Source organism: Canis lupus, chromosome 36 (assembly GCF_003254725.2).
Source record: "Canis lupus dingo isolate Sandy chromosome 36, ASM325472v2, whole genome shotgun sequence".
NCBI classification, from domain to species: Eukaryota; Metazoa; Chordata; class Mammalia; order Carnivora; family Canidae; genus Canis; species Canis lupus.
Window position 1 is genome coordinate 20,357,766 of NC_064278.1, and position 144,179 is coordinate 20,501,944.

The 144,179-nt window shown below is 41.7% G+C and overlaps 1 long non-coding RNA gene across 1 annotated transcript; it reads left to right on the forward strand.

Annotated features, from left to right (window-relative positions):
• Positions 1-1,581: 1,581 nt before the first annotated feature.
• Positions 1,582-64,173, forward strand: LOC125754453 (uncharacterized). Its single transcript, XR_007408712.1, has 3 exons — positions 1,582-1,637; positions 47,527-47,632; positions 63,882-64,173. It is a non-coding gene; the product is annotated as an uncharacterized LOC125754453 (long non-coding RNA).
• The last annotated feature ends 80,006 nt before the right edge of the window (positions 64,174-144,179 follow it).

Genomic DNA, 144,179 nt, shown 5'->3' on the forward strand with positions numbered 1-144,179 from the left:
CTCAGGGAATACTTAAGATCAACAAGTTTAAAAAAAAAAAAAAAAAAAAAGATCAACAAGTTTAGGAGACATTGACTTTAGATACGGTTTATGTGTGAAATGCCCTGGTTGGCTGGATTTTGTCTAGAATTTGATCTCTGGGGTTTGATGAGCAAGTGCATCATGTTATCCTACTCATTATTTATCTTAATTTCATAGACTTTGGTATATTTTTTCCTTTTAACCTCTTTTGGATAGGGAGTCAATTTTTTTAGTATTTCTATGAGAACCACTTCACCCACATGACCATTTTAGTTGCCTTTTATCTAAGCTGCTGGTCATGTGTGGATATTGAATATGAGGCCAGAATTGTATACACTTTCCCAGACGTGGATGTACCATTGTTCCTAAGAGCATAAGAACAAGTTTACCTCTCACCCCTGATCACTTCCAGAGCCCATCTCTCCATCTGTGTATTGCAACCACTCCATATATCTTCATCAACATCCCAAAGCCTCTCCATGGGCCTCATCTCTTATAGTTTTTTCTTTCTGGGACACCAAATCCTTTTAAGCCATCTAAGTCCAACTAACTCCCACCACTTCTTTTACCTTACTTGAACCTCGACCACCTAGGCTATCTTTCTTTTTCCATACAGCATCATATGGTGCATCTAGGAGAGAATTCATCACTTTCCATCAAGTTGTTACCTTGTAAGACCAGAGCTTTGCATTTCCAATAGCAAGCATAGTGCTTTGCACATAGTCTCTGTTCAGAACATGTTTATTGAAAGAAATAGTGTTTATTTATTATATTTGCTGATACTGTGCACATTTATTCACTTACTTGCTTGCAGGAAGATGGCAGGGAGCAGTGTTTGTAAGAGAAAGCCCTTAAACTCTTTGGCAAGACTAAAAGCCGAGATTGTGGAGTTTCATAAAAACATTTTGCATGACTTCATCTAAATGCTGACACTCAGTTTTCAATTTTATATTAAATCACAGAATTTTGAGAGATCCTTTTAGTATTTTGTTCCTATCAGCAGTTCACATTTTAGCTATCTTAGTGTTGTCTATACTCTGGGAGTTTTCTCTTGTGCTCTCTTGCAGAACACTTATAAAACATCAGATGGTCCCAATTCTGATCTCTATGGAAACCAATTTTGTCCTCAGAAAAAAGTTTACCTTTACTTGTTTTTTTGTTTTTAGCCTCTATGTAGCAGTCCTTCCCCCTTATTCACAGAGGATACATTCTAAGACATTCTCAGTGGATACCTGAAACCATGGATAGTCCTAAACTCTCTATATATACTATTTTTTAAAATACATACATACCTATGATAAAATTTAATTTCTAAATTAGGCACAGTAATATATTAACAACAAAATAACAAAATAGAATAATTATAACAACATACTGTAATAAAAGTTATGTAAATGTGGTATCTCTCAAAATATCTTACTGTACTGTAATCACCCTTCCTCATGTGATGATATGAGATGATAAAATGTCTACTTGATGAGATGCAGTGAGGTGAATGACACAGGCTTTATGATGTAATGTTGGGCTATTATTGACCTGATGAAAGGTCAGAGGATCATCTGTTTCTGGACTGGGTTGACTATGAGTATCTTACACTGAGGAAAGCAAGTCTTCAGGTAAGGGAGGGATGGGAACTATAGCACGTCTCTCTTCTTGACCAAACAACAAAACTTTCAAGAATAAAATCTTGAGCTTATGAATAGCCATTTGGATAAGAATGAGTCCAATAGGATGTATATTGGTGGATTAGAATGGGAAGAAGGCCTATGAAAATACATCAACTAGAACTCACAGCAAATAATGTTATTTTGGGAACCATTCCTTAGAAAGAAGTGGATGGCTTCAGAATGTGTATGAAAGCATCTTTTAGGAACTCATTTTTACCAACTCAACTCAAAATCTTTACAAAAGCCTATCAGGCCAGAACTAATTTAGCCCCTACTACCTATCGGAACACATCTGTCATAGTCCCTTCACTCACTTGGCTCTAGCCTTTCTTGTCTTTCTTGTTTACTCAGCCTGGACCACTTTCTCACCTCTTTTCCTTCGATCTCTGCTCAAATATCATCTTCTTAGTGAGTTATTCCTAGGCAGTTCTAGAAAAAAATAATAGTACCTCCCAACCTGTAGGTCCTGCCTGTTTCTCTCTCAAACTTTTCCTCTATAGCATTTATCAGCTTCTGGCGTACTTTATGTTTACTTGTGCATTTATTTCCCTGTCTTCCCTGTCTTCCCTCCCATGGTGGTGGTAAACTCCATGAAGACTAAGGTTGGTTGGTCTGTCTTTTTTTTTTTTTTTTTTTTTTTAAGATTTTATATATTTATTCATGAGGGACAGAGAAAGAGAGAGGCAGAGACATAGGCAGAGGGAGAAGCAGGCTCCCTGCAAGAGCTTGATGTGGGACTCGATCCCCAGACCTCAGGATCAGGCCCTGAGTCAAAGGCAAATACTCAACTGCTGAGCTGCCCAGGCGTCCCTGGTCTGTCTTTGTTTGTTTGTTTGTTTGTTTAACTGAAGTATAGTTGACATACACTGTGATATTAGTTTCTGGTGTACAACATAGTGATTCAGCAAGCTTAAATGTTATGGTACGCTCACCATAAGTATAGTTACTATCTGGTCTCTCTTGTTCACTGCTCTATCCTCAGTGTCTAAGTCAATAACTGAAAAAAAGTGCTGTAGGAGGTCAAATCAACATTCATTGTTTAATATTGAATTAGATCCTATTGTACGGTCTTTGTACAATCTGCATTATTATTAAAAAGATGGAATAGAACAATGAGCAAGCTAAGAAAGAATAAAATAGTTATGGCATAATTACCTCCTAAACTATTGGGTTTTAGACAGTTTTAATGAGGTATTAAAATCTTTCATGGAATATTTCAGTCCAGTTCTATTAAGCTCTTTTGAAAGATAGGAAAAAATATTTATCACAATTTATTATAGTGAAAAGGGGACACGATGTAGGTGTCCAACAATAAGGAGCTGTTAACTAAGTTAATGTGTATTTGTAGGTTGTTGTCTTAGACAGTCATGAGAAATAATACTGACATGGAAAAATGTTTCTGTTATACTCAAAAGTGTATAAAGTAAGGTAGAAATATGCAAAAATTAAGGCCTCAGCTTTGTTATGTGTAAGATTACACACACATACACACTCTGAGGACTGGAAAGAAATATATCAAAGTAATGAAACTGAGATAAGCTAAGTAAACCACCCAAGGGCATACTCCACAGTTCATGAAGGAGCCGAGGTAAATCTAGCCAGTGCAGCTCTAGCCTTAGCCTCTGAGCATCTTCTGCAGCACATGCTGCTGGTTCTGCACACATCATGCTGTTCCCCTCAGGCTCACCAGCAGCACTCCCTCTAGCTGTGAGCTTCTCCAGTGCATGGCTGGGTGTCTAACCCGGCACCCATCATGTGCACCAGCTCACCCCATGGTTGTAGATATACATAATATGCCTAATGTATTTATTATACCCAATATAACTTTGGGTCTTATATATCTTCTCTCTGGATAACAGGGTTAGATTTCAGCAGATGTAAGTCAGTCTTTTAGTTTTACCTGGAAACTACTGTTGAATAGTAGCACTTTGTGGGCTAAGAAGTAGTGATTTCTGTAAGTATTGAGCTGATTTTTAGTTTCTTCTTTTCCAGGACTGGTACCTTTGTTGATCAACGTGGCCAGGGGTTAGCTAAAAAGCAGGTCTACTAAAAATAGGCCAGTGGCTCATTTGGAAGTATGTTTGTTAACACCTTGGGCAACTCTTAGGTTATGACAGCAGTGTATCTGAGGGCAAGCTTAGCCAAGGCATCTTCCAAACTCGTCATTAGTAAAGCTTATTTGGGTATTTAATAAAAATAAGAGTCAGTAAATACAGCCCTGGACTAGAGTCATCTCAAGGAAGTGGCTTACAAGATGGTCACCATTTGTTCTTCTGTTTCCTTAAGCAGCTATCTTGATACCCAAGATGTCCTGTTTATAAACTGTCATCTAGGAGGCCAGGGAGCGGAGAGCCATGTGATGGATCACCCTCAGCAGGCTGACTCCGCCTGTCGCTCTCGCTGGCTCTAATTAAAAGACGACGAAGTCAGGGGTCTAAGGCGGGGATGACAATAGGGCAGCAGTCCCCAAAATAGCAGCAAAGGAAAATGGATGCCTTTGAGTGATTGCATGATGTCTGAATTAATGGCCAGGAAATGAGCGATTATTGCATACTTAGAGCTAGGCCGTTTAATAAAGCTTGTGGTGTGCTCAAAGCCATATACTTGAACTTGGGAAAATTTAAGAGAAGAAGTTATTGCTTGGCTGGGTATAATGCATATCCAAGCAGTGCTTAAACTAAGGGGAAAAATACTTTCTGTTACTGCTGTTTTTGTATTGATGTTTCTAAAATAAGCCTGAGCTTGTGAAACTCATTTTGTAGACACGTGTAGTCTCCAGCCAGTTGTTGACTTAGAGAAAGGGCTTTTATTGCCATTGCCTCTGTTTCTGACTTTTAATACTATTAGTTGGTATTTAAATAGCTGTTTTTCTATAGAAGCAAAGCTCCTAAGATCTCTCTCCTTACCTCTTCTTCTTCTTCTTCTTCTTCTTCTTTTTTAAAATATATTCTCATGGCACTTCTATTTGGCAAGTCAGTGATAAGCATCCTTATTTTTCTGTGGCTGATTAGTTCAGTAGGTTAAAGCACCACACAAAAGAGGCCGAGGTCCAGCGTTTGATTCCCCCATGGGGATGAGCTCCTCTAGGCTGCACTCCTAACCCCAGCCACCATTTTGTAATGGTGCCCATTCATCATGGGCGGAAACAGGAGAAAGGGTGAGGGTGGATCAGAGCAAATCCATCACCACTACTGGAAACCCAACTGATCATCCTGGCCTCACAGATTGGGGGCGGGGAGGGGTCAGGGAAGTCATTTTATGCAAACAGCAGTAAAGTATGCAAATGTGGAAATTGAGGTACAGATATGTCATATTGCTGGGTTTTAAAATGCAATCCTTTAGAGAAACTTCAAATCCACATTATTTTATTTCTAATTTTCAGTTTTGAATTTTAAAAACATGATCCTAAAAACATTTGCTTCTATCCTGCCTGTATCACATATGGGCACCTAATTATTCCTTAAACTATCTTTTGTTCTAAATATAACCACCACAAATTTAATCGTTGGAAAACAGATGTCAAATGAAACCTTGCTCACATATATCTTCTCACAGAGCATGGCCTACCTTAGAAGAGCCTATAGGGAATAAAGGAGAAAAAAAAAAAACCAGAACATCACACTGACTTCTAAAGGCAGATGATTTTGGCTGAGGTAGGAGACATTATATTTGGCCTAGTTTTGTTTTTGCAGGACAGTTATTCTTAGAGTGGCTGACCTTCCTATTGCAGATTTCTTTTCTCTTGACTGACTTCGGTTCCCCTGTTTCTCTCCCTGGCCGCCGCCCCCCCCCCCCCCCACTTATTTATTTATTTATTTTCCCTCCAACTAGTGCAGCTTCCGAGAAGCCCTGCTGCTCTCATTTTGCAGATGGTGCTGCAGGGTGCTCTCAGGTGCCTTGCTGGCTGAGGTCCCCACCAAACGTTGCCCACGTACCAAGCCCACAGTTAAGTTAAATGTAAACACCTCACTGAGATGGGAAAAATCTGGGCCATGCTCCTTAAGTTGTTCTGTTCAATGTTTCTCTTTCCTCATAGGCCTTTATGAATGTTCACTGAGTTGAAAAGAAGCCAAGGTCTGGAAATGCTATTTATGTGCTTCTCTGATGACTGTGATCTGGCTTCGTTTTCCAAAGCGCTACATCCACAGATAGCCAGTGTCTTCTTATCAGTCCAGGCAGCCTTTCACCTCCACTTCTGGTTTATTTCCTCTTTATAAGTGGCCTCCAGGCCTGGAGTCACCTCCCCTACCTTAGCCATGAGCATTATCCAGTCCTATGTGTGTTCCAGCCAGGGAGTACCTGATTTTCACTGTCTAGCGATCCTGCACCCCAGGACCCTCCTCCCCTGATCCCTGTTCTGAGCGTCTGTCCCTCTGCTCTGTGTGGCTGGCAAGTTTCTTGGCTGATCTCAAACACTCCTCCACCCCCCCATTCCTTCTGATAGAAAAACAGTGTATTCATTATCCCGGGAATTAGAAAGGTAGAGAGGAGGCTTCCTACCTCAGGCTAAAAGAATTAAACAGAGTCATAATTAAGAGCACAGATTCTGGAGCCAGACTGCTTGGATCAACTCCATTACTTTATAGCTGTGTGACCTTAGACAAGTTACTTAACCTCTCCAGCCTCCATCATTTCATCTTTCGGTGTAAATAATAGTCTCTTCTGCACAGGTTGATATATATATATATTTTTTTGCACAGGTTGATATTTAAAGCACTCAGAACAGGCCTGGCAAAGAGTAAATGCTATGTGTTATTCAACTAATGTGAATTTTTTTCCTCCCCAGTCTTCCCTCTACCTGTCTTGCCTTTTCCTATCACGTTGTTATTCTGGGCAGCAGGGGGGTTGGGCCTGTATGTGTGGGCATCAAGAACCAGGCATCAGCTGCCTGCAGCCCCTGGCAAAGGCGTAACTGCATGCTTAGTACATTTTCTCCGGATGAGCTCATTGAAGCCTTAGCGCTGATGCAGGATCATGACTGCAGGTTGGGGCCTGCCAAGCACAGGGCCTGCTGGCGAGGGGAGCTGTCGGGTGCACGTGGAGCGTGTGTGTGCGTGTGTGCGTGAGTGCGTGTGCGCTGGGTGAGTCAGGATGTGTGTGCGTGGCCTGGGAGGTTTGGGGGCTATGGTACAAACCGGTATCTTTGGGTGAAAACCTGTTTTTTTTTTTTAAATGTTTATTTTTTTAAATTTATTTATTTATGATAGAGAGAGAGAGAGAGAGAGAGAGAGAGAGAGAGAGAGGGAGAGGCAGAGACACAGGCAGAGGGAGAAGCAGGCTCCGTGCACCGGGAGCCCGATGAGGGATTGATCCTGGGTCTCCAGGATCGCGCCCTGGGCCAAAGGCAGGCACTAAACCGCTGCGCCACCCAGGGATCCCTGAAAACCTGTTTTGTACTGAGACATTCAGACACATTTTTAGGATGAGACGAAACAACTCAAGAGAATTAGTGAGAAACTCTGGAAAAGAAGGTGTATAAGAGATAGAGGAAAGATCAAGAAATCATGGGGGGAGAATTGCTTTTTTGAGGAGAATTTAGAGACTTTAATTACTTTCTCAGTATTAACATGTACTCACTATATCTGTGACCTAAATATGCCCCCGATCTTGACTAATAAACTTAAAGCACTACTCAAGGATGTCTTCTGCATCAAGGGAGAGGGAAAGACCAGAATCATCAGCTCTTAGAACCTCAAAAGGGGTCGCTGCTTGGACCATCTTGGAACTCTCCATTTATTAAGTTAAATCTGCTTTTCACAAGTGCTCACAATCAAGCTAAAACCAATACATTTTTTCCTCATCCATTGTATTGTTGATTTTCATTTTTGTTTGATGATCAACAATGGGATGCACAAGAGAACTACTGTGTGTGTGTTTTTAACACATTTGAAGTGGCCCATTTATTTATTTATTTATTTGGCCCATATATTTAAATATAATTTCTGAATTCTGAAAGATAAAGGTGATTCTTCAATGCCCACAGGCCACAGACCACATCTCTCTTGATTATCATAACCAGAGGATTACTCAGTGCCTTATCCCTTAGGAGATATTTAATAAATGTTTATTGACTCGAAAAAAATGAAACAAATGGGTAAACAAACAAAAAGAAGAATCAGACCTATAAATGCAGAGAACAAACTGATGGTTGCCAGAGGAAGGGAGGTGTGGGGTTGGGTATAATGAGTAAAGGGTATTGGGAGCTACAGGCTTCCAGGTATGGAATGAATAAGTCACAGGAATAAAAGGTGCAGCATAACGAATACAGTCAATAGTAGTTTCTGTCGCATTGTATGGTGACAAACAGTAGCTACACTTGTGGTGAGCATAGCATAGTATAGAGAGGTTGAATCACTAAGTTGTGTACTTGAAACTAATGTAACATTGTGTGTCAACTATACTCCAATAAAAAAAATTTAAAAATAAAATCAGTTAACCCTCCAAAAATATACTATTAAAAATAAATAAATTTGTATTGCTTATAATTGCTGAATATATGGGCAAATGTGCCTGCCACCTGTTAAACAAGGTTTGGGGCTAATATATTTTTGTCTCTTTTGGGTTTTAGGTATGTAGAAGTGGATTGGTAATTTTTGGTTCATGACACATTCTTTTCACTTATTATGATTTTACAATTTATACTATATGAATTATACTATATTTACACTTTGTGGTTTATAATATAATTTTATACTGTGTCTATAAATCCACCATCCAACACAGAAGCTCAGCCTTAACAATAATCTACATCTGACTTACAGTTCCCCCCATCCCCTTGATCCTAGAAAGCTACCATCCAGAATTCTGAGATGAATACTCATCTAAAATATGTCTTATGGGGTGGAGGTGGGGAAGAAAAAACACCCCTATGTTCCAAACAACCAACTGGCTCAGGAATTTCTGCAACAAATCCATATGCAAGTTGGAGACGGTTGCACATCTGTATTTTATTCAGGCCAGTAGAGTGTCTGGTTTGAGCCAATTCATCTTGGTGGAGAAGGCTCTGCAGGCCTGTGACGAAGGGGCGGGATGGGAGGAATTTCTTTGCTTTTGGATATTAAATACTGAACAGACATGATAGTCTACTTTTTAAAGTACAGAATTAAGGCTGAATTTTTGTAGTGGATATCAGGACTGATGTTCGTCTTTAGTTAAAAGCCGTAAGAGTCTTCCATGAAGAGGAATGGTCTCACCCACCACGTAATGAAGCTGTGGTCCCCATCCTTCAACTACTTTCAGCTCTTTTGCTTGCTTCTTCTGGTAGGACTTCCATATTTCTAAATAAGAATATGCTTCTCTCTGTTGAGTCATCACTTTTACTCATCACTATTGAAGACCTAGCTTGCTTACACCACCCTCCAGTTTTCCCCCATATTATGGGTTAGATCAGCATTTCAGAATTTATTTTTTTTATTTATTTATTTTTTAATTTATTTTTTATTGGTGTTCAATTTACTAACATACAGAATAACACCCAGTGCCCGTCACCCATTCACTCCCACCCCCCGCCCTCCTCCCCTTCTACCACCCCTAGTTCGTTTCCCAGAGTTAGCAGTCTTTACGTTCTGTCTCCCTTTCTGATATTTCCCACACATTTCTTCTCCCTTCCCTTATATTCCCTTTCACTATTATTTATATTCCCCAAATGAATGAGAACGGGAGGGGCCCCGCGAGGGGCCGGGCTCAGAATTTATAAAATTACAACAGTCAGCTTGTTGTCTGAGCCAAGTGGTGTACCATGAGTACATTTCTCCAATCATGTAACTTTTCACTTTCCTTCGAGTTACTAATTCTCAAATCCAGTGATTGTCACTGGATTTGTTTTCTTTGTACCCATTAATAGGTCTTTTTACTCTTACAGTTGCTCAGTCCACTTTCCCTTAGAGTAAATCTATCTGTTACTCTGTCAGTTTCTCCTTACACCCTCCGCTTTGACTTTTCCTTCTTGAAAACATCTTTCCTGGATCCTGAGTCTTCTTGCTTTAATCTGAACCAGTTGCTCGGAGGCTTGTGTTTTGGGATTTTCTTTTGCCTTTTTGGTTTTTTGGGGGGCCTACATTGGATTCCCTATTTTCTTGAAGCACATGTTTTCCTCTTCCTTGTTTTGTGAGAAAAAGGGTCCCGAGAAAAAAGGACAGGAGAGGCAATCATTTTGGTATTTTGCATCTCCTACATGATTTTTTTCCTGCCCCCACATTGGAATGATAATTTGGTTATGGAATTCTAAATCGAAAATGATCTTCATTGTTTCATTGTCCTCTGGGTCCTAATGCAGCCTTCCGACATCTGATGCCATTCTTATTCCTGATCCTTTGTATGTCCATCCAGATCCAGCACTCTCCCATTTGGAAGCTACTAGGATCTTCTCTTTATCCTTTGTGTTCTAAACTTTTCCAACATGGGCATATTTTGTTCATGATTCTAGGCTCTCAGAAGGCTTTTTACTTTGCAGACTTATAAACTTCAGTTCTAGAAATGTTTCTTATGTTGAGAGTTTTCTCTTTCTTTTTGTCAGTTCTAGCTATCAGCTGTTCGGTGTTCTACATTGAGAATTTTCTCATGTTTTTCTTTCATTGTCTATTTCCTTATATTTTCTTGACTTTGTCTTACAGTACTTCTCCTGGAGTTTTCTTTTGGTGGCCATATTTTTTCTAAAGCTTGTCCCGTTTTTGTTGTTGTTGTTGTTGTTGTTGTTGTTGTTTGTTTGTTTTTTTGTTTTTTGTTTTTTTGTTTTTTGTTGTTGTTCCTTTTGTAGAGCTTCATCTTGTTTCATGAATGCAATATTTTCTCTTTTCCCCTGGAGGACATTAATTGTAATTTTATGGATGTTTTCTTCTGCTCCCTGCATTGTTTCCCTCACTTTAGAGGTCTTCTCTTCCCTCCACCATGTTTACTGGTTTACATTTCTGTCTGGCATGCTTGAGGATTTTCTCAAATGTCTGGTATTTCTCGGCTGTAAGTTTATAATTAAGATCTAGGGCTATACTTAAAGTTATTTGTAACATTTTATTTTCTCAGTAGGAATTGTCTTTGATTTTCTGATATGTTTGCTAAAATACTCAAGTAATACAGAGAAATGAAAATTCTCTCATAATTCTGCCTTCTAGAGATAACCCCTATTTTTAAAAAACCCTTTGTGTTTTTATGCATATATAAACACGTATTTATATAAATAGAATTATAATAGATGATGTTTGAAACCTGTCTTTTATCACTATCAGTAGGCCATTAGTATCTTTCTTTGTCAATACATATAGGGTACCCTTTTTAATGGCTACAACATTTATTTAACCAGCCATCTATTGATGGAAACATTTAGGCTTGAATTTGTTACTATTAAAAGTAATATTGTGCTAGGCTTTGTGGTATGTACATCTTGGTCCACTTATCTGACTACCTCTTTAGGAAAAATTCCTAAAGGAAAATTGCAGAGAACACAGGGAGGTACATATTTAAGACTGGAGATGTTGTTTGTATGTGAGAAGCTTTGCTGATGAGAGTCACTGTAGAATAATCACACTGTGAATTGCCTTTTTTATTGACAAGCCCTCAGATGTAACTACCTATTGGTCTGTTCTCTGGGGGCTTTCCATTAAGGGGCTATAACCTTGTGTCAAGGGTGTACAAATCTGACTATTGCCTTTAGAAGGAAGGTGGGAGAAGAGCCAGGAATCTCATTGTTTAATATGAAGATAAGCAGTCACAGCCATCTCTCCATCGCTTTCTGCTGTGCCTTGTGTCCCTGAGTCTGTTTCTGTTTCTCCAGAGAATACTCTTCCTGTCTCCCTGCCTTGCAGGTGGAGGTGAGGATCCAAGATAGAGGAGAGGGTGAACAACTGCTCTGTTGAAGATGTCAGTCCACTGCTCTTGTGTCATGGGGCAGTTAATTCCCAAGCCCCAGCCCCTGGTGCTTCCCATGCCTGAGGCCTACCCAGTTTGGGGATTCTGTTGGCTGGGCTGGCTTCTCCTCAGTAGGTCCCTCGGTGGGCACTTAGCATTTACCCCTTTTGCTTGGTTAAGTCAATCACCACTTTACACCCGCATTCCACATGTGTATATTGTGGCTGGGGTGTTTCAGATGGCTCCTGCTCTCATCAGAGTTGGAGCTTGTGTTTTTGTTTCATGTTTCTCCTATTGTTTTAGGGGTGGTTTTCGGATGGGATGTGGGGGAACAGAAAAGTCAATCTATAAAATCTTAAAACTGGCAGCACACAATTGTTTAAATACAGTTATGATAAGGGTCCCCGAGAGATATATTATGAGGGATCATAACAGTGAGACCTGCCTGGGTTTGGCCACCTGGATAAGGAGGAAAAAAGAGTCTTGAGAAGGAGTAAAGTTCTTACCCATGAAGCCAATTGGTCAAATGGATCATGTTCCTTAAGACTTGGAGGACTTTGCCGGGCATTTTATCTTTAAAATTAGGTATCTTAAACCTTATGAGTATGTAAACTTTTTAAAGATTTACTTATTTATTTTTAGAGAGAGAGCAAGCATGTGGTGGGGGGGAGGGGCAGAGGGAGAGAGAGAGAGAATCTCAAGCAGACTCCCCGCTGAGTGTGGAGCCTGACGCAGGCTCGATCCCATGACCCTGAGATCATGACCTGAGCTGAAATCAAGAGCTGGATGTTTAATCGACTGAGCCACTCAGGCGCCCCAGGGACATAAACTTTTTAAAAGCAAAAACTGTTTAAACTGTTTAAACATAATGTTCATTGGAGTCTCTTAAAGTGAAGGGATATTTTACTGGAGGATGGAGAGTCTGTCTTCCTCTGAAATGTTAAGTCATTTAGATATTTAAAAATACTTTTTTTCAAATCCTTAACTAGTAGTTTGTGTTACTCTCTCTTCCTTTGAACATCCTGAAGCTTAGAAACCAGATCTGTATCTCTCCGAGACCACCCCATTCTCCTTTTTTGCTAAACAGCCATTCAGACAACTCAAGAGGAAACACTGACACTTAATCAACAAAAGAAAGTTGTACTCTGTATCCTGTTTGTATGGAGACAAAAATAGCTCTTCAAAAATAACAGATTGAAGCTGATAATAAAAATGTCCACTTTGATAGTGAGCATTTCTCTCTTTCTGAGATAAGCTGTGCTATCCTAAGAAATAGGGTGTTGAATGGAACACGATCATGTCAGAGTTGCTCTGTTTTGCACTCATGCAAATATAGATGTTTTACAGTGACAGTTGCCAATAAAGACTTGCACAGGACCCAGCTGTTTGTACTTTGGTTAGAGTCCCATTGTTAATGATGCACGGTAGCACTTTTTTTTTTTTTTTAAATGAAAGGCAAAAGAACAGGAAGCAGTAACAAAATCCAATCAGTAGAGCTGTTGTCAGCCAGGTTCTTTTAGTTGTGGTGACGGGCCCTGCAATATGCAAGGGGCTCTTCCACGGATGAAGGTTTAGAACAACCAGTGTCAGCCCTCCCTCAGCTCCTGGGGCAGCAGCCAAGGCTGTGCCTCAGGTATAGTGTCTAGAGGAATTGTCTCAAAATGTTCTTAACTGAGTAGCCATCATTGGTATATTCACCTATTTAGAGGATGTACCATGTACTTTACATATATCAAACAGAGAGTTGAAGATGATCTAAGCAGTACACATAAATTAAAACAATTTAAAATTTCTCCCCATATCCTGGTATAGCATTCTTATTTTGGAGCCCTCTGGTCTGGAAACAAAGGCCCCATTTTATCCATAAAATGGAAGTTCTTAGAATTTGTCTCTACAATAAGTGAATCACCTGGTGAGAAGGAGCAGTGTCTGGACAAGCGTAGGTAGGTTGTTTTTCTCTTCTCAGGGTTCATCTAAACCTATTAGTTCACCCTGTAGTAATGGAAACTTCCCTTAGTGAGGCACTGGTATAGAAACCCAGCTCCCAGAAATCAAATTCCCTTCTGGGTGATTTGAAAGTCTTCTGCTGGCTACTTTTATGTCCTCAAAGTCCAGGATCAGAAATGAAACTTTCAGATTAGTTGCAGATGCCCCCCCTCCCCCTTTCGTAACTGGATGTGCTTTAATTCAAAAGGAAACTTTTCAGGCCATTAAGCTTCAATACAGTTTAATGCCTTTGGGCTGTGGGGCTTGAAATCATAGAGAAGCCTGAATAAATGTTTTAAAATAAAATCTGGAACACAAAGTACTTTTTTGTTTTTTCCTTGCAGCAAATTTGTTTTTTTAGTTTTGTGATTTTTCTGCCTTGTTGAAATAAAAAAATCTTGGTCATGTCCAGACTGCAAAAGCCCCAGTGGATGGGCCAGACCCACTCAGGAGTGGATGGGCCAAGTCTGAGGAGGTTTGGCTTGTCGTAGAGGGAGGAGGGCAGTGACCTCTGTCTCCTCCTGCTTGCAGTTTTAAAATAGTCCCAAGTGACCAGTTTGCATTCTAGGCCGTAGTAACTCTTTTGCAGAATGAATAATATTTTCTTAAGCGCTCTTAAGTTCTCATTCACAGCCTATTTTAAAAATGATTTAATGAATATAAATATGCTGTTTATAAGTCCCCAAGTGCATATTTTTTAGAATGGCTAAAAGAGTAGCTTTGTTTACACACATTTAATACACCGGCCATGTGGGATGTTATTGTGGTCAGGACTCCCTCAAAATGATTTATGTAGAAGAGTGCTATCTGTCTGGTTATCTTTTCTCAGGATCAAATTCGATTTTAACACTTGATTCGCTTGAACTTGCACGGACTCTTGCCCTCCCCACTCTTTTCAAGTGGGGACACTAAGGTTTGCAGATACACAAGTAGCTCGCTCCAGCTTAAGCCAAGGGCCGTATGGTATGCGAGAGCCAAGTCCAGTTATCTGAAAATCTAGCCAATGCACTGCTTATAAACTTAGAGTGAAACCTCCTTAGTCAGAAGAGCTCTGATAATCGAGATAAGAGCTGGGCTCTTACCTCTAGACTGCAGAAAAGATTTGTCAAGCAAATTAATAATCTACAAAGGCCAGTTTAGTGTACATGCTGTTTTAAGTCTGGGGAAGCAGCCAATCATGTACAATCAGAATGCTACTTACGAATTGTTTCTCTATGTGTTAATCAGCTCCCTAAGTCACTTCTTATTAGCAGTGTCCGGCAAGCTGTATCAATTATTGTGTGTGATTTATTTATTTATTTACTTATTTTTAAAAGATTTTATTTATTTATTATGAGAGACACAGAGAGAGAGGCAGAGACACAGGCAGAGGGAGAAGCAGGCTCCCTGTGGGGAGCCCGATGCGGAACTCGATCCCACCACCCCGGAATCACGACCTGAGCCGAAGGCAGACGCTCAACCACTGAACCACCCAGGTGCCCTCATTTCAAATTTTTAGGTGACAAGATTAACATTTTATTTCCTTTTTAGTAGACTTCCTAGGAATTAATCCATAACCATTTGGATTATTGCAAACAAAACCACCCCTTGTTGTTTTTGTGGTGCTTTAGGAATATCAGGAAGCCTATAATTCTGGTAAAATGAAAGAAACAACTTAAGTATTTCTCAGTAGAAAAGAGGACCCAATGAAATTATACTTTATGATGATGCCCCCAAATAAAAAAGGAAAAAATAACTGTGAGTTACATGTTTACATGACCCTACAAATATGAAGTCGCTATTTGGCTTGAGTTGTTTAAAAATCTAGCCCAAATCAATCCAAGTTAATCAGATACAGGCCACCAAAAACCACACAGAGTGATTTAGGAGGTGCACCGTACAGGCCAGTCATGAGTGAATCAGAATTCTTTTGAAGAGCCAAAGCCTCAAGTTGTTAAGTGTTTAAAGTGGGAAAATTAATCTTTTTTTTTTTTTTCGAAATTGGAAAAACTGAGGTCAAGCTAGAGTGATACAGTACATCTTCTCAGCAGAGAATAATATTGAATTGATTTGAGGGTGGGAGTTCTTGATGATTAGCTTTCAAAATAAGAATGCCATTCTCTGGAATTCTGCATTAAACACAGTTTCATCTTCACCTTGAGAAGTCGTTATTTTCATCCAGCAAAAAGCATTTCCTGTGTGGTGGTAATAACACAATGAAATTTTATCAGGTGCCTCCGTAATGTATAGTCATCAATGAATCTAACAAGGATACATTTTATAAGAAAATCAATAAGAGAAAATGATTATATTGTTGACTGGAGCCAGCATCCAGAAATGAAAAATAGAAAGGAAAATATCACTTTGCATTGGACAGGGTTTCAGTGTATATAATGTGCTGGGGCCTTCTCTTCAAAGTTATTAGGTCTCTCACGAAACAACAGGCAGCAAAGGGATGAAAATACTTCAGCCCTTTTTAAATGTCAAAAACAACCTTAAAAGCACTATTTCATCTCTAATCTATTGTTTGAATAAAGTGCGGTTTTCTGTCCCACTGAAACGTTTATATGTTTAAGTTGAAATGTGTTGTGAGCCACTGTTTGGAGATACTTAGATTTACAAATGGGAAAAACTATTCAAATAGTGAACTCAAAAGAAAGAAATCAGTGATGGATTCTATCAACTAGACCTCTGGAAAACATGGCAAATGAATTTTTTTTAAATCTCTGAGGACAGGAGAATTTGTACTTAATGTCATCTACCCACAGTGTTGTTTCAAAATACTCCAAAGAATGAACACAGACCTGGGAAAGAGCCATTGATTCACATGCTAAAGAAGAATACAAAATACTTAAGATTTTGAAGTGTACTTAATGTAATTGAGACTGTCTTAAAAACCACTTTTTAAAACGATGGCTGTATAATTCCATCATAATCCTCTCGTTTTTCTTCCCTAAAAAAGTGTATTAACTTCAAATTGTAAAACTTGACAGATTGCTTAACAGGTGTTCCCATGAAATGGGAAATACACGCTGATTACCATAAATGCATCTGATTCTAGATTGTGGATTTATTTTGATACCTTGATTCTACTTATTTTTTATTTTTTTTTAAATAGCACGTGCAGGGTGGGAGGGGCAGAAGGAGAGACTCTCTAGCAGGCTCCATGTGGGGTGCAGCCTGACACCTTCCGGCTCCATCTCACGCCCTGAGCGGAAATCAAGAGTTGGTTGCTTAGTCCACTGAGCCACCTGGTCGGCTTGGCCTTCTCGCCCTTCCTCCCTGCAGACACCTTCACTCATTTTGGTTAGATGAATAGTCAAAGTTTATGACTATGTATGTCTTTTTCCCAGCTGAGCCTATGATGATACCGGTTCCTTTATGGTCTGTTATTCTCCCTAGAATCAATAACCCTCTTTCTCTTTTTCATTTGCTTTCATTTTCTCTTTTGAGCTAGCTTATCCCCAGATCTTGGACAAAGGGGTGAGTTTTCTCTGACGACAATTAAACAAATCAGGTAGTCTTTCTCTAAGATACACCATTCCAGAATCCCTTTTCACCTTAGCCCTGCTTAGACTGGCTCCCAGCTGAGGCCCAACAGTCTCCCTTTACCATTACTGTGTAGACTCCATGGGCCTTTTTCTCTGTTGGATCCCTTGTTTCCTGGATCCTGAATCTTCCTCTTGTTGTATCACCTCTTTGGGTAGTAAGCCTTGAGTCTAGTAGCTTCCTAATAAAAAACACAGAGAAGGTCATATTATATATATATATTTTTTTTGTATTTCCAAAAATGTCTCTATCCCATCTTTCCATCTGGTTAATAGTTTGGCTGCAAATAGAATTCTTTTGTGCAAGTGATTTCCCCTGAGTGTTTTTGAGGCATTGTTTCACTGTCCTCTTGTTCCCGTGTTGCCATTATGATTTCCTGTGCCATCCTTTGTGTGTGGCCCTTACCTCAGAGTTCCTGGATTTCCTCTTGGAAAATCTAAACTTTCTAGAGTTCTGAAATTTCATGATTATGAATTTTGGTATCAGCCTTTTTTTCATTTCTTAAATTGGGTGCTTGAAAAGACCTCTTCATTTGGGACCTTATGTATTTCTCCTCTGAGGGTTCTTTTCTGGTGTTATTTCTTTGATGATTTCCTCCTCACCTCGTTCCCTGTTCTTTCTTTGTTAAACTGCTATAACATGTTGGACTTGCTGAAGATCATCTAAATTTTTCATTTTATTGCCTCTACAGCCATATATTTATCTTCTTCATTTGATTTGTGGGCATTTTTCTCATCTGTATGTTCCAACCATTTTATTGCTTTTTGTTTCCATTTCAGTGGTCATAATTTGCAAGGATTCTTTACTGTGATTTGAGTATGTCTTTTAAAATAACTTGTATTTTTGAGAAGCTCACTTACTCTTTTTTTTTAAAAAAAGATTTTATTTGTTTATTCATGAGAGACACAGAGAGAGAGAGAGGCAGAAACACAGGCAGAGGGAGAAGCGGGCTCCACGCAGGGAGCCTGATATGGGTCTGCCCATGCCCAGGTGGCTTTTTTTTTTTTTTAAGATTTATTTATTTATGATTGACATAGAGAGAGAGAGAGGCAGAGACACAGGCAGAGGGAGAAGCAGGCTCCATGCCGGGAGCCCGACGTGGGACTCAATCCTGGGTCTCCAGGATCACACCCTGGGCCAAAGGCAGGCGCTAAACTGCTGAGCCACCCAGGGATCCCCGCCGCTCACTTTTTAATGTTTTCTTCATCCCTATATTACTAACATTTTCTGCAAGTTGGATCCACCCTTCCATCTTTCCTTCCTTCCTCCCTTTCTTTTTTAAGATTTTTTTTTATTTGTTCATGAGAGACACAGAGACAGAGGCAGAGACACAGGCAGAGAGAGAATCTGGCTGCCTGTGGGGAGCCCAATGGGGGGACTTGATCCCAGGACCCCAGGATCACAACCTGAGCAAAGGCAGACCCTTAACCACCGAGCCACCCAGGTGCCCCCTTCTATCTTTCCTTCCTTCCTTCCTCCCCCACCCCTTTTTTGTTAGGATTGTTTTCCTAAATGTCTAATGGTTTCTGACTGTTCAGTTGTCAGAGTGTCTCTACCATGGGATCTGGAGGCTGTGTTTGTGTGTGTGTGTGTGTGTGTGTGTGTGTGTGTGTGTGTACCCAAGTCAGTACCAGATGACCAGTAAGCTCCATTGTTAGGAAGCTTCCATTCTTCCATTTGTGTGTGTATGTGTGTGTGGGGGGTTGCCTAAAGCTGTTCACATTCGCAGACAGATCTCTTGAGCTTTGTTGGTTTTTCTCAGAGAGGAATCCTGCATTCTTGGCTGCTGGCATTCTTGGAATTCAGTTGGGGAAGGGTGCTACTCTTCTGTGTACAGACTTTCACCTAGTCCTGTTGCCAGTAAGGAAACCCTATGCTTAGCTGTGATTTGTAATCCCATATTCAAAGTCACTCTGATTCAACTGTTGTAGAGAATAGACCTCTAGGATTCCGCTGGGTGAGGACTAGGGCACTGTCTAACTGTGCTGCTTGGGGAAGGGAATCGTTCGTATTTGACTGCTGTGGAATATACAGAATTGCATAAATACTTTTGTTTTCAGCTCACTTACTCACCTACCTCCAGAGGCATCAAGTGCCTCCAAATCGCACACCTCTCAGGTTTCTGGGGAGCAAATATATTTGCTCCTGGCTTTTCCCTCACGGTTGGCTTTAGTATTTGGTTTTTTGAGACTACCTGGACAGTTATGACTTCTTCACCAGCTTTTCAAGTTCCCATGATATTATTACTATCTTCTCCTCACCTGTTCTTTTTTTTTTTTTTAAAGATTTTATTTATTTATTCATGAGAGACACAGAGAGAGAGGCAGAGACACAGGCAGAGGGAGAAGCAGGTTCCACGCGGGGAGCCCGATGCGGGACTCAATCCCAGGACCCCAGGATCACACTCTGAGCCGAAAGCAGATGCTCAACTGCTGAGCCACCCAGGTGTCCCACCTCACCTGTTCTTTTAATCCTTGTGAGTGAACACTTTTTCAAAAATTATTTAATTACCACTTCAGTGGCGATTCAGAAGGGAATAACAGCAAGGGCATCTGCTAAATCTAACTATATTTAAATAGAAATATCCATTTTTGGAACTTTTTGATTGTCTTTCTTGTGTTAGACTTGCTTGCTCTTCTTTCTTCTCTGGTTTTCAAAGGAGAGTTCTTTGAGGCTCAGCCCTATGTCCTTCATTCTCTTTGCTGTTTACTCTGAAGACATCATGAGTACAATTGCTCCTATGCCGCACACCTCAAGCCTGAATCTCTGATCTTGTTTGTCATCTAAACTCATATTTCCATCAAAGCTCATAGTTCCATATTTCCATGGGCCCAGCATGGCAGGGACTAGGACAGAGCAGTTGGGTCCCAGATGCAGAATTTAGGGAGGCAGTTCCTCTCAGGGTTGTGTGGCCTGAGACCTGGGAGCGAGCACCTTCTTAAATTTTGCACCCTCAGCCCCTTGTCATCCCTACCCTCATCTTGGCCCTGCCACCTTGTACACGTGGTCATATTGGCTATCTTGTTGTCACTTCCAACCTACTGATGTCCAATGCCAAGTTCAGCATCATTCTAGTCACAGTCTTTCTCTCTTTCCTCATCTATATTTCCAGTCTTTGTTCATAGCACCACCAATCTATCTGTCAAATCCAGTCTCTCCTTTATTAACTCCATTATAGCCTGACTCAATGTTTTATTTATTTTTCCTTCAAAATAAATATACTTTTCATCTATCCCTCCCAACAGATATTTTAGCTCTGGAAGCCTTGAACAAAAACTTTTTCTCCTCCAAAATTCCTTACACAATGTTTTCGTCACTTCTTTCCTAAAATCTTATTTTTTCCCCTCCCATTTAGATATAAAATGCCTACTATACTTCCACAGTCCTCTTTATCTGATTCTGCATTCATGAATTCATCTTTCTTTTAAGGTTTAATACAAGTCATAGCTCCATGGAGCTTTGAGTCACTACTCATTGCTGACTAGTCTGTTAGTTTCTTCCTTTCTGCCTCATGGCCGTCTCCTACTCCTTGGTCCAAAGCTGAGTTCATCATCTCCCAATCCACCTCTCAGCCAAATTCATTTATCTGCTCCCGATAATCTCATTTAAAATACTATCAATTTTTCCTGTAAAATATATCTCATGTTTTTACACCTGCCTCCTCACCTAGGTGGTAAGGTCCTGAAAGGCAAGGTGCATGTGTGAGCATGGCGTCTTGCAAAGTCTAAGCAAAGAGAAGGCCCTCAAATTTTCCTTGATAAGAAAAGCTCCTCTAGTATTTTACATAATAGCTATCCATGGGAAAGGAGGACTAATTTATCTTCCTATTAAAATAATGTCATGGGCAACCTGGTTGGCTCAGCGGTTTAGCGCTGCCTTCAGCCCAGGGCCTGATCCTGGAGACCCAGGATCGAGTCCCACGTCGGGCTCCCTGAGTGGAGCCTGCTTCTCCCTCTGCCTGTGTTTCTGCCTCTCTCTCTTTCTCTATCTCTGTGTCTCTCATGAATAAATAAATAAAATCTTAATTTTTTTTTAAATAAAAGAATGTCATTTCAAAAGAAAAGGGTATTGCTGGGTTATCTCAATCCAATATCAGAATCATCATTAAGTACATACTTGAAAATGTTTGTGTAATTAGATGAAATGTCTTAAACTGGGTGCTGAAATTGTCTGCAAAGCCTTCACTATAGTCATTCAAAATATATTTATGGCTACTATGATTATTATGAAGGTAGAGCTTTACATAAAAGTTCATACAGTATAAGAGCACAAGAAACTTTTGGAAACCACCAAAAGCAGCCCTCTAGCATGCACTGACTTCAGTAAAGTCTCTACAGACCATCTCTACTTCCCGGCTTCTCTCTTTGATAAACACCTATGGCTTCATCACTAATAACAGAGATTTGAAAGCAAAGAAAAGGCAAGCAAGAGTTGTAATGATTCTGTGATAAATTTTTCAGCCTTTCTAGAACACTTCACCTAGTATCTTATTCAAGTATTTCCAGCTTTCCTCAACAACAAATCTCTGCAAGGTATCAAACTACCAGTTATTGGAGAAATGAGAAATTCAATTAGGAAATGGTAATGGGATTGGATTTGTCTTCTTTGGGAGTATGTGAGGTTTGAATTCAGAGTCTCAGAACTTTCTAGCCTTCATGAGCATTTTCTGAGACAGAGTGTCCCAGATTATGGCAAGTCTCCCAGTCCTTCCGGCCTGGACTCAACACTGGTCAGTTCTCCTGTGTGGTCTTGCAGTGTTTGTGGTGGTGAACCAGTCCCTCATGAAATCCCTGCCTCCACATTCTCTGCTTTCCCGGCAGCTTCCCCACTGCCATTAACAGGGATCTGCTACTTGGCCCGAGAGCTGCTCAAAACTCAATGTGCTGGTGAACCAATTGGGATCTTCATGCGCAGATGCTGATTGGGTGCGTCTGGGTGGGTTTGAGTCTGCAGAAACTCCTAGATGGTGCCCATGCTGCTCCTCTGAAGAGCGTACTTTGAGTAGTAGGGATGTAGGAATATGCAGGAGAATTTTTCATGCTTTCTGCTGTTATTTTTAAGACTAAATGTGCTGTGGACATGCCAAACTTCCTTGTGTTGAATTGTCACGATGTCTTACAGATAATTACAGACCCATGATTTTGTACTTTATTTCCATCTCCTAGCATCCCAGTGGGTGCGTGGTTCTCACGTTGGAGAAGCAGGCAGTGCAGACAAACTTGTTTGCCTTGAACTCACTGGGTCAGTGCTGATTAGCCCTCTTGGGAGCCAAGGAAACTATTCACAACCCCTCAGGGTCCTGCTCACTTGGGGACTTGGGGTATTTCTAATGCCATCCAGCTCTGAGTAATTGGATCTTTATTTTTAAGAGTGCTGCTCCGAAGTACTTAGCTTTGAAGAATATTCAGGGGTCCCACTGCTGGCTGGCAAGGCTGCCTGTGGACTACAGGACTCTGATTTATGGGGCTTCTCCCCTGCCTGTTCAGCAGGGAGTCACTTGCCAGATACTCAAACAGAAATATGACTCTGGGTGGTGATAAACATTCTGAGAAGAGGGCATGAAATGTGACTGAGAAAGGAACTGAAAAAGAAAATAACATTTTATTCACTGAGCTACACTCGGCTTCCATCTCTGTGAGATAGATGGTGAATGTCCTTCCTTTGGGTGGTAGGTGCAAAAACATGAAGATCTGGCTTACCAAGGGTAGATTGAGCAGATTTTGACTGCTTTTGCCTGGCATTTCAGAAAGATTGATTCATTTAAAGATACAGATTAGATGAGGATATCTCCCTTTGCAAATTGATTTTGTTTAATTTTAGTTACCCTATTTATTTATTTTCCAGGACCAGGTTGGGTGGCCATTTGTTTGAGTTGAAAGACATTTGATCTGAACTGATAATTTGTCTGTATTTGTCTATTTGAGAGGACTGGCCTTTGTGAAATTTGACAGGAGAGCTCAGATTAGTTCCTGCAGCTATCTAATCACTCGATTAAGGAGCTTTTTTAGATCAGACCAAACAAGGGAGGACTGAATTGATTTAGCATAGTCTGTAATCTGTGATTCTCAGAGTGTGGGTTCCAGACCAGCAGCACCGGTTTACCTTGGAACCAATTAGAAATGCAAATTTTTAAGCTCCACTCCAGACCTACGAATCAGCAATCTATGTGTTTATTCCCCCTGAGATCCATCTGCATTTTTATTATGTATTTACCTCAGCCATTTATAGAAGCCCATAAAGTAAAAAGTGAAAGATCTCCCCAACCCCCAGCCTTACTCTCCTGAGTACGTCATCATTTGTAAAAATAGCTGGGTTTATTTAGCTTTTAATTTTGAAATAGTTATAGATTCATAGCAAGTTGCATAAAGAAACGTACAGGGAGGTCCTATGTACCCCTCACCTAGTTTCTGCCAATGCTAATAATGTCTTGTATAACCAGAGTACAATGTCAAAACCGGGGAATTGACATTGGTATAATCTACTGAGTTTATTCAGGTTTCACCAGTTTTACATGCACTCTGTGTGTGTGTGTGTGTGTGTGTGTGTGTGTGTGTGTGTAGCTCCTGGCAACTTTATCACATGCACAGATTCTAGTAACCACCATTACAATCAAGGTACAGAAACGTCCCATCCCTACTAGATCTCTTGTGTTATCTCTTTGTAGCTACACCTGCTTCCTTCCCTTCTCTCGTCCTTAACCACTGACAACCATTAATCTGTTCATCTGTATAATTTTGTTATTTCAATTTTCTTTGTTACTTACAAGTTTATATTTGTTATATCCCTTATTTATGGGATTGGCTTTTTTTTTTTTTAACTCGGAGAATACAATTCTCTGAGATTTATTCAAGCTGTCACATGCATCAATAGTTTCTCCTGTTTAGTGGTGGCTAAGTAGTATTCCATGGTAAGGATGCCCCACAGTTGGCTTAATCATTCACTCATGGAGAATGTCTGGGTGGTTTCCAATTTTAGACTAATATGAATAAGGCTGTTATAAACATTCTTGTACAGGTTTTTGTATGAACACGCATTTTTATTTCTCTGGGCTAAATGCCCAAGAGTATAATTACTGGGTCCTATTGTAGTTGCATATTTAGTTTAAGAAAAAAAAACCTGTGGAACTCTTTTCTGGGGTGGTTGTATCATTTTATAGCCACAACAGCAATTTATGAGACTGATCTAGTTTCTGGCCCTTCCTTTTATTTTTATCCATCTATTCTGAAAGGTGTGTGGTGACATCTTATTGTAGTTTTAATTTGCTCTTTCTTTCTTTCTTTCTTTCTTTCTTTCTTTCTTCTTCTTCTTTCTTTCTTTCTTTTCTTTCTTTCTTTCTTTCTTTCTTTCTTTCTTTCTTTCTTTCTCTTTCTTTCTTCTTTCTTTCTTTCTCTTTCTTTCTTTCTTTCTTTCTTTCTTTCTTTCTTTCTTTCTTTCTTTCTTTCTTTCTTCCTTTCCTTTCCTTTCCTTTCCTTTCCTTTCCTTTCTTTTTCTTTCTTTTCTTTCTTCTTTCTTTCTTTCTTTCTTTCTTTCTTTCTTCTTTCTTCTTTCTTTCTTTTTCTCTTTCTTTCTTTCTCTTTCTTTCTTTTTGCCTTTTCCTAATAGTGAATTATTTTGAACATCTTTCCATGTGCTTACATATCATCTATGTATTTTTTGGTGAAATGTTGGTTCATTTGTTTTCCTGTTCTCTAGTTGGATTGTTTGATTTTCACAATTGAGGTTTGAGAGTCCTTCAGATATACGATTCATAAATATTTTCTCCCAGTCTATAGCTTATCTTTTTATCTTCTTAACAGGATCTTTTGCAGAGTAAAAATTTAAAGTTGTGATGAAGTACAATTTATTGTCTTTCCCTCTTATAGATTGTCATCTTGAGGCCAAGTCTAAGAGCTCTTCTCCTAACTCTAGGTCCCAAGGATTTCCTCTTATTTTTTTTTCTAAAAGTTTTATAATTTTCCATGTAAGATTATGGTCCCTTCTGAGTTACCTGTGTTGAATAAGAGCAGTAGCAGAGGACATGTTTACCTTGTCCCTAATCCTTTGGAGAAGGCAGCCAGTCTTTCACTATTAAGTATGATGTTAGCTGTAGAGGTTTTGTAGATGCCCTTATCAAGGTGAGAAAGTTCTCCTCTATTTCTAGATCAGAGGGTTGATCTTGAATGGGTGTTGAATTTTGTCAAATGCTTTTCTTTCGACAATTAATATAATATGATTTTTCTGTATTAGCCTGTTGATTTGTTGATTACATCGTTTGATTTCTGAGTCATGGACTAGATTTGCATACCTGGAATAAATCTCACTTAGTGGTGGTATATAATTATTTTTATATATTACTGGATTCCATTTTGTTGAGGGTTTTTGTGTCTAAGTTCATGAGAGATATTTGTTGTAGGGTTTTGTTTTGTTTTTTTTTTTTGGTGCTATTTGTCTGATTGCCTTATTAGGGTAATACTTGTCTCATAAAATGAATTGTTCCCTCCTCTTCTTTTCTCTAAAAAAAGTGTGTAAAATTCGTGTTAATTCTTCTTTAAGTGTTTTATAGAATTATTCAGTGAAACTATGAAAGCCCAGGATATTTTTGGGGAGGATTCCTAAATAATGAATTTAATTTCTTTAATGGTTATAGGATTATTCAGATTGTTTATTTCATCTTGGTTAATAGTAGTTTGTGATTTTTTTAGTGAGATTGGTACATTTAAGTTATCAAATTTATGAGTGTAAAGTTTGTAGTACCTTATTATCATTGTAATGTCTGTAGCATCTGTATTGAAGTATCTATCATTCCTGATATTAGTGATTTGGGTCTACTCTCTGACTTTAACAGTCTTGCTAGAAGTGTATTAACTTTTTTGCTTAAAAAAAAAGACTTTTAAAATTGATTTTCCTCTTTGTTTTCAATTTCACTGATTTTTTCTCTTCATTATTTCCTTCTCTTTGCCTTGGTTTATTTTGATCTTTTCCTGTTTCTTGAGGCAATAACTTAGTTTATTGGTTTGAGAGCTTTCTCTTTTCTAATATAAACATGTTTCTTTTTCAGTACTGCTTTAGTTGCACCCCGCAAATTTATTATGTTGTATTTTCACCTTCAATTTAGTTCTATGAATTTTTAAAATTTCTTTTGAGATTTCCTCTTTTTACTCATGGATTATTTGGAAGTGTGCTGTTTTATTTCCAAGCATTTTGAGATTTACCTGTTCTCTCTCTCTTATTAATTTCTAGTTTGATTCCATTATGGTCAGAGAACATATATGCATGACTTAAATTCTTTTAAATTTGTTGTAATTTGTTTTATGAGCCAGCATATGGTCTACCTTTGTTGTTGTTGTTGTTGTTGTTGTTGTTTTGGTCTACCTTTGTATATGTTCTGTGGTGACTTGAAAAGAATCTGTGTTCTGCTCTCGTTGGGTGGAGTTCTACAGATATCATTTAGGGCCTATTGGCTGATGATGCTGTTCAGTTCTTCTACATTGGTGCTAATTTTCTGTCTAGCCTTTCTATTAATTGCCGAGACGAGTGTTGAAGTTCCCAGCTGTAATTATGACAATCTGTGTTTGAACAAGCCTTCCAGATGGTTCTGATCATGCTGAAGTTTGGGAACAAGTACTTTTAACTCTTTGTGAGTTTCTTTCAACCTCATGAAAGAAATCACCTGGAATGTAGAGAAATTGTGAGTTCTTTCATGAAGTTGGAACTCCTTAGCTCTGGCCCTTTCTTCCAATCCATCCTCCTGACCATCACTAGGTGTATTTTCCTAAAGAAAATTCCAATCATGTCACTTCCTGGGAAACCTTCAATGATTCTTTACTGCCCTTGAGTTAAGCCTACCATCTTAATTTGACTGGTGTTGTCTCCTCATAAGCACTGCTACATGCTAACATCCTCTGTGATCTCTATTCTTTATCAAACTTGATGAATTATAATATCCTTGTAATATCATGATTTGTAATTAAAAAAATACATATTTGTCGTTGTTCCTATTTCTGGCGCAGAGCTCCTAAAGCCCTTGGAATGTCCTAAGTAATCAGAGTGGCAAAGGTGTCTTTGTTATATTAATGAGGTGAACTTTTGGATGGCACCTAAATTTGAAAGCTGGTTGCCAGGAGAACTAACCATGTCTTTTGAGGATGGGAACTTTCAATCTCACCCACTTGACCTCCTGTGGGGGGAGATAGTCTGGAGGTTGAATCTATGGCTAAGGACCCGTGATTTAATCAAACATGCCTATGTAATGAAGCCTCAAAAAAAAAAAAACCAAAAAACAAAAACAAAAACAAAAACAACAACCCACCACTCACACACACACACACACAAGGGAGAAGATTTGGAGAGCTTATGGGTTGGTGTACACATGGAGATGAGAATGGTGTGCTGGAAGATGGCTTGGAAACTCTGCGCCCCTTCCCACATGCCTTGCCCTATGCATGTCTTCCATCTGACTCTTCCTGAATTATATTCTTTTTTTTTTTTTTTTTTTTTTTTAATGATAGTCACAGAGAGAGAGAGAGGCAGAGACACAGGCAGAGGGAGAAGCAGGCTCCATGCACCGGGAGCCCGATGTGGGATTCGATCCCGGGTCTCCAGGATCGCGCCCTGGGCCAAAGGCAGGCGCTAAACCGCTGCGCCACCCAGGGATCCCTGAATTATATTCTTTATAGTAAACTGGTGATCTAGTAAATAAAATGGTTCCCTGAACTCTGTGAGCCACTCTAGCAAATTAATTGAATGCAAGGAGGTGGTTGTTGGAACATCCAATCTATACCCAATGGGTCAGAAGCATAGATGTGGCATCGAAGGTGGAGAATACTCTTGTAAGACTGAGACCTTAACCTGTGGAATTCAATCCAGTCTCCACGTAGATAGTGTCAGAATTGAGTTGAATTGATGGACACCCAACTGGTGTCTGAGAATTGCTTGGTGGTGTAGGAACGCCACACCCCTCTCCACCATATTGGAATTGGGTCCCAGTACCGTTTTAATCTTAAACCCACACTGTGCCTTCCTTCCTCTGAGTTTTCTTATGCAGTTTGTTTTTAACCTGGGATGTCCTCCATCCATATTTAAATCTGTTGAAATTTTCCTGGTCTTTCTGACCATCTCAACACCTTCATGAGGACTTTTCTTAGTATCTGAACAATATATAATTTCTCCGTTTTTGGAATCTCCAAGGCGGTTTATTTCTCTCTTATTTTCCACATTATCCTTCTTTAAAATTAGTTGAGATTTTATCTTCTCTCTCCTGCTCAGTTGAAAGTTTATTGAAGGTGAGGACTCCATCCTTGTATTTTCTATAGTACCTCTTGCATGGTTCCTTAAAAATACTTCGGAAGTATTTGCTGAATTGAATTTTCTGGAGAATTAATGACACTTAATGTTCCGTTGTTTTGTTCCTCTGAAATGGAAGAGGATTTCTAAAAAAGTTAAAAGAGTTTCCTCTTTTATTTATTTATTTATTTTTTATTTTTTAAGTTTCTCCTTTTAAAACCTAAGAGTAAAATATTTTTCAACAAAGGAGAATTCATTAGAAATTTATAATGCATTTGAAGTGGACTTGAAATATATTTTAAATATTGGTACCATAATAAGATACATAGAACTATTATATGATACTCAATGTTCATAGTGATTCTAAGTATATGTCTGTATCCCCTCTTTTCCATTCCTACTGCTATTCTCAAGGGCTGGTCCTACTAATCTATTCTCTGGATTATTGCAGTGTTTCTCAAACCTGCCTGGCCATAAGGATAGCCCAGGACACTCACAAAAATGCAGATTTCTTAGCTTCATTCCAGAATTTCAAAGAACGATCAAGAATCTAGATTTTACCAAACATCCCATTTGATTCTAATAGTCAGGCCATTCATTGCTTTCTAAGAGTTATAATTTCTCATCTCCCCAATTCATGGTTCATCTATCATGTTACTTAATTATAAATTAAATTGCAAACTACTTTCATAAAAGATTTGTAATTGAGGGGATAGTGTCTCAATGCCTGATTTTCTAAGTGAAAGGGACCATCATGAGGTCTAGTATATTTACTAATTTTAGAATGCTTTAGGATCCTCAATATGAGCATGAAAAATGCTATTACTTTCCCCTATCCAGAATAAAAGACGGGTTATTATGAGAGCAAAAGAAAAAAATTTTACAGCACAATACAGAAACACAGCAGAAAGCAATATGGTACTATCTTATTTGTGTTTTAGGGCAAACTGAAGGACTGATAAAAAATGATTTCAGTAGCTTCTGGGAATGGGATGGACAGAATGACTCAACACATTTGATGCTTTATAGTATAAAACAGCTAACTAATTGCAAACAGAATGAAGAAAATTCATCCCAAAGATCTTCTAATGCCTACAAATGTTGACATGCAATTGCCAAGTAGCAACTTTTACATACCATAAAGCATAATAGCAACATTACTATCTTAGCTTTGGAGTCTAAAGGGACTTTATAAAGTATCTCATTTAGGGGTGCCTGGGTGGCTCTGTGGATTGGGCATCTGATCTCAGGGTTGTGAGATCAAGCCTCCCATCTGGCTCCACACTCAGTGCAGAGGCTGCTTGAGATTCTTTTTGGCCCTCCCGCTTCTGCTGTAGCTGAAATCAATCAATCAATCCTTTTAAGAAGGCATCTCATTTAATCTTGCATTTTAAAGACAATAAAAATGGTGAAACTTGAACTATTATATCATGACATTGTTTTTTTTAAAATTTAATTAATTTATTTATTCATAGAGACACACAGAGAGAGAGAGGCAGAGACATAGGCAGAGGGAGGAGCAGGCTCCATGCAGGGAGCCGGACGTGGGACTCGATCCCGGGTCTCCAGGATCACACCCCAGGCTGCAGGTAGCGCCAAACTGCTGTGCCAGCGGGGCTGCCCATGACAGACATTGTTAAAAGTATTTTGAACATACAGCATCATTTAATCTCATCATCTCTGAAATAGTTCATAGTACTATTTACGATAAGGAAACAGAACAACAGAGAGGGTAAGAAGTTGCCCAACATCACACAGCTTATGAGGGGTGGGTACAGTTGAGCTCTGTAGTCTGACTCTGAAAGTCCACTCTTTTAAGTGCTACCTTCTGCTAAGGAAATAAGACCCAAGTACCCCAAGGCAAGTCACTTCTCCCCAGTAAGAGTAAAACTCAACTCTCTTGCTTTCTAATACAATATTCTTTCTACCTCACCGGGATACATAAAAACATGTCAGATAAATTGGTGATTTCTTTTGGACCCCTTACTGTTATCAGTAGGAGTGTGTTGCATCTCATAGTTACAGAAGAGTAAATACTTCTACTAATGGTCTCAGGAAAATTTGCCTGGATAAAGTTGCCTGGATTTCAAGTCTATAGTCTTTTAGCACCATGTAGACAGATAAATAAATTAGTGCCACCATTATATTAATGAAAATGTGAGAACACTATGAGTAACCCAAATATATATTATCACTTAAAAGCTATCTTATGTTTCTCATAAGAAACATATGTTATGGGATGAATTGTGTCCCTGTCCAAATCCGTATTTTGAAGTCCTAATCTCCAGTATCTTGGAATGTGACTGTATTTGGAGACAGGGGCTTTAGAAAAGTAATTAATATAAAATGAGGTCATATTGGTAGGCTCTAAGCCAATATGACTGGTGTCCTTAAAAAGAGGAGATTAGGACCACGTGAGATGTAGGGAGAAGGTGGCCATCTGCACATCATGGAAAGAGGCCTCAGGAGAACCCAAACCTGCTGACGTTTCGATCTTAGGCTTCCAACCTCCAGAACTGGACCCAAATAAATTCCTGTTATTTAAGCCACTCATTCTGTGGTAGTTTCTTCTGGCAGCCCAAGAAAATGAATATAGCATAATTGTTAGAGCCTATGAAGTCCTGAGAACATTGATGCTTGGGAAAACCCTTTGATCATTAAAGGGTTCTTTGTTTACTATCTGCTTTACATAGAACCATTAGCACAAAGTGTCGTCCAAGGTACAACTTGGACAGGTCAGGGTATAGTACCCTCTCTACATACATTTTCCTTCGCAGGAAGTTTAGTTTGAATTTCTCTGCTAAGGGCTCCAGGAACATTTCCTCATTTTTGCTCACCCCTTCAATCACCGACTTTCTTAAGCCCACGGCAAATATAGCAACCAAAGTAACCCTGACCATTCTCCTGGCTTTCCATGTCTTTAGCCAAGGTTCCAGACTGACGTGAAGCAGCATAATAAAGAAGGGCAGGTGGTTCTAGCTTAACCGTAAGCCTGTGGCACAGTCTGTAGTTAGGCCATTTTACCTTGAGGTTGTCTACTTGGAGGAAAGTTTCTGTTCTGCAATATGTAGTAGGGATAAATTTTTTTAAAAAGGAGAGAGAGAGAGAGATAAGTATGTTTTTAGAATATGGGCTTTGGAAAGCTCTAGCAATTATAAGGGACACCGAGGAAACCATACTCTTTCTGCCCAGGCTTCCACAGTGAGGGACCATGACAAGTGTTCTGGGAAAAAAGATGCTTTGCAAGGTTACCTTTCTATCTGGAACTTTCAAATTTAAGATGCTACTAGAATGTACACATTATTTGTTCATTTATTTTAAAACTATTCATTACAAGCCCTTCTACCTTTTCCCTCAAACTCAGAAGAATATAAAAACTTTTCTCTTTTAGGTCTTTTGTAAAACAGCATGGGCAAAAAATATCACTTTTCTGCTGGAATGAAATATGTGTATGGGCGAGGGGAAGGAGTCTGGATACCCTGCACATTTACTTCTCAGTCTTGTCATAAATATCAATACATGAGATAAAAAGCAATCTTGCCAAACACTCACCACCAGAGAATTCCTCAAGTAGAGTTATACTGGGGCCAAGAGCTAGTTATCAATTTCGATAGAATGTAAAAAATTTTAGTGCCTTTCGATCCCTAAAGCACTAGGAAGTGGCAAACATGACAAACGTAATAATAATAATAATAATAATAATAATAATAATAATGAAAAACACAATTGTGACATGTTCCAGGATTTCTAAAATTGTGTCAGATTTTTAAAAAGATTTTATTTATTTATTCATGAGAGACACAGAGAAAGAGAGAGAGAGACAGAGACACAGGCAGAGGGAGAAGCAGGCTCCATGCAGGGAGCCTGATATGGGACTTGATCCCGGGTCTCCAGGATCACACCCTGGGCTGAAGGCGGTGCTAAGCTGCTGTGCCACCCAGGGATCCCAATTGTGTCAGATTTTATATAAGTCCATAAAGTACTAGGAAGTGGTAAAAAAACCAAACCAAAACAATAAGAATAAACAACAAGAACAAAATTTGAAATCATCTAGGAGTTCTAATTGTGTCCGATTTTATACGTCTTAGTTTTCTTTAGTAGATAATATGATTCACTAAGTATTTCTGATCACATGTTGGTTGGATGGAAGACTCAGAAGGAAATACATATTTTAAGCGTATTACTATAGTTATCAATATCCAGGAGCATGCACTAAGTGCAATATTAAGCAAAAGTAAGATGATTACTTTTAAAGATTTTATTTGAGAGAGAACACACCGGCAGGGGGGAGGGGCAGGGAGAGGGAGAAGCAGACTCCCCTCTGAGCAGGGAGCTGATGTGGGACTCGATCCTAGGACTCTGAGGTCATGACTTGAGCCAAAGGCAGCCGCTCAACCCACTGAGCCCCCTAGGTGCCTTGGTTTTTGGTTTTTGTTTTTAACCAGTGAGTTTTGTATTAAACAATGCTGTTGGCAGCAATAGTGATGTTGTGAACATAAAACTGCCTTTGTCTGAGAAATTCCTGAGAAATTCTTGTCCAGGAGAAGCCATCTGTGTATTTCTGAAATCCTCTAGGGTGCCCTGTCACTATTTTTCCCGAAGAACTGTCTCATTGGGGGTGGGGGGGGAGGTGTTTTCTTAATGCATTTCTCCAGGTGCTGAGTTGTCTGTAGATAATCAGCTGACAGATTCTCCAAATGAGCAAACACAGCCCTGAGTCCTTAGACTGAAGCCTTGCCTGCTTGGCCTTGCCTGCTTGGCCCGGGTGAATGAGCTGGGGGGTAAGGGGTGGGGGGGATGGAGCATGCTCAGGGGCTGCTTTCTCCCTGGGACTCAGCAATGCCCTGGGGGGGGGGGGGCGGGGGGTGCTCACCGTGTGGAAAAGGAAGAAAAACTTTAAGAGCAACAGGTGAAATAGATGGCGAGGCTTGGGGCTTTTGTCAGGGGCCGGGGCCCTTCTGGGGCAGCTCACCAGGTCCTCGGTTCGGATGCAGCTGTGCTCAGCCATTGCTGAGGCGGTTGCACACGGGGGCTTCCTGGGCCAGCAGGTGCTCGTGGCTGCTGGGTAGACAGCTGCACAGCTGAAACCCGGGGGGCCAGGACCACCATCTCGGGGGGCACTCGGGAAATTCGAACTCTCCAGAGCACCCCGGGCCTGCTGCGGCCTGCTGCCAGCCATCTGCCCTCCTGACACCTCCCCAGGGTCCTGCAGGCCCATGACGTGCACTGGGGGAAAGCGTGTCCGGGGACCGTGTGAACTGCACCAGCTGTGTCAGCCCAGAGGAGGACCTTTCGGGCCTGACTGCAGCCGGCGACAGTCGTGCTGGTGGCATCCAGGGGCCTTGGCTTCCGGATCTGCTGCCATGTCTGAAAAAGGCCCATAGCTCTGGCTTCCCTCGGGGCCCCTGTCCGGCCCCAGAGGGCCAGGGCGGCCCCCAGGGAGTGAGTGACCCTCAGGAGCACGCTGGCACAGTCCTTTGATTCAGCTTGGTTGCATAAGCTTTGCAGGGAGGTACCTACCTTGCTCACAGAAACTCCAGCTCCACGACACAGTATTCAGATTGCCACCGTGTGGGGACCTCGCCTCCAGGCCCAGCTTCTCGGGAAGTAAAGGAGAGAAAAGTAACCACATTCTGGGCAGTCAGGTTAGGATCCTGCTATTCCAACAAGCCCTGGGTCGAGGCAGGTAGCGGCGGCCCGGGCGGCCAAGCCGGAAAACCTGACAGGTAGGTTGTTACCTCGCTGTGACCTCCCCTCCCCTCCTCTGCCTACCACCTAGGACCCGACAGAGGTGCTGGGGGCCGACAGAAGGCAACTGGGGTCGAGCAGGAAGCTTTGGTGGCATCTGGGGTTCTGCGAGCCTGGGTTGCAGTCCTGCATCTGCCAAGAATAATCCCGGCTGGTTCCATCATCTCTTAAGAGCCTCAGTTTCCCCACCTATAGGAATGGAACATTGCAGCAGGAGGGCTCCCGAACTGTGATGTGGTCTCCAAGGTGCTGTGTTGAAACAGTGTGAATGCCTCAGAAGGCAGCGATTATCAAAATATAAATCATGGTGACCAGAGCCACTGATGGTAATTAGAGTGTGTAGGCTCACAGGGAATGAATAAAATATGTTTGTTCTGTAGAACACCAGGCATCTGTTTATAAGTTTAGAAAGCAAAAACCGCAATGGTGTTTAAGATTGTTTTGTTAATGCATGCCTACAGCACAGCGTGCCCTGGAAACAGAGGCGCTGCATGAGGAGGAGAAACACGGGCGTGGCTTTTTATATACATTTTTTTTCTAACATTTTATTTACTGCATCCATTATTTTTTTTCAACAACTAAAAACAGCCTTCCAAACAGCTTTTATCTTTAAATTTACTTTATGGAGGTAGTCACGCTGCCTTTAGAAGAACTTTATTAGGCTGCACTTACTACATTATCTAGAAAATAATGCATTTATATGCCTATAGATCCACCTTCCCCCAAAACCACACAAAACAAAAAATATAGATGTCTGGTTTTGTCAGTCCCTATAAATAAAGGAGGCAGAGACAGTAAATATAGAAAGGTAGCATGTTACATTACCATAACACACCAGAAACCCAAGGTGAGGATAAAAGTGCTATTTATCAACCCACTGAGAGCTATGGTTCTATGGATTTTCATGTCTCCGGTGTTACTGGAGTTTAGATAATTCCAGAATTTGATTCTTTATCTTCGAACTTCATTTTCGGAAAGCATTTTAGTAAAGCTGAGAAATAGACTCCAGAAGGTAGGAGTGTGATGAGGAACAAAGATAAATGAGTGGACCGTGTCGAGTATCTCCGCTCCAAATAGCAGCAGAAGGTGGGGAAAGGTTCAGATTCAAAGGGAATCCAGTGTCAAGATTCTTATCACTTCCACATCAGTTGACTGGTTTGCAGCTCTTAGTCCTGGCAGCACCACGTGATTTCTGTCTAGTGTCTCTCCAAAAAATGCCATTCCAGTTGGACAGTTACAAAATAATAATAATAAAAGAACACTCACCGATCCTATTTTCAACCAACCATCTGGGTTTTCTAAGGGCTGATCTCACTGCTGTTTTTCCTTTGAGATGTGATGTCCCCCCCCACCCCCATTTGTCTGTGCTTTGGTCTCAAGAGGCCATTCTTCTTTGCTATCTCCCGCTTAAGATCTGTTCCATTCCAGGTCAGGAATTCATCTGATTTTAAACTACAAATTCATTGCAAATAAAACAGAAGTCTGAATGATAATATTTGCATTAACTGAATTTCTTTCCTCCTTAAAGGAGTATTCTTCTCGCTTTCTGTTTTTGATTTTTTCTTATGTCTGCATGCATGTGTTTACTGTCAGGTGTCTGTAGAAAACATAATCATGGCTTCTTGACATTAGAGTGAACCAGAGTGTTATTGGATGTGAAGAATAAAACCTGTCTGCCTGCCTTCCTTCCTTCCTTCCTTCCTTCCTTCCTTCCTTCCTTCCTTCCTTCCTCTTTCTCTTGTTTTAATTCAAAAGTTTTCCAAAAATAGTCTGGGTTTCTAAGATTAATGGGAGACAGAGAAGTATCACTACCATTTACTGAGGGCTGCTCTATTCCAGGCCCTGCACTATGTGCTTTAAATGCTTCATTTCAGGGGCGCCCGGGTGGCTCAGTCGGTTAAGCATCTGCTGTGGGCTCAGGTCATGATCCCAGGGTCCCGGAGAGTCTGCTTCTCCCTCTCCCTCCGCCCCTCCCCCTGCTCGTGCTCTCATGCTCTCTCCCTCTCTCTCTCTCAAATAAATATATAAAATCTCAAAAAAAAAAAAAAAAAAAGCTTCATCTCATTATCCCTCATGCCAGCCTCTGATGTAGGCACTGTTGTCTCCAGTGCGCAGATGAGGTGACTTGCTCAAGGTCATAGAGCTGGACGTCAAACAACACCTGAAATGGGTAGCAAGGTGGAGATTTTATACTCCACAGTTTAAAAGAGAAGTAGCTTCTTTATTTAAGAAAAATGGATCTTGTGTTGCTCTTAAGACACTCCTCAGCAGCTACTGGAAAAAAAATATTTTTGTCAATTAAGGGGAACTCGAAAGAAAATGGGTTGGATTGGAAAAGACTGCTTGAAATGAAAAGAGACAAAGCCACCTCAGCACATCAGACTTACACATAATAAGGAAAGTTACAGGGACGCCGGGGTGGCTCAGCGGTTGAGCGTCTGCCTTTGGCTCAGGGCGCGATCCTGGAGTCCCAGGATCGAGTCCCACATTGGGGTCCCTGCATGGAGCCTGCTTGTCCCTCTGCCTGTGTCTCTGCCTCTCTGTGTGTCTCTCATGAATAAATAAATAAATAATCTAAAAAGAAAAAAAAGAAAGAAAGTTACAGTTCCTGCGTATCTGAGTCCTGGTGTACTAATGCTGACTTGGGTACCTGGGTGATCGTCGGTAGAAACTGTGGGCAGGACTTTCTGGGAGAATGAGTCCCTACTTTCCTCCCCTACTCAAGCTCCCACCCCAGTGGGAGCCCCCAGGGCACCCTGTGCCTCTCACTTGCGGAGCCCAGCCCCCTTCTGATTCCTTCCTGTGCAGCTGTCTTCCCAGCTAGGCTGGAGGCTCCAGGAGTGCTGGGGCGGTGTTTCTCCTTCAGCATCCAACAGCCTGCACACAGGACCTGAGACAAAGCAGCAAATGGAGGCCATGGGTCTTGGTTAACCACTTCTCTTCCAACCTTGAACACCAGCTGTATACTCACACTCCATCCTCCTCTACCCCACCGTAGCTAGTCCTCTGTCTCCTCTTTAGGGCCATCTGGGCAGGGAATTCTGAGGTCTCGGGTAGCTGGAGCACGGCTTGGGGGGGGCGGAGGGAATGTCCAGAACAAGCTCTGTAGAGCTTGCCAGAGTCTAAGGGGGATGTTGCCAATACTTAAGAAACATTGTTGAATGAATGATTAACAATGAATATGCTGAAACAAAGTCACAGAGAGATGGCATTAAGCTGACCTCTCCGGGGCCCTGAACAAGCCAGAGGCCCTACAGCCAGTGTCCCTGGAGGGGAGAACAGTCCGATGGGGGTGATGATAGACCCTGCGTGAGACACCTACTGTTGCTGTTATTTTTCATTACTTCCCTCTAACCTATAAGGGGACTCATTGCCCAGAAATTTCTTTTTTTTTTTTTTTTTGCCCAGAAATTTCTGTCCACCTGGGTGTCCAATAAGGAGATAATCACAGGCCTTCTCAGAAATGACTCCAACCAGTGGAAGTTGGACATCCTGAGAAATAACGGGACCCTCAGGTTCCCTCCCTCTTTGTCACTAGTCGTTTCTAGATCCCCGTGGCACTTCTAGCTCATTCCTGACAGTATATATAAAGTACAGATTACAAGTGAAATTGCAAGCGAGGTGAATTCCTGCCTGGGTCATGTTTACCCATTAGGGTCTATGGGCTAGAGGCCAATTAAACACATATAAGACCCCAACAAAATTTGCCAGACAAAAACAAAACGAAATCATCTCTCTTACAACTAGACCAGTGCCACCTGCAGTTTTGAGGGTAACATTCCGGGATGGTGTGAAAACAGGGAGTGCCAAGAGGATCTTCATGAAGCAGCAGAGGAAGTGCACGGAGATGAACCACTGCTTCCTTTATCTTAAGAACACAAGAAGGATTCTGAGAGAATCAGAATGTACCTCGCCTATAGGAGCAAAGCAAAAAGGGGTTCTATGTTCAATAGGCAGGAACTCCATTAAAAAAAAGAATTGACAATTACTTTAGAAGTCAGGAAGCCAATTTTAAAATCAATATATTGCTTGAGAAGGGTAACGTGATGTAGTGTCAAAGTAGGAAGCATTATCAAAGCTACATTCACTTTGCGCGGGTCCTTAAGTGGCCCTGGTCAATGCCGAACCGTTGAAAGAAAGGGGAGTCAGAGAGCAGCTTTACCACCTGACCTCAATCTTTGCACTAACCGAACCCTCCTATTCAAGACAAAGCCAAAAATCGGCTTTGAAACTGCTCTTAGACTTGCGTTTGCTTGGTTTTAGCCTCACTGTATAGGAACATCTCCTTCCAGGCCCTACCCGGGTCCCTAGAATAAATAGCCCAACTACAAACAGGAACCACCGCAGAACCGGGTCCCCTGCAGATTCTTGGTGGCTTGCAAAACACAGTCTGAATGCTATGACAAGGGAAGTGGCGAACAAAGGGAGATTTATTATTTTTTTTAATATTTTTATTTATTTACTCATTAGAGACACACACACAGAGAGAGGCAGAGACACAGGCAGAGGGAGAAGCAGGCTCCGTGCAGGGAGCCCGACGTGGGACTCGATCCCGGGTCTCCAGGATCGCGCCCTGGGCTGAAGGTGGCACTAAACCGCTGAGCCCCCCGCCCCCCTTCCCCCTTGGGCTGCCCACAAAGGGAGATTTAAAGTAAAGTACATGAAACGAATTTTCATCATCTCCCCTTTAGCTTGTGAGAAACTCAGCATCAGCCACATATGTACATCATTGAAGAATAATTTCAGCTTATTCAGCGCAAGGGGCAGAAGTATATTTGGTTTGTGGAAGAATTAACTGTCATTTGCAGTCTCGTTACCATGTTGAGGGGCTGCTGAGTAAAGTAACAGCCGACGGCTGGACTGGAACCTTGAGGAAGGAGCCAGGTTTCTTTTTTCGATGTTTGGTAGAAAGCCTTTTCCCATTCGTTTTAAATTACTTAGAAAAGCAAACATTTTGGTAAATGCTTCAGAGAGATTTATAGATGACCCTAAATGCAATCTACTTGGTGACTGACTCAATTTTAATTCCTTTGGTTCTTGGTTGCAGAAAGGCCAACGTTGTTACCACTTGCCTGGTCAAAGGTTACGCTTCCTGCCCTCCATCAACCCGGCTGGGACATCTGAGTGTTTTTAGATACTAGTCAGGTCACCTTCCAAGGGGAATCACTCACGCTAACCATCTGATTCAGGGGCCTCTGTAATGAATCCTGGTACCAGGTATGGAATTAGCCAGGCTCTAGCTTCCCTGGTTTAATGAAATGCGTGTTGGACGCCCATCCGTGTAAGACCTCAGGAAGCCAAGGTACCTGGGAGACAGGACGTTCGATTGCCATCCTTCCCTTTTTAAATTTAAATTTTAATTACATTTTCATTATACTTTTGGTGCGTGTGTGTTTGGGTGTGTGTAATACAGAGTTTTTGTGCTCACGTCGCAGGGAATTAGGAAACCCAGAGTGCCGCCGTGTTGGGTCATTGCTTCTCGGAGGAGGCCTCCCCCCACAGCTTTAATCATCCACTTGCAGTTCACCATGAATGCCCTCAGCAGTGACGTGGGCATGCTCTCCTGAGGTCCCCCGCATCAGAGGAAGCCCTACCGAGTGTTCACGGGAGCCAAGCACTGTCTTAAGGTCTTTATTTGCTGAAGACTGATAATTATTCTTTTTCATACACGAGGAAACAAAGATGCAGAGGAGGGACTTGGCTACGCTGGGGAGTGACAGGGCCAAAATTTGGAGCCAGGCCGCCTAGAACCTGTGCACTTAACCACATTCCAGATGGACAAAAGTGGGTCAGAGCAAAATAGTGAAGCCCTGGAAAGTTATTCTGGGAGTTCCAGAATCCTCTTTCTGCCTCTTTGCCAGAAGCACCCCTCTCCCTGGCCCTCAAACATTAACATGCTGGGCTCTAGCCACAGCGTCCACTCAGAGCAGAGATCTGCCAGCTTAAACTCAGGACCGTGTCCTAAACTCACGTTGTGCACGGATGTGGTACCTGTCATAGGTGTTCACTTGGGAGGCTGGCCAACCCAGCTCCTACCTCCTGGCCTCGGGAATTCGTTCAGATATGGGCCCACGACCCAACCTTGTCCAAAAAAAAAGGTCTGTTTTTTGAAGCCAAGTGAACAGAGACTGATTTTTCATGATGGACTTGAAACCAGGGAGGAGGAGCAACTGTACCATCATGGGCCTCATGGGGCCCGAGGAGGGACAACGACGGAAAGAGAGCAGAGGCTGCCTGAGAGCCAGAGCACGCCGGGTCCTGGGGGCGTCTTTAAGTCCAGCCCAGCTGCGTCCGGCGTGGGTTATAGCCTGGACTTCTGAGCTGTGACCCATTTAATTCCCTTTCTGCTCGAGTAGTTTGCATTAGGCTTTCTGACAAGCCTCTTTCCGCTTCTGAACAATTTTTAAATTCTTTTTAAAAAAAGATTTTATTTATTTACTCATGAGAGACACAGAGAGAGGCAGAGGGAGCAGCAGGTTCCCCACAGGGAGCCTGAAATAGGACTCGATCCCAGGACCCCAGGACCATGCCCTGAGCCGAGGGCAGACACTCAACCCCTGAGCCACCCAGGCATCCCCAATTTTAATATTCTAATTAGAAAATAAAGTCATTTTATTTTCATCTGATGAAAATAAAAACATTGTCCAGTGGCAGAGAAAAGCCACTGGGACCCTTTCAAGAAGCAAAGGGTGGGGTGGGTGCTATGATAGAACAGGTTGAGAGGCCAGGGAATTAATGTTGGGAAGTCACAACATTGGCACTTATTTTCTCCTCTAATGCCCCCAGCGAGCTTGCAAAGAAGGTAGCATTATCTTCAGTTCACAGAGGAGGAAACCGAGGCACAGGGAGGGTGAACCCATTTTCACACTGTTCGTAAGCGGTTGATCTGGCCTTCGAACACAGGCCCGTCTGGCTTGGGAGGCCTCAGCTGACCTTCTGCCGCTCGGAGTAGACCACGGAGTGCTGTGTGAAGCAAGGGCCCGGGGAGCGAAATGGGCCAAGGGGCCCCTCATTCCACGTGCCTTGGTCATCTTCAAAGTGCTCAACACACCGTCTTGTTTGCTGAGCCAGGGGGCAGGGCAGTGGATGTCATCTCCAAATCTTAGAGGCTGGCTGCTGCCATTAGGGTAGGTAGGATTGGGGCGATTGCTTTGGTTGTGGGGAACGAGGAAAGATGAACATGAAAATGTGATGTGTTCAAAGCTTTCATTTGTTGTGGCCAGAGAGGACACAGAAGAGACACTGTGGGCTCAACATGGTTTTTCTTTTTTTTTTTTTAATTTTTTTAATTTTTTAAATTTTTGGCCCGGGTTGAGTCCGAAATGCCACTTTTGCCAGGGTAATGAGTGAGTTGAGCGCTTTGGTAAGTTGGGGGAGGAAAAGAAAAATGATAGTGAGGCAGCTATTTGTTGAACAACATTTTAAATGTACCATGAGTACAGTTATGTACTAAGTGCTTTTGAGAACATCAGATGAAAGGGAAAGTTATTGAGGAAGCCAAGATGCACAAAACTGTGGAGCAATTAAATAGCAACACCTGAACAGAGAGTATAGAAATGCATGTAGGCGTGTGTTCAGAGTACATCACGGCTGACGGGAGTGATCATGAGTTCAATGGGGCTGGGCGAAAGTAGCTTTTTGGATCTCTCTCTCTCTCTCTTTTTTTAAAGATTCATTTACTCATTTGATTGAGAGAGAAGAGAGGGAGAGGGAGAGAGAATCCCAAACAGACTGCATGCTAAGTGCGGAGCCTGACTGGGGGCTCAATCCCGTGACCCCCAGATCTCCACCCCGAGATTATGACCCGAGCCAAAGCCAAGAGTTGGACGCTCAACTGACTGGGGTATCCCAGCTTTTTGGATCTCTTAAGTTTTGAGCCAAGCTTCGAAGAATTAACCTGATCAGTAGGAGGGGGTGGGGAGGATGTATTTTGGTGAAAGCAACAGGATGGCCAAATGGAGGTGTCACTCGATTCTGCTGAACAAGAAGGAGGCATGTCTGGGTTCCTGGAGTAGGGGCAGTGGAAACTGGGTTTGGATCTACACAGATTTACACTGTTCCTTGATGAAAAGCTGACTGGGAAAGGAGGCCCGTCATGGAGTTGTGAACCACAGAGAAGGTGTGGGCGCGGCTCCGCACTGCTCCAAAGAAATGGGGATGACTTCCTGGCTTTGTTGCCCAAGGACAGTGTGTTACACTGGTACGTGAATCAGACCCAGTTTGATTCATCTTCCCTTGGGGTGTGCCACTCTGGGAGGACTGATACATATTTATTGAATGACTAGGTGAAGGCAGGAAGGAAGGAAGGAAGGGTGGAAGGGAGGAAGGGAGGAAGGAAGGGAGGGAGGGAGGGAGGAAGGGAGGGAGGGAGAAAGGGAGGGAGGGAGGAAGAGAGGAAGGAAAAAAGGAAGCCTGACCAAACTGCTTCAGAAGCAGGGGCAAGATAATAGGTATTGATCAATGGCTGGAAGCTGTGGAGAGTTCAAGATTGAACGGAGTAGAGCCATTTTTCTCTACAAAGGCGAAGTCATTACGTGGGAACTGTGGTTTCTTTTTGTGGTGGCACACGTGGAAGTCCAACTGGAGAGGATGGATCTTTCTGACTGCCGTGGATGTCCTGGTTACTCCAGGTCTTCGGCTTGCCCACCCATCCATAGTCACGTCCTCACTGCTCCCTGGCTTCCCTCTCACGGAAAGAAGACACATCAGGGGCTGAACACCAGGGGCCTTGCTCCCTGTGGACAAACTGGCTGCGGTGAGGAGTCCCTTGGCGTGGGACACCTGAGTAGCTTCTCCCTGCTTCCCAGCCCCGGCAGCTTTTGCCCTAACCTACCTAGGAGTCTTTTGCAGACTTGCCTTCTCTCTTCAAAAGGGAGCTTGCTTTTCTTCAAACATGTTCTAATACACCTGAACAAATCAATTAAAAGAAAAAGCCATCTCGCGGTTTTCCGACAGATTCTGTGACTTTATAGAGGTTGAATCTCCTGGTATACACATCCTAAATCAAAGACTCTTCCCTCCCCTCCCCTCGTCTTTCCTCCATCCTCCCAGTGCAGGAAATTGTTCTGGTAAGTGGAGTCCTCTGATCCTTCCCCAGGCCGATGGCTCTGTGCACGGGCCTCCGCACTGCTCCAGTGATCCCAGGAAATGGAATTCCTTTCCCAAGCTGGAGGCCCCAAATTTACCTCTTTTTTCTTGCATTACTTCATGGGTAGATAATCTGAGTTAATTCCTTCAGGGTTCTTATGCATTTAGCCTTTGCCTCTTAATTCGGCTGCTGTTCTCCAGCTCAATACCCAAGGCAAATTTCCTAAGCTCATTCCAGTGCGGATCCTTATTTTCTTGCATTAAGATAGAGTTGCATTAGCCTGCAGTCTCTTTAGGGGAGGTTCTGATGAATACGTGTTTTTCTTCTGTATTCAACAGTTGACTGTCACTCTTTTATAATGCCAACGCCTTCCTAATTGAGCTTTTCCAAATGAACCTTTGCTTTCTATTTCTTCTGGCTCACTTTGGGGGAAAGAACTCTTCTCAGTGTTTAGGGGTAAGGATGCTTAGACCAGGGAGTAAAAACAAAATACTACTTTTCCATTTTCCTTGTCTTTTGGGAAATCAAGCAATTTGGCTGCCAGAAACAGCTTCTTCTATAAATCAGTTCATTAGGCCCTTAATTTCTGTGACATTTGTCTTCTTGACTTAATTGTAAACTTTGAATGTGGGGACTGATTCTTCTTTTCTTTCCTTCTCTTCCACACTCTGAGCTAACTTCAGGATTGGGTTCTCCTCATCATGAGGGGGCACTCCACATGTGTAGGGGGCGCCCAGGTTGAGGTGCTAATTCCTGTGGTGTTTGGTGTCTTGAAATTAAAGTCTTAAAATTAAAGCATTTAAAAAATGTATTTGTGCCAAATATGGATTGTGTTGGTATGGTCACTATAATTAGGGTATATTTTTTAAAGATCTATTTATTTATTTGAGAGAGAGAGAGAATGTACGAGAGGGAGGGAGAGACAGAGAAAGAGAATCTTCAAGCAGATTCCCCACTGAGTGCAGAGCCCAAGGTGGGGCTTGATCTTACAGCCCATGAGATCATGGGTCAAAACCAAGGGTCGGTTGCTTAACCGACTGAGCCACCCAGGCGCCCCTATAATTAGGATATTTTTTACCACAAATGTCAGAAAACTTAATTTATAGTAATGTCAACAATAAGTGAGATATTCCCAGGACATTTGCAATCCCCCCCCCCTTTTTTTTTGGTCCAAATTATTAACACTACCCTTTTCATTCTCAAAAGTGTCCGGAGTTAGACAATAGAGTATATGGTCATCCACATTGGTGTTCAGTGGCTGCTGTACCATTACTACAAGCTTGGTGTCTTAAAACACACAGTTCTGTAAGAAGTCTGACACAGTCTCACTGGGCTAAAGTCAAGGTGTCAGCAGGCTTGCATTCCTTCTGGAGGCTCTGGGTGAAGAATATATTTCCTTGCTTTTTCCGGCTCCTAGAGGCTGCCTACATTTTTTAGCTTGTGGCCCCATCCTCCAGCGATGTCCTCCTGAGTCCTTCTTACACTGCCATCTCCTGGTCCTCTCTCTGATTCCCTCTCCCCAATAATCCAAGGTAATCACCCTATTTTAAGGTTGTCAGTGGACTAGCAACCTTGATGCCATCTTTGACCTTAATTCCTCCTCCCTTGCCATGTAAACTAACGTATTCACAGGAGCCAGGGAGCAGGTGTAGACACCTTTGGGGGGGCCATTGTCCAGCCTACACAACATTCTACCCACCAAGGGCTTTATCATCATGCATAACAGGAAGTGCAGTGGCAGAGTGGCTCCCGGAGGGTAAATTCACAGCTTTGTCACAGGACTGTGGACCCAGAGTCTCACGTCTTTCTACTGAGCCGTCTTCGTCAGGCCAGCTTGTCTTTGGTTTTGGGTGTGAGGTGGCTGCCGTATTCCCAGACACCGTGCAGACACCACTGCAACCAGGAGTGTTAGGAGGCTTTTTGTTCTCATGCATATCTCTACCAGTGAGGAAAAACTTTTGAGAAGTCCCACTTGTGTCTTACTGGTCAGGACTGGGGTACACCACAGATCACCTCTGAAGACATGGCTGCGGGAGAGAAAAAGCCAGGGTGAGTGGGGTTTCTGAGGGGAGGGCCCAGCTAATGGCTTTGGAGCCAGCAACCAGCAGTGTCCCTGCACTCCCAGAAAGGCTGGAATAGTGTCCATGACTCGTGTGTCCAGGCACTGCATGCTGGGACGGGGGACTTTGAGCCCCTAAGGCACTCTTCTGATATCTCCTAGTTTTCTGTTCATGCAGTTCTTTGGGATTGTGAAGTGGATTATAATTTCGTTTAGGGTAGCTGTTCCAGAGATCTCGAGACATGGCAAGAGTTTTCTGTTTCTCACAGTTGACAGAAGTAGACACTACAAAGCAAAATGGCACTCCTAGGAGGGTCTGGACTGAACCCCTAGGGTCCATCTTCTGCTTGCACCTAGGCCTCACTGTGGCTACTTTAAACATCCTAGTCCTGCTTTATGAGCCTGCCTAGAATGGGAAGGTATGTGTAATTCTAAGGTACTAAAGCAGAGCTTGTCAGCATATTTTGCTATTTTGTAATAATCTTGCAAGTTTTCTGTTTTAGCCATGCTCAAAACTTCAGTAAATATAGTAGCTAATCATCGTGTGCACCTCGGTGAGCTGATATAATGGTATTGATGGCCACAGCTGCACCGTACAGAGTAGTACATTCCAGTACATGAATGAACGGGCTTTACGGCCCTGTCATTATTACCGGCAGCAGGACTATAAGGTAGAGCACGAGAAGTCACAAGCAATAAAAAGCACATTGCTTCATGTCCAAGTGAAATGACACGCCAGCTCGGGTAAATGCCCAAGAATAACACAGAGTAGCTCTTCACCCCTTGAGGACCCCGGCTGTTGATACCATAAAAAAAACTGAGACGGTTAGAATGGAGTAGTGGCAACTGGTATTGAGGCGTCCCATCCTGATTCTTCCCCTGCTGTGGATGAGAGTATGGGTTTCTCAGATTGTTCTCTGGGAAAAATTGGTTTAAAGAATGAATATGCTATTTCCTTATTACATCAAATTATTATCTTCATGTCAACTCATTCATTTAATCATAAGTGTTTATTGAGTTCCTACTATGTGCCGGCTGCCATTCCAGGCTCTCGGGATGAGAGATCAGTGAACCAAACAAATACCCCTTGGGTCGTAGAACTTATATTCCCATGGGAGGCTGACAAATGGTAAATATAGCAAACCAGTGAATTGCATGGAATGTTTAGAAGGTGAGAAATGTCCTGGGAAAAGAAAGGGTTAAGCAGGTTCAAAGGGATCAGAAATGTGAGAAGAGCAGTTGGAGAGGATGGTTAGGTTCACAATTTTGAATAAAGTGGACAGAGGATGTGTCATGGGACAGATGATGTGTCATGGGACAGATGATGTTTAGGCAAACAATTGGCGGTGAGGGAGCTAGCCATACAGACAAGACAAATATAAACCCAACTGGATCTCTTTCTGTGATATCCCCCCTCACCCTTAAAGTCTTTCAAAGTCTTCTCTTAGCTCTTGCAGGAAGGTCTAAACCCTTTAACAGGATTTCAGACAATTTCTTCTTCTCTGGAAACTTACCTCGTTCATCTCTTTCCCCAGCCCTTACATTACTCCAACCATACTGGGGGGCCTTCTGTGCCTTGAGAGCCCACTGTCTGCCACCTGAGGCCTCCTCCCTGGAGGTTCATTGTGGCTGACATTTTGGTGTTTTCTTACCCTCCAGGTCTCAGCTGAAATGTTGGCTTTTCAGAGAGGCCTTCCTGGACTCAGGAAGTCTAAGGTGCCAGCCCTCAGTTACACTACCGTATCACCTATTGATTCTATCATAATCTGACATTGTCCTGTTTTTATATTGTTAACTGTCTTTCTCCTTTAGAGTGTAAGAGCCATGCAAGGGCCATACACACGGGAAGTGACATTATCCACCTCGTTCCTTATTTTATCTCTAAAATTTAGCCCATAGAAAGCACCCACTATAGTCTGTTAAGTGAACAGATGCACACATGCTTGGGAGTATGAAGCCTGAAGACCTGTTGGTCTGTAGTAATTTAAGTCTTACAGAATATTCACTGACCCGCCTATCCCTAGCATCTCTCTCTCTCTCTCTCTCTCTCTCTCTCTCTCTCTCTCTCTCTCACACACACACACACACACACACACACACACACGACATAAGTAACACATTTGTGCTGCAGGAGAGTTAAGCTGTGCCACTCTGCTTCTTCCTACCAAGAGACACACCGTTAGCTAGACTGAAGGTGGGTAATGGGTTTATAGATAGATCAACCTCAGGACATCCTGTAAGTGACTGATATGATAGCTGTTTGATAGAGCACTTGCTCCATAGCGGATTAAATTAGAAAGTGAAATGATCATTCACTGTTATTTCAGAGACTATCATCTATCTATCTATCGGAGAGATTCTGAACCAGAATCTTGTCAAGCCTTGGTGCTGCTCCCAACAAAACTGAGAATAACTGGACGTTAGCACAACTAGGTAGGTAGCCTCTCATAGAGCCTGTAGTTCCACAGCTACAGGTGGTACCATCTGCTTAATTTCCACTGTTTTCAAGACAGCTGTTCTGGCAATATGTTTTGCTCTGCGGAAATGAGGTGAAAGAAACAAAGAAAAGCAAAAGATGGGGGCTCTTTCCGTGGGTTTATTTTCCTCCAGTTTCTTTAGAAAACAAATCGAATGTGACTGGTCCACAGAAGGCGTTCTACAAGCAGAAAGCCTGTGGGGTTAGAGGATGTGAATACTTTAAAGACCTTCTATAAAGATTGTTTAAGGATTGCATGGATGGGTGGGTGAATAAATGAAATAAAGATGGCAGATAGGCTTTCTTTGGGAGGCAGCATATTGTAATAGGAAACTCTGGAGCTTGTGATTGCTTCATGACGTGCCTAACACTGGAAGAATTTAGGGGAATTAGCATAACCTCTGAAGAAGACCCTTGCATTTTGTAAAAACATGTGAAAAAGCAACTTTCATCTGTAGGTTCAAATAAGAATGGTATGTCTAACTTTTCACCTATCCACTAGCAAAGATGAAAAGTAACAATAGTCACAGTAAGGGTGTTGTGACATAAACCTCAGTCACTGCTGCTGTGAACTCATACAACCTTCCCAGAAAGAGATTTGGTGAAATATAACAAGAGTCTTAACATTTTTCATACCTTTTATTAAAATGATTTATATTTTAATTGATTTTCTTGCAGAGGATTATTTGTGTATAGAGAGGTTTATGGCAGTGCTTTTTGTTAATAGTGAAAAACTGGTAGCGTTCAAGTATATATTAGAATGGTTACCTAACTGTATGGAACGTGTATATAATAGTGTATTATGCTACCATTAAAACTTATGAGCATGATGTAATGTGAAATAAAAAACCAGGACATGAAATTATATATGGACTATGAATTCAACCATGAGAAAGAAAATATGCTGGAAAACCACTGGAAAGAAATTTGTGAAAATATTGAGTGATTGCCTCTGGATGGTGGAATTATAGACTTTTTTCCTCTAAATAATGTTTTTCCCCCTACTTTCCATATCTTCCTCAACAAGTATGGGCTATTTTGATCCTCATAAAGAAAGGTCTTCATAAAAACTTTGGAGGCAGAACTGAATTTTAGTTAATTAATTAATTAATTAATTCTGAATTTTAATTTAGGTTCTACTATGTAATGTTGGTGTGTTATTTTGGTATGACGTTTGGTCAATTATTCACTGTCTCTAAGCCTCAATTTATCATCAGTAAAATGAAGAAGATAGATTCCAGCTTGCAGGTTGCTATGATGCCTAACCAAGATGTTCTATTTAAGGAGGTTGGCAGAAATGCTGGCATGCTCTTGAAAGTAAATGGTACTTACAATAATTGTTGCTTGGGGGTTCAAGGTGATTGCAAGATGATTGAAGTATTTTTTTAACCTCTCACCAATTAATATTTTATTTTTTATTGCCCAGTCAACATTTTACAGAAAAAAATGAATTGTTTAATGTTAAGCTCTAGTTACATAGATGTCTTCTTTGATACTTTTCAATAGAGACTTACATTTTACATAAATATCATCAATAAACAGAATAATTTGTGTTCTATTTAATATTTTGGGGTCTCAAACATTTTTGCACGTAACTTTACATATATCAGTATTATTTAATAGCTACTTAAAATCTATGATAGCAACAATACACCAAATTTTATTTATCCACTTCCTAATTGTGGGATTTTTTTTAACCTATTGTACAAGTAGATTTTTTTCTTTTAAATGTTTTCTTGGGCATATGCTACTCAAAGTAAGTTACTGTGTTAAAAGATCGATTACAGAGTTTTTGTATTCTTCTAAACAACTTTTTAAAAAGACTAATATGCAATGCTATTGGTATGAGGGTACAAGCAATTAAAAATTTATTTGCTAATATAATAGCATGAACTAGGTCATGGTTGTTCAGTTTGCATTTTTAATCTTAGGAAATCTGAATATTATTGTAAGCATTGACTTTTATTTGTATCTTCTAATCTGTTTTCTGTCCTTTTGTTAATTTTTTTAGTAAAAAGTGGAAAGCATCCACTTTTGGATTTGCATCCGTTTTTAAAAATATTAAACATTTTATTCATGTGTAATCAAATAAATTTATTACATCTTATCTTTTGTTTTCCTTCTATTTTGGATACACTTTTCATTTTCCCTTTGCTGCTCCCATATACCTTGTCAATAATGTTTCTCAATTGCTATACAGTTCCTTTGTACCACTATTGGGATGAGAATTGTAGTCTTTTCATTTTTACTTTTTATTGTTTTATCATATGTAAAGTGAATTTAATTTCTTTTTCCATGTGGATATCCAGCTGATCTTTCCACCAGCAGTTATTAAATATTCATTTCTTTCCAATCGATTTATTAAAGTTTCTATTCAGCATCATAGACTATTTAGAAACATTGCTTAATAAGGCAAGAGTATTTCCATAAGAGTTTTTTTTTTAATACTAAGGAGATAAGTTTATCATTAGAAATGCCTCTTTTATACATGAAAAAAGAAATTATTTCCCAAGGCTCTCAAGTGATCATTTGAATGGCAGAAGACAAGTTGGAATATAGCAGAAAAGCTACGAGTTCCAACCAGGATATTCTTAGAGATATCAAGCATCGTGTGTAATCTGTTGTATAGAGTTTACATGTAATCTATTTTTATGTAATTTAAAAAATGCATGATTTCGATTACAGATTATTTTCAGATAATTACATGGTTTAGAGACAGAGTGTGCACTATTGATACAGAGGAACCTTTGCTAGTGCCTAATTTCTTACCAGATAAGTGAAAGCTCCTGCATATGGCTTCACAACATTGAGTTCCAACTTCCCACTCTCTCCTGTGATGTCCCCACTATAGCCCCATGTTCATGATTCCTGGCCCTGGTGCCTCTCTCTTTTATACTTTGCCCAAGAACTCTTTCCAGACAGGGTCCCTATGTTGTTTAAGATACTGGTTTGGATAGTTGTGCCTAAAATATGGGGCACCTGGGTGGCTCGGTTAGGTGTCTGCCTTTGGCTTAGGGCATGATCTCCTGATCATGGAGTCAAGCCCCACCTCTGGCTCTCTTCTCTCTCTCTCTTTTTTAAAGATTTATTTATTCATTATAGACAGAGAGAGAGAGAGAGAGAGAGAGAGGCAGAGACACAGGAGGAGGGAGAAGCAGGCTCCATGCCGGGAGCCCGACGTGGGACTCGATCCTGGGACTCCAGGATCGCGCCCTGGGCCAAAGGCAGGTGCCAAACCGCTGAGCCACCCAGGGATCTGGCTCTCTTCTCAATGGGGTGTCTGCTTCTCCTTCTCTCTCTCCCTCTGCTCCTCCCTGCCTGCTTGTGCACTCTCTCACTCTCTTTCATAAATAAATAAATAAATAAATAAATAAATAAATAAATAAATAATAAAATCTTTAAATATATATATATAATTGTGCCTGAAACAAAGGGGAAGGTTTATTTCTATTTCACATAAAAGTCTGAGCTGGTGGACAGGCTTGAAATAGGCTGTGTTGTCCCATTGGATCACTTAGGGCCCAGGTACTCTCTTGTTGCTCTGCCGTCCTCTGGGATTTGTCCTTGTCCACATGGTCTGGGTAGGTACCCACACCTGCATCTCAGCCCACGGGAAGGGCCAAAGTAGGCAATAGGTAACAAGGAGCTTCTTTTTAAGCATGTAATCCAGAACTGCAAACATCACATCTGCTCCCTTCAGAATTTAGTACCATGGTCCTAATTAGTAGGAAGGGAGGCGGGAAATAGCATCTCTAGTGACATTGTACTCAGTTGCAACCTAAAGTGGAGATAGGGGATGGGGAGTGTATCCTATTATGAAAAGATGGAGAGAATGGATGATGGGGTTTTCTCTTTCTCTGTGATGTTTTTCCTGAGCAACTTGGGCAGAATTAGTTTTTCTGTCTTCTGGGTCCCATATTTGTGATAGATAATTTTGTGCATCTCTCTCTCCCTTGAGTCTTTGCTCTCCTTGAGGTCAAATGTAATGTTTCCTTCTTGAGATTTACTTTCTTTGATACTTACATAGATACTAGTTTTATTTTTCAGTGTCAGACGTTATCTATCACATTGACCTCTCACTTGGCAGATAAAACTGTGACACTTTTACCTTCCTCCCACAAGGCACACACCCTCCCTATGTCCTCATCCGCTCAGTATTGTTATACAGTAATTTTATTTATGTCAATATTTGTGCTGTGTTTAAATAACTATGACTATGTAGATGCGATTCATGCAGTGAGCCACGTAGTATGATCAGGAACTTTTTCTATCTTGCACAATATTTTATTTTCCCTAGAGTTTTGTAATTGTTTAAGAAAATTATTGTAATTTACTATCTATGTCCTTAGCACTGAATTCAATCCAAACTCTGCTGAAATTGCGCAAATCTCCTTTCAATATGTTCAAACACCGTAAGCACAAATTGCATCTTCTTGAAGGAAACAAGCCTTTTGTCGTGCTCCGATTGGGGCTGTTTGTTTTCTGTGCTTTTTGTGGCAGTTCAAGTCTACTGTATGGATATACCCCTAAATGTTTTTGGTTAGTCATCTATATCACTAAGAGATTTTTTTGAGCATTTATCGTGCTATATGTATATACTTAGGATATTTGTACTACAGTACTAATATCTTTTACACATTGTAAAATGACACAAACATCTAGATGTTAAGAATAGAGATTAAAAAAACAAATATAATCTGTTTTCTTTTTGCATTCCAATGCATCATCCTGATCAGTCTGTGAGTCTACACACTTGGTGGTCATTATACTTTGCCACTTGGATGTACTCACCACTTGGCTATACCTCATGGTGTTTCCAAGGTGACTCATTCTCTTTCCCTTATTTTCAGCTCCTTCTCCTTGTCTTTCTGTGCATTAAATTAGTTTTTTCCACTCAATTAGGCCAGGTTACTAAGAATTAGCTTCAGTCCTCTCTTTCTTAATCCTTACAAACAATCTCCAATACAAAAATATTTCTTGGATTCATGCAAAAGGTTGCCCATCATTACCTCTTTGTGTACACAGTGTATTCATTCATTCACACTTACTAGTTTTTGGATCAACTATGAAAAATTATTTTTTCCCCCAGGAAGTCATCTGTTTTCTTTAGGTTTTCAAATGTGTCACTATAAGTTTTATGTTATATTCTATGATAGCCCTTTTAGCCTTTCCAGATCTTGTTATTATGCCTCCCTTTTCAGGGAGTAAAATTTCAGTAAAATTTTCCTAATTTTACTGTTTTGCTCTTTTTTCCTTAATCAAGCTTGGGAGGGATTTACCTATTCTATTAGTCTTTTCAAAGAACTAGTTTTCAAATTTATGTAGTTTTGTTTTCTCTTCTACTAATTTCAGCTTTAATCCCCCTAAGGCGTAGTTTAGGTCACATTATTCCTTTCTTGGTAAGCCCTCAATGGCTCCCCATGGCCCTCTGAATTAAGTACGCACTCTTTAGACAGGTTCTCTTGGCTGTCAGGAGATGTGTATTGAATGGAGCTCTTTCTCCATTGTGAAAAAAGGAGAGCTATAGTTGTGTGGAGAAGAAAACCATGTCTGCACACCAGCCCGTAATCTGTTTAGCTATGTTATACAACTCCTTTTATGTTTAACATCAGGGGCAGATCCCTGACCTCTGGCAAGGTTGTGAAATAGACCTTGCTTTCCTGAAAGTTGGGGATATAAATAATATTTATATATAAGGTCTGCAATACCATAGGATCAGTTTCATGAGCTGTAATTAAATAGGACTCTTGCTATAAATTCTTTAGTTCTTGATGGCATGCAACAGCTGGTGACCTTAGTTTTTTAATAGTGTTTTTCAGGGGAGGAGGAAAGAAAAAGAGAGGGTCATTAATATGGTCTAGCCTCTGAGATTTTTGTGAATATTTTGATCTAGTACATACCTCCACTCACTAAGTGAAAGACATCTGTTTCTTCTGTCTGCAGCAATTGGTGTTAGCATTGAAAGTAGCCTGACTGAATGGATCATCCCACTCATGTCTATCCATTTGCTGTGGAGGCAATATTTATCACTTTTGGTGGACTTAGCCAATTGAGCTGATCTTTTCTTTTACTCCTCCCAGAGTCACAATTCTCAAAAAACTGATGCAGCTGATTGATCTGAGATCTCCTTTTACTTTCTATGGGAAAAAACCACCAGCAGCTGCCAAAAAATAGCCATAGTTAGGAGACTATGGCAGGGGGCCTTGTGAGTTTTCCTGAAGGTGTTGCATGAGAAGGCCACGGCCATGATCACTTCCTCGATGCTTTCCTGCACTGATTGTGTTTTAAGGCTCATTATAAATTGCTAGACATGGCAGTTAAGCAGTGGTCTAAGACATTGAGGAGATTTATTGACATGAATGTGATAGAAAGCATGTATGAATTCATGTGTAATTTGTACCTGAAGGTTTTATGTGTGATGGATTACTCTGTGGTGATTTTGGAAGATGGATATGTGGGGCAAAGTTCCTAGCTAGTAGAATATGGAGATAAAATATTATTTTATTTCATAAATATTATTTTATTTAGTATTCATTTCAGACTTTAAAAATTAAATATTTTTATTCGATTAGTTTCTGATCACACATTTTATAGAGATTCAGGATAAAAATTCAGGTTAAAAAAAGATGAAAATCAAATTCAGCCAAACTCCAGAGAAAATCACTTTTAATGTTTTATTTACGACCTTATAACTTTTTTTCTAGCCACATGCCAACTTAACAAAAATGCAACTATATTAGGAAAACTTTTTAATGACGTACTATGATAGCTTAAAAAATTAATTGCAAACCTTTTTATATTCCTTTCATTGTTTTCTTGCCTTGTACCTGAGCAGGCTTGTGACTTGCTTGTAACCAATAGAATGTGGCTGAAGTGACTCTATGTGACTTCCGAGGCTAGGTGAGCAAAGGTATTCAGCTTCCACCTTGTTCTTCCTAACACTTATGCTGGAGCTCCAAGTAACCATGCAAGAAGTTCCACTTGCTCTAAAGGAGTCCAAGCCATATGAAGAGGCCAGGTGTGGGCTTTGCAGCCAACAGCCCCCAAACTCACCTCCCAGATGTCTGCCATCTTGGATATCCAGTCCAGGGGAGCTCTCAGGTGACTGAGTTTTCATTCTATTGCAATTGCGTGAGAGACCTCAAGCAACAACTGCTTGAGCCCCACCTCCAATTCCTGACCTACGAGTTTTTGAGAAAAAAAAAATGGAGTGATCGAGGCACTTTGTTATGTATGCAATAGTACCCAGAACATAAGCTTGAAACAAAGAAACGAACTTAGTGCCATACTGTGAACTCTTCAGGTTCATTCCATTTCCTTTTGCATCATTTTAATGGTCTCACAGCATTTTTAGTGTATGTAAATAAGATACTGCTTTTTAAATTAAACCCCCAGGGTTGAATATTAGTTTACCTTCTAGCTAAACCTTTTAGCTACATCTTTGTATATATCTATTATTTCTTGAGACAACTTAATAAAATTCAAAATTAGAAGTGCCAAAGTTACCATTTTTAGTGCTTTTAACAAATACCTTCAAATTATCCTTTACCAGTAGAGTCTGCACACCAGCACAGACACACATACCCACACACACAGGGAACAGAGGAGAGAGCGTGGGTTTTAGAATCAGTAGTTTTGAGTTTCCCCTCACAGTTCCACAACTTGCATGAGCAAATTACTTCAACTTTCTGAGCCTCATTTGAACCATCTGAAAACCGGAGATAGCAAAACTAACCTTGAAAGAGCTTTTATGAAAATTAATTGAAGTCCAGTATTAAAGTGCGAAGCACAGATTGGCCATTGAAGATGCCAACTGATAGGGCACCTGGGTGGGGGGGGTGGGTTCAGGGGTTGAGGGTCTGCTTTCAGCTCAGGTGGTGATCCCGGAGGTCCTGGGATCGAGTCCCACATTGGGGCTCCCCGTGGGGAGCCTGCTCCTCCCTCTGCCTGTGTCTCTGCCTCTGTTATGAATAAATAAATAAATTCTTAAAATAAAATGCCAACTGTTATTCTTGTAATGACTTCCTGAGAGTGAAGGAATCATTCCTAGATTCTTTGTCGTCGTCTTCTCCACCAACGGGGGTGATTGTGCCTCCTTCCTGGTAGGAGCCTGGCTGCTGTCGTCCGAGGCCTTCCCCGCGGCTGGCTGAGTCCTGCGAGCACCAGCTGGCAAATGTTAGAGGGGTCACTGCTGGCGCTTAGCGGATGCAGCTTAAAAGGCACTTCTTGAAAGCAGAGGCCTTTTGAAGACCAGTGGGAAGAGTCCCTGAAGCCAGGACGCCGTACCTGATGCACGGAGGAGCAGATGTTCCCAGGGAGGCGGGCCGTCCTGTCATCGCACCCTTCAAACCACATGCCTCAGGCGCTCCCGGGCAGGGACAGGCCTGGGCCTCCCGGGACAGCTGGCCTTCCTCGGAAAGGAGAGAGAAGTGAGGAAACAAAGACATGCAATGCAGGCCGTTCTTCCACATTAAGTTTGAATTACTTTGGGGACATACCACGTGAGCTCCGAAGAGTGTGTGAAAGGAAAAGTGCTCCCAGCTGTGGAGCAGGGCCTGGGTGGCGGCCTCCCGGCAGGTGGCTGAGTGCCCACCGATGGCCCCAAGGTGTCCTGAGCCTGCACTCTCTCGCTCCGGCCACTTTTTCACTATCATTCCAGAGGTCTGGATGAGTTGAAGACCTAAAAAGAAAAGCTCTTCTGCACCTTCAACTTTCTTGATGCCTTTCTATGGGAACCAGGCCTTGGCTGGAAAGATGTTTACTTTCCCAAAATTTAGACAGTCTTACTGTAAGTATGCGATTGTGCAGCAGCTGTAGAACCGCCTTCAGAGACGGGCGAGGCAAGATGTTCTTTCTTTAGGACAATGTTAAAAAATGAAAAAATAAATTGTTTTCACTTGGGGTATTTCCTTTGAATCATCATCGTCTGCACACCCATGTAGTAAGGTCACACGTTTCCTTCTAATCTACTCAGATAGACGAAAATATATCTCCTTTTTGTTTGTTTAAGACCAGTTTGAGGGATCCCTGGGGGGCTCAGTGGTTTAGCACCGCCTTCAGCCCAGGGTGTGATCCTGGAGACCCTGGGATCGGGTCCCACATCGGGCTCCGTGCATGGAGCCTGCTTCTCCCTCCGCCTGTGTCTCTGCCTCTCTCTCTCTCTCTGTGTCTCTCATGAATAAATAAATAAAATCTTAAAAAAAAAAAAAAAGACCAGTTTGATCTTCCTTGTATATCCTCACTTATGTCTTGGGAGGAAGAAAAAAAGGGTTAAAAACTAGATTTTTTCTAACTGGTAAAATTAGTCTGCAGTAAACAGTCTTTACAGATGTTCATGTGCTTTAGATAAAATGGACTCCACTCAGGTCTGCCCCTACCCTGGTTTCAGAAGGATCTTGGTGTGTGAAAATAAGGGGGAAGGGGACATAGATCCTTGTAGCTTTAGTGATTCCCTTGGGATTTTTATTTGTCCCTGTCATAAAACTGTTGGGAAGGTGATCACCGAGGTGGGATGGATTTCAGAGTGAGCGTTGGCTGACAGGTACGGTGGAGGCCCATTGCTGGTATAGCCTTCTAGCCTGTGGGTGAGGCTGGAGGTCTCCCCTAGGAACTTGGAGTTCCTCACCTTGGCTCATGGCACTGCAGGTTCCTTGAATCTGTGCTACATGCTACTTGTGACCCCTGGACTAGTCCTTCCATTTTATTTCTAGCCCTGGAGGGCCCCGGGTTTGGTTCCCAGCTGCTACCATTTGTGTCTGCTTCAGGAGCATGTAGAACTGATGGGTCCTATCCAAGCCACATAGACTCCAGGGAGACCCAGAAAAGCCCTTCTTTCACTACCAGCACTGGACTCCACAGTTTATATGATGTGGCATCTTCTGGTTTGGTGTGGGCCAACCTCCTCCCAGGGTCCAAATATGAGGTGGGGTCCAAACCCTCCTCCCTTCAGAAATAAGACCTCCGTAATCTGGGAGGATTCCATTGATCCCTGACTTCCTCCCCATTCTTGATGAACATCACCCAGATCTCATTCATGAGGCCTCTGACTCAAGGCCTGAATCTCACCTGCAAGTGTGTCTGAAACCTGTAGGGAAAGCCTTCCTTACCTCTTCCTAGCATCTGGTGGTTTGCTGGGAATCTTCGGCATTCCTTGGCTTATAGACTTCATTCACATCCTTCATCTTCACATGGAATTCTCCCTCTGTCTCTTCATATTGTCTTCGCTCTGTGCATGTCTGTGTCCGGGTCCAAATTTTTGCCTATTTAAAAGGAAGCAGTCATATTGGATTAAAGCCCACTCGAAAGGCCTCATCTTAACTCGACTACATCTACAGAGACTCTATTTCTAAATAAAGTCATTTTCTGAGGTAGTAGGGGTTAGAACTTCATCATATCTTTTTTTGGGGGAGGGGGGGACACAAATCAATAAACAACAAACATTTAGGTTGTTTCCAGGTTTTTGTTATTGGTGGTGATGGTGGTGATACCGGTACAGATAAAGCTGTGATACATAGCATCAAGTACATAACATTTTAATTCTATTGAAATAGAATACTAAAATTCAAAAGCAATAAGGAGGGATTGGAAATAAAAATTTTAAACTTAAATTATTGATTTCTGTTTTTCATTATTCACAAGTCTTTAATTGATACTATAAAGAGAAGTAGAATAGAGATGGTTCAGAGCTTTGGAATCAGTTCATTCATAATATAATTCAGAGCTTGGAATCAGTTCATTCATAAATAATAGGCTCAGAATGAGATGGACATTGTCCAATAGTTAATAAGGCATCATGGGCAAAATAAAATCTTAAGAACTGTAAGTTTTAACTAAACATTAATCCTTTTTTAAAAGAGTTGTTTTGAGAATCATGTTGCCTTGCCATGTGCAGTAAAGTTTTTCCAGATATTTTTCCATAGAAAATAATTGCTAGTCATGTTTTCAACATGTTTTAAAGTTGTAACACGCCACAGGCTTCCAAAAGGAAGGAACTTCTGTTTTGGAAAGATTTTCTGGACAAATAAGATCTCTATAAGATGGAAGAAGTCCCTTGATCCTCATCCTCATCCTCACCCTTAACAAACTCACCCAGATCTCATTTACTAAGCCTCTGACTCAAGGCCTGAATCTTACCTGCTTGTGTGTTTCTGCCCTGGGACTCCTGATTAGATGCCAGCTACTTGGTTGTCCTTCTCTTGGTTTAGTTTCACCAATACCTAGAATTCAGGCAGATTGTTCTCTGGGGAGGCCTGAGATTTCTTGGCAAAGCTTGGGCCTAAAGTTCTTCAATATAGACCAGCTTTTTCAATTCTGAGTCTTCAAGATCTGTACTATAGCACCACCAGATTTCCATTGGAAAATGCTTCATCTTTTCTAGTAGTTTTGGTACCATGATTAGTGAGAAGGATCAAAATAGGAGGGAGTTAACATCATTGTGCTTTTCTTGGGGGCCAGGCAATGAGTCATGGTTTTTACAAACTCTTACTTAATACTTAATCTTGGGGGCACATGGGTGGCTCTGCAGCTGAGCATCTGCCTTTTGCTCAGGGCGTGATCCCGGAGTCCCAGGATTGAGTCCTACATTGTGGGGAGCCTGTGTCTCCCTCTACCTATGTCTCTGCCTCTTTCTCTGTGTCTCTCATGAATAAATACATAAAGTCTTAAAAAATACTTAACCTTGGATATAGGCACTGTCATTCCCATTTATAATTGAGGAAATGGGGGTGAGAGAAATTAAAAATATTGTAGTGAGTGGCAAAACCTGAATTTAAACCTAACTCTGGCAGGTGCTCTATTTTATCTGCTCTTTCTATCTCACCACAATTTTTCCCAGGAAAAAGGTGTGGACTTTTCACAAATGAACACTCCTAAAGCAAGCCTGGGCATATCTGGAACTGGGTTTGCGCTGAGGAATCATTGATACAATAAAGAGAAGTAGAGCGGAATCAGTTCCTATATAGATAATAGGCTCAGATAAGAGTAATATTACCCAATAGATAACAAGACACAACAAAGCCCCCTACAGCAAAGAATTATCTGGTCTGAAATATTCATAGTACTGAGGGTGGAAACCTGGTCTAGAAGGCTGGCTTCTCATGCTGGCTTTTCCAAAGGGTTGTGAACTTGGGTGTAGCACTTGCTTCTCTCTGCCTCAATGTTTCTGTTTTTCTTTTTCTTCCTTCCTTCCTTCCTTCCCCTTCCTTCCTTCCTTCCTTCCTCTCTTTCTCTTTCTTTCTTTTTTCTTTCTTCTTTCTTTCTTTCTTTCTTTCTTTCTTTCTTTCTTCTTTCTTCTTTCTTTCTTCTTTCTTTCTTTCTTCTTTCTTTCTTTCTTTCTTCTCTTTTAAAGATTTATTTATTTATTTATTTATTTATTTATTTATTTATTTGAGAGAGAGAATGAGAGAGAACATGAGAACAGGGTGAGGGGCAGAAGGAAAAGCAGCCTCCCCACTGAGCAGGGAGCCCATGCGGGGCTCAATCCAGGGACTCCAGGATCGTGACCTGAGCCAAAGGCAGATGCTCAACCAACCGAGCCACCCAGGCACATCCTCTTTTTTTTTTTTTTAAGGTTTATTATTTATTATTTGAGAGAGAGAGAGAGAGAGAGAGAGGCAGAGGGAGACAATCTCCATCAGACTCCCCACTGAGCATGGAACTCAATATGGGGCTCCATTTCACCACTGTGAGATCATGACCTGAGCTGAAACCAAGAGTCAATGCTTAACTGACAGAGCCACCCCGGCGCCCCACTGCCTCAATGTTTTCAACTGTGAGGTTTATTTGCAAGCTACATGAACTCTATGATTCTAAGGTTCTTTGAAGAAGGTAAATAAAAATGTCCATGAAAGAAACAAAAATGGCTGATGCTGTTTTCATGAAATCTGGGCGAAGATGAAAGTATATGAGACTTGTAGTTTAAAGGCTCTATCTATATTGAAATGAACTAATAGGATATTACTACTTTTTGTTTGCCCCAATTATTACTGGGTTAGCTGTCCTCTCTTCCTGGCCAGCTGCTTCAATTCACCCTGCTATCGCTGGTCCACTAGCAGTGGCCCACATCTCCACGTGTATATTACTATTTTCTGAGAATAATTTCTATCATTCGACATTAGTTTTCTGTTGTATCATTTGAAGGGTCTTGAATCTTCTCTTAGTGCAAAGGATTTTTATTTTTAAAAATGAGTTGGATTTCAATAAAAGTTTGACTATTACAGTAAGTTCTTTTAAATATGCCATGCAAAGTTGACTGAGAAGAGTCTTGAAAGAGCATCAGAAGACAGAACTGCTGGGTTTTTGTGCATAGACACAAAATCCCAAATCAGCTTAGAGTTATTGTGCTAGTCTAATATTAGTGCTGAAAACAGTATATATCGTGTAGGTTATGACCAGGTCTTTAAAAAAAAATTTAATAAGATATATTATTTCCATAATAGCACGTGGAACTTAGTGGCTGGAATATTAATACTAACTAAAAAACATATCTAGTTTCTTTTGCTTAGAATGGAAGATAGATGATTCTTTTCTAAGAACACTAAATAGGAAATGCTAGGTAATGTTTTCTCATACCCCAGTAATAAGATATATAATAGGATTTGGTAAAAAGAAAATTTGCTTTTGGTATGACTGCAACTAGCCAAACTAAATCACATAGCTGCCAGTCAACACAGAAATTACTTTATGTGGGGGGAAAAACCACTTCCAACAATCATGGCCTTGGGTTTTCCTTCTTCTTCTTCTTCTCCTTTTTTTTTTTAAAATGTATTTTTTTCTTAAGAGCTGAAGGTGCAGAGTACAGGTTTACCAGTAAGCTTGGAATGGGCATTATGTTGACATAATACTCTGGAGTGTTTAATTGCCAAAATTCTTTTTTAGATGTCATTATTTCAACGTCATTTTATTTTATTTATTATTATATGTAATTTAATCATTATTTAATGGCTGTTGCTAAGGCAGCTAGTGTTCTACGTGTTTATCTTGAATTCATTGATTTCTATGCCAGGAGAAACCAGGCTGTAGTAGATTTCCCTGTTATTAATCTCAAGAAGGCCCAAGAAGAAAGACCCAGTGAGACTACTTACTTATTAACAAAATAGTAATCAAGTGTTTTATGTACTGTGAGGTAAAAGAAAAATGAGTAAGCCTGGTATCTAAGAAGTATATTGGCTTTGCAGTCAGAGACAACTGGGTTTAAATCTTCTCTCACTCTACCAGTACTGGTATGTGAGCCTGGACCAACTCCTTAGACTTATTTTTTTTTTAATTTTTTTTTTTTTAAGATTTTGTTTATCTATTTGAGAGAGAAAGAGCATGAGCGAGCCAGCACACAAACATGCGGGAGAAGCATAGGGAAAGGGAGAGGGACAAGAAGACAGTGTGGAGCCTGACGTGGGGCTCAATCTCATGACCCTGAGATCATGACCTGTGCTGAAGTCAGATGCTTAGCAGACTGAGCCAGCCAGACGCCTATTTAATTAATCAATTAATTAATTAATTAATTGCCCCAATTTTCTTATCTGCAAAATAGGGATATTATCCTCCTCATTGAATTTTTAAAAATATGATTTAAATAAAACAATGTAAAACTGCCTAACTTAAAACAGATACTTAATAAATATCCATCCGTGTCCTTTGCACATCATACCTGCTCATATTCCATCCTATCATCCCCCAGCATTTATATTACAGTGGGAAAGATAAGGCTGATGCTGAGTGCCAGGCAAGGGGATATCACTGGTGTCATGTGTACCCAGTGTTTTGGAAAGGGAGCGATTGTTCCAGCCTAGTGGACCAAGGAGAGAAATAGTCTTCATGATGACTAATATTAAACATGCCTCCATCCTCTCTTGATGTGGCATCTCTACCCTCTCCCAGTCAAGGATCATGTGTGTGTCCCCAGGGCTCCACACATAACCCTGGCACAGCCCTTTTCACCCTCCACTGTGTGTGGGTGCATGTATGTGCGTGTTCATGCACACTTTCCTTATCCCTCCCTGTGTCCTTGGGCCTACCTGCGTGGAGCAAGCAGAAAATGAATGCTCCTGGAATGAATGAATGAATGAATGAATGAATGAATGAATATTTGAGCTGTACCGAGGAGAACTGTGTATGTCTGGAAATATCTAACGAAGAAGCATGCGTTCCAGAGTGGACACCTATATGAGCTTTCTCCTCCCCATTCAAAGTATATTTTTAGTAAAATTGTGTTTATCATATTTTGTGATTTACTCTAGGCAAATGGTTAAGTGACCATTGTAATGACTTATCATTTTTCTTTGAGCTCAGGCCCATGAGGTGAAGCAGGTCAGAATCCATTTTACTAAGATTCCACCAGAATATTCCCCACGGTGTAGGAGGCCTAAGCAGAATCCAGCTCTGCCCCTTATTCTACAGTTTTGGGACCTGAGCCTGGCTAGGTGACAGTGCTGGTCAAGATGGTCAGAAATGGTCAGAAATGGGATCCAGCGCTTCCAGTTCAACTTAAACAAAACAAACATCACCATTTTCTTTTTATGAGTCATTGTTCTGGCCATGTTTATTTATGGCTGACAGACTAGCTGGTCAGAAGAACTCACTAAAGGCCTCTCAACCACCAGCTGGGCCGCCAGGCTCCAGACTGACTGAATAGGCTACTATAAAAAAATCACACCCACAGTGTCTGTCATTGACTTGGCCACTTTTTCAGATACAAAGTCATAGCATTTATATGTCTGTAAGTTTGCAGGAACAAGGAGTTAGAGAAATCCAGCTGTTACAGGGATACACTGGTTTACCCTGAAGCTAATGAGGCTTAAGGTTCTAGGCTTCTCACTTGTATAGGTCCTGGATGAAGCAGGGCCCCTGGAGGGGCGAGCAATGTGTTCCTAAGATCATATGTTTTTGTAACTTTTCCCAAAGTTCAATATTTTTGTATTATTTTTCTTGAACAAGATCTCCATACACCATTTCCTCCAGATTGTATAAGCTTCAGGCCCCAGAAAACCTGGATCTGCTCCTGATTATGGGCAGCTCTTTTTTCAATTTCTGATGGCTAAAAACCAAAACAAAACAGAACAAAAACATGTGAAAATACTCCTTGTGTCAGAAACGGCTACTTTACCCCGGGTTTCCACTACCCCTCCCCACCTTCAGTGACATCCCTCTCTAAACTTTAGGTGGACACTCATCCCCTCATTTAGAAAGTACATGTCTCATATTCTCTTGCAGGACGTTTGCCCATGTGGCTGAATTCAGAAGCCAAAGTGAGAAGGTACATATTCTAGGTCTTAAAACCTGAGCTGCTTGCCCCAAACTTTCATCTTCTTCACTTGCTGGGAACGGTGATGACCAGAAGGCACATATGAAGGATACTAACACTCCCCCACCTTACCTGGCCTGCTCATCCCAGACTCAAGTTGGAGAGAATTGAAGTCACAGAACTGAGTCTCTTCATTATGGCAATTTAGACTATACTGTAATTCATTCATTTCCCTCTCTTCTCTCTTAAGGAAACTAAAACATAAACCCAGTTCAGCAAGGATTTGTCTCTGTAATGACTCTTGATCCTATGAACTAAAACTGAGTTTGACTAAGATAGGCCAAATTCTAGAAATATCCTTATCAATAGATTCGCTCAAGTTCTTTTGGCCTAATACGGTAAAGAACACTGACAGGCAGTTAGGAGATGAAAATTCTACCATTTATAGATTTACAGGTCTAGGGCAGAAACTCTCTGTGGGCCTTGGCATCCTTGTCTGTGCACTGTGAATAATTATGATTGTGTCAGGGCCTTGGGAAAGTCAAATAAGTCCGTGTGTGAGATATCACTTTAGTTTTATATTTATTCTTTTACTTTATTTATATCCTGTCTTATTCCAGAAATGACCTGACCAATTTGATAAGAATACAAACCTACTAGGTTTTTTAATGGTTTTTTTTTTGTAAGGATTAGAGATAATCTATGCCTAGTGCTTAGCACCTGCCTAGCATATTGTTAGCACACCTGTACGTGATAATTTACCATCAGAAAGTTAGGAAGTGCTCAGTGAGTGGTAGCTTTTTACATTATTATGAATGCTAATAATGTATGCCAAGGGTTTTGAAACTATAAAACTTGGCAAAAATATCAGGTGTTATTATTGTTGCCGTTGAGTTCTATTCTGAAAAAATGTAAGCACTCACCATTGGCAGATGTGATACAGCCAAAGTGACTTAGGAGATGCCTACAACAGACAAGTCTAGAAGGTGGGCAGCATGAGGAAGGGTGGCCGCTCAGCCACCCCATCTGTGCTTTCCTAGGCAGCTCCTGACCACATGGGAGTGGCCCAAGGGTAGACGGTCTAGATCCAGCTGGGCCAGTCGCATTCCCTTTCCTGGAGGTTGAAGGTCAGTGGAGCCCAGCCAGGGGCTCTGACGTGGAGCATCCGGCACCACCCAAGACCCATGGTTCAGCTCCCCCTCAACCCAAGTCGTCCCAGTATCCTTCCCACCACCTGCTTCTTGACTTGGGTTAGCCAGAGCCCTGGTTCTTTGCCTTGCATCCCAAGAGCCTTGACTGATACCTACAGGAAAATAGTGTTTGCTTTTCTCAAGTGCTTTTGTTACATGTTTCCGAGATTTGTAGAATGGGCAAAAAGTGTAAGGGTTGACTAATAAGGCTGAACAAAACTGGCGAGGTAATATAAAACAGAACACTTCTGAAAATTTTATTCAGCTTCCTTAAAATTACTGACTTGGCAGGTACAAACTGAAGAAAAATACTAAAGCCAGTTAGAAATGTTTTTCTTATCAAATGATAAAACGATCTGGAACTAAATAGAACCACACGAAGGCTAAATTAATTCATTTTGTGTAAAGAAGATACACGAAGAAATGGTTAACTATACCATGTTTCACAAGATCTTTAATTAAGACCATGATGCAAGGGAACCTTGACCCAACTGTAGCCAAGTAGGAGCCCCCTGAACCTCGCTCTAACACTCTTCTGAGAGAGAGAGGGGTTTGGTGAGCTTCAGGCTTGTTTTACCCTCCATGGGGCCCTTTATTGCTAATGTACCAAATGTGCTAATTATAAGGCAGTTTTCTCTTTAAGGCAGTCCCCAAGCACTAACTCCTGCGAAGAGTCTATCTATGCTGCTCGTAAAACTACCATCCAGTGAGTTTTGAAACGTAAACAATTACATGGATAATATATGCGGGAAGAGACTATTGTAAACATAAAAATTATATTTACCTTCAATAGAATAAAATGGAACGTGTCCTTTGTCTGGGTCACGCTTTAGTCTAGTGGCCTGCATTTTATAGGGATTTTTTTTTCCCCTAAGAAATCCCTCCCGACCATAATAAAAACCTCATTGATCCTTTCTTTGGAGACATTCATAACCAGATCTTTGATGAAATGCCCCATAATGGTTCTAAATGAGGTGTATTGAACTGGTTTGTCAATTCATTGCAGGAACAGTGGCAGTGCCAATATTAAACGTGAGGTAAACAGTTCTTAGGAAAAGTATTAGGGAAACACTGTAGTCCTGGCCTTTTAAAGCTACAGTTTTAGATTTTAGATCTTTTAAATATAGTTTGAAAAATCTCAACGCTCTATTAAGTAATAGAACTAAAAATGCCAATCAACGTTAGGCCTAGCTAACAAGGCTTGGCTCTCTGTGAAGGATTCTGTTAGATGCTTCATTTCACTCTTCCACCGTTCACAGCTCCTCAGACATCATTCATTCATTCATTCATTCACTCCTCCAACTACTGTTTATTAAATGCCTCTGCGAGCATATATGGAAAAAGACAACTGTCCTTCATAGCGCAATGCAAACATGCAAGTGGTTTTCGAAGGCTCACAGCAGGTACCTACTAGAACTGTTTGGGGGTGCCTGGGTGGCTCAGTCAGTTCAGCATCTGACTCTTGGTGTCAACTCAGTTCGTGATCTCAGGGTTACGGGATCGAGGCCCGCGTAGGGCTCCTCATTTAGCACAGGGTCTGCTTAGGATTCCCTCTCCTTCTCCCTCTGCCCACCTCCCTCCCTCCGCCAACTCTGTCTCTCCTTTCTCTCTCTCTCATAAATAAATAAATAAGTCTTACCAAAAAAAAAAAAAAATTGCTTCTACCGGATCACTTGTGCTTATTCATAGGGTGAGATCTGAACCCCCCCTCCTGGGAAGGAAAAATCTTACCCAAAGGAACATAAGATGGCATTTCTTAGGTTAAAACTCAGCTTCAAACATGTCTTTGTTTCCAAAGGGTGCATCTCCTAAGGCCCCGCCCGTAGCTATTTATGACACTCATTGGCCTCCCCCTGCATTGCTGGGAAGGATCTTTAACCCTTGCTAAATAAAGAAATCCCTGCTGCTGCTCACCCTGGAGAACATTACAGATGTAGCTTCGTGAGAAATAGCTCCAGTGGGAACAGATGCATGCAGCAGGAGCCCTGCGTGGTCTTCTTTTGGGCTCATGGTTGAAACCCAGTTTTGTTTTCTCTGGTCCTTGCCGTTGAATTCTTTGCCATGTCTCTCATTGGTAGCTGCAAGTGTCTTTCATGTCTCCTTTCTATCTGCCCTCCGGGGGCCTCCCTGAGCGACTTTCATGCTTGCAAATCCCAGGGCTTATTTTTTTTTCAAGTCAGGACATCCCAAACACACCCTCTAAATTTGGCAAAAATCTGTCTCCCTGTTTTGGTATGATGTGGTGACAGCAGAAAGATAGAAACTTAACTCTAGATTTATGGAACAAAGATGAGGCATGGTAGTGCGCTACAGAGAATTCCTGCAGGTTCAAAATGAGTTCAAGTGTGTGGCAACAAGGCTCTTTCCCTTTTGATGTACATGCAGGAATTTCGATGCCGTGAATTTCATAACATCAACTTGGTTTCAAGTGCCTAGTTCAGTGCCCCTCCCCCAGGCCCCACCATATGGAACCCATGGCGCCCTGAATACCCGGTCTTGTGGTCTCCTTGTCTGTCCCCACTGTTCACATGAAAGCTACCTTCTGCAAGAGGGACATTCCGCCCTGAGGACAAAAATAGCATCTCTAGCCAACTTTGGCTTCTTCAAAACTCTGAGGGACTAGTCAGTTCTAAGGGACTACAGGTAACTTTTTTTTTAAGGTCAGGATTTGAAGGAAAAGCTCTTTTCCAGCTTACCTGCAGGGGCATTTATTGAGACTTAAAGTTGTGATTACATGTGAAAAAGTCTGACCCTACTATGAATTATTAATTAATATTGATGTCTCATCAATCAGGGCAGTGCATTTATAGTTAGATAGAAGTTAGAGAAAGTCAGGCACCCTAATTGGCACTCTGGAGGGAAGGATGCTAAGACAATGCTAGCAGAAACCTTTTCTCCACAAAGTATGGGGAGTATATTTACCCTCCAGACAGTATTAATTCCGGTGAAGGTCTGGACAGCGTGTTGGTGCTGTGCCAGTTTTCAGGAATTGCAGAACAGAGGAGGCCAGGTTACCTATTGCTGTGTAACTAACCGCCCCAAGACACAGTAGCGTAGAACAGCAGCCATTAATTTGCCCTGGATTTTGTAATCGGTGCTGAGTTCATCCAGATGCTTCTCTTGCTTGTCTTACCTGGGGTCACCTCTGCGGCTACCCTTGGTTGATGGGTTGGTTGGATGTTGGCTGGTTGGGGATGGTCTCATTCATATGTGAGTGAACTGTTGGATGCCTTGACGTTTGGGCCTCCCTCCACTGGGTCCCTCGTCCTCAAGGAGGCTATTCTGGGCTTTCTTATACGGTGATAGTAGTTATCCAAGCGGGCGAAAGTAGAAGCTGTACGATTTCTTGAGGCCTGGGCTTGGAAGTCTCACTATTTCACTTTTGCCACGTTCTCTTGGTCAAAGTGAATCACGAGGCTGGCCCTGATTCAAGGGGTAGGAAAACGACTTTCCTTCGTAATGTGAGGAGCTGCAAATAATTTATGGCCCTGGTTAGTCTCCTACAGATAAGAAGGGTCAGGGTTGAAGGCATGGGCTTCTTTCAGTTGGGACTGTCTGGGCTCCTGCTTAATGTACAGTGAGTACTCACTTTTGGAAAGGACCTGTAGGGAGAGCCCAGGTAACAATCTTTCTTTCTCTCAGACGAACTCTTGAAAATGAACTTCTATGCTTCTACTAGAGTGATTTTTTTTCTAAGATTCAAATCTGATTATATCACCTTTAGACTTACACCTTTGTGGTTTCCTTCTGCCTGGAGGATAAAATACTCATTCTTGAGCATGGCCCATCTGGCCCTTGCCCACCTTTCTAGAGTCATTTCTCATGGTCTTTCCACACATAAGCCTCACTCTTGGTAGTTTCCAATTGCCCTGAGAGCTTTCATGCTTTAGTGAGTTCCTGATGTTGATCTAGAACCATCTCCTCCCTTTCTTACTCTAGGTCCACTGGGTTTGCTAAGAGTCAATGCCTTACAAGGCTTTCTCTGTGGGCAGCCTCAACTAGGTTAGTTTTCCATCTCCGAGCTCCCCTCTGGTGCACATAGCACCTTGATATGCCTCCATTATTGTGCTCTTCACACTGTGGGAGGCTGCTCTCCTTGACCTTTCCTACCACCAGACTGCAGGTCATTGAAGATAAAAACTGTGTCTCATGCCTCTTTGTAGCTCCTAGACCAGTGCTGCCACATAATGGAAGCTCAAAAAAGAAATGTGAATAAACATATGAATCATAGAGTGAAATCTCTTTGGGATTTATTTCTTACCATTTTTTAATAAAAGTTCCCCGGCTGTACCTTGGCAGTCCCTGGAATGTACACATATAGGGACACGTAGCACAATAGTGTTTTTCATTATTCCTAACTACCACCAGCACAAGGGTCTCTTGTAGTCCTTCTTTTCCTTCATGTATTTTGGAATTATGTGATCCTCATCAGTGACAAGGCCTGTTTGGGTAAGAAGGCAATCATAAAGAATAGCACAGAGAATAGCAATGTTAAAATGCCATCTTAAAAGTTGCCCATGGGTCCGTGAGAACCCCAGGAAGACCTAGTGCACATGCTGTTTCCCAGGAGGCATGTGACCACTGGGAAAATCCTACCCTAGACTGATGTTAAGTCATCAATCATGGTTCATGCAATGGTCTAAAATACAACTTTGAGGACGGAATATTGTTTCCTATTCTTTATCGCAAAGACAACCATTCAGCAAAAATGTCCCTGGCCCTTACACATCCATGGAGGTTTGAGGGAAATCGCTTTCCCTTCACACAGGCCTTGAACACCCCTGGTCACTCACTGAGGCCACCTGGCTCCTGTCACAGGCTGTAGGCAGCAAAGGCAGCTCATGATGCTCTTTCACCACCCAACAGCTGCTCCAGGGGGTGGTATGTTGAGGGAGAGTCCAGCCAGGGGAAGTGGAGCAAAATGAGGAGCAGTTGTACAATGAGATGGAGCAAGGAGAGGAAAGAAGAGGGGAAGGCCTACCTCTCTCTGTGGCCTATCCGAGCTTCTCCTTCTCATTTCTTTATCCTTTTTTGCCCTCGGTCAAGGGCAGAGGTTGCAGCTGTGTCTTGCATAAAGTATTGGCTACAGAGAAAAAGGACTGGACTTGAAGTTCTGTAAACCTTGCCAAATTTCAGTCCATAGCTGACTTTCTAATAGTGCTCTTCATCTTTTTTCCTTTCAAAACCCTCAATCAATATTGATTGCCAAATGCTTCCATGTCTCTCCCAAAAGACTTGAACTTGCTCCTTGAATGGCCTTATTTGAGGGAAAATCTCAGTAAATATATACCTTTTAGGATGCTGAACACTGATTAAATCCTTAAATAAAACTGAATCTAAATGAAATGGAAAGGATTGTGACCATTTATTCTGTGCCAGGCACTGTGCTAAGTCTTTAGATGCATTATTTCATTTATCTCGATCTCAATTCTGTGAGGTAGACTCTAGTAATATGCCCAGATGGGGAAACTGAATTTAGTGTGATAAAATTGGTAGAAAAAGGCCACACAGGTAGTGACAGAAAGAGCTGGAAAAAATCCTAGTTCTGTTTAAGCTGGTTCAGCCACTTCACTAAATGAGTACAGAGGGTGTGTGTGTGTCTGTATATATATATATATATATATATATATATACCCACATGTGTCCTCCTTCCACACCCCCAATTTTTGTCAATCATCTAGTATGAGCCAGGGATTTGACTAGATATTTTATCTAGGTTAGCACATTAGCACATTTAATTAAAAGAGCCACTTACTAGCTGAATGTGTATACAACTAAGGACTCTTCATTATTAAGAGATGACATAGAATAGTAGTTAAGTATACTTAACTTGGCTAGAGACCTCTTAGGTTCAAATCAAGTAGCCTGGGTGACTTGCCACTTCTGTGTATTCCAGTAAGTCATTAACTTCTCTATGCCTCGGTTTACCCCTCTGTGACAGGACAGCTACCTCAAGAGGCTTAAATGAGTTAACATTTCTTGAATGAATTGGCTTTTAATATGTGGCTGAAAAAAGAGCCAGATTGAATAAGGATACCTTGCTCCACAAAATCTCCAGCAAGGAAAGCTTTACAAGGAAAATGAAAAAAACATCTATCAAATTACAAAACCCATAACAGGTTTAAATGAGAATTTTGCCCAAATGTGTCTACAGAGCTGTGAAGTGTGAGTGTAATGAACTAAATTGCCTAATTTTATTCCAAATTATTCATTTATTTATTCAAAACAAATAAATTATTATTTATTCAAAGGACAAAAAAAAGAGGTCATTTAAAATGCTTAAACAGTAATGGCTGGCAACCCTGGAGCCTGGTTTTGAGAGAATGCTGTTGTCTACTTCTGAATCGTTTGCTTCCAAGACATTTTAGTATTGTTTGAAAGAGGCCTGATTGTTTTGGCTAATGAGTGGGCTATTTATTGTTATTATTTGTATACTGCCAGGAGAGCATGGGGTGTTTTCTGCACAGACACTTGCTGTCAAGTAATACAGTTGACCCTTAAGAAATGAAATACCAGGGGGCCCTTTTATACTGATGTGCACCATTGACTCAGATTTTTATGAGACAATCTAGGAATTCCTTGTGCTCTCTGGGTCAGTCATGAAAGTCAGGCAAGACCAGCCTTAAACTTGAGAGAGTGTATATTCAACCTTCTTCTCATCTATTTAATTTCATTGACTTGTCTTCCTAATTCAGGTTTTGCTTTTAATCCTCTGCACAAGAGCCACCTCCCATCAAAATGTCCATTTTCATAAGATGTGGGAGGAAAGCTTCCTAGAGAGGAGTGTCTGCTTTGAAGGAGGAAGCAGAGGGTTAGAGGGAATCTAAATGCCAATTATGGTCTGCAGACCCGAGCAGAACTATCAAAAGGAGGGAGTTAGTTCACTGCAACAGGGTTCCCCCTGCTGGGCGCTCGTTGAATCGCTCTGCCCTCCGCTCGGAACCCAGGGCTCAGCTCAACCCTGTAACCCAACGCAGCTGCTGGAGAGGGGCCTCCTTCCCCCTGCACGCTACTCCTAGTCTCAGACTCACTGCAGATGTTTCTTTATGACCCGTCAAAATGTTTGCTAAATATCATCTGTTAATTTCCCAAACATCCTGGCTCTAGCTCTTTTATGTGAAACCCGACTCAAGATGTTAAAATAGATGATAGCAAAAGAAAATATAAAATAAAATACAAACCGTGAAGGTGAATTTGTCCCAAAATATCAACAAAATGTGCTGGTAAGTAGGAATCCAATCTCAAAGGACATTTCTTCATTTCTCTGTAGTTCCATGATGGGCAGACTGGTGAGGTGTTTGGTGACCATCTTTAGTCTTCAGCTTTTGATCAGGAGATTTTTTTAAAAAACATTGCCATGTGTAGGGAGAGCTACTGGTTCCAACCTCTGTTGTGGCTGCCCCAGTCACTCCCCTCCACAACCCTCAGCAAGCACCTCTCAGGGGGACTTCCATACAATGGTATGGGAGGCAAAGTCGCTGTTGTCAGCATCCCTGCATGGGTGAGATCTGGATCTCTACTCTGAGGTTGGTACCAGGCTCCACTTGACAAGGAATGGAGAACAGGCCTCCCTGAGAACTGTGGGTGGAAAAGTGCATCATTCAAAGGGAAGAGCTCCTAGTGGTGACATAGTCATTTAGGGAGATGGAAATGGTGGAGCCCACCCATCAAATCACACCCCAGGCTCCTTGTGCCCCTCTGCTGATAGAGGATCAGTTGCTATGGCAATAAACTCCAGCACTTGCCCTCAAGACAGTGTAGACTGGTTTCCCCAGTGAGAAGAGTTGATGTCAGGAGGCAGGAGGAAGTGGGGAGGAAGTCCCCCCGGGGAGGCCCCCCTGCCCAGGTCCTCACCACACCCACGGGTCCCCTGTGCGGAGGGAAGTGGGGCCAGCTGCAGCTCTGCTCCAGGAAGCTGGGAGCAGGCAGCTGGGCTGGGAAGCCTTTGTGCTAAGGGAGGTCTGCGGAGCAAGCAGCCGCTGATTATAGGACATTTCATCAGAGCAGCTGCAACCGATCAGCTCCTGACTCAGTGCCTCTCAGAAGGTCCACCCTCTAGAAACTTCCCAGGCTGTGTGCATCGGACTTTATCCGAAACGCTCTTCTGCTGTCAAAGTTCCTTTAAAGAGCAAGGCTACCTTTAAGAAGTATATTTTCCAAGTAGCTATTAGGCTAGGTAACTGGTTCTCTGTGTGTTCCCCTTAGCAGCAGTGTCACCCGACCTGGGAAACTGATGGCATTGCATTGTGAATTCCAGAGCCTCGGGCTGGACCTACTGAATAAGAAATTTGGGGGTGAGGCCCAGCAATCTGTGTTTGCACAAGCTCTCTGGGTCACTCCGATACACTCTGAAGTCTGAGAACCATGGAAATTGGTGACAAATTCCTAATTTAGTTAGTATGGGAATATATAATGGGAGAGCAGACGGGTGGGGAAATGGTGATCCAAACCCTCCAACTAAGATGAGGCCAAAGTTAGGTTCTCGATGCATGAAGCCTGTTGGTTTCCTCTCCTTCTGGAATCTAACACCCGTCTTCAGTGTCCTGTTGAATCTAAATGCAGAGGAATACTGCCCCCAACTTTGACCCCATTGTTATAGAAGACTATAATGTGTTTAATGATGAGGGACTGACTTCACAGTGGGGTTTGTGATAGCTCATCGCAGGGGAACACCGGACTGCTGGATTGCTAGAGAGCTTTCTAATGTTCCTCTAAGGTGTTCCAAACCAGCTAGAGACAGGAAAACTTTGGAGTCAGTACCTGTGATAGCTTTTAGAAGATAATTATGGAATGTAACCACAATAAAAAATTATTAGGAGGTTAATAATTTTTTTTTTTTTTTTTTTTTGCAGGGCATTGTGGCATGCGTGCCTCTCTCTGGTTAGAAGGTTGTTTGGCACTTTCTCTCTTTACCCGTTTTGAAATGCGCTTGGCACAGCTACCTCTTAAGAATTGGGATTAATAGCTGCCATTGATGGAAAGCTTATTATCTGCTGAACACATTAGAACGTATCAATTTCTCATGGTCACAACTCCACAAAATAAGTGCTTTTAATCTCCCCAGTTAGCGGTAAAACAAAATCATGTGAATGAGAATTAGCTCACCCAAATATCTCAAGCTAGTAGTAAGTGGTCACCCTAGGATTAGAACCCCTGATGGTCTGACTCTGGAGAGCATGAGGTCAACCAAACTTCTCTCTCCCTGAAGCCCTAAGCCAAGGGCTAGCTCTTTTCTGGGTCACTGTAGAGACCATCTGCTCCATTTTGTGGCACTGCTAATATTGCTACTGATAATTGGCAAAATATTGACACGGCTCATTTCACATCTCATTTTATCATCACGACAGCCCTACGATGTCGGTGATAGCGTCAAGATCCCCGGGTTATAGATGAGAAAACCAAGTCTCCAAGTTGCCTAACAGCCTATCTGAAACCAAGCAATTAATACGTGGCTGAGCCAAGGATTGGATTGGGAAGCGTGGTCATACTTAATACTCTTCATTTCCCTGCGTAGTGTTATCATGGCTTGTACCCAAATTATTACATTCATATCTGTAGTTATCAGATGTCAATGGCAGCTCTTCCGAGATGTCAATTTTCTTCTTTCAAGCATTCAAAAAAAACCAGGACTTAGAACTTAAAAAAAATATTTTTGCATGATTTTATTTTTGCAGTACAAAAGTAATACATGCATGTAAGAACAAGTCAAGCAATTCAGAAGCCTGCCAACTTTTTTTCATAGTCTCCACAGTGTCCACCGGATTGTCTGACAAAAAGTAGATGTTTAATAAGTAGATGTAAATAGATACTGATTTCATGTCGAGGCACTAAGTTCGCAAGTGTTTGTTGAGCACCAAGAACTGTGCTGGGGGCTTTGGGGGTTGCAGCTGTGGCCTCCATCCTCACAGGGAACAAGGCAATCATGTGAAATGAATGGGACAAAGGAGGAAGGGCAGGCATTGGAGGAGACTGGACCAAGGGGAGGGACCAGATTTTCAGCTTTCAGTGAAGACCTCCCAAGGAGTGACGAGTTGAGGCAAGACCTAAGTTTCCTATCTGAACTCTACAAATGATCTACAAATGAAACTTCTGAACCTAAAAATGATCTTGTAGATCAACACCCATCCCCCACTGCTCACTCATTCTTCCCTCTTTCTTTCCTTTCCTTTTCTTTTTTCTTTCCTTTTTCTTATCTTTCCTTCCTTCCTTCCTTCCTTCCTTCCTTCCTTCCTTCCTTCCTTCCTTCTTCCTTCCTTCTTCCTTCCTTCCTTCTTCCTTCCTTCTTCCTTCCTTCCTTCCTTCCTTCCTTCCTTCCTTCCTTCCTTCCTTCTTTCCTTCCTTCCTTCCTTCCTTCCTTCCTTCCTTCCTTCCTTCCTTCCTTCCTTCCTTCCTCCTCTCTTTCAGCAAATATCTGTTCAACACTCACTATGTGCTGGGTTTTATAATTGGCTCTGGAGGGTTTTAAATAATATACAGCTTTATTGAGATAGAGCTCACATACCACCTAATTCACCCACTTAAAGTGTACAATTCAATAGCTTTTCGTATATATAGTCACAGAATTGTGAAACCATCACCATCATCAAATTTAGAGCATGTTCATCAGCCCATCCAGAAACCCCAGAGCCATCAGCAGTCACTCCTCATCCCCCTGCAAGTCCTTCTGCACTGGACAACCACTAATCTGCCTCTGTCTGTATAGATTTGTCTATTCTGGACATTTTATTTAAGTAGAATAGCATAATATGTGATCTTTTGTGACTAGCTTCTTTCACTTGTATGTTTTCAAGGTTCATCAAGGTTGTGGTATGCATCAGTACCTCATTTCTGTTTGTTACTGAATAATATTCCATAGTACCACTTTTTATTTATCCATTCATCCATTAATAAATATTTGGGTGGCTTCCACTTTTTCAGCTATTATGAATAACACTGCTGTAAACATGAACAAATGTTTGTGTGGAAATACACTTCCATTCCTATTTCTCACCTAGAAATAGAATTGCCGAGTCACATGTTTAACCTTTGGAGGAACTGCCAGATTGTTTTCCCATGTGGCTGCACCATTTTACATTCCCAGCAGCAATGTGTGAGGGTTCCAACTCTTCCACATCCTAACCAACATGTATTATTATTTATCTGTGTTTGCTTGGAGCCATCTTAGTGGGTGTGAAGTGGTGTCTCACTGTGGTTTTGGTTTGATGGCTAACCTGGAGAGTTTTGAGCATTGTGGTGACACAATCTGGTTTAGGATTTGAAAGGATTTGTCCAGCTAAGAATAGCCTGTAGTGGGGAAAGGGAGGGAGCAGGGAGGGAGAGCCAGTTAGGAGGTCAGGAGTTTCCTGCAGTAATCCAAGTGGGAGATGGTGGTGGATCAGGGTAGTACTAGAAGTGGTGAGACGTAATGGGGGGGTCCTGGAATCTGCAGAGCTCCTGTGTAAGAAGAATGGGATTTCCAGATTCTTTACAAGACAAATATACCCTCCGTCATTCTCCTCTGGGAAACAAAAGAATGCATGCAAGGAAATGCGGTAGGAACTGTGATGTTGGCGGTGAGCATGGCCATGGAGGTCTGTCAGGGAGCTGGAGATTGAGACCTGGGTCCCTTGATATGGGTGTGGGTGACTGTGAGCACATTATTTAAGATCTCTCTACCTCAATTCTCTCTTTCTTTTTTTCCTTTTATTTATTTATTTATTTATTTTTTTGAGAGAGAGAGAGAGAGAGAGTGAATGAGCTCAGAGGGAAGGAGGGAGAGAATCTTAAGTGGAGAGGGGGAGAGAGAGCATCTTAAGCAGGCTTGGAGCCTACTGTGGAGCCTGACATGGGGATTGATTTCATGACCCTGAGATCATGACCTGAGCCCAAATCAAGAGTTGGACACTTAACTGACTGAGCCACCCAGGTGACCCATTGTGCCTTCTTACCTGAAGAAAGGGAAATAATTTTTAACTCTTCTGGGTTGTTGTCAAGGAGGTACCTAGGAGAGCCAAGGCATAATGGTGATTTTTGTGGACCTTGAGAAGAGAGAAGAGTTTGAGAGGGAGTCAGTGGCAAAGGGAGAGAAATGCTCCAAAATGTTTGGTTTAGAATCATCTTTGAGATTCAACTGTCATTCATATATATTACTTTTGAATCTTTCTTTCCTTCAACCTTCTAGAAAATGCAAATTCTTTAAAAAATATTTCATGCTAAAATGTAAGATTACTTGTTTGCAATCCTGGAACATATATAATCAAATGATTTGGTCTAAGTGAATTGGCTGAGGTGTGTATCAATGGATTAGGGGCTGTAACAATCAATGGCTTCAGTCTAACCTTGTACAATGTCACTTAGACATTTCATGTCTCTGTAAGATCTAGTTGATCAATCAAATTAAGGCTGATGCCTGAAAGGCATCATTCCCATTCCATGTTGATAGAATTCTCTCTTTACTGAGTGTCCTCTGTAGTCTGAAGAAGCCAAACACGCAAATGGTTCCTGGGTGGGGCAGAGGGACAAGATCCTACTCATCACACTCATATTTAGATGGCATTTGACTTTGCATATAGTATCCACCGAGTTCATAATAGCAATTTAAAAATGTCTACAAAACAGATTATTCACTTTTCAGCTAAAAGTTTTGTTGCTTTACCTTTGCTTTCTGTTTCTAATTTTAAAAATAACATGTATAATTTAGTTTCTGTGCTATTTACACATTTGATTTATTAGACAGCATAAAAATGTGAAGATGCATATCATTTTACAGTTACAAAACTAACATAATGGTATCTGTAAGTCCTTATATATATCCACCCAGCTCAGAGGAGTGAAAAGTATAGACCTGCTTTCCTGATATGACTACAGTTTTGAGATATGAACCTAAGAATTATCTAACTCTTCTCTGGTGAGAGTTTGACTGGCCTCACTGGCTCCAGATTATCTCCATTTCTTGGCTATTTAGAGTAGGGGATGTCATGGAGAAGAAGGGGAAGGACTTGCCCTTTGCTTTCGGAACCCCTTGTTGCAGCACTTGGTATCCTTATAGGTCCAAAGATGGCAAGGCTGGTGTTGCAGAGACCGGGTAGCTATTCACCAAACTCACTTCCCTTTCTTTTTGGGCACATAGCCTACCTTTCCCTCCTTTCAGTTATATATGGTCATGTGACTTATGTTTTGGCCAACTGCATGTGGATGGATCTATGTTTGCTCCAAAAATGCGTAGATGGTTTAACATTATGAAAGCTATTTTGCTATTCATCATATTAATATATAAGAGGGGAAAAAAAACCACATGATCTTTTGAAAGATGCCCCAAAATGATTTAATACAATTCCATATTCATTACCTGATTTTCAAAAAAGTAACCTTAAAGTAGAAGAATATTCCTTTAACATGCTAAAGGGGTCTTAATTATTGGTAACTGTTACTCTGTTCACTACTTATGTTTTGATAGTCAAGGATCATGGCAAGTACTCGCCTTAAAGCAACTTATTATTTAATTACCTAAGAGCAGTTCTGACCATTGCCATTGACTGAAGAGAAGGTTCCAGAGATGAAAATCATTCGCTCATTTGAAGTTTGCTCTCTGTTGCCAGAATCTCTGAATGTTACCAGGGAGAGGAACCTTGATCCCAAATCATTCCTTGGTTTGACGCGATATAGGGGCCAAACTTTAGGGTTGCTAGAGTCCCAGTATTTCATCATGACTCTTAAGCAGAGGTGGCTTTCCTTCAGGGTGGGTGGGGCAAAGCCTCAAGGGTTTTCAAGACGTCCCTCCGGCAGTTCAGGGCTTCTCCATAGGAGAGGAGTTTCTGGTGTCCAGCGTCTGTGAAGCATCTCTCCTCCACAATCTCACTCAAGTCAATTCATGAAAATGCACTTTTTTGGGACTCTTTTTTTATTGACTTCCTCAATAAACTTTTCCTGCCAGGTTAAAAAAAAAAAGTCCAGATTTCATGCCTGGTAATGAAATTATGCTTCATTTTTAAATCTCTAAAAACATTTCTGTCCTTGAATTGGCTAGAGTTTCAATTTATTCAGGCATTGACCGTGCAAAAAGGACCTTGCTGTATTTGGCAAATGGTGAGAAAAGAAACATTAAACTATTAGCACTTTAAAGTACCATTGAGGAATACTTTTATTCCCTAAATGCAAAGCTTTGCAATGGGAATGTGTCTAATAATTAGCTGGTAGACCAGATTACTCAGGAGTCTCTTCTGGTCTCATAAGTAAATAGGATTCTTTGTTGTAATTATTTATTTTCCCGAGAGGCTAGAATGGCTGTAATCTTAACTACAAGTTTATATGTTTCCTCTTTCTATAATGATTTACTGTGTATACCTAAGAGACTAGGAAACCTCTTTGGGTTTCCCTAGTCTAGGCTTCCAGGAGATATTTCTCTTTTAAAGGACCCAGGTGTTAAGCCAAATCCCCTGTTTATAGAATGTTAAGGTTATGACACAGTCAATAAAAGCCTGGAAGTGCTGTTACTGCTGACATTGCACCCCTAACGCACGCCATTGTGCCTTTTATTTCTCTTTCACAATAGTGCGGCCTTAAGGAGGGAGTGTAAAACTTAACTTTGAATTTCCTGGCTTTTGTTGGTTTGTTGAGCAATCCTAACGCTATTGAAATTTTTCCCCTTGCTGGGTGGTTGTTTTTCTGGTGTGCAGTTGTGCATTGTACTTTTCTAAGAATTACAATGGTTTGGACACGTCATATCGGTATGAATGTAAACCGTAGATTGACCTTTGGCATGATAAGTGGAAGCAGAAGAATATGTGTAAAATGTGTGAATTCATCTGAACCTGACCGTGATTTCCAGTGAGGGAGGTGATTTCATGTTTGCAGTTTATTGGGCATCTCTCTCTTTTTTCTCCCCCCTTGGGTGGGACAAGCTCAACACGGAATTGCTGTTTTTACATGAAGGCAAACACCTAGATGAAGGGTGAAACCTGCCCATTGTCATGGCACTTCCAAACTTCGAGAGCCCACGTTTATCCTTTAGGAGGACAGACACCCCACTGGCTCGCTCTTTCTAGTGGGTTTTCTTTCTTTCTTTTTTTTTTTAAAGACTTCTTATTTTTGTATATTTTAAAGATTTTATTTATTTATTCATGAGGGAGAGAGAGAAGCAGGCTCCCTGTAAGGAGCCCGATGTGGGACTCGATCCAGGACCCCGGGATCATGCCCTGAGCGGAAGGCAGACACTCAACTGCTAAGCCACTCAGGCGCCCCTCTAGTGGGTTTTCTGCAGAAAAGCAGCTCTGAGCTTGTTCACATGGGGAAAAAAAAAAAGATGTCATTGGTTGATTTTTCTCTTTTATTCCTTTTATTTATTAAAAATAATTTATGTTTATTTTTCTCATTGCAAAAGCTACATATGTTCATAGTAGGAAAATTGTTAAGTAAAAAGAGGCAAAAAGAGGAAGCTAAAACATTACTTAATTAACCACTGCTAACAATTCAGGGTGCATCTTTGGAGGCATTTTTCTTATGCAAAATGTATGCATACTGTTTTGTAACCTACTTTCTTTCAAACCATAGCTTCAAACATCTTTGCACGGTAATGACGTTAGTTAATTTTTTAATGTTTAATTATAAAAGTAATACATATCTATAGTTTAAAAAAGGAAGAAAACATTACATGAGGTAATTTATGCTAAAGGTTTTAAACTTTGTGTCCTTTTATATATACACACGCATAATGTATACACACACACACCTATTTATTTTTTCCATTTATGTAACATTCTTTGATTAGGTGAATTATAATTTGAGTAAGTACTCATCTCTTGTCTTTCCCTTGGACTGTAAGTTCTGAGAAACCATGTCAGGTTTATCACCACTGTATCCTGGCCCCAGGCTAGTGACTCCCACATAGTAGGCTCTCAGTTAAAGAGCCTATAAATGAATAAACTTTTACATTGTTTTCAATTTTTTCTCCATTACAAACATTCTTCCACATATAACTTTGGCCACGTGTATTCTGTAGGTTTTGTGTAGTCCTAGAAATAGCATTTTGAGCCATGCTCTGGAAGGCAAACTGCCTGAATTTGTATCTTGGTGGGAACACTTAGAAATCAGGGAATGCTGAGACTGGCACAGGAGAACTTCTTAGGCACTTTTCTTCTGAACTCCAAGTTCAGTGAGCTTATGTCCATAGGTGATTATTGGCGGAAGGTGGAAGTATTTACACCACAGAAATTGGCAAACACTATAGGTCAGGGCTTTTTCTTTGTTCTATTGTTTTCTTTCTTTTTTTTCTCTTTCTCTGTTTCTAGGTTGCTGGTTTACCATCACACCATTGCCATATTGCCATGGCCATAGGAAAGTTCCGTAGTCTCTCCAGGGCTTAGTCTTCTCACATGTAAAGTGGGGACAATTAAAGTATTACCTCATGGTCAGGGAGACTGCTTGACACAGCTCCAGGAGGCACAGTTCGCAAGGAGGTCTGGGTGAACTGCGCCTTCCGGTACTGCCAGTGCACAGCACTGCTCACAGGCAGTTGTGAGGAGTAAATGGTTAATACATGCAACCGTACAAGCACTTACCTGTGTACATGCCAAGCAATCATGAAATGCAAGTGATTATTGTATTATGTTTTATAGACGTATTATTTTACGTATTTCCAAGTGTTCTCTAAAAATGTACCAATAGATGCTCTCACTACCAGTTTCCTCACTCCTTCGCCATGAGTGAATATTATTGGCCCTTTCCCCCAGTGTAATTGTTAAAAAATATCGGATTATGGCATTCATTTGCTTTTCATTGATTATTGGTGAAGCCAGGCGTCTTTTCTTTTGTTTATTGGCTGTTGGGTTACTATGAATTGTCTATTTGTGCTCCTTCCTATTGTCCTATTAGCATCTTCTTTTCTTCTCCTTTCTTCTTAAATCCATCAAATCAAAATCAAATCACAAGAGCTCTTTGCATTCTTTTTTAAATATATGTGTTGCAACCATTTGACTTCGCTTATGCTGTTTTGTTGTGTGTTTGTAGATTTGTAGGCAGTAAATATCATTGTTTTCTGTGTTTCAGGTCTTGCTTACTAAGACAGTCTAAAGTTATAAACATAATCTCAAAAAATTTTAATAATTATTGCAGAGTCATGTTGGGACAGACATTTAGGTTATTTTCATATCTATCTATTCTTTATCTATTTGTTCATAACTCTAATTATTGTAATTATAAAAACATAAGTATATATAGCAATTATAAATAGCTATTTTGCAATTATAAACACTTCGGGCTTAACATTTTTTTTTAAAGATTTTATTTATTTACTCATGAGAGAGGCAGAGACATAGGCAGAGGGAGAAACAGGCTCCCTGTGGGGAGCCCTTTGCAGGACTTGATCCCAGGACCCCGGGATCACGTGCTGTGCCAAAAGCAGATGCTCAACCGCGGAGCCACCCAGGCGCCTCTGGTTTAACATTCTTATCACTCTATTTTTGCACACATCTTAAATTACTCATCAAGGAGAGTGCCAAATTGTCCTCCAGAAAGGTTATACGCGTTTCTACCCTCAGTCTCAGTCTATGAAAAGGTTATTGTGCATTGAGAGAATAAGAAATCTTTGAAGCCAAATGTTCACATTCAGATTTTGGGACACACTTAGTATCTCTTTCTTGTAGGTAATAAGACGTCTCAGTATCCTCCCAACTCTGATTTCGTTATACCCTCCCCACATGAATGATCCAAACACAAAGACTGAAATGCACTGCTACGCCCTTTATCAGATTTGGGGGAGTAGCAACCGGAAAAGCAGTTTGCAGGGCTGCAAAAGGTTCATCGTGGAATCTTGCGAAGAGACGTCGTACAAATGCAAAGTGGGGCTAAGCAGGTAAAGGCGCAGGCCAGGTGCCTGCGGGGGAGAGCAAAGCCCCCTGCAAGGTCGCCCATGAATGAGACGCAATAAGCAGCGAGTCCTGAGGTCCCCGGGAGCCTCAGGTTCCAGGATGGATTGTTGGAGGCGCAAATGTGGTCTGAAGCCGTCCAGTCCAGTCTGTTTCGGGGGTGAGCTGTCACCCTGCAAATGTACCGAGGGCGTAGGGATGATTTCACACAACGGTTCACTCGGTGATTTACGTGGGTGCAGGCAGCGGGATCACATGACCCCTGAGCCAATACCCGACAGGCCTGCTTTGCCCCCGCAGTCCTGGGACGCCGAGCGGTGTCAGCAGCCAACATGACTGAGCACCGGGAGGCATAATAACATTTACATTGATGTTTTCAGCCGCAATTGCGACATGCTTTTTCTCTGCAATTGCAAAGATGCAATATGTTGATCATACAATAAATTCCCCAGCTTTCATTCTTTAAGGATTTCTAACCCAAATTTGATAATTTTTGCAGCAGTGTTGTGGTTTGCTGTTTCTCCAAGATGGAATCAATATCTATCATACACACACACACACACACACACACACACACACACATATGTACGTATATGGCTTCTCAGGGATCATTGTTTCTGTTTCTTGAATACCCATGCCATTTAATCAAAACATGGAATTCCCCAAAAGGCAAGATTATACTGTCCTGAATGTTAAGCAATATTCCGTATGCATTAGACATTGATGAATATTTCAAGGAGCATCTAGTGGCTAATCCTTGTGTTTAGGAGATAAAAAAAAAAAATTCAGCGGTTACACACACCCAGACTCTTATACCTAGACCAGAAAAAGATGATAATTTGGTAAGATTGAATTCAGCTCTTTAGATGTACGTTACCATGTTCTTCAGGGAGAATGAGAAAATTAAAGTTAAAATGAAAAGAACACAGGAGTTATATTCTCATTTTTACTTATCTTTAATACTTATAAAGATGCAAGTCTTTCCTAGACCTCACTGTATTTTTTGGATAGAGCTGGTAAGCACAACCATCCCAACCAACAGTGATAATGGTAGAATTTTAAAGGCTGATTGATTATGGTGCCAAGAAGGTAATAAAGACAACTAACTATCTGTGATGTACATTGAGGACTGGCTTTGCTAAAATTCCTGCCTGGGGAGGGATAAAGTGTGTTTGCCTTTTCCTAGTCCCCATTTGGAGAGCAAGTCTGGGGGAGAGGAGATGGCATAACCGAGATGCCATTAAAGCCCAAAGCAGGGCCCTGGGCTTTACCTTTGGCTGGGCAAGAAGTACCTCTCTACCTTAGAGACATTGCTTCACTTTTGGGATCTTATGACTTCGGGTGTAAATGAGATTTCACATTCTGGGAAAATTCCAGAAATCTCTCCACTGACACCCACTGAGAAGACAGTCTTCTCTTTCAAGCTGGAGGAGATCTGAGAGAGCCACTGGATGTAGAAGAGTTTGGGTTACTTCTAGCTCAGAGAAGGAAGAAACAGGAGAAAGTGCAAGTGTTCAAGGGCCTCCACCCATGAGAAAGGCATGGGCCATGCACCTCTCTGAGGAGGTAAGAAAAGGCCTGAGCATTGTCTGGAAATTACTAGCCTGCTGGATCCACATGGGTGGGAGCCTGTCTACTGCATTCATATGTGTATCCCCAGAACCTTCCATCATGCCTGTCATGCAGTAGGCATCAGAGGCAGATTTACTATAAAGCAAATAAACCTTTAGCTTCTGGGTCCTTTCCATTTGCATTCTAAGAAACCTTCGCTTTTATATCTAACGTATTTGCAGCTTTATATTCTTTTTCATAACAGGGTCTCCCAACTCTTAAAAATTTCGAGCTACACACTTCCTGTATCTGCCTCCTGTAGACTTGCAATAAATATTTACTGGCCCAATGAGAAAAAAAAAAAAAAGAAAAGAAAAAGAAAAAGAAGGAAGAAGGTTGAAAAGTCCAACCCCAAAGAACCAGTGGTAGCCCTGAGGATCAGATTCAACGGTAGTCAGAGCAGCCTTCTTAAAACATTCCCAACAGTAATAGCAATGGTTTACCTCAATTAATTCAGCCTATTACAAGCTTCATTCGTAGTTGGCAACCAAAAGCGAAAGGCAAATAGGTATAAGCGTCTCTCAGGGCATTCTGAGAGATCACAGGAAGGGTCGCAAGCATTTCCAGAAGTGGGAGACATGAGTATAAGGGAGCTTTGTGCTCAGCACCATGGAGCTATGAACTTTCACATACCTTGTCTCACTTAATTTATTGTTCCCACTTCAAAGATGAGGAAACTGAAGGTCAGAAAGGGGAAATCATTTTCCTTAAAGTCGTGCAACTCTTAACTGGTAAAGTTGAGATTTCAACTGTGGCCTGTTGAGCCCCCAAATCCTCTGTGTTCTCCCTGACGCCATGCTATTCTCCGGTGAGGAACTCAAAGGTCCATTTGTGGATTGTAAAGATCTAAATGAAAAATAAGAAAATCACAAAGGAGAACAGTAGGAAACGAAAGTGAATGGGGATTAGTGGCCATCAGGGATCGGTTGATGACTTTGTGACCAGTCACATCTGTTATCCTGCTGCGTATTAGAACAAGACCCTTATAATTCAGGGTGAGCTGGAAAGAATCCATGTGCTTGGGCTGCAGGAATTTTAAGGAACAGTGCATTTAGAGGAGCAATTTGAAACAGAGGCTATAGGCGGCTCAGAGATCAAATCTGAGGAAGCTGTAATCAGAGGGATCAAAAAAGATGTCAAGACTGAAGTGAGGAAACTGTTAACTTCTCTGTGGAATTTCTATTTCTTCGTAGTTTCGCAAAGCCCTTGGTTATTCATTCCTTGTAGTAGGAAGCCTTCAAAGAAGTCATCCTTCTGGACAATGCAATTTGTGCAAGGCTGTATTGGGCATTGGGGTGCATTCAGGAAACTCAAGCTGTCATCTCTGGCCAGAGAGCTAATGGGATGGCTGGGAGCCTCAGTACATACAGGCCCACGACGCCAGCTGATGGTCACTGCCATGACAGAGGGTCCATTATGAAGAAAGGGGAGGAAATATATGGTTCGTTTGGTGGACTTCCTGACCTTTTTCCTGTACCTCACAATTTAGAACTTGGTTTCATGGGCGTCCTCACAGCAATCCTGTGAAGTAGGCAAGGAGGGTATTACTACACCCATTATGCAACTGAGGAAGGAAAGGAAAGCCGGAAAAGGTGAAGTGAAAGGTGAAGTGCCTAAGGCCATCCGGCTGCTGAGTGGTGGAGTTGGGAGTCCCACTATTTTCCCAGGCCAGTGTACTTTTTACCAGACAGTCATTCTTTATGGAGTCACATTGTACTGGGCAGCATCTTCGTTACCCAATGCATTTTTAACAAAGTGTCATGTTTCCTAGTCACTGAATTGACAACTAATGCACTATTTTGACTCAATATTTGAAAGTTGTGAGTAGGAATAAAGACATAGTTGGACACATCCTAGGAGTTGCCCAGTGGTGTGCTAGTAAAACGGCTCTGGGGACAGGGGTGGAGGGTGGAAGATGGGTGGCTGGGTGGGGGCCAGCTTGGTAGCACTCGCTGGTTTCCTTCGTGTAACTACTCCCACCATAGCCATTTCTAAGCTACTAACAATTTAAGGTCTAGTTCTGAAGACTCCTGAATATTTAACAAAAGGCTCTTAGCTGGTAAGCAGCTAGCCCACTGTTGATAGTGGTCTCTTCCATTGTTTCCACTCTTCGTTTTGGAGCTAAGAAGTATCTTGAGAGAAAATTCTGGACCTGACTTGAAAACCTTGAGTCCAGGACTGTGGTTATGCTTTCCTTTCTTTATTTGTGCCTGTCCATTAAGATACAAATTCATATTCTGTATCTCATTGATTTTTTAAAAGTGGCTTGACTTTATCTGTCTGACATACAGAAGCTGACTACATTATTGATAATTACTTCTCCTTTTTAATTCTTAAAGAACAATGCACTCCTTGTGGATCTGAAAATCAGACTTCTAGAGCCGATAAGAAAGACGTGCTTTCATTTAAGTGTTCTTCCTCTCCTCATAACCTACAACATTTCTATACAAAACTAATCCATTTGAGATCTCTACCTTTGCTGAATTTAGTGTAGCTGCGGGTTAACGAATGCCTCATACTGGGTTTCTGACTGTCTGGTACTCCTTGCCTTACTGGACTACATTCCTATGATGAAGTCAAAAGATCTGCTTCATCCACGTTGCTCTGAAAATCTGAAGAGCAAGGTATCCACTCAGGTTTCTTTCTCCCTGGTGGGTATGGCTCTCATTGGCTACTAATGAGAATTACAAATGTGGCTTAAGGAGAAACTAGTGCCTTTGGAGTTGAGGGGCTGGTTATTTAAAGATGTATTGCCATGGCACTTAAGGAAAATGATTTATCTGTTTTGTTTTGCCCTCCTATAAATCAAGAATACAGCACGGCATTAAACATTCCTCAATATTTATGCTAATATAAATTTGGGTTTACATACTTGACACTAATTCAGGAGGAGCAATGGTATTAGAATAATGGCTACCTGTGACAGGCATGGGTGTCCCTGAACAGCCACTTTAACTCTTTATTAGGCTGTGGATGTTCCCATGTCGAGAAGACACGGCAGGTATTCCCCGTCAGGTGCAGTTTCTCTGGTAGGTGCATTCTGATCATGCTCTTTTTTTTTCATTTGGTGTAGTTTGGGACATTAGGTTAGCAAGTGTATTTATAAGTATCTTACTCAGCAGTCCCTGGAGCAGAGTGAAGAGAGAGAGGTCGAGCTCTGTGGGAAATCAGAACCCAGGACATTGGACTGTGTCTGTGAGTCTTGGAAAAGCCCGTGGATCCCAGTGGGCAAACAAAATACAAACATTTTCAAAGACCGATTTCATGTCTTTTAACTAAGATTCTTTTCTGCCATTGTGTTGGCATCACCTAGATGTGACTGGCCCTCTCAAATTCCTCAACCGCTTTGTGCTTGCTTCTGTTTCCTCACAAGTAAAATGAGAAGAACAGTAGGGCTCACCCCTAAGATTTCTATGACAGCCAGTGAGACAAACGCAGTGCACTCTGCACAGGATATGCGTGTGGTGGGTGGGCTCAGCACATGTCCTTGGGCTTGGTGTTCGCCATGTGCAATTGGAGGCCCGATTGCATCTTTGCGTTCTTGGTGCCATTGGAGTGTTTGAGAAAGTCCATTGGAGCCCACCAGTCACAGGCAATTTGCTGAGATGTCTTGAACAGCTTTGAACCCCCAGTTAGTTCCAAGGAGGAGCTGAGAGCCTTGCTGTGAGTGTCCTCAGTGCCTCACCACCCTATGTGTATCGGGTCAGTCTCTGATGGCTGGCCTTTGTGGGGAGAGCCCTGAAGCTCTCCTTTCCGTATTTCTCAATGTCTGAGTGCATTTTTGATGTTCCCTATCTGCATCCATCCCCCAAATGCACGCATTTAATTTGGTAACGGGTTTCCTTTGAAGATATAACTGATGTGGACTGACCACCATATCTCCCATTAAAATTTGAGGCTTCTTTGATTACTTTCGATGCAAAAACAATGAGAATTCAAGGCCTTATTATTATTCTTGCTAACCAGGAGGCACGCCAGGTTTAAAGTCAGATTTGTTTCCGTGTTAATATTACATTTGTATTACCCTTCCTTGCAGTCCCCATCTCTTCTCCTGCTATCTTCAATGTGAGTTTGCACTTGTCAAAATGAATAATATGCGGCATCAATTCAAACTCCACTTTTGCAGTGTGTTCAGCTGTAATAGTTTCACTTTGCCTTGATTCTGTTGATTGCTATTAAATCCTGGATTGCTTTAAATTCTGTGAGATAGTCCTCAAAGTATCACTTATAAATTGGGTGCATTTATTAGAATCTCGCTAGAACAAAGAGTATCCAAGCCTCTGGAAAGACTGCCTTCTACTTCCGCTCTCTGTGTAGAAGAGGCTATGGAAACATATTTTATCTCTTGGGAAAGAACTGTTTAAAAAGTAAATATAACAAATTCTTGGAGGTGGGATTTATGTTTGTTCTATTTTATTCTTTTCTCTTTTATTTGGTGGAGGAACAAAATTATCCAAACTCAACACACTTTAGTGAAGAGGTTGGATTGGGCCCAAGATTCATAATAAATTTCTTTGTGTCCCTCTGTACAATATTGATGTAAATGAAGTGTTAGTTGAATTTAGTATGAGGGCATTGTTCCTGTGTAATTTATCTGGATTTCAAATGCCAACCTCCAGCTCTTTCTTTCTTAGAAGTATGGTTTTTGTAGACTACATTTTAAGAAACCCTGTTGAATAAATTTGTTAAAAAAAAAATTAAACCTACTTCAAGTAAAAACCCACCAAAGTAGTGTTAAGTCAAGTTGAGTGAGGATGGGAAGTAAAATACAGTGTTTGTCAGGTGTTGGTTGAGTATACCCTGCAAGGGCACTTGTGTACTGGGTGCTGGGCATCGTCCTAGAAAAAAATTGCATGGGAGGAAAAGAAAAACAATTTGTGGAGTACTTGTCATTCCAACTAGCTGCAAATTTACCATGATGCTAATGAGCTTTGAGCTTTAGGGTCCCTCATTTGTATGAGCCCCTTCCAAGACCTTGGGTAGGGCCCAGGTCGTATATTCACATAGCCATCTGTTTTGTAAAGTTTGGAAGAGTAAGATATTTAAATGCAATTGGTTAAGACCACTGTCTTCATCTACTCCACCTTCCCCTTGATACTTCCCCAGTTAGAAGCCAGTGTGTCCGGAATGGCCACCTGTATTTTGGAGATCTAGTTGAGGGAATGGATTGGGACAACATTTCGTTTGGGTTTCCTGAGATGTACGTCTGTGGACTTCAGTCACTTCCATGTTCACTTCAGTTACTGAGAACCATCCCAGTGTAGAAACTGTCCCAGAATATTTCTACTGCCCACAGTGCTGATTCACTTGGCATCAGGACACAAAGATGCAGAGCCTAGAAGCCCTATCACAGTATCAACATAGTTTACTGGACATGGTGTCGGAAATAGGTGAGTGATGAAGGAGATAAGAGGCTTGATATCTATAAACTAACCTCATCAATGACTGATGAAAATGGAAGTTCTTTTCTATCAGGAATACACTCAGTAATGAACCATAAGTCACCATACATAAAGCCACTTGCTATGGATTGAATTTTTGTATCCCTCGACCCCAAATTCATAAGTTGAAAACCTATGAATGGGTTGCATAGTGGTATTAGGTTGTGAAGGTGGGGCCCTCACAAATGGAATTAGTGCTTTTATAAGAGACCCCAGAGAGCCTCCTTGCCTCTTCTATCACGTGAGATCTCAGCGAAAAGATGATCACTAGTGAAAAGTTGGGCTCTCACCAGACACTGAATCTGCCTTGATCTTTGACTTATTTATAAGAAATATTTTTTTTTGTTTTTTAAGCTACTCAGTCTATGATATTTTTGTTTCAGCAGCCCTAAGGGGCTAAGACACTCCTGATATATTCTTCTTTTTTGATAAGAATGTGTGAACTAGAACTTACCATGATTCTTGTATTGATGTGAATTTCTAGCCATATAATAAACAGAGATGTGCCTGTATGTAATGCTTGCTGCATCCCAGCTATCAATAATAAAAATCAAATTTAGTTCAACCAAGCTAGAACAAAGACTGAAATGTCTTTGTTTTTTATCCTTTCTATAAAAATTATATTACAAAATCATTATCATATGAAGAAGTGATCAAGACTGCAGCCAAAAAATATAGGAAAAATATTATAGAGTTATACCAGGCAATTAATTAATAAAAATATTGTGTTATTTTGCTGGATTTTATGATGCATGTGGCATTTGGCAGGTTAAAAGTATGTAATTTGTTATTTCTTTTCTCATTGTATGTCCATATCCATTTTTATTTTGAACATAATTAACTTGTCAGAAAGCATTGAATGTTTACTGATTCCTTGCATTATGCAAGGAAGTGGGCAGGGAACGATAACTAAGACATGGTCCTTTGTTGGCCAAATACAGTATGACACGTATACTACAAGATCACATGCAGCCATGAAAAAGGACATCGTAGGTCTTTTTTTTTTTTCAAAAGATTTTATTTGTTTATTTAGAGCTTGAGTGCAACCAGCGGGGGAGCAAGGGGCAGAGGGAAAGGGAGAAAGAGAATCTCAAGCAGACTCTGAGCTGATCACAGAGCCTGATGAGGAGCACGTCTTACAACCTTGAGATCATGACCTGAAATGAAATCAAGAGCCACCCAGGTGCCCAAGGACATAGTAGTTCTTCAAGATACTATATGGAGCAAGCTCCATGTTTGAGTATTAAGTGAAAAAAGCAAGGAGCAGAGCATGCATACACGGTGTGCTATTTCTAAGGAAGAGAAGGAGATGTGTATGTTTGTAAATTCTGGATGGATACACAAAATGCTGGTATTCTAGTCTTTAAAGGGGGTTTTCCCAACTCTGACAGTTCTAGTCCCCCCAAAATATGGATCTGCCAGGCCCTGGCTTTGTGACACTTTGCAGGCACATTAATCTTTGGAAGGTATACCTCGGCAGAATAGGACATCCTCATCCCTCTTCCCAGTGAGCAAACTGAGCCTCAGAGAGGTTAAATCACTTTCAAGAGGTGATCTAGTGAGTGCAGGCCTGGATTCACACCCTGATTCACAAGCCTTTCGTGCTCCAGTGTGACTTCTCTTACTCAAGCCACCTTATGTGTCTGTCTCTCACACGTCCCCTCCATCCCCTCCGAGCTTTCTCCTACAGCCCTCACAGCAGATTTTCCCTGCCTCATGAGCTCATCTCTCATTTTCAGCTAACATTTTGTGGTGATTATCTTTTACTTCACTTGGCAAGTAGAAGCCATCAAAAGAGGATTTCTCTAGTCCTTCCCCTCCCTCTGCCCCCTTCTCCCTGTCCTCCTGTTCCCTGACTCACTGAAGGACACCCCTCTGCTTGCTACCTTCCCACAAGCTAAGGGTCCTCCTGACTCCACCCCTCAGCCCCAGGACTTGCAGAATTCAGCTCCCAACACCTCGTATCCCCCGTCTCTCTTCCCTTCCCCTCCACTCCATCATCAGCTCAGCCCTCTCCCTGCCTGGCCTCCTTGGTCTTTTCTTTCTTTCTTTCTTTCTTTCTTTCTTTCTTTCTTTCTTTCTTTCTTTTTCTTTTTCTTTTTCTTTCTTTTTCTTTCTTTCTTTTCTTCCTTTCTTTCTTTCTTTCTTTCTTTCTTTCTTTCTTTCTTTCTTTCTTTCTTGATTTTATTTATTTATTCATGAGAGACACACACACAGAGAGGCAGAGACATATTCAGAGGGAGAAGCAGACTTCCTGTGGGGAGCCTGATGTGGGACTCAATCCCAGGACCCCGGGATCACAACCTGAGCCAAAGGCAGACACTCAACCACTGAGCCACCCAGGTGCCCGATCTTTTTTTCTTTGTTTGTTTTTTAATCTGTTCTTACCTGTGCTGCCATCTGAACATTAATCTGATCCTGCTACCCTCCAGTTTAAAACTGTTTAAATTATTCATTTGTCTGTCTGACGAATCCTTCCAAGATACTATTTGGACTTAGGACCCAGGATAAGCAGAGAACAAAGTTCCTGCCTCACAGAAGTCACGTTCTGGTGGGGGCAAGAGGAGACAATACATAACATAAGGAAAGTAATAAATATATCTGAATATAAAATAAAGACAAAAATATGTCAGAGAGTGATAAATGCTAGGGAGAACAATCAACACAGTAAGGGAGGCAGGAGGAACCAGTGGCAGGGGAAAGGGAGTTTGCTATTTTATATACAGTCTGGTGGAAAGGCCTCACTATTAAAAAAAAAAATGAACAGGGATTTGAATGCAGTGAGGGTGGCAGGCCATGTTGGACATGCAGAAGAGCATTCTAGGTGAGGGAACATCGGGAAGGGAGGAATTGGCTGCTTTTGCTGGGAAATAGCAAGGAGGGTAGAACAGGGTAGCTCAGTGAGTTGGGGGCATGGGGCAACAGCCTGCTGTTGGTGTGACACCACTGAGGGTCTTGGGGCCATTGCGGCTACTTTGGTTTTCACTCTGAGCAATCTGGGGAGCCGTGAGAGGGTTTTGAGCAGAGGAGTGATAGGATCTGAATCACCGTTAGCAAGGTCACTCTGGGTGATGGGCTGAGATTTTAGTGGAGCAAGGGTGGAAGCAGAAACAATTAGGAGACCACCACAGTGGTCTAGGCGAGAGATGACAGGGGCTTAGACCAGACAGTGAGAAGTGGGCAGATTCGAGATATCTTGTGCATGGTTCTCTGTGTCCTTCAAGATAAGATGCCACCTGTTCAGCATGGTACACGAGGTCCTTCATGACCTGTCTGCCCTGTATCCTTCAGGTGCCCTGGGGGCTTTGTAAAAGTTCCTCTGTGTGCCTGGAGCCACCAGCTACTTTCTTCAAGTTGTAACCCAGTGAGCCCTCCAGTACTCCCTTCTTCCTCCAAATTGAGGTTGGCTATTTTCCTGGCTCCTTGTGCTTATCTCCATCCCTCTCATCACAACCGTCTCTTTACTGATCTGTTTTCCTTCCCTGCAGTGGACTGTTAGAAGGAAGAGTGGTGTTCCCCCCCTGCCCCTTTTTAAACAAGTGCTTGGCACATAAAAGGTGCCCAATAAGTATTGTGTCATAGGTGAATGCATTCATTAACTGTGTTTGACTCTGAACTTCTAATTCTCCAAGCAATAGCCCTAGAGAAGGCTCCTCCTGGGTAGGGACATACGGGAACAAAAGCAGCGGTGAGATTTAACTTTAGAACCTGTGACATCAGATTTTTTTTTTTTTTCCGAAAGACAGGATTTAAACAAATTTCTAAAAATTAACAGTATAGGAAAAGGAGTAAAGAGTTGGTTAAAAGTTGTGAGGCAGGGGGATCCCTGGGTGGCTCAGGGGTTTAGCGCCTGCCTTCGGCCCAGGGCGTGATCCTGGAGTCCCGGGATCGAATCCCACATCGGGATCCCTGCATGGAGCCTGCTTCTCCCTCTGCTTGTGTCTCTGCCTCTCTCTCTCTCTCTGTCTCTCATGAATAAATAAATAAAATCTTTAAAAAAAAAGTTATGGAGCAAAAATAAAAAGTTACTATTTATAGAGGGCCTACTCTGAGTCATACCCTCTACTAGCATCTTAGATGTGGAATCAGAGATTAGAGTGGAGATTTATGGGGCCCTGTTGGGTGTGCTTTTGAAACAATAAGCTTCCAAGAACTCACCCATCCTCCTGAACAGACAGAGGAGACAACAAAAATGGCATTTAAGAAAGAATATGCAAAATGGTGTAAAGAGATGGGAGCCCTTTGCCTGTGTTCTGTGTGTCACCATATGCAGGCAGGACAAAGCCACCTATTCTTCTTGGCATCCCTGGCAGGGAGTAGAACTGACGGCTGAGTGCCCTGATCACAACCCACTTGTTAGTCTTCACTTCAGTGATTGTATCTGTTTGTGCCCAACACCTCATCTGCATCACCTTCTCTTCTCACGGCCTTTGACTGTAGCTGCTGCTGCGGCTATAATTAGCTTCATGCTGGCCAAACTGGACAGTGCCTCACCTCAGCTACACCACAGACATCTTGCTTCCTGCCCCAACACCCCTCTGCCAACCCCTGTGAGAGAAATGTCTGTGGAAACTTCTTCACATATGCAACCCGGAAGTGCCGGAGGGTAAGGACTCACAGGCAACACTTGATGGATGGTTATGGGAGCTGGAGGGGAACGCTTCCCCTTCTGTTCCATGCGGACAGTCCTGAAGTATGTTCCTGTAGTTTCTTCGATGGTCCTGGTGAGGTGGAGCTCCAGTCACCCACAACGTTGACCAACTGGACAACATACCCTTCCCTCAGCCTTCTCTCCTGTTTTATTGTCTATAGGGTCTCAGTCCTGTTTCCTGGGTTTGTGTCTCCACCAAAAAGCAACCCACCGTCCTAGCTTCTGCTTGGAAGTGGAAGTTTGGGTTGAAGGGCTGATGGGGCATCCTGGCTCAGAAACCCATGGTTAGCACCATGCAGTCACCTGGCCATCAGGGCTTCATGCTGGAGCCAAATGACACATCTGCAGATAAAATTCAGAAAAGCGGCAGTGCAGAGAAAGCAAAATCACCAGCATGGCTGCTCAAGCACCTTCTGTAACAGGATTTGTTTGCCCTAGATATTCTAAAACTTCCCTTCCAGCATCAATAGGTCAATCCATTTCTTTTTCCCATAATATGGACACAGGGTCCACTGAAACTGCCTTTTCTCAGAAACAAATGACCTCAACCTGAGGATCCTTGTAAGGTGATCTGCTGCCTTATTACCTGATAAATGGCCTTTCACATAAAGATATTGTGGATTCTGTTACCAAGAATATTTTTAAAAAGTATTTCTCACTATGAAATATCCTGTGAAGGCAGTTATCACAATTTTGCTATGAGCTGTCACAGCAGGCAATCATTTTAGAGTTGATACAGCATGACTTTGTCAAGTCTCTCATTTATTAATTTTCAAATGAGGAGAGTTCCAATGATATTAGTATTATATTTCTAAAATGCAGTATTTTCTCTACAGGAATTTTCCTAGGGATCAGGAATCAGAAAAATATCATTTATTTCTGTATAAGATGGCTTTGTGTAAACAAAAAGAGAAGTAGATTCCAGGGGTATGTGGATGGCTCAGTTGGTTAAGCATCTGCGTTGGGCTCAGGTCATGATCCTGGGGTCCTGGGATTGAGCCCCGCATTTGGTTCCCTGCTCCGTGGGGAGCCCTCTGCCTCCCACTCTCCCTGCTTGTGCTCTTTCTCTCTCTCTCTGTGTAGAATAAATAAAATCTTAAAGAGAGAGAGAAAGGTAGATTCCAGAACTCACCAATACAAGGCTGCCTTATTATCTGAGTGAGTTCCTTTCATTACCAAATGAGCACAGGAGCAAAAGTAGCCATAACGTGAAAATGTTCACTAATGTTATTCATTTATTTATAAAATTAGCCTTCACTTAAAGATGTCCCCCCTACTTCATGCTAGACTTGCCAATTAAGTGGACAAGATAATATAAATCTATTGGAAAGTGAAGGTACAACTCTTGTAAAAGATGTGATTTTTTTGTAAAGTTGATAAAATGATATTGACAATTGCTTGAATCACACACAAAGCTATTGACAATTGGGAATGGAAGAAATAGAAAAGTTAGCAATAAGTAAGAGGGTAAAAATCAAGAGGAATGATGATGGAATAGTAATTCATCAGAAATGTTTGAAAATCAGATGAATAAGAGAATCCTTGAGAACATAATGAAGGTCCAAAATATTTTAGTATTTTTAGGATAGTAATAGATATCATAATGTGGTATTATATTATCATAAATTTGGTAGAAAAGCCACATGAAGAGAATCTTCCATTTGTTTCATTCTTGGTTCTAAAAAGTAATTTATTGTGGGAATTATAACCCCCAATTTAAAATATGATAAATTTAACTTTTAAAAATAATTTTTAGTTTTATTTTTCAAAATCAATTCTCATTCAAAATTTACCCAGATTCTGACTATTTACTTTGCATTTTTTAGTTTCTGCTTTAAATGGGTTCACTTGAAGATTTTCCCCATTACAGATGATTTGGTGTGTTAAATTATAGAATCGTGAATCAGGTGTTTTGGAACCCGGAAAGCATTTTCAAGAAACCATCTGCCTTTGTATTCTCACTTTGCAGTTGAACCTCTAAGAAACTGGATTATACAGCTGATTGTTAGGGGCATGGCAGGCAGAGAGGAAGGGATGAGGTTCTAAGATTCATGACGCCCACGCTGTTCTCCCTACACTGTGCTTGTGCCACTTTGTCCCAACCACCCAGCTCCTCTGCATCTGAGATTAATCTACTCTACACCAGGTCATGTCTATGAAGTTTTTGAAGACCACCGAGAAAAGGTGCCATCAAGAATTCAAATATAGTTAGTTAACACTTAGTCATTTGGGTCTCTAGATTAGAATGCAAGCAGAGATAATTTAAAATAAAAACTTTGAAAGCTTAGAAACACTTTAGCTCTATTCTGTTTTATAATATATGACTTATTCTCAAAATTAAATTATACTTAATTTTTACTCTGAAAATTTTGAAATGGCTTTTAGCCAAAAGCATTAAAATTCTGACCCAATAACTTAAAACAACAGATATTTCAGAAAGCATTCATGTTTAGCTTTGTAAAACTTTACAGAATATTTCTGGTAGTGAATTTATCTTTTTGAAATACATGTAGCTTAGGAAAATGTTAAAATTAGTTTATCTTTCTTAAGTACAAATCACTAATAATGGGTGGTTGAGGAAGTCAGTTTTAAATTAAAATTTTGTCTTAGATAACCCATGGAGCCAATGGGTTGCATATGGATGTTGCGGAGTTATTTGTATTCCAAATTCTAAATCCATTTCTTTTCCAGAAGCTTTTCAGGTGCTTACTAAAATAGTTTGAGGTTTTTCCAAGTTTAACATTTTTAGGACGTTTAAAAAACACTCAAAATCTAGAGAGAAATTTTCAGATCATTAAAAATACTTATTTGTCAATGCAAAATACAAATCGAAAAGAACTCATCTTGTGATTCATCTCATTATACTTTATTCCCTCTCCTCTTTCCTACTTGCAATTACAGCTGGTAAACAGATGGTAGGCACAAAAGTTGTACAGATAAGCAGATACATATGCAGACACACACACACACTCTTAATGGGGGGACCAGTTTGTTGGGGTGACCCGTGAGGACTTCTGGCTGAGGAGGACCCAGTTGTCAGGTCTCAGAACTGTAGTGGAGAGGGAACTGTTGGAGGTATATTAGCTCTGCATGTGTGTCTCACAGCAAGACCTTGGTAAGTCACACATCCTAAGTCCCGTCAGAGTAGAGCCTTCTCTCATTTTCTATGTTCTTGAATTTTTCTTCAAGTTCCTGGGGAGCAGAAAACCTGAATCATTTTGAGCAGGAGAGTAAGACGATCAAACTTAAAAGGCTGATTCTGGCTGCAGTGAGGAGAATGGACATTGTGGAGGTGGGGGTGAGGGGTGGAGGAGTGGGTAGGGAGAGATGCAGGAGTGGGAGGGGTTGGGGGGAGTGGAAGCAGGGAGACGAATAGTTGGCTTTTACAGTAATTAAGGTGTAGGGGACAGAACCTGAGCTAGAGAAGTGCCCAGATTCCAGAAAAATGGAGTTGAATCAATAGGACATGATGAATTAGCTGTAGGAGGCAGAGGGAGCTATCAAGGAAAATCTTCAAATTTCTGGCTTAAGCCTCTGGTTGCATGGTGGAGTCATTTGCAGAAATGAGAAAGTTGGAGTAGGTAGAAATCTGTAGGAGAAGATTGAGAGGTCTGTTTTGGACATGCTGAGTGTGAGATACCAGTAGAACATTCCGGTAAAAATGTCAAATAGACCACTCAGAGCTCAGAAGAGAGGTGCGGAGTGCTGGAGGGTACTTTATGTCTTGCAAAGCACCTATACACATTTTATCTCATTTAATCATATAACAGTCCCTTTATGAAACAGCAGAGCAGACATTGTTATCCTATATTTCATAGATGGGAAAATTGAAATAATAAGATGTTCAGAGACTTAGCCAAGTTTATGTCCCCAAATTCGAAGGGCATCCTACAGGACATAATCATTTGATCCTGTTCTTCCACCTGTAAGTTTTATCGAGTGCTTTAGTCTGATTTGAAGCTTCTTTTCTAGTTTTTTACAGGTGGAGCAAGAAGCAGATTTTCCCCTCTTTACAGTGAGTCCCAGACTCCCCAAGTGCAAATGGAGCACAAGTGAACCTTATTGCTGTCTCTTGTTTTGAAGTCCAAAGTGAAAAGAAAGAGGATGATCGCTAGCTCAAAAGGGGTCTTCAGGGCCACGGATCCCATCAATCCAGATAGAGTGGGAGCAGCAGAAATGGTTGTAGAGGTATAGATGGTGGGCTTTTTTTTTTTTTTTAAGATTTTATTTACTTATTCATGAGAGACACACAGAGAGAGGCAGAGACACAGGCAGAGGGAGAAACAGGTTCCCTGTGGGGAGCCTGAAGTGGAACTCGATCCTAGGACCCTGGAATCACCACTTGAGCTGAAGGCAGATGCCCAACCACTGAGCCACCCATGTGTCCCTAGACTGTGGGCTTTAAAGAAACCAGGTCCTTCTGTGTCCAGTGGAGGGACAGCTCTACCCTCCACTGGGGCCCAGCAGAGACAATAGCAGACCCATAGACTAAGAGCCTGTCCCACTGCTGTAGGCAGTCCTAGAGCGGTCTCAGGCTCTCTCTCTCTTACGGGGCAGCCCAGTGTGGTCCCAACCGATTGAGTGTCTAGGCATCCAGGAGTTCAAGTACTTAGGCATAATAATCCACTGGTTCTTTTATGACATCTAGCTAAAAGCCAGTGACATTTCGAACCTATCTTTGGGGCCTATAAGACTCCTCTTTATAATCAAGGTGCAATAGCTTAAACTTTCAAGGGAAAGGCAGGTGACAGAAGTCTCGTGAAAAGCACTGTTTGCTAAGAGGACCCTATGCCCCCGGGGGGTGCATGTCTTAGAAACAGTACTAAGGCAGGCGCAGATTCCTCTGCCCCTTCTCTAGCCAAAGCTCCTCTAAGTTTTAACAATTTTCTTTTCTGTGCATATTTGAGCGTTCCCTCCTCCTTTCAGCTCCAACATACCTTTTTCTCTTTTTATTAACTTGACACTAAACATGTCTCCCCTCAACTGCTACACACACTCTTATTTTCAGTAGAAGGTGAACGTGGTTGCACTTTGGGTTCATCTAACATCTTGAACTATTTTTCAGATGTTGTGGGTAAAGCCAAACCCTAAATAACTTTAGCTGAACACTTTTCCCTTAATTTCTAGCCTCACATGTATTTAAAGGGAAATATATTCCACATGTTTCTGATTTCATTTATCCCTAATTCCTCAAGAGGTTGAGACACGGTTGAGGTTCCAGAAGCCCTGTGAACCTTTCCTCCTACTCAGTCAAACACATCTTCCTCAGGCTTAGAAACCCACTTCAAACCAAGGGTCAGTGACTTAATTGTCATAGTTTTCTTCTGAAATAGGTGCACTTCAGAAATTACAGTCTGAAAAATGTTCACAGTTTTCTTTGAGTCTCCAATTTTCCAAGTTTTCTTTGGCCTATGCATTCAGGGCATTAAGAACTGCACACACACGCAAGATTTTGTTTTGACTTAATCTTTTGGCTTTTCTTTAGTTTCTCCTGTAGGTTGAGATCTGAGACAGGGCCTGGGGGATGTGGACTATAATAAAATTCATTTTGAACAAGATGCTTTCGCAGTGTCTGGACAGTCAAGGGAGGGCGTTCGTGGTTAGAAAACAAGTGTGAGGACAAGAGGGCACGCGAGAGGTCTTCAGACTGAGTGTGCTCCAGGGAATCTGGGACAGAGGAGGAAGGGTCTAAGAGGAGAGTGCCCAGGACACCAAGGGTGAGGAGGGACCAGATGAAGAGGGACCAGATCAGGGATAAACCCTCGGAGAGCTGTGCAGTGAGAGTGGGAGTCCTGGCACCCTAAATCTGAGCATCTATCTTTTGAGATTACAGGTTATCCTGGCAACGGGAAGGGTCCATTGGTGGAAGTCCTTTTTCACCTACCAGTTTATTTTCTCAGGAAAGCAAAAAGCAGGCAGGGAATTTACTCAGAACTCACATCCTCACAGGTCACTTGGGACTTGGGACATGTGCTGCAAAAAAGTTATAGGAATTAGGTTTTCCTTTCAAAAAAATATTTCTAAAAGAATAAGCAAACTTGAGCAATAGCAGTAGATCCACTAATGAGCCAAATGCCAGCTATTTCAAACAAACACTTAAGAAGCTGGGAGGGTGGGGGCGGGTGGGAACTGAGGAAATTCCAGGGAAAGAAAAGGAGAAGCACTTGAAAATAGGTGGGGTTCATTTCCTCCATGCATAGAGCTTTCTCCAACCTTTGCCTCAAGGCTCAGTGTTTCTGGTATTAATAATTCACAGGAAAAGGTAATGAAGTCACCCCCAGCCTAGTCGGGAATGGAGGTGATTTAGAGCCTGAGTGAAAGACGTACCTTACAGGGAGATTTCACCCTGGCCTTGTTACGCATCCCCCTAAACCACTCTCCTGCGTTTGTTCTGACTCAAGTGTGGCTTCATTGATGATATAGAATAGATTAATGTTTTGCACAAGAATTACCACCTCAAGCTTGGGACAGCTGACTATAGATCAATTCTCCTTCCCCGGCCAATTTCTGTTGAGCGTGATTATCTGAAGGCAGCTCTTGGCCCATGTATACAATTAGCAGGGTTAAATGAAGATTTAATGACTCGGGATTCAGTTGTTCAGTTTTCAGTAGACCTACAAGTTCCAACTAATCATTCTAACGCACCCTACTTGGAAGGGACCAGTGCAGCTGGGACCTGTTTTTGTGGACACCAATCAGGTGCTCGAGGGCCAGGGCTGGTGTCCTCCTACAGGACTCAGGAGACGAGGGCGGTCAGGGCTGTGGCTGTGTGACTCCTACCCAGAATTGCCCTGAACTAGTGAGCGTGGACTTGGCACCATTCTTAAAGGTCTTGTTTCTGTCCTTATGTTGGTCCCTTAGGGTAGAAACGAGGGAACCAGAGACCCTGCCACCTGTCCAAACCAAGCAAGTGAGTTACGGCCGGAAGAGATGAACTGTGTCAGCCCTCTGTGTCTGGAGTGCTGCTTATTTCACTGCCTCAACCCTCCTTTAGGCCCTTGATACGCACAGAGAAAACCCGCTGGGCTTCCACTGCGGTAACACAGCCATTCTAGGAGGGGGTGACTGCTCTCTCCCATAGGCCCCCAACAATGACAGCACCCCTGTGACAGCAGACAGAAATGTCCCCTCCCTCCCTGCCTCCCTGCGACCAACTGCTGTGCAGCGGCTGTGGCTGACTCTGCTGGAGCCCATGCGGCCTCTGTGTAATGTTACTTGACTTATACATATTTTATTATGTTTGGCTGTTGGTGATGTTTAGATGAAAATTATTTCCAGATTATAATAAAGGCTGCCCTCTATTAAAGGAGCGTGGTTAGATCACTGACCATATTAACATCCTCAAAATTGGGGGCTATATATCAAAGCATTGAGGAAGCAGGGGTTTCAAAGGTTGGGGGGCGACACGGGGAACCCAACAACCCACATGTAGTGTTCTTGGCTTAAAGGAACTGCTGAACCTTGGAAAAGATTTATACCACATTTATTATGATGCTGCAACATCACCAAGGATATAAACCAGTCATTGGCACTCTCTCAAAGAACACATCATTGTAACTCGTTATAACAATACTGCTGTGATATGTGCTCGTAATATTTATAAAGGCTAAGCTATGAAAACAGTACATGCCAACTGTCAGCAGTGATGTATCATTTAAAAAAAGAGAGAGAGAGAGAGTGTACACGACATAATGGTTTAAATGAACTCTGTAAAAATATGCTGCTCTGCTGAGGCCGCTTGGCCGTCTGGACCTCCGGTGTCATGCACTGCTTTCCAGGACTCGCTGCAGCTCGGCCTCCGGGAGCTCTCTTCCCTTCCTGTAGCTATTTTCAGAAATTCTGCGGTGTTCTCAGCAAAGCTCACCTGATCCTGTAACCGGTTACTTGGGGCCTAGCAGAGTGCTTTGCTAAGATTGCTTGCAATCGATATATGTGGGCTGATTTCATTTTTTCTGCAAGCGTGGGACACCCGTTGGCTCATCCGAAGGTGGGCCAAGGGGTCGCGCTTCCTTGTGGCGAGAAAGGCGACTGAGGCCACCTTGAAGGGGCGGTCATGCAGTCTGGCTGATGACTGGGCTCCTGGCTCGGCGGCTCTGGGAAGATACTCTCGGAGCTTCTCACAAACCTGCGGGACAAGGAACCGGCTGCTGGACAGTTGAGGCCGCAGCAGCCACCACGGGAGCAGGGCCGAGAAGGAGCATCTCGAAGTCAACCCGGGAACCAACTGGCGGAGTGACTTCTGAGCGGTGGGCAAGGTGCTTATCCCTACCTTATCCTGTCTAGCGAAAGAGCCAAAATAGTTGGCAAGCTCTGAACACGTGGGCCCAGACAGATCTTCTCATAATTAGTGGATCAGCAATAAAACCCCAAAGGGCACTGTCCCCTAATGACGAAGCAGGTGAACGAGGCCCACACATTTCCTCTGGCCAGTCTGTGCGAAGGTTCAAAACAGACCTGGAGGGAGCAAGGAGACCAGCCACGGGGGGGGTGGGGGGGGGGGGGACGGGGGGGGGCATGTAGCTGGTGTTATTTGGAGCTTTATCTGCATTGATGACCACATGCATATGCATGTAAATGATCTATTTAGAGAGCTATATATTATTTCTTCCACCGTGCGGGCTTATTTGTCTCCACTAAACCTTTATTCTCTTCCTTAACCACAAAAGGTCTTGTGTTAAAAACAGGTTGCCGTATGTTGAATAAGCGATCCTTAAATGATTTGGAGGCGATCAACACTTACAGGCAAAACACGTTGTCCAGCTTTATTAGTCGCTCTTGTGGACTGATGATAGGCCCATTCCTGCTTCACAGGCCACCAGCCTTGGGTGCACCAGTCGCACATGAGACACGAATGTACCTAGAAGGTCAGTGAGGTAAGGGAGTGAGGGAAGGGGGCAGAGACAAAGAGCGGGGCCGGGAGGCCCTGCCAGCAGGCTGGGGCTGTGGTCACCGTGAGTACATGGGGGGGCGGGGGGAGCCACCTGGGGAGGTGGCCGACCAAGGAGATCAGAGGGCTCAGAGAACATATTTCACAGGCTTGTTCTGGAGGGGTTAGCTATGGTGATAGCCTTGCGGGCTTCTGGCTGCTTAGAATGCAATGACCCGGTGACCCCTCGTTTCGGCAAGGTACCGCTCCGTTACAGAACTGGAGAAATGTCACTCTTGCCAGAGGCCTCAGCAGGGAAGGAAGCGGGGATTCGTGCTTTGAGAACTCTGAGAGCTAAGACGTTGTCTGGGAATGTCCACGTCACTCTGGAGAAAGCAGGGCCCTGTTTCTCACGAAGCAATCATTCCTGGAAGCTGACTTGCTTTATCCATGCTCTATCAATCTGCCACCTTTTAGGAGAACTAAATCTAGTCCAAACATTTTTATAATGCCATTTGATAGTTTGAAACCAAGTCATATTTTATCGGCCCACATTGTCATAGTTCCAACAGAGAGGCTATAGAACTGCCCTCTAAACATGAAGTTAAAAAAAAACTCAAAAAACGTGTGTTCCTCATTAGCCACAGACTTTAAATTTCACTGTTGGAACTTCCTCAACTTAGACAAATTTAGGTGAAACAGCTTTAATGGTGGACATTCTCACAACCGTTCACATTTGATGTGCATACTGAGAAATGTCCTCGCCACGAAGTTGGATTTGTGTCTCTCTGCTGTCCTCAAACCCCAAAACTTACACAATAGTGATAAGAGGACAAAATATGAACAAAAGGATTAGGTGCTCTGAAAAATCAGCTATATCCTGCAGGAGTTTGGTATTGAAAACCCAAGGATTCTAAAGCCTAAGAGGCGAGGGCACCTGAGTGGCTCCGTCAGTCAAGCCGCTGGCTCTGGATTTGGGCTCAGGTCATGATCTCAGGGTCCTGGGATCAAGCCCCGCCTTGAGCTCCCTACTCAGCGGGGAGTCTGCTTGAGGATTCTCTCTCCCCTTCTGCCCCTCCCTCCACTCATGATCTCTAAAAGAAATAAAATAAATCTTAAAAAAAAAAAAGTCTGAGTCTTTTCTGAGTGCAGGAAAATGGTTTCCTCTAGAACAGCAAATCATCTCACTAATAGGTCTCCCTGGTTGATTTCCTCACTGGGTCTCAGAAGTGACTTTGCCATCTCATTTAAGGAACACTAGCTATTTTAGATATGACCTCACATAACAGCAAATTATCAACATTATGAATAAAAAATTTGGAAGTCGGACTTCAGCTGGAGAAAATGTTATGCTACTTCATTTTCTTCTTTTAAAAATTTGTATTTTGGGGCACCTGGGTGGCTCAGTGGTTGAGCATCTGCCTTCCGCTCAGAGTGTGATCCTGGGGTCCTGGGATCGAGCTCTGCATCCTGCTCCTCACGAGGAGCCTGCTTCTCCTTCTGCCTCTCTTTCTGGGTCTCTCAAGAACAAATAAAATCTTTAAAAATTTTTAAAAAATAAAAGTTTGTATTTCATGTTCTTCATTCCATGATTGCATCATGCATTTAAGAAAGGAATGTTCTCTGCAAATTCCTGAACAGAGACAACTCTTCTAATTTTGGAGCTGGAGGATACCTTGATCCAGTCCTTCAATTTTACAAAAGAGGAAAAGACCGAGTGACTCCTCCATGCTCATATGAAAGAAATGGTTTACTTTAGGAGTTAAGGGAGCTCAACTTGAATGAAAGGAGCACCTGCTCCGTTTCCTACTGTGCCCTGAGTGGAGTTTAACATTCCAAGCTAGTGTTTAAACCTGAGTGATCACACTTCTATTGCTTCTCCCCCACTTCCAAACTAAGGGAAATCAGTCTGAGAGGTTCTTAGTGACCTTCATTCCCAGGATCACATTCAGTCTCCCTCTCGGTGTCCTCCGCAGGTGGGTCACTCTGCCCAGAACTGGCCCTGGCCGCAGAGACGCAGGCTTTATTCTGTATTCGATATTCTGTATTCTATAGGAATGCCAGGCAGCCTGGCTGAGGGGGAGCAGAAGCAAGCATGACAAGAGCAGAAAGTGGCCATGGTCCCAGGAACTTGCTCAGCGTCGCCAGCTGGGAAAAAGCTTTATGTTACCACTTTCCCAGGGCCTTGGACCGTCGAATCTCTTCTGGGGATAGCCTGCTCCCCACGGGGAGCCCGCTTCTCCTTCTGCCTATGTCTCTGCCTCTCTTTCTGGGCCTCTCGTGAATAAATAAAATCTTTATTTTATTTAATAAAATAAATTAGCAACTGCAACTCTCGGAGCTAAGTTTTGGCCCCTTTTTCTAGGGAGGGAGGATCCTGAGGCCAGTGCCTGCTGGTCACGTTAGCTACACCTACAGACCCATCTGCCTGGCACTGAAATGAGCGGCTCCCAAGCCCCGGCGGCGGGGACCCCCCAGGGACAACCCCCCACCCCCCCCCCCCCCGCCAGCCGTCAGCTGCGGCTCCCTGTCCCCTTGCTCTCTACCTAGTTGCAGTCCCTCTCCCTCCCCACGACACGCGCGCACACACACAGGCGCGCGCACAGCCCACCCCCCGCCCCCAGGCTTTGTTTGGCGTCTCCCGCCCGCCCCGTCGGCGCCCGCGGAGGCCAGGCCCGCGGGGAAGGCCCGAGGCGCGGCCCCGACGCTGGGAGAACCCGCGGACCAGGCTGCAGGCGGCTGCGCGGCGCGGCGCGGCGGGGCGGGGCGGGGCGGCTCCCTCGGCTCAGCGCGTCCCGGCTGCACGCCCTCCGCGCGAACAAAGGCGGGCGGGCTCCGGCGGCCCCCTAGCGGCGGCTCCCCCCAGCGGCTCCCCCCCAGCGGCGGCTCCCCCCCTAGTGGCTCCCCCCTAGCGGCGACTCCCTCCCAGCGGCTCCCCCCTAGTGGCTCCCCCCCTAGTAGCTCCCCCCTAGCGGCGACTCCCCCCTTAGCGGCTCCCCCCTAGCGGCTCCCCCCTTAGCGGCTCCCCCCTTAGCGGCTCCCCCCTAGCGGCGTCTCCCCTCCTAGCGGCGCCCCCCCAGTACCTCCCCCCTAGTGGCACCCTCCCCAGTAGCTCACCCCCTAGCGGCTCCCCCCTAGTGGCTCCCACCCCAGCGGCTCCCCCCTAGTGGCGACTCCCCCCTAGCGGCGCCCCCCGCGGCCGAGCCCCCGCCTCTCTCTCTCTCTCTCTCTCTCTCTCTCTCTCTCTCTCTCTCTCTCTCTCTCTCTCTCTCTCTCTCGTCTCCACGTACTTGTAGTCCAGGCAGACACGAAGCCCAGGCCCACATAGTTTCCTCCGGGAGACCGTAAGTGGGGGTGAGCGGGGCTCAGGGTACCCCCCCTGGATTGGGGGGGGCGTATTCCTCTAGGTCGGAGCGGACCGAGAGCCCCAGAAACCATAATGGGGGGGGATCCAAGCACGAAACACAGCGCAACCGTGGGCTTAGCACCCGGTAGCCTCCGTGCACCTGCGAGCACGTGCATCAGCCGCACCGCGGGCGGTTCGGGCACCGCACCCAAAGTGTCCCGAGCCACACGTGGGTGTCGGTGTCCCCACCCCCGGAGGAACCGCCGGCGGAGGAAGAGCGGAACCTCCAGGAACCTCCATCTGAGGGGTTCTGGCTTGTGGAGATGACTCAACGAGTTGGGGGGGGGGGTGAACTTGAAAGCGTGCAGCCCAGACGGAAGGCTCCGGCCCTTCTGCCGCCGCAGCTGGGGTCTCCAGGTCGCCTGCGGATGGAGCCGGGCCACACCCCCAGCTGCAGCCCCGCAGGGCTACTCGAGACTCCCCCAGGGCCCGCTGCTGTGAAAAGCACAGTTTATGACACAAAATAAAACAAAATGCCAGCTCATCTTTACAGCTTCACGGTCTGCCTTGGGGAGAAGAAAAGGAGTTTTGGTTTTCACCCCTTGTGCACCAAGTATGGGGGCGGGGGGGGGGGCGCTCCGGGGGTGGATCTGGAAAGGTCTCACGGACCATGGGCCTAGGATTGCGCTCCCCTGCCTCTCTTTGTGGGGTATGGGGAGATGCCTTTTGCCATTTACCCCTCGGGGAGGTTGCAGAGTGCCCTGGCCATAAGACTAGATCCGGATGACAGGCTTGATGGATTATAATCATTTTTCTCCCCCATTTGAAACAAAGGTAGCTGAGTTCGGGCCACTTGTTTACCCTAATACTAACTTTAGGAGGCTCATGCCACTGGACTCCTATGTTTCAAGATCGAGCTTTAAAAGACACAGATGAACCTGAAAGGCTATGTCAAATTGGGATATTGAGGCACATATTGAAGTTTTTCTCTTCTGAATACAACACAGCCAAGAGACAGTGAAATAATCTTGTCAAATGAAGCATCCGAACAATTGGGTTAAAGATGAAGAGTTCTCTCCCCATAATATTTAGCAAGTGGGCTAAACACTGTTTATTTGGTAGTAAGAGGAAAACAGGCCCCTGTCCCTTTATTATCTCGCAGGCCCCTACTATACTGAATTAGACTCTTTGAGCCTAGAGAAAGGACTAGTTTGCACCCCACAAAGGAGCATCCAGCCTGAGAGTGGGTATGAGAGCACGTCTGTGGTACTGAAGCATCTGAAAGAAACATGAACTAAGTGGGTCAGCCAGATGTTTTGTCTACACAGTACTAAGCATTAAGACATTTCCCCTATATATGGGTGCTTGGTGTCATATAGATGAAACAGTTGGATGGATAATTGAGGTTTTTTTTCTCTTGGTTCAGATATTTATGATATATTGAAACAGCTGAAGTATTCAGTTCAAAGTTCAGAGGGAGGAAACGGAGAAGCAGGAGATGAGAGAGGTAAATAAAAGCAAGGACCAGGACCTCCATGGGCCTCTGTGGGGTTACAGCCCTCTGGGTGCACAAGCACAGGACACCTTTTTAGGAAGAAAAAGGCACTACCTCCTAATGACGGCAGGCCCATGCCAGAGCAGGTGACTTTGTCATCAGAGCAGGGACTAGGTGTCAGTCTCCGTTCTTCCCTCAGCTTTTGTGCAGTGCACTAACCATGCAACAGTACTTTGTAGCCTTGGAGAGTCATTTAAGGGGGGAAGAGAAAATGTTCAGTATTAAGGGGCCAGTGGATATGAAGAAAGGGCTAGAGTTTTCTTTACTCACAAGCTTCCCCAGTGAATGTGCACAATACAGAGGACACTCCTATTAATGCCAATTTTGGCCCAGCCAGGAAAATATTTGCCTGCCTTCCCCCCCACCCCCCCAATCTCGGCATGTGTGAATGTTATTTATTTATTTATTTATTTATTTATTTATTTATTTATTTATTATTTATTTATTATTTTTTAAGTTCAGGAGAAGCTTGCTATTAATTCCAGTCATGTATTTACTGCCTTTTCTATTTGGTGCTGTGTCTGTCAAGTTTTCACTTCCCTGGAATTTTAACTCCCATCTCCCTCCCTATCCTACTCTCCCCCGTCTGTAACACAAATGCCTTTTTAAATTTTTGCTAGTTTAATTAGCGCATGAATTCATTTTGATTGATGAATTGATGTGGCTTATTGGCATGAAGATTTTTCCCTCCCTCCCAGCACTGTATGTAATAGAAACGGCTTGTGTGGGGGTGACACCTGCTTTGATGCCGCAGACACTCTGTTTGATGCGGAAAGGCCAGCCATTCAGCTGTGATTCTCCGGCCTCTGGGGAGGTATTTTTTCAGAGCTGTTGGTGGAGTGGGGGAAGGCTGGTGGTGAGTAGGAGGAGAGAGTGGTGTGGAAAGTGATGGCTGAGCAACAACACAGCGAAAAATTTAATGTTTATATTTTATTGGACTGATTTTGAAATAGTCATTGTTCACACCCTGGGCCCAGGAGGAAAGGAGACCTTGACTTTCTGCCATCAGTAGTAAGGCATTGTGAATTAGTGCGGCGAGCTGCAAATTTCCGACGCCTCTTGCCAAAGAATTAAGCTGAAATTAGCACACAGTTGGTAACAATTTGATTTCTGGTCTCACTTTAATCAGTGAGGATTAATGGTTAAAATTTTTATTTCTAATCTCGCTTTAGCCCGACTAACAAAAGCTGTCACTTTCATGAAAACTGCTAAATGAAGAGGGATTTATAAGCTCTCTGCGAGAATAAAAGCTAAAGTGCTAAGGCCCACTTTTCAGACCATAAAATTTTCAAATTCCCCCAATAGTCCCTCCCATACGCTGGAAGAGCTGACTGCTGCTGGGCTCAGTAATGTTTATTGCCGGACAAAGGTGGTGGGAGAACTTGAGAGCATTCTTAATGACTTCAAAACTCCAGATGAAATGCAGGAATCTTCCCGGGGAAAATGAACATAGATACAGTATGTGCACCCCTTTCTCCTTTTCCTTTTCCTGTTCTCACCCGAGTGAGACCTTTCCGTGACCTGTCCTGCCCGCGGGTTCGCAGCAGTGCTGAGCAACTGGTGGAGTCTGTCCCCACTCTCCTGAGATTTTCCCTGGGTTTCCTTGGAACAGTGTCTCATCGACTCCCACCCCTCAGAGGCCCAGAGACCCTCACTGCGGACCCTTGTCCAGACTTGACCCTGTCTCATAATTAGAACTCCGTTTCCCACCAACCGAGTGTTGTTACAATTCTTGATGCACTTGTTTCTCACGTTTTCATTTTGAGGGTCTGAGGACAGAATTTGTGTCCTCACTTACCATTTGTGCCACTGCGCCCACACGGTGTCCGGTATGCTGAGGGCACTCAAGCCAGAGTTCCTGGGGCAACGCTGGGATGCTGGGGAGAGGATTTGGGCAACACAAGATTAGTGGGACCGGATGATCTTCTGAGTCCTTTCCACTCCCCAGGTGGACGATACTGAGGCCTTAACTAGAAGGGGCAACTGACGTCCTCACTCCTTTCTCTAGTTTGGGCGAAATAACTATGAGCCAAAAAAAAAAAAAAAAAAAAAAAGGAAAAAAGAAATAACTATGAGCCTTTTCTCTGAGGCCTAATCATCTTCTGATAAATACAATCCTCATGACAGGGCGGCTCTCAAAGATTATACTGCAGAATGATTACCTCTTGAAATAGTGGGCTGGGCAATAAGAATGGCTTCTCCAACGTGAAGATCCAAGAACCATCAGCTCTCACAATTCTTTGTTTTCTCATTCTTATTAATTCTTTCTCTCTTATCAAATTGAGTTCAGAATCCATTGTTTTGGAGGGCTCCCTCCACCTCTAATGAATTAACAAGCATCTGAGAATTGAAGTGGTGCCAGGAAACCTTGACACACTGAGGTCCTGGTTCATGGTGGCCTTAATCTTTGCAGTGAGCCTTCTGCTAAATGGGGCGCTATTCAGCATTGTCAGGCAGTACTGGTCAGGGCAGCCCACAGACCTGCCCTCACAGCTTTCCCTCACCCACTTCATGCCAGCCATGGGCACCCTGCCGACTGTCTGGGTGATTGTCTTTACCATCTGTCCACTACTTGGTCTCCCTGTGGGAGTAGGGCATGAGTCTTCATCACTGGAGGAATTTGTCACACCCTCTGTTTCCCATCCTGCTTTGAGGGAACCCGTCCGTCCGTTCTCTGGATTGGGCCCCATCAACCTCCTCTAACCCTTGAGGTCCTTTCCCATCTTGGACAGTCTAACTCATCTTCTCTATGATCCTCAGACAAGGAAAGCCTCCCAATTCTTTCTTAATTCTTATAGCAGAGAAAGACACAACTGTATTAACTTGTAGTGGATGAGGAGAGATTGGGTAGGTTAGTGACACCTTTCATTTCTACTGAAATAAATCTCTTATCTATCTACCTATCTATTTTCTATCTATCTATCTATCTATCTATCTATCTATCTATCTATCTATCCATCCATCTACCTACCACCTACCTCCATGTCTACATCTCCATACCTATCTTAAGTTGATTCAATATAGAACTGTAACTTGCTGTTTGAAAAACACTGTTCTAGTCTACCTTGTTGAATGGTACCATACATGTGTTGCCTGGGGTTGCATGTGATTGTATACAGCAGAAACTTGACTTCAGTGGCTAAGTACCAAACAGGGGTTTATTTTCCTCATGTAGTAAGAATTCCCAGGATAAGCAGTTTAGGGCTGGTGCTGTTGCTCCATGTCGTCACTCATGTTCTCTCTTCTTATGCTTAGTGTGCTCCTTTCATCCATATGATTTAAAGTTGGCTGCTTCCTGGCAGGAAGACGCGAGTCAAGCAAATCCTTTCTCTTCATGAAGCTTTGTCTTTTTACTTAGGAGTAGGAGCCTTTCCTAGGGATCTTGCTTATGTCCATGACCAGAGACACGAACCCTGGTTATATGGGAAACTGGGTAGATACGTTAATTTTCCAGCCTTTCTAGTAGAGGGCAGAGGAATTTGAGGGAGGGGGTAAGGGAAGGAGTGGGTACTGAGTGAGCATTCTACAAAAGCCATTCCTGTCAAAATGCATGACTGGCCCTGCATTATTTAAAAAAAAGAAAAAAAAAAAAGAAAAATCACTATTTGTGTCAGTGTGTGACTGTGACTAAAGAGACAAATGCCTGCCCAAGGTTACAATTGGTGTCATCTTTGAATTAAATGATGTCAATGAAGATTGACAGCAGAAGCTGTCATAGCCAAGGCACATAGTTGGGAGGGTGTCCTTCCCAGAAGGTGGCTACGGTCCAAACCACTGTTTATAAAGGCAGAAGAGAAATGAAAGTTCTAAGATGTGGTGAGTCTTGTATGCTGGCCTGGGCCTCACAGTGCGGGTGTGGAATGGGGAGGCACCTGTGGGAGAACGAAGGGAGAACATCCGTCACAAAGGCTCCACGACGGTGGCTGCACACTGGAATCCCTTGGGAAACCGTTTCTAAAAAATACTGAACCCATCCTGGAACCCTTCCCCCGAGATTCTGATTTAATTGACTTAGGATGTGGGCAGGGTATCAGGATATTTCAAAGCTCCCCAGTTAAGGTTCCAATGCATAGCCGGGGTTGAAGCTCACTGTTATATTGTTCTGAAGCACAGTCCCCCACCTTCCTTAGAGCCGTGCTTGCTCAGTCGGACCTTGGCCTGATGCCATAGCAAACAGAGCCGGCTGAACCTGCCTGCACGAACTCTGGTTGCATCTGCTGCAGCCGTGCTGTTGGGCATCAGCCTGCATCCTCTTCATGAGATGCCACAGGAAAAATGCTTCCAGGTCTCAGTTTCAGGAAATGTGATTCTCCTGAACATTTGGTTTGTTTTTGTCTTGTTGACATGCTGAATCTTATAAATGACTCTGTTTCCCTCTTAATTTTGGCTCTGAGGAAGCTTGGGAGCAACTCTGTATTACCATATGGTGTGCATTCCTCTCTGCTAATATCACTCTTGGAGTTAGTATTTTCTCATCTAAAAACTTTATTTAGGGTCCCTCAGTTTTTAAGAATAGTTTCCTATGCTATTTCTTTAAGCTGTCTCCAATCTTTGGTAGAATGAGGCAGAGGATTAAGAGAAATAAAAAATAAAATAAAACTAATAATAAAATAAAATAAAATAAAATAAAATAGCCTAAATCCCTCACCACTGTCCAAGCAAAAGCCCTTTCATCCTTTGACTTGCAAGTTTTCCATCATTTGAATGTTTAAAATTTTACATCTTTTTCCCTTCAAAGTTATGCTTGAGATTTATTTTAATCTGATTTCATCCGTATAAAACTATTCTCAGTTGGAACTTGGGTGGTAGTATCCCGAAGAGTAATTTATTCCTGGGTCTCCACCCTCAATGAATGGCCTTAATTCTTCATGGTAGTACTTTGCCTTTGGAATTTAAAGATGTTAAAAATTAGGGACCTAGATATTCTATTTACGTTAGCAGAGCCACTCAGCAGATAGTGTAGTGGGTGTTGTTAGAGAATGGCTGTATTTGTATTTTTGCCTTCCATAGTTTCCTCCTGGGTGTACTGCTTGAGGAGTTGTTTCTAATGAAAAGGAAAGCAGCTGCTATAGCAGTTCTGAGATAGAGAACCAGAAAGCAGTCTTGATTTCATTTCACAAAGACAGCACTTAAGCTTTGATTTTCACTGTTGTCCAGTATCAGTTATTTGTTTACCAGACATGCTTTAGATAGCTGCAACCCATTTGTAGGTCACTTATTTTGTACATTATGGCCTAATGTCTGGCAAAGAGTTTCCAAGTTGCCTATTATCATAAAAGTTAAGAACTCTGACAGAGATATTAGGAATCATCATGATACAATATTTATGAGGCAAACTACCAGGTACTATCTAGTGATGGAAAAATAGCTAGCAAGCATTTTCAAAATAAGTTTGCTATTAGTCAGCCATTGTTAACTCATGTAGGGTTAGAAACAAATCAGATGTCCAGGATTAATTTCTAAGCCCTTGCTATGCATCTTTGGGGAACACACTTGACTTTTCTGGTTTTCAGAGCCCAAAGGAGGACAGTTAAAACTACATGAGTATTTTTAAGGTTCAACTAAGACAGAGTATTGAACTCATTGTTTAGTATTCTGGATTAAAAACAATGATTAGGAACAGAAGCCAGATTCTTCTACTGTTGACTTAGGTGCTAATAAGAATATGGCCCTGAGGGGAAGTAGCCTTCCTTGAGCAGACCACAGGATCTCTTGCATCTCTTCTTTTTAAAGGCATTGGCAAGTAAGAAAGGACAGATCTGGACAGAAGGGGAACATCTTTTTTCCCTCCCCTCTTTCCAACCTCTCAGCTACCACCGTTTATATGTATTTTGGGGAGAAGGACACTAGGGGTGGAAAATTTGGTTTCTATGCTTCTTCCCCCAACTTTTTTTCTTTTTTAATCATAGAAGACTCTGGAAGGCAGAAATTTGCAGTAGTAAACATTGGCCTTCAAGGTATGAAATCATGCTGTGAAAATTGTAGAAGTCTCCAAAATATAACATTGACCATGGCCTTTGTGTAAATTGGATTCCTAGCTTTCAGGGAAGGGACTGTTCCTTGCAGAGTTTTGCCCATCCCTGTCGTCATCTCTGGTAAGCAGCAACATTTGTTCCAAGTACTGCTGCTCCCCATTGCCTGAGAGTTCTGTCAAGAGGAAAAACAGTAATTGTTACACTGAAGTTATTGCATTTTTGTGACACTAGCAAAATGACTTGCCTTATAATCAAAACTAAGAAGGGAAAGAGACCGTTTACAATCCGAGATCCTACCCAGCTCCAAATAAAATTTTTCAATTGCAATGTGATATTCCAATGATAATTTGGTAGCAAAATCTCTTGGAGATTTTTCCATTGCACTTCTTCCCATTGTGTACCAAGGGAATGTAAAGAGATTTCAACTCAAGTAAAAATAACTCCTTTGCTCAGGCTCTATCCTCTCACCTCTTGTCTTGCCCAGCACTGCAGGTTTCTGGTTTTTATATATTAAAGAGCCCAGGAGCTCAGGATTTCCAGGGAGGTTGCCCAGATGGATAAATATGCACAGACTGCCCCCTCTTCCTGCTCCCTGCTGGTTAGTTCTGTCTCAGGGCACATGTTACCCTGCCAGTCACTGGGATATGACCCAGCCCCTGAACAACCCAAGTCTACTTTTGGACACTTGGAACTAGCAGGGGGACGAGATGGCCACTCAGCTTACCTGGCTTCATTAGGAAACATGCTGTGTACGGTGTGAGGTTTGAAATGTGTTCTGGAATAACTGCAGGGTGTGTGTTGATTCCTAATGAGAGGAGAACCAGACCACTCTCTGAAGCAGTCACATGATTTGTCTTGTGCAGATATTTGCACAGGACCCTGCCTGGACATCTCTGATGGCAGGAGGGAGCAGCAACCAGTGGACACATCCTGAAACTCACAGTCCCTTTGGGTTTAGCTCGAACACCTGGGGGATTTTAGGTATGAAGAAATATGCTTTCCCTGGCTGACAACGACCCCAATCACCAGTCTTGCTGGAGCATCTGAAACTATTTCTCAAGCACTGTGGCGTAGTAGTTGTGAATGTGGGCTTGGAGCCAGATGTGGTAAATGTGAGTCCTGGAACTGGGAGGTGAGATCAGACTATGTGAGCGAGGGAGGAGCAGCTCCCCAAAGAAAAACTGAGGTGCCCCAGAGAGGAAGTAGGTCGGACCAACTGTCCCACATTCTAGTGCTGTAGGCTTGAGCACATCAGAGAGCCTCTATCCATGTCAGCCACTACTAGTAGTACCTTTGGGTGTGTGTTCTTGAAAGGACTCAATGAGATTAAATTGCAAAAAAATGTATATAAAGTACTTAGGATGTTAGCAGGGTCTCAATAAAAGGGAACTGAAAAAAATTAGATCTGGCATGTCTTTCTCTCTCTCTCTTCATAGTAGACATTTTCTCAGGTCCTTTGGGCTTGGTTTCCCCCTTTCCATCACTCCCTGAGCCACTGAGGTCTCCTAAGCTCAACATAAAGAATCCCTTCCAGTTACAGCTTTGAATCTGGCCAAGGAATGAAACAGTTTTTTTTGTGTGTATTTATTGTTGTGGTCGTGATTATTATTAATTTGCCATCAAAAGAAAGTGTGTCCTTAATGAGTCAGTCTGCATCTCATCTCCGCATTTCCAAATCAAAGCCCTGAAATACACAGCGCAGCTTGCAGGGGAAGCAGCCTTTTGAGTTTTGTTCGTGTAACTCATGCAAAAAAATGTTCTCCACGATCTGCCTCCCTAATAATTCTTGAGGGTTGAACTTATGTTCAGATAGTTACATCTGGTCCTATAGTTAACAAATAGGTCAGAAGGAAAAAGAGGAGTGAAAAAACCTTCCAGGGCCCCCGTCCCTCGTTTTTTTTTTTTTTTTTTCTCAGTGTGAAGTCATTTGCTTTTCTTTCTAGCGCGTACCAAGTCCTCAGAAGTTGAGCCAGGCAGATGGTGAGGTTATAGCTTGGGCAAAATGTGTTCTAATGTTATCAGCTTTAAAGAAGCACATGGAGCAGAGAGGAAAGATGGTTTGTGGTATTTTTGTTTATTAAATTTGATGGTTGGATTATGACATTTATATTTATTAAACGTACAGAATCTCATCCATCACTGTTGACAGTCAGAACATGTCCTCTGCGGTTGGCAAAGCTGTCTTTTCCTGCAAAGGGATCTAACATTTATTCTTATTTGGGAGACTAGGAAGAGGTGGAGAAAAAAGAAGATCCACCCTTCAGTGCCACCACCCTGGGGAAATGGGAGTATGAGATAAGTGTTATTGTGTTTGATTCTTTTAAGTTACAAGGCATTTCTCTTGTTTGGGTTGTGAGCCAGTTTGATGGTGCTGTGGAGGGAACCCTTAGTGGCCGGGGAGCAGCATAGCCAGTGCAGCCCGTGCAGGAAAAATACATAGGAAGAGCTCTCGGCTTTGCCCCATTAAAATCCTGGCATCAGCACTGGTTGCAAAAGCGGTCGCCATGGCTTTGTCTAGTGGCTAGAGCACTTTAGCAGCCAGGCATCTTCATTTGCTCTGGATTTTATTACCTACCAGATGTGGGCTTCTTGGATATTTTATTAGAGCACCAGGTGAGCTGATGAAAGGACAGCGCTCCAACTGCCTTCCAAATGACTCCCGGTTCACTTGAGTTTTGTTTACATGGGAGAGGAGACAGGAGCTGGCAAGGCTTAGAAACAAGAAGGCACTGTCACCTACACAGCTCCTCACAGTCTGAAGGCGAAGGACATGGTGTGCTTGCTTAAGGCCTCCGGATCTTTTCCAGAGCAGAGCTTATTTTTTTTTTTTGTATTTTTTTTTAATTGGAATTCGATTTGCCAACATATAGCATAACTCCCAGGGCTCATCCCCTCAAGTGCCCCCTTCAGTGCCCGTCACCCAGTCACCCCATCCCCCCGCCCACCTCCCCTTTCCAGAGTATAACTTAAAGATGTTTTTACAGCCAATGTGCAAATGAATGAGACACATGGGTTCAATCTCTTCAGCCACATATGATTCCAAAAATAAAAGGTTCATTTAGGTTTGAGCAATCCCAGGACATTTGGAAACCAGTTAACCCAACACGTTGCCTGCGCAGCCTGGAAATCTTTGAATCTAAGTATTTAAGATAGTAACCTGGAGAAGAGATTAAGGCCTTTTCCTTTCTCCTGTTCCACTGCTCCACCTTCCTGGGCTCCCTTTTAGGGCTAATGTTGGGTTCTAAGTCCAATCGATAGTGTCCTAGGCGACCTTTTCTAATGCAGGCCAATGTGCAGTTGCTGTGTCTAAGAAAGATCTCAAGCAGCAGAGCTCAAGTAGCCAGCGTTTATGTAGGCTTCACACAGATTTTGACTGCCAGGTATTTCCCTTCTCTTGGGTTAACTTAGGACCTGAGAAATAGTTTACAAGAGTGCCATATACTAATCTCATTCTTTTTTAAATCAGGAAAATAACTGTTCATAAGTATTATAAGTAATTAATAGAGCATCTTTTGGGTATAGCTCTCGCCTGTGCATTATGGGGGCTATTAAACGAATGTAAATGGCAGTTTATCTCTAGAGAGTTTAAACAAAACATACTAAAAGCCAGACCTCTACGAAGAGGCATAATTTCCTGCTAGATTGTGTGTGTGTTTGTGTGTGCATGTGTGCATCTGATTACATAAATGGACTGTAAACATTTCCAGGGGTGGGAAAGAGTGCAGGTCCTGGGTGTTAACAAGGCAAAGGTCATGAGTGCACTCCCCACATGGACCACTTGGCTCTGCTCCATCCCACTGCCATAGAGGGCCCCTCAGAGTGGGAGCTGCAATCCCTCTGACTATTTTGCAGTTCACATGACTGAAGCCAGGGCTCGTTTATGGAGGAGGGGTGAGTACCCTAAGCCTTTCCTGTCTCTTTCTTGAATAAAAATAAAACACTATTATGCAAGATACAATTTTAATGGCACACACAATATAATTCTCATCTGCTACTTGGATAAATGGAGTGAATATTTGTAGGCTCTATATGCAAGAGTATACACACATATATGTATGTGCATATGTATTCTTTTTCTCATTTGATTCTCACAATAAGTAGGGATTTAGCATTGCCATTTAATTACTAAAAAATCTAAAGATTAGAGCATGGTGTGTAGTAGGTGCTCAATAAATATGTGCAGAATGAATAAATGAATGAAACTTAGGTTAAAAATCTTTGCTCACGGCCATGAAGTAGGCAAGAGGCAATAGTAGGATTCCAGCCCAGTTCATAGGGCTCCAAAGCTTGCTTTTGTTTTGGCAGTGCACAATTAGGTCACAGTACTGCCCAGGAAACAGAAGCGCATCTGAGAAGAAGTCTCCATCACTCCACCTGAGTGCTGTGTTACAGATGCAGCTATACCTGTGGATCTCCCAGCAATTCCTTCTTCAGCTGGAACCCTGGCTATGGAACAGAGATCAGGAGAGTACTGTGATTGGAGCCGCTCCTCTCCTTGGAAAGACTTGCAGCAAGGCCAGGTGAGGGGACAGGAGGTACGGAGGATGTGGTGGCAGAGGTAAGCATAGTGAACCCAAGAGCAATCCTGAAATCTTTGATCTGTGTTTGGTTCTGCTAGTCAGTAGACTCCTGACAAGCAGATTTCAGGGTTCTGTAGGTTGAAACACAGCAATTCCACACTTGGGAGGGAACTGCTATTTTATTGCCCCAATTAACTGCTTTATTTGTTTATAAATTCTTCCCTTTTCTGTTTTATGATGCAGTTGTGGTGTGTTTAATGGAACTGCAGGATTAAGACTGGCAAGATGACTGCATGTTATGTTTCCAAAGCTAATAAATGGTTTGAATCCAGAATGTTTGTGGCCCTTTCCAAAAATATTTGGTTTCTCTAAAAAGCAACAGCTGTTGGGAAATGGATGGAAGTTTTTACTGTAGCATGTATAGCATTTTATTTAATGCTTTTATTCCTTTGGGGAATTTGCCTGCCTGATAGCAGATGAAACAACAGGGACTTCGCAAAATATAAAAATTCATGATGTTAAAAATCAGCAAGTTGGATGTTAAATTCGAAAGTCACACAAGAAAATCAAGAATCTCCTTCTAAAAATACTTCTTGCTGAGTGGAAATATTTTGCTTCTGTGAGAATAGTTATAAACTTTTTAAAAATTCACCTTCCACTAATGTTTCTGTTGTATTTTGCAGTTTACAAAGCACACATTACTTAAAGTTTGGATTTTACTACAATTCTACTAAGCAGCTTAGGAATGATTTTCCTTGTTATAAATGATACAGGTGAGGAAGAAGAAGAAGGAAGGAAGGAAGGAAGGAGGAAGGAAGGAAGGAAGAAGAGATTTGCCTGAAGTCAGGTGGCTTACCAGCAGTATAACCAGGGTTAGGATACAATTTTGCAATGACTTGCTCAGGGGTCTCTGTCATAATAAATTGCCTAATGATCAAGTAGTACCATTATCAAGTGGATGATATTTGGGCAAGGGGATCTGGCCAACATATCATTTTTCCTGCAGGGATGCTATAAACCCATCACTCATCCCAGGGGTGGAAGCATCCCCTCATGTTCCTCATCCCAGGGGTGGAAGCATCAAATGGCAAAGTGTGGTCACATGCTCAAGCCTGGCTACTGGGGGTGGACCAGTTGCTCTTATGCCTGAGCTGCCCACAGGATGCAGGCTCTGTGTCCCACTAGTACAATACATAGGGAATGGTTTGTCCCGCACAAGAGAGAAGGTTGGAATCTGGATAGAGCAAAGTATAGATAGCGTATCCGCCTGGGAGGGCAAGTACAGACCTAATTGAACAGGGCAGATCAAAATGATGACGGAAGTTTTTCCTTTTTCCCTCCCTCCCTTCTTCCTTCCTTTTTTTTTTTTTTTTATTCTTTGCAAATGATCAACCAAAAAAGATTGTGAAAGAAAACTACAAGAAAGTGTTTTCCAATTTTAGTGAACTGAAGAATCACTGGGGAGCTTAATGAATATGTAAACCTCAAGGCCACAGCTCTGAGAATTCCACTTTCATAAATGTTTTTTAAACACTTGTCAAAAGTATAAGTAATCCCTTAAACTAAAACAGCTTGCATATTCTAGAATGTCCATCCCATTGCTTTTTAAAGATGAACACAGCAAGCTGGTGTCCTAAAGGCGATCACTCCCGTTTTTGGCACGCTGCTAAAATCTGAAGCGTGGAATGGGGCTCAGAGCAATCCAAGTTTTTAACATACCCTTAGGTGACTCTGCCCCCAGTGGTCTGCAAACTTCATTTTGAGAACCCCAGCCAAATGAGTCAGAAGGTTCACATGGGGCAACTCTGCTTAAATTGATAGCCAGAGAACTCCTAATCCAGCTCAGATGGATTAGGGCAGCTCTGACCCCTGCTTCTGTGCTCTTGAGTGGGTTTAATCTCACCTCAGAGTGGCAGGCTTGGCCTCCACTTGCTGCTCCCTAGCTCCTGCAGGATGGCGACCCCGGGCATCCACACCATCCACTCATGCAGCCCCCGTCTTGGCTGCTGGTGGCATCGATGCTCAGCAGTATGCGGGGAAACTGACAGAGTCCCTGTGTTCCAGTGGAGAGCACTGGACCCAAAGGGAAGAAGTTTAGTGTTTAGAGTTTCGTGTGAAATCTGCCGCTCTACCATAGGAGGGGTTGAAGGATTGGTTAGAAAAAAAGAGAGAAAGAAGAGTAAGTTAATGTATCTTTCCTTAACTTTATGATTTATATAGAGCTTTCTGTCCTTCAAAGAGCTTCTAGAGAAAGAAGAACGTGCAATAAAAAGTCCTGGGCAGAGAGAGAGACAGAGACAGAGACAGAGAGAGAGAGGGCAGAAGAGGAATGGATGAAACTGTAAGAGGCAAGAAAGCATGCCTCGGTTTCCACAACATGGTGTGCCCTCTCATGAGATTCACCATGGTAGGGGAGGTCATGGTAATGCCCTCCAACTCCCAAAGGAGGAAAACTGTAACATCAGATAACGATAGGTTGTCACATGTACGGGGGATTGATCCCCTGAGTTGATTATGATACATGAGTCCAGAACTGTTTGTTTTGTAACAGTTTAAAATACTGCAAAATTTGTATTATCATGGAAAATAAGCACCCACAGCTACCATACACAGGTAACCTATGCTCCCACCCTCTGCTCCTAATTCACTTGATCCATATGATGCCTTCCAACATTGTTTCTCTAAAGATTTTTTTGAACTCTTTGGGCATGAGTTAGGAAGCAGTGGGCCAGGGGTCCAGGCCCTGTGCCCATCTCCTGGGCTTGATTGGCAACCTGCAGTGTGACCTTTGAAGACTCACTCAACTTCTTTGGGTTTTAGTTTCCTCATCTGTAAAAAGAAGTGGTTGGAAGAGTAATCTCCACACTCCTTCTAATGTAACACTCTGGATTCCCCTAATATATTCAGAGTACTTTAGAAAGAACATACTACCCTTTCCATGAAAGACAGAACAAAAGACCACTATTTTGAGCAAGTGAGATCTTACTGGACATGAGGAGAACTCTTCTAACAGTAAGTGGACTAATGGATTTGCTGTCTGTATTAGTTTGCTAGAGCTGCATAACAAACTACCACAGACTGGATGGTTTAAACAACAGAAATTTGTTTTCTCATAATTCTGAAGGATAGAAGTCTGAGATCAAAGTGCTAGTGGGATGGGTTTCTTCTGACACGTCTCTCCTTGGTTTGTAGATGTCTGTCTTCTTACTATATCTTCACCTGGTCTTCTCTTTCTGGATGTCTATTTCTAGTCTCCCTTTCTTGTAAGAATACTAGTCAGATTAAATTAGGGTCTACCCCGAAGACCTCATTTTAACTTAATTGCCTTTTATTTTATTTTTAAAGATTTTATCTATTTATTCATGAGACACACACACAGAGGGAGAGAGAGAGAGAGAGAGAGAGAGAGAGAGAGACAGGTAGAGACACAGGCAGAGGGAGAAGCAGGCTCCATGCAGGGAACCCGACGTGGGACTCGATCCCGGGTCTCCAGGGTCATGCCCTGGGCTGAAGGCAGCACTAAACTGCTGAGCCACCCAGGCTGCCCCTTAATTGCCTTTTAAAAGATCTTATCTCCAAACACAGTCACAATCTAGATACTGGAGTTGGGACTTTTGCATATGAATTTGGGGGATGCAATTCAGCCCCTAACAGTCTCCAAACTGGGGATCTTGGGGAGTACGGAGAATATTGCATTCCTTGGCTGGTTTAGGCAAAGCTCCAGATTAGATGAACAAAGAGGAGGACTAGATGCATTCTTGAAGAATTCTTGCCAATTCTGGTATAAAGCTCCTCAAAACCAACACCTCATTACCAGGAACATGAATAAAGAAGGGGCACAAAGAGCAAGGCTGCAGGAAAATAAAAACAGTGAATGATTTGTACTTCAGGGAAAGCAAAGATGGAAAAGAACTTGGAAGCATTTTCATTCCGGGCAGTTTCACTGCATCATGAGGGCAGAGGTACTTTATCACACAGCCATTATTGTTTGATCCGTACCTGTAGGTGAACTTTTAGAGAGCATAAGAGTCTATTTCACATAAATCCCACTGTAAGCAAACACAAAAGCAGGATCCTGCTGAGGACAAAGGAAAAATTCATGATGCAATTCCACGTATCCTCATGGGTACCCTTTTATGGCTGAGAAGGGGCAAGAAGAACTCCTTTCCAATATCACTGTGAAAGAATACTTACAGATTACTCTTTCTGATTATTTGGACAGTAAACGCAAGTAATGAGTCTCACACCACAGATCTCTAGCTTTTATTGCCCCAGTAATCCATTTGTCTCCTTAGGTATGTTTTCAGCAGCACAGAGTACTGGAAAGCAGATAAATGCTTACTGTGTTCTGGTGCGCAGGCCGGTGTCCAGGCCATTCCTCCTGATGGCTTCTTACCACTGATGATCAACACTTGTTTTCCCATTGGGAGAAGATGTACATGGTATTCACAGGGAACTTCTCGTTACACTTTTGAGGTCATCTACCCTCATCTGCAGAAAATTATACATCTTCCTCAAGGAACCCTTACCACCCCCCCAGTGAAAATATATTTCTTTAATAACTAAAACAGCCCACTATATCCAGCTTTAAACATATGCACGCACACATACACAACCAGTTTGGATGGTTATCTTTGACACTTGACATTTGCTTATTTGTATGTCATTAACTTTTCTGGAAACTGTTTCTTCACCATACTGTCAGCTCACCCTAGTGAGGAGCCATGGGCTCTAATATCAGTTTTCAATCATTGCTATAACAAATTACCACAAATTTAGCAGCTTAAACAGCACAGATCTATTCCCTTACAGTTTTTACAATTTTTTAGGTCCAAAGCAGTCTTACTATGCTAAAATCAAAGTGACCTATAAGATTGGTTTTTTTCAGCTTTTAGTTGTTAACCGACAATTGGCTTACACCCCTCTTTCTCCTTCTTTGAAGACAGAAAGGCTGTATCTCTCTGACTCCTCTTCCTTAATCACATCTGCCTCTGACTCTCTGATTTCCTTTTTTACTTTTAAGGAGACTGATCCCACCTGAATAATCCAGGCTACTTTCCCCTTCTCAAGGTCCTTAACCTTAATCATATCTGTAAAGTCCCTTTTGCCACATAAGGTTACATATTCACGGGTTCTGGGGTTTAGGCTGTGAATATCCTTGGAGGGCCATTTTTCTGCTTACCACAGTCTGACCAATTTAGCTGTGCATTCTGACCTCTTCGTTTGCAAAATCATGGGAAGAGATGCAATTTCAAGGCAGATTCTTGTTCCTGAACAACTCATTTCTTCTCTTCTGTTTGCTCAGAGCTCAATGTTTCTTTCAAATCATGTAAGGGAGGGAGAGGAGCTTACATTTAGAGCCACACCAGGTGGGGCATGGGGTTTGTCAGGAGATCTTTACCTTTCCATCCAACCATGCAAACCACTGGAAATCTCCATGCCACTTTAGTTATGACCTCTGATGTAAAGCAAATATATATGCATTTATATATTTAGGCAAAGCCTTTCCTGAACCCCCTTGGTCTCCTGAGACTGGTTAGTTGTCTTTTGATTCTCATACCAGCGAGTCAGTACTCCTCCATCAGAACACTCATCACGCTTTACTATAGTTGCCTGTTTTCTCATCTGTTGAGCTGAACAACTAGAGGGCAAGAGTCCTAATTTTTTTTCTTTTGAACTCCCAGCCCCTGGCACGAGGCCTGGCACATGAGGGGTTTAATAAACATTTGTTGAATTCATGAAAACTCTACCAAAAAGTTCCTACTCAGAGTTTTTCAAGCCCAGCCTCTGAGATAAGTGGGTGGCCTGACACACATACTAGAGATAGAGTAGAAATCTGAAGGCGATTTATTTTTCCAGAGCTTTAATATCGGATTAATTAAATTGTAGAAATTCAGAATTGTTGTTGTGAAACAATCAGGCAGGCAAATTATATATATTCAATAACTAAATTTTCAACACAATATTAAAACTTACCAGCGGCAAACCAGGGATGCAATGTAGTGTTCAGGAAAACATTCTGATCTAGGATTGAGTTCTGGTTAAGTAATAGCTGTGTGATTTGGAGCAAATCATTTGCTATCTCTGAGATCCTGTCCTTCTCACTAAATGATTCTGTTTGACACTTAAGCGATGGCCAGGGACTGAAAGCTGTCATGGTCTCTTTATTCTAATATGATGTCACTCAGTCTTTCCCAAAGTGTGGAGTATGGAATAAGGATCACTGGAGGTGTGTAACATGATTTTAGGGATGCGCGAATGAAGATTTTTAATTTTAACAGTTTTTAATTGAAGGGCACCTGGGTGGCTAAGTTGGTTAAGTGTTCAACTCTCGATTTCGGCTCAGGTTACAGTTTCAGGGTTGAGAGATGGAGCCCACTCTTGCTGGGCATGGAGCCACCTTAAGATCCTCTCTCTCCCTCTCCCCCTCCCTCTGCCCTTCCCTGCCACCCTGTCCCCTCTGCTCACATTCTCTCTAAAAGAAAGAAAAAAAATTGTTAATTGAACTCATTGAGCTGAATAACTTTATTGAATTTACTGGGCCGAACACCATAACATACAATTTGGAAATAGCATTGTTTTTATTCTCTTACTAACTTCCCACTTGTTCTGTTAGATCTTGGTCCTACTGCTGGATAATATTCTAGACCAGTTTCATAACTTTTTAAATTACTTTCAGATGATTAGTTTTTTCATTGAGAAAAGAGTCTCATGTTCATGTATTAAAAATTCCAGTCACATGAAAATCCAAATTTTAATCTCTCATCCAATTCAGAGTTTTTGTGCCTCACCATATGACCCTCGATCCTGAAGACCATTAGTAGGGAAAAAGAATGTTGTTTTATTTTATTCTCCTTGATTCATAGATTCACAGTGTTGCTCTCTGGCTCTTCCAAAGTCAAAGTCAGGAGGACAAAGAGGATTAGAAGAAGATATAGGGGCAGCCCGGGTGGCTCAGCAGTTTAGTGCCGCCTTCGGCCCAGGGGGTGATCCTGGAGACCCAGGATCGAGTCCTGCATCAGGCTCCCTGCATGGAGCCTGCTTCTCCCTCTGCCTGTGTCTCTGCCTCTCTCTCCATCTCTCTCTCTCTGTCTCTCGTGAATAAATAAATAAATAATTTTAAAAAGTATATATAACTTACCAAACCTGTGATGTTGTAGACATTATTGTTGAGAGTTAGAATAGATACAAGAAATAAGAGGCTTAAAGAAAAATAAATAAAAAATAATGTAAGTGGCTCACAGGGCAAAATCCATCATGGTGATACCCTTAAGTTGTCATGCTAAACAGGAGAATATAAGGCTGGGACAGCACATTCTTCCTCTTTCCAGGTCAACTGTGGCAAAAACAATGCTTCTTCAGGACTAAAGACCAAACTTTTACTTCATTGTAGCTAATCTACAATGGGACATTTCCTTGCCAGTCCTGGCCAGTCCCTGCAAGTTTTTGAGTAAAAGTGAAAAGACGCTAATTTCTAAGAGAGTACTCAATTAGGGTGAGAATTATTGTAAAGTACAAAATAAGTTCTAAATAAGGTGGTCACATACAGAATTATAAAGACCTCTATAAATGGGACACCTGCGTGGCTCAGCGGTTGAGCATCTGCCTTTGGCTCAGGGCGTAGTCCCCGAGTCCCGGAATCAAGTCCCACGTCAGGCTCCCTGCATGGAGCCTGCTTCTCCCTCTGCCTGTGTCTCTGCCTCTCATTCTGTGTCTCTCATGAATAAATAAATAAAATCTTAAAAAATACCTCTATAAATAATTGAACTAAACAATAAAAATAATTGAATCTTTAAAAGATTTAGTTATTTTTTTTTTTTAAATTTTTATTTATTTATGATAGTCACAGAGAGAGAGAGAGAGGCACAGAGACACAGGCAGAGGGAGAAGCAGGCTCCATGCACCGGGAGCCCGATGTGGGATTCGATCCCGTGTCTCCAGGATCGTGCCCTGGGCCAAAGGCAGGCGCCAAACCGCTGCGCCACCCAGGGATCCCTAAAAGATTGATTTAAATGGTCTATATCTTCTTTCTTGATTACCTAAAGGTAGTATAAATCAATATATTGAGAATATCAAGGAAAGATCTAAAAACAGAATTCCATGAAGAAGAGGCTTCATAGGTGAAAGAGCACTCAACTTAGAATAAAAAATTCCAACGCTGCAATTTACTTACAGATAGTATGATCTCAGGGAAGTCTGTGGGCCTCCCTGAGCCATGTCAATAGAATCATACCTCAACCATACTGAAAATGTGCAAGGATTTGCACCTTGCAATTTGATTTGATTTGATTCGCCAGTCAATAGATGCTAGATATTAATTTAAAATTTTTTTCATTTAGGTGTAATATGCATACAATGATATATACCAATTTTAAGGTGCAATTTGATGTGTTTTGACAAATATATAGAATCATATGTTCTGGCACTACATGATGTTATAGAACATTTTGATCATCCCCAAAATTCTCTTGTGCCCTATTGACATCACTTCCCTCTCATTAAATCCTTGCTTTAATCTTTTGTACAATTTTATATAAGTGGAATCATGCAGTGTGTAGTTTTTTGTGTCTGGATTCTTTCACTTGGCATAATGCTTTTAATATTTCATGTATCAGTAGTTCCTTTTTATTACTGAGTAATATTTTATTATGTGGATGTATAACATTTTGTTTATCTATTGACCAGTTGGTAGATGTTTGGCTTACTTCCAGTTTCTGGCTATTATGAAAAAAGTTACTATAATCATTTGAGTGCAAGTCTTTGTATGGGTATGTTTTCATTTTTATGGGTAAATACCTAAAAAGTGGGATTTCTGGGTTGTATAATAAGTGTATTTGATAAGAAATGGCCACATGGCTTACTAAAGTAGCTGCACCCTTTTGCATTTCCATTATTCATGTATGAAATTTATAGTTGTTCCATATCCTCAGCAATACTCAGTATTATAGGTCTTTGTAATTTTAATTAATCTAGTGGCTGTGAAGTGATATCTGTTTGTTTTTTTTTAAGATTTTTATTTATTTATTTTAGAGAGATGGTGGGCAGGGGAGATAGAGGGGAGAGAAGCTGAAGGGAGAGAGGCAGAGGAAGAGGGAGAGACAGTCCTAAGCAGACTCTACGCTGAGTGCAAAGCCCACTGGGTCTCGATCCCACAACCCAGAGATCACAACCTGAGCGGAAACCAAGAGTCATCACCCAACCAACTGTGCCACCCAGGCACCCCATGATATCTGTTCTAATTTACATTTCCCTAAGAATGACTGATGCTCACCATCTTTTCATATGACGATTTGTCATTTATTTATCTTCTTCAGTAAAGAATTTATTTAAATCTTTTGACAATTTTTAAAATGGTTTATTTTCTTGAGGTCCAAGAGGTCTCCTATATGTTCTAGATAAACAACCTTTAGAGAAATGTGCTTGCAAATATTTTCTCCTGGTCTGTGACTTGCCTTTTCATTTTCTTAACAGAGTCTTTAGAAATGTTAAAGTTTTGGGTGATTATCCCATAGAAACAGGTTGCATTCCTCCTCATCAGATTTGATTCAAGTGTTGAGACCATGTCAGGAAGGTATGAAAGGATTATTACTCAATAATGAGACTTTCTGGGGAGAGCAGGGCAGGCTCCTAAGCAGAAGCAAAAATGGCTTAAGAGAGCAGGGGAAAGAGACTGGTTTTGTTTGTACTGTGTTTAGGGAATGGAGCTGGAGTGAGGGTTCCTGTGCATGAGAGCCAGAGTTTGCATGCTTTGAATTTCCTTTTGGCAACAAAGGTGGGAGCCCCTGGGCTTTCTTATCAGCTAGCCCAGATGTGGGGCAGAAGGGGAAGGTGGAATGGTGGGGTTTGAAAACCATCAGCAGTCAAAATCAAACATCAAAATGGAATCAGACTTTTTTTTGAATGAGAGAGCATACACAGAAGCAGGGTGGGTTGGGATGGGGGGATGTTGAGTGGGGGCTGGAGAGAAGGGGCAGAGGTAGAGGGAGAGAGAGAATCTTAAGCAGGCTCCATGCCCAGCAGCGTGGAACCCAATGTAGGTTTGATCTCATGACCTTGAGATCATGACCTGAGCTGAAATCAAGAGTCAGACACTTAATTGACTGAACCACCCAGGTACCCCTTGACTCTTTATTACGGTTTAATTTTTTATGAAGACCAATTTGGTGTAGTTTCTTTTTTCCTGTGGTTCATTTATTTTTTTCTGTGTCCTATCTAAGAAACATTTTCAATTTAAATTGAAATTTTTCCCTTTATTTTCTTTTAGAAGTTTTATCATTTTAGATACTACATTTAAATGATCCATTTGAGTTAATTTTTGTATGTGCTGTGAGATAGGTCCTAGAAATTTTCCCCTCCATATGATCAATTCTTCCAGGTTCTTTTTACTGAAAAAGACTATCCTTTATCCTACTGAATTGGCATCTTGATACCTTTGTTGAAAACCAATTGGCATGGATATGAGTATCTACTTTTGGGTTTTGGATTCTATTTCATTGACCTATATGTCTGTATTTGTTTCAATACCACACTATCTCTACTACTATAATTTTATAATTAGTCTTGAAATTGGGTAGCATAATTACTCCAATTTGTTCTTCTTTTTAGAATAATTCAACTTCTTAGATCTACATTTGCATTTCCATATTAAGTTTTAAAAAATCTTTTTTGCCAATTTCTATTAAAAAATCTCCTGGGATTTGGTCGAAATTGCACAATAGATCAATTTGGGGAGAATTGACATTTTATCAATACTGTGTCTTCTGATAAACACAGTTTATCTCTCCATTTATTTAGGTCCATTTTATGTTTCTCTCAGAAATGTTTTATAATCTTCAGTATATAGATTTTACACACACTATATTAACTTTTTACCTAAGATTTTTATATTTTTTTATTTTTTTTATTTTTATATTTTTGATGCTATTATAACTAGTATATATTTTAAGTTTCCATTTCCAATTATGAACTTTTGTTTCTAGCCAAAATGGAGTAATAGGATTGGATCTGGCCTCTCAACTGAAAAAATTAAAAAGCTGAACAAAATATATAAAACAACAGTTCTTAAGCCACGGGACATCAGGCAATGTAAGGCAGTGATTTTTGAGTGATAGAAAAAAAAAATAAGGTAGCCCTCTGATTACCTGGCTTATCACTTGGAAAATGTTTCCAGGTCACAGTAGAGGGGACAGTAATTCAGACAGAGCCCAGCAATCTTCCTAAGTTGAGGAAGTACAAGTGGGAGTTTAGGGAGGCCAAGATGGCTAGAGTTTGTAGGTCAGTGTACTGGAGAGAATAGAACAGCATTGAGCGAGTATCCCAGAGGTTTGCAGAGAGTCCCTCTAAGTCCACTATTGATCAGTACATGCTGCAGAGGAAACTATCAGAGAGCAAGGAAAGAATCACTCAAAAAGTTTAGAGTAAACAGTACCTAGAACTCACACAGTGTCAAAAATAGGTTTTTTTCCTACCAGTCAGAATAGAAAAATCTCCCTACAATTCATAAACCCTAGGCTAAAAGCTGTGCTTGGTCCTACCTAGCAAAGCTTAATAGTAAGATCCAAATAGATCGAAATGTTTCCAAGTACTATAAGTGCATCCCAGAGCTAAACTCAAGAATATTTGGGAATGAAAAAAAAAAAAAATCCAGCATTCACAAAGGTAAAACTCACCATGTCTGGAATCCAATAAAAAAAATTACCAGATATACAAAAGAGTAGAAAAAAAATGTGAAATTAGGAGAAAATTTATGCAAGTGAAGCTGACCCAGAAATAACCCAGATATTAGAATAAGTGGATAAAGACATCAAAAATTTCTATAACTGTATTTCATATATTCAGCAAACTAGAGGAAGGATGAAAAGTAAGTTGTGACATGAACTGTATAAACACCTAAATTGAACTTCTAGTGATGAAAACAGTGCCTGGGTGGAGAAGTTTATTGGATGGAATTAATGGCAGATTCAACACTGAAGAGGGAAAAAAATTTAGCAAATTTGAACCAATAAAAACTTGAAACTCAGAGATTAAAAAAAAAAGACTGAAGAAAACCTCCTAAAAAACTCCAGAGCATCAGTGAACTGATGAGTCCCAATGTATATGTTATGGATTTCTTGAAGGAGAGGAGAGAAGGGGGAGTATAAAATTATTTGAAGAAATAATGGTTGAAAAAATTTTCAAATTTGATCAAAATTATAAACCTACAAATCCAAGAAGCTCCAAGTACCTCAAGCAACAACCTGTAAACCTTAATGTTGAGTGAAAGAAGCCACGCCAAAAAGAGTACGTAGTCCATGATTCCATATATATATATATATATAAATCTAGAAAATACAGACTAATTTATATTAACAGAAAACAGATGTGGGTGGAGAAAAGCATGGAAGGGTGAGAGGGAGGGATTACCAAGGGGCAAAGAAAATTTTTGAGAGTGATGGATACATTCATTTTTTGATTGTGGTGATGGTTTCATGTCCAAATATACGCATTCGTCTAGACATGCATTCATATACACGAAAACTTATCAAATTGTCCCTTTATTTCTTTTCTAAATTGTATACTTTAAATATAGGCAATGCATTATATGTGAATTATACCTCAACAAAGCTGTTTAAAAGTTCCAATAGTTTGTGACTAATGTGTAGAAATACATTTGATTTTTATATATCTACCTTGCATCCAGTAACTTTGCTAAACTCACTTGTTCTAATGATGCTTTTTGTTGGTACTGTTATTGTTGCTGTTGTGGTTAAAATCAACAGCATTATCAAAGGAGTTATTTAATGCATGTGCTAGAGCTTTGAAACTATGAATAAGACTGTATTTTATTAGCTGTAATAGTGGAATCAAACTTCTAATTCTCTCAGGTGCCTAAACAGAGGGAGTTTCTCGGTAGACAATTAAGGCCTGGATATGCTGAGATCCTAATGATCACATGAGAACAGTAATGTACACCGGACTCTAAATACCCAAGGGCCGGGCCACCATCTTTCTCTAACAATTGCAGGAAACGGACTCAGATCCCTTTTCCTTAGAGCTCGTGTGCCAGCTCCCCTGGTGGGGAAGCCCCTGCATCCTGTCTGTTCAGTATTTGATGCTTGGCGATAACAGGCCTGTGCTCTCCAAGAGCTGGGAACTGCTCAGAACAGAAGTATTTATGGGTTCCCTGGAAATGCCTCCTGAATGCACCCTGGAGCCTGGCTGGAGAGCCTTCTCCTCACAGGCATGCTAGCTGCTGCTCAGCTTTTGGGCTCTTGTCAACACCAAGCAGGGGAGAGACTTTTCTACAGAGCCCAGCTCACTTTCCTGGCTTGCTGTCCATAACCTTCTACAAAGACCTTCTCCATCCACTCGCCCTGCCACCACAGTTCTGCAGTTCTGTGTAATAGGAGTTCGTGTTTAGAATAACAAATTCTATTTATCCTTTATGAGGAATTAATTATTCAATGTTGGTAAGCATTATTAAGGGTTTTCCATGAGCTGCCAACAGCAGAAGATTATGCTGGAGAGCAAATTGGATGTGCTGAAACCCATACATTTATATTCCATTGTTTTCTTAGCATTATGAGCAAATATTATTTCATATGGACATCACATTTCTCTTTAGTCCTGTCAAACATTTGATGTGCATTTGAGCTTTTTCTTGCTCTGTGGATGGCAATGTGACAAGTTAGGCTTCCAGCTATTCCTCAGGGGCCTAAGCTAATTTCACATACCTTCAATTTCTTCTGCAGCTCTTATTTCCTCTCTTATGGAGCTCATCTTTGCTCCAAATGTCTTCTTTAGCAACACAGAAAACTTAGCAATGGGTGAACTCAGTTTTCCAAGTTCAGAAATTATTCAGACTTCAAGGATTTTGGAATTTAAAGGGGATTCTTGGTTTCTGCATCAGGTCACCCATAACACAGTGCAACTTCTGTTCTTAAGTGGGATAAAAACCCTTTTAAGAAGCTTATTGAAAGGGCTCAGATGATTTTGTGGACATCAAATAGTTTTTAAAGGACAATATTTTGATGGTTTAATTATAGGAAAATAGGAAACATGCAGATTAAATTGACCCTAAAACACACATGGTTTTAAAAATTAAGGGCAAAGAATTCTGGCAAAATACATTTTTTGAATCTAAAACACATGAACAAAATCAAAAGGCCTGATGAATTCAGATTGTAGCGGTTGGATTAATGTGATGTGCCATATAGAATCCAGAGGAGACCACAGGCCACTTCTCCGTGCTGCCTCTGACTTCCTTGTCACCTGGGACTCAGTTTCATACCTCAGTTTTTGCCTTTGAAAATGGGTAAAGATATGAAATCTTTCTTCTTGTCTCTGTGTGTGTGTGTGTTTTAAAGATTATAAAGAAGATTATGTGTTCTTTGAATTCCTCACACATAGAAAGTTTCCTTCCAAGTAGGTAAGTTTCTTACTTGAAGGAATTTGATTACTTTTATTGTTTGGCTTCTTAATTGAGTCATGTAATTAAGAAAACCCAGTGGTTATAGTCCTCTAAGTACCTAAACAGGTATTTTAATCTTTTCTTGCCAAAGAAACTGTTCATCAAATATTCAGTAGGTAAGGGGCACCTAGTCTGGCACCTATTCTAGTGACCATTGTGCTCTGGAGCAAAATTTTGGGATACTCAGCAGATAACAAATTTGCTCATGGTGTCTTGTTTTAGTATGTTTGGTAACTTTTGTGTATGTACTTGTCATTGTCTTTGAAAAATTACTGGTGAGAGTATTTGAGGCTTAAGATGAAAGTACATTCTCTTTTTTTTTTTGAAAGTACATTCTCCAGAGAGGTTTTGCTTCTGCCCGGTGCTTGTGGGCATTACCAGTCCTCTAGCACTTTAAATCAAGTTCAGAGTTTGTGGTTCCCTGAACTTCTGGGGAATAAAAATACAAATGCACACAAGAGCTGGCCTATGGCTGTGACATCTCAGACATGGATTCCCACCCCCAACCCCCCACTTTTCTTCTCTTCTCTGCAAAGGGGTACAATGGAAGCTAGTTCACTTCTGGTTGGTATGTTCTCTGAGGGTGTAGTCCTTAGGTTTATTTAATGTGAGGAAGGGTTTTTCTTAGGCTCCCCTCTTGCATTGGCCCTGAGCCTTGACTTTTGTTTACCTCTGCATAAGACCAACAAAACTTAGCAAACGCCTTCTGAATAAAAGCACCTGTGATGCTCAGGTCTTTCTTCTGTGTCTTCCTTCTTTCCTTTAGATTTTAGCCCAGGAATTCCTTACAGCTTTGTCAGCTTATTGATACATTTGTGAGACTTTTTATATTAATATTTATCCAATTTTTTTGTTGTTTTCTGTAGGAAATCTGGCCTGAAAAAAACCTATCCTACCATTGCTGGAAATAGAACTTTTCTAGATATAAAACCGAATTGAAAGTTTTTAGCATCTGATAATTAACAAATCCTACCTCAAGACACTGCGTTAAGTCAGGGCCTCAAGGCTTAGAATAAGAAGACCGCTGTTGGCTTCTAATATACCGATTGGCAATGTATGTTCCATCATCTAATGTGAATAATATCCTGTATCAGAGATTTCTTGAGAATATGTTTTATCCGAGTTATATACCAGGTAGTACATACAGTGGTATTAAATGTGATTTATTTTCGTACAGTTCTAAGGAATCTGGGATGTGGCCTATTTTAAAGGCTAAATTTAATTGATCTGGACTTTAGATTGAAGGGGAAAAGCAATATATGTTGAAAGTGAGTTATATGACATCATTAACTTATCCTTAGTAGAAAACTAACTCTTTGTTGAAAAAAATAATGTCAACTTCCCCAATACAGAATTTCTCCACTTTGCCTGAGCTGGTGTTAAACTGGCTTCCATGCTCTACCTCTGTCATCAAAACAAAGATTCAGAGAAAGACAGAAATTATATGATCTCATTTATATGTGGAATCTAAAAAAACAAAACAAAACAAAACTGAACTGAAGATATAATGTACAACATGATGGCTATAATTAACAATACTACGTTGTATATTTTAAAGTTCTAAGACAGTAGGTCTTAAAAGTTATTATCACAAGGAAAAAACTATGTGGTGATGAATGTTAACTAGAGTTTCTGTGGTGATCATTTCACAATATACATATATCAAATTATGTTGTATATCTGAAACTAAAATAATGTTACACGTCAATTAAATCTCAATAAAAGAACCAACAGGACAAAACCAAAGATAGTCCTGATGTCAAGGGATATGAGCTCAAGCTCAAAGCCAACCACTTCAACCTCCAGAGACAAAGAGTGCTCTGAGCACTGAAAGGAGGAAAAGTAGAATGCAGGTGTTCATATGGAGCCTTTCTGGAAGCAAGAACCGTATGTTTGGTGGAATAATGACTGGTGCCCTCAAAAACAGGAAAATTCAAATAGAAAAAGAATGCTCTTCAGTATGATGATTCTTCATCTGACAATAGGTTTCTCTGTGGGCTCACCCCTGACTATGCCTAGGGTTCACAGAGCAGCCACAGAGACTGGCAAGCAAGTAAATGCTTTGTTGTAGGTGCTCAGTGGAATTTGAAGAATGAAGGAATGAGTAAATGAACAAATGAACTATCCTTCCAGGTTGGTAACGTTCCTTCTGTCCTTCAGAGCGCATTTGCCACCCTATTGCTTTATAAAGTACAATAGGAAGATTTATTATAGGAAATAAATCTTGCTTTCTTTATAGTTCGTGTCCCATGGCAGTATTTTTTCAAAGTGTTGTCTATGGGCCATCTACATCTGGATTATCTGGGGTATTGGTCAAAACTGCTGATTCCTGGGACCCACTCCACAACTAATTTCTGTGGATAGGCTCAGGAATCCACATTTTTAACACAACCCCAGGTGATTCTTTTGTACGACAAATTTTGAGAAGCATTGTATTATGTAAACATTATCATCACATCAGTAAACATTTACTAAGCAACCACTATGTTCATTGCATGTTGTAGCCTCCATCAAAATGATTTACAGGAAGTCTGTAACCTATTTGAATCTACTTTATCAGATTTTTTTGATGCTTTCCAGCATTAAATGCATCTATCCGTTTGCCTTATTGTCATAATCATCTTTATTTTAAAGAATCCATACACATACTGTGCCATGATGAGGTATCTATAGAATGAAAAAAAACCACCCAGGTAAAAATATTTTCCTATAGGCTTTAGGCAGTTAAAATCTGAAATATGATATTTCCATTGAGGATGGACAGTGCAGAATTTGAAATGTTAGAGAGGAAGGGAGTTGTTCCTTTCAGTTTTCTACAGTTTGGAAATTCCTCCAAATAGTAATTCATTTAAGCAAGTTTGTCTTATCTTTGTCCAATATGGCTTCATATAATAATAAATGGAATTTCCTAATCAGCATTCCTTTCATGAATCGACATGGGACGAGTCCTAAGTATTTGGCTTGACGAATTCTCCGTTAAGGAAAATCCCATGGCTGTAAAATGAACTGGTATTTTTGTTTTGAAAGACAAAAAGAATTTCTCAAAATAGATCCATGTTCCTAAAAAGTAAGCTTGCATAAATATTGCTCTTTTTGCCAGGTTCAGGAGATCCCTAATGCACGATAAAAAGAATCAGGTGACACACTGAGGGAGGGACTTGAATAGATAGCAGAAAGCCTCTCCCATTTCCACATAACATCCATGTAAAAGAAATGTGGATTAAAAATACAATGACTTAGTGTAGTACATTCTTTGTTGCAGACAATAGGTAGGCAATTGATCAGTTGTTTTTTTATAAAATGAGGCAAGTCTCAGCCGAATTTCAAACCTCATGTTAAAAGCAATAAAAATACAAAGCAGTACTCATATGCAGACCCTGGCAAAGAACCACATTGCTGCGGATTTACTACTTCCTTCGTATAGGCCTTAGATTGGAAATCAGCTGAACTTGTAGGTTTTGAGTCCTCATTCGTCATGTATGGTGCTGGCCTGCCAAAGTGAACTGTGTTGCTGCACAAACATGAGGTCTCCAGGAAAACAGGGCTCTGACACAGGCACACCCACGCTGAGCCAGGGAAATGCTTCAAGCGTGCCTTGCCAAGGAAATGGAGCTGATTAAAAGAAAGGCTTCCAGGAGCCTTGCAAAGGGAAGGATATAAAGGTGAACCATTCTGGATCATCTCAGGCTCTTTCACCCTTAGATGAGAAACACTATAGCTTCCCAGGTGGTGGATACTCTAAAGAAGAGTTCATGACACTTCGAAAGATAAAAGCCAGTTTTACAAGACAGAGTTGAAAGGTTAAAATAAAACATAATAGAGATGCCTGGGTGGCTCAGTCCGGTAAGCATCTGCCTTGGGCTCGGGTCATGATCGCCGGGTCCCTGACTGGAGCTCCACATCGGGCTTCCCTGCTTGGTGGGGTGTCTGCCTCTCTCTTTCCCTCTGCCCCTCTCCCCCTGTTCATGCTGTCTCTCTCTGTCTCAAATAAATACATGAAAATCTTTTAAAAATTAAAATATAATAAAACAAAGCATAACACCCTTCAGTTTATGAAGGTGCACTGGTGGACCATTGCCTGGTGTCACTCAGAGTCTTTCACCCGGCAATGAAGAATATGTTCATTTGTCCAAAAAGAAAAAAAAAGATTTTTTTAAGAAAAACTTAGTCATCGTTTAATAATTACTCACTGCTATAATTACAAAGAATTTGATTTAGCTTCAACTCTCCCCTCTCTGAAGGCACATAGAAGATAGGTTTATAATCATTTAAAATGAAATCTGCAGCAATTTATGCATATTGCACATTTTAAATAATGAAAAGGAAAATCCAAGGCATTTCCTGCTGCAGGTTTCAATTGTGTGAAGGTCAAAGCAACTAGAGGTTGTGTATTACAAGGATGAGCATAGCTTGCGTACTCAAGTCAACCAGGAGTCCATAAGAGATGGGTTCTATTGATTAGCACTATTCTCTCACCTGAAAGCATCTGGTGGTTGGAAAATGTAAACATAAAAAAAGTCCATCCATCAGGGGGATTCAGCTACCAATTCATCTGCAAAACACACAATCTACTTCACATTTAAAAAGGGCAAAAGGAGGATCCTCAAATGGAGTGAAACAAATCTCACCTTCGAAAAAGGCCAAGTAGATGTTGTCTTTTTCTCCTGGCCTGTCTTATGTAAAGATGCTGCCCCTGGTTTATGTCTTTGGTATTCTCTTTCATCTAGTAGAATTTGTGCTGTGTCTTAAGAGCTCTTCCGAACCATAAGTAGCATATTAATTAATTATTGGGTTAGTGAAACAAATTGCACATCAGTGTATTTTATAATTATTCTCCAATTAGATTTGGTTTATTGAGTTAGAGGAGGAGGAGAATGGGATTTCTGGTTAGACTAGAGGGAACAGCATGCAGGGCTATGTTCTGAATTGGGACGCATTTTGAGCTTTCTTATTAAATAAAATCAAGCAGTATGTATATGCACAGCAGCTGGAAGAAGATCGAGGGAGGGTAATTCCAAGAATAAGATGCCATGTTCCTTCTTTGGAAGATTTCTCCAACTTTTGGAAAGTCTGTAGCTCAAGTACAAGGGCCAAATACTGTCTGGAGAGGATATACTTAAAGAGGAAAGAAAAGGAGTTGACATATTATTGGCATGGGGTCAATAATGCAAGGGGTCAGGAATTTAGACTATTTTCAGATGGCATAATAATTTGGGGCCTGGGGTATAAATTAAGGGAAAAATAGAAATCACAGTGGACATCATTATGTCCAAACTGTAATGTGCCATAGAGATACCATTAAAGAAAAAAAAATCCCTTAATCATTTGGAAGTATCCCACTTTTGTGATTTCTGGTATATACGTAGTACGTGTACTCCAGATATCTCTAGTTACTCATTTTGAGCCCTTTTCAATTATAAACCTTTCTTCCCTACACCAGGGATCCTTTCTCAAACAAAGTCTTCTACAATCCCCATATATTGCCTTATACAGGGCATTTGTCAATGCCTTATGCACTCTGGTGACTGGTTCCTTTAAAATATCACCCTCCCTGTGTCACCCAGGAGCCTCTTCTCAGCCACTCGGGTCTGCCCTTCGAACACTCCTACTGCCTTCCTGGGCATTTGCTCAGAGCATAGCCCACGCACGGCTTGATCCTGTGTCTCCTCTCCATTTATTCAGATTCCACCCAGCTTCTAAGGACCAGACAAACACTACAAACACTACTTCTCTCAGGAAGCCACCCCTGCTTTCTCTACCCCAAGAGCCCATGGTGCTTCTTTCTGAACCATTAGCTTGGCGATTTACTGACTGTCCTTATATATATCATTGTCTTATATTGTTATTAACATTTTAAGGTTCTCCACCTTGTCTGTCTTACTTGACTGTCAGTCCTTTGAGTGGAGTCCTTCTAGTGGCTTTCTCAATGAGAATTTAAAATGTCAGTATTTGGTTGGTTCCTCTAGGACAGTTCCCACTCTGTAGTTTGAGCTCAGTAAATGTACAATGATGAATTTGTACACAACAATGACAAAGTTCTACAAAATATTATTTCACTTTTTCTAATAATATTAGATGTATTAAATATAAATTTTTAGATGTTTAACTAAAAATTAATAAATTATTAGCATTTAAAATGCATTTAGTTTCTATTAAGGAGGATTCTAAACATGTGGATTATTTTATCTCTTGGCACAATACTTGTATTTTCTCATAAAATGAAATAGAATATTACCTTAAATAAATTACATGCTTCATCACATTAGTGCATCTATTCTTTCCGTTACCTTTTACCTTCAGAGAATAACTGATGAACTGGCCATGTGACATAAATAAGGAAGGGGGCAACAAGGATATCACATTGGCTTTCTGGGCCATCCTTGCAAAAAGGTCCCAGGTTAACTTTCTTCAACTGACACTCATCCATTGCTTCTGCTCTCCTTTTACAGGTTAGGGCTAGGCAGGAGTCCAGAGGGATGTTTCATCAAGTCACTGAGCCAGTGGAATAGGCTAAGGACCTCTGGAGGGAAGTAAGTGGTTAATTGTATTTCATGGACCCAGCCAAACTAAAATCCAGCTCGTTCAGCAAACCATCCTCCCCCCCCCCTCCCTTTTCTCTGGATCAATCCCAACTCTAATTAAAATGTAATATTCTCCTTATGTGATTCCTTGGAAAAGTTTGTGGAATGACCACATAATACAGAGCAGGTTTTCCAGATGTTCCCTGTCTTGGCTGGTATTCACATGCACAGCATCTCCACCCCCAAATTTTTCTTTTCTATACTTACCATATGACCTCCTCTCCCCTCCCACTTCTCCTCTGCTGTCCCTGATATACTGTGCATAACTTCCTGAGTCTTATTGTTGTGCCTTCAGTGTATAAGAGCCATTACTGAAGTGCAGTGGGCCAAGAAAAAAGTAATACTTGCCTCCACAGAGCACTTTAATGCTATTTACAATGGAAAAAACAACTTTGAACTGCTTCCAAAATAACAGGCATTAAAATCACTTCTGTTTGCAGTTGAGATGGATTTTGCAGTAACCTTTCCAAACCTGCTTCCTCTGAATGTTTTTCAGTCTATAGAGTGGCTTTCTCAATGAGAATTTAAAATGGTGCCCACATAAACATTTGACATGTGCCTCAAAAGCTTATTTTCCAGCATTCCCTCAAACAGTTGCTTGTGAAACTGGAGTCTGCAGTCACACAATCTCAGTGAAGATCGTACAAATGCAGTGATATTATGAAACACTGCACCAAGCTGTGAATTAATAAAAGGGGTCACAATGACACAGCCATAACGTTTAGACCCACTTTTGATAATGTGATCAGTTAGCACAGTTCCAAAAGTTCCATTTCCCACACTTCTCCTCACACATATTTTACATGAGCCTTATATCCCCTCAGTCTTTTGATCTGTGTTCATCAAATGTTATGAGGATTTCTCAGTGAGAGGTTGCAAAATGGCATCCTATGAACAAAATCTATTTTTTTAAATAAACATCTACATCATTCTTTCAAAATTCATGAATTAGTAGCTAATGTTTTAAAGTTGCAAGATTTCCCTCAGAAATTTGGATGCCTGACTTCTCTTAAGAGATTACTTTTATGTAGCATTGTTCTCTAGTAGCTGCCTTGTCACATGGGGCAAGAGCCTCCCGCTCACCTGACCTTCCAAGTCCAGGCATTCTTTCCCATTGTCTACCTGGTGGTTGACTTGAGCACTTTGAATCATAACTTTTTCAGTTCAAGAAGTTTTTAAACAGAAATTCAGCAGAGTAAGACATGTTTTAAGCCATATGTTGTTGATTTTTTAAACATCTAAATACTTTCTCTGGAGTATATTTATTTGTCTATATTCTTGACACTGATTTTTCCAAGTAAACTGAGTCCATCATGCAACATAACCTCGGAGTTGAGAGCAAGGGCTTTGGAATCATGTAGCCTTGACTACTTCCTAGCTGTGTGGTGCTGGAGAAATTGCCTAATTTGTGCCTCAATTTTCTTGACTCTAGAATGAGAATACTCCATAACCCAGTGATTCTCAACCACAGTATGTGTCACCCAGAAGTCTTGTTAAAACATGGATGGCTGGTGCTATCCCTAGAGTTTCTGCTTCAGTAGGTCTGAGGTGAGACCTGTGAATTTACATTTCTAATAAGTTCCTGAGTAATGCTGCTGGTCCAGGAACCAAACTTTGAGAACAGCTGCCTATTCCATTGGGTGAAGATTAAGTGTGATAATTGTGTAAAACATATGGTACAGTGAGCTAGCCATTTGATTGAAATAAAGAATTATGTTTGTTTAGAGGCCCATGATTAATTCTTTATAAAACCCAATGAATTATTGTATTGTAACAAATACCATCAATTAATGGGGATTCCAGATATACTTAACTATTTCATTTCTGAAACCTATATATTTTCTTTTCTTTTTTAAAAAAGATTTTACTTATTTATTCATGAGAGACCCAGAGAGAGAGAGAGAGAGAGAGAGAGGCAGAGACATAGGCAGTGGGAGAAGCAAGCTCCATGCAGGGAACCTGATACGAGACTTGATCCCCAGATCCAGGATCACTCCCTGAGCCAAAGGCAGACACTCAACTGCTGAGCCACCTAGGTGTCCCTGAAACCTGTATATTTTCATACTGCAGAAGAGAAAATCTATACCTTAACATCATTTTGATCTTGTTCCTTTACCACTGTAAGGGAAGAATTAGTAGATTTGCCTAAGGCATTGGAAGGAAAGGTGAGCAAGAAAGGAATCATCTTAGATTGCCATAAATAAATCACCTTCTGTTCTCACATTACCTTCTCTGTCCTCTTCTGTGGTCTCCTGGAATCTGGATCCAGCAATGGAACACAAAGCTATCCGTGGTCCTACATGGAATACAAAGCAGTCTGTGGTCTACTGGCTGTTTTCTCCCTCTCCTTTCCTAGTATTGCCTCAGTAGTGATCAATGAGAAACAGGAGGACCTCACATCAGACTCAAAAAGTGTGGGAATGAGTTCCAGGCAGATCTAAAATCAATGGACAAATAATTAACTCCCTTCCTCCATCCTTCCCTTCCTCCATCCTTCCCTCCCTCCTTTCCTTCCTCTTCTCCTTCTATCTTTCCCTCTCATCCACCCCCTTATTGTTAGAGAAAGAGAGAGAGTGAACATGTGCAAGTGGGGAGGAGAGGCAGGAGAGAGAGAGTATATATATATATATATATATATATATATATATATATATTTAAGAGAAAGCAAGCAGGGGGAGGAGCAGAAGGAAAGGGACAAGTGGACTCCATGCTCAGCACAGAGCAGGAGCCTGATCTCACCACCTGGAGATCATGACCTGAGCTGAAATCAAGAGTTGGATGTGAGCCACCTAAGCATCCCCTTCCCTTCTTTTCTGTATTTGGACATTAAATATCATAGGCATATAGCATGTGTTTTGAAATATGGGCAACTAACTGACGCCTATTTAAAAAAGACTCTAGAACTCAATCCAGCTTGCCTGACTTAAAAAAATAAAAAGTTCTAGCATGGTGTGCAGACATATTTCTCTAAAAAAGAAAATAGCTTTGGTTCATATGCAACAAATAGAAGCTATATAAATAACACCTGGAGTGTAATTCATTCTACCTAATTAAAAATTTAAGGACTACTAATTTTTGAAAAGTTTGACCAATACGTTACACTCCACTCCACTCCCTCCTATAGTAGACTGTGTGGAATTTCAATGCCCCTCAATTTGGGAGAAATATAAATGAGTGTGAAGTGTAGGGTTTGGGGAGGGTAGGGAAAGTTTCCTCTAGGATTAGGCTTATTGTATAATGAACTTTATTATCAAAGAAGTCTGTGGAGTCCTCTTTTCTGAAGTTTTAGTGACTGTGTTAAGTACAGGTCTACCTAGAGGTAACAGATTGGACTGAATGATCTCTGGAAGTTCCTTTCAAGACTATGATTTTGTGAATATTTTTGTTATACCAAACCGCTCTTTGCTTTCTGGCACTCCAGATGCTTATAAAGCACTGCGTGTTCCCTCTACTGCAGACCTAACCACCATGCAGTCTTTTATGGACAGTTCTAATAAAACACCTACTCTAGAGAGGCAACCAGCAGGGTCAAAAATGGCTGTGACTTAGAACAACCTTTGAGGTATGAGCTTTTGAGTGGCATTTAAATTTAATACTGAATCATAATTCAGGATGCTAAATCAGTATGTAAAAGGGGATCAATATGCAGTAAAACTACAAGCAAGGCTGGCATGGGCCACACAACTTCCTTTTTCATCTAAACCCTCCCAACTTGTCTCCAGATCTTCTTGACACTGTGTCATTTGACATTACTTAGGCTATAAAACTTTACACCTTCATTATGGGCAACAATAAGACCGGGCAGTTATTGTGGCATAAAGTGGGGAAAAAGTTACCAGACCATCAAATATGGACATTGTTTTCTAGCCAAATGCTTTATTAATGATAAGTCGGCAGTCCCAAATTAACACAGATGCGATAAAATATCAACTCCATTGATAAGTTTTCATTATGAGCTATTCCTTAAGGACCAGAAAGAAAAGACTCAAATACTCCAGAAACCACTTCCAAATTCTGAATAATGTTTCATTTGTGATACATAAATAGGAGGCATTTTAGAAACATCTCAATAAATTTCATCTGGGGATTTTTCTTAAGTAGACCCGGTTGGGTTGGAAGACTCATAAAAATAGATTGATTTTTCCTGGTGCCATTTACAGATAAACCAGGGGGAAAAAAGCCACAAGAAGCACTTTGCTGCTGACATTTTGCAGATCTTACATCCTATAGCTTATTTGACAT